The following is a 141,830-nucleotide window of genomic DNA, read 5'->3' as shown; positions in this document are numbered from 1 at the left end:
CTCCTCTATCAAACACCTGTGCCCTTTTGTCATCTCCCGTGAGAGTGAGATAAGCTTCTTGGGAAAAGGGACTGAACTTGCTCATCATCAGGAACCCCCAGAAACCAGCACTGTTTGTTGCCTGAAAAAAAAATGCTAAACATGCTCTTGTACGGATCCTACTTCTCCATGCCTATGGGCATCAAGAATTTGTAAAAGTGAAGCTTGGAAACCTGAGAGTGATCTTATCAGATCCTGAATCTAGACTCACTCATCTGCTTTCCTATCAGGGAGGGAAAAAACAACAACAACAACAACAACAAAGCCTCTTTTCCCTATTTTTTTATTGAGAGGAAATTTAAAGGAAAAGGTACTACCAATATAATTCCCTACCATCTGCTTATTCTCTACCTTGAAATCACAATCACAGTTGCTATGGGGCTCTGAGATTATCCTTCTGAAATGGCAAAGAAAGATAAAAGAGTATAAGAATTCTTCTACAGGGTAGTCTCTTAATGTCCTCCCACCCAGGAACACTGAGTAAAGTTGGAAACTGAAAACAATATGAGTCTGTGTTGTTCACTGAAAAAAATGCACAAGCTAAAAGCTGAGAATTATGTTTTATTCAGTGGACATCCTGAGGACTTAAGCCCCAGTGATAGCCTCTCAGCTAGTCCCTCTCTGAGGGACTGTTCTGCAGAGGTAAGGGAGAAATCAGGATACATAGAAGTTTTTGTAACAAAAACCAGGTAGTCAGAACATCAGAAGATCACTGTTAATTAAAGAAAAAGACAGCTCAAATTAATGAATTTAGTGCTTTCCTATGTATGGGAAGATGCCAGAATCTGGGCTTATTGAAATCACTCCTTTGATATGCATCTTAACTACCCAGGGCCAGTATCCTATTTTTCTCCATCCTGAAGCCCCTCAGGGTGAGCAGTTGGAGGTGGCTGCAGTGGCTGAGGGTTTAATGGCAACAAAATCCTTTGTTTACTGATATGGCAGTGACATTCTTTGTCCACCATGTCACCACAGGGCTTGAGATGAGAGAGGTATAAATGAGTCAGTACTACCCCCACACATGTCTTTTATTACATTGCTTTCTTATCTGAGTCTCACTCTAGCCAACTCAAGGTAATCAATTCTGAGTTGGAGTACTAGGTATTTTTATTAAGTATTGGGATCAAACAACTCAATGAATTGAGGGAGAAATTTTATCTGATGCCCTGGTATGTTTCCTGCTTGGTAATGAAGGCTGTGAAACTCCTCCGGTTTCTCCTCTTAGCAGAACTGCTGTGGCAGCTCAGGAAGGCCAACTTTTGTGCTGTGACAGCCCACATCCTTAGCCTGGTTTTCTGGCACAGATATCTCCCTTCTTTTGTTGCTTGACTTTTATTGTTTTCCCCAGGTTTCAACCTTTTTGCATATGTATCTTTTCTTACAAGCAATCTCAACCCTTCTTTTGCATATAGAAAGTTATACACAAGGAAGGAACAGTATCTAATAAAATACGTTGATAGCACATACTCCACGGTATCCTGAAACACCACTCAAATGGCATCAAAGGAATGGGAAAAAAAAGGTGTTAGTCCATAACAAAGAGAAGAGATGATTGCCAGTAAAAGATTTAGCACAACTTTGGAAAAATGAATGCAGATAAGCAAGTGGAAGTCGATTCAGGTTTCAGCTTTCTTTAGCTGTTAAATACCTTAAGGGACGGACGACACCAAGAACAAAACAGACTGTTGTACAGTATCCCCTAGGAAGGGTCAGAAATCAGAGGAGCCATAAACTTCTAAAGGTGAAGGTAGGAGGTAGAATGAAAAACCAGAAGGCTTTTTATAAGGAGAGCTTAGAGACTGGCAGCCAGGTAACTGTCTCTCCATTTTTCTTGGCAGAAAACTAAAAATACCTTTTCTGGAAAGGCTAAACTGAAGAAAGTCCGGCTGAGGAACCAGTCACAGCTAGGGCCTTGGAGTGAGGGGTCTTCCTAGAAAACGGGGATTAGAGAACGTTTGTGCAATGGATGATGAGACACCCTCCCCATCCTTTCCACTACTCAGCTCCCCAGGTGCTAATTACCTGATTTTTATACTCTCTCAGGCAGGACTGGAGAAGATGCCTTTCTGGAGAAACCAACCATCCCAAGAGAATACTGGCACTTAGGGGTTCCATAAAAAGTCAGGACTCTCACCTGATCATCCTAACATGAAACCCTCCCATCAGCAACCCCTCTCCACACAGTTTCCGATTAGCTTGTGGTGCCTCTCTCCTGAATTGAACGAATTGTCAGGGATCCTTTGGAGAAAACCCTTTAACATAAAAGATGGAGACCAAAATAAACTGGGAAAGAAATATTAAGAAAACAGACTCAATGCAGGAAGCAAAGGAAAAACCTTAAAAATAAAAACCAACAACACTAGAGTTATCATTTCCTGAGAAAATAAGAAAAATTCCACATGTATGAAATGCAAAGAGTTTGCTATTAAAATACCACATTTAGGGAATAAGAAGGAGATCTTGGAAATTAAAAAATAGGGGAGCAGAAATGAACAATTGGTGCAACGGTTAGAAGATAAAGTTGAGGAAACCTTTTATAAAGCAGAACACAAAAAATATACAGAGACAGAAAAAAGGAGCTAAAAGAAATGATAGTTAGAGTTTCTAAATCTTGGAAGTCTAAAACACAACTATAGGAATTCTAAAGAGAGAATGGAGGGAAGGATATTTTTAAAGGAAAATTCAAGAAAATTTCCGAAAATCTTAAGAAAGTGATCCTTCAGACTGAAACTGCTCGTAAGTGTGCAGGAATTTAAAAGGACCCACTTTGAGACCCAACAGTATGAAATGTCAGAACCACATAAAGACACAATCCTAAGTGCTTCCAGAGAGGGAAAAAAAATTATATACATAGATCAAATATCAGAATGGCATCAGATTTCTCAACAGCAACATTGAAAGCTAGAGGTTGAGAAAATAATACCTTCAAAGTTCTTTGAGGAAAATGATTTCCAATCTAAAATTCTATACCAACTCAAACTATCAAATCAAATGTGAGAAGAGAATAAAGATGTTTTCAAATATGCAAGGCCTCAAAGGTGTTATTCCCTACACACCATTTCTCATGAGGCTTCTGGAGAGTGTGCTCCAGGAAAAGGGGGAGAAAATGCAGAAAGGATGACATGACACAGGAGATACAGGAGGATGGGTAAGCAGCCAGTCCAGATGGGAGCAGGAGGTCAGAAGGCTCCACATGGAACAACTGCAAGAAAAAAAAACAATAGAACAAAGAGATCACCTTAGAGACTTGACCTTTATGAGAAAGGAGTTTCAAAAATCCTTTCAGAAAGTATGGTGATAAAGTGATAGCAAATACTTGGAAAAAGAAGCAAAATAGTTCCCTCTAAACACACTAGGTGTGGTGTGCACAGCAAACTGGCAAAGGCTAAAGTCAAATAACACTAAGTGTTGGCGAGAATGTGAAGCACTGGGAACTTGTATATAACGTTGGTAGAAGCACTTTGGAAGATGATTCATAATATAAAGATGAAGATTCATGCACTGTGACCCAGAATTTTCACTTCCTGTTGTGTACCTTGTGTACGTGTGTGCCAAGCAATATGGACTAGAATGACCAAAGCAGTAAAGACTCACTCCAAATGGGAAGCAACGTGAAAGCACATCCACAGAAACATGGACAAATAGTTTGGGGGCATACTCATCTAATCAAAATGGATGTGTGCAATGACATGATTGAATTTTACAGAGTTGACTGAAAGAAACCAAACACAAAAGAATATGCACTTTTAACTCCATTTATATAAAATTTCAAAACAGACCAAACTAAACTGTGTTGTTCCACAATAGAGATCTAGGTGGCAAAACCATAAAAAACAAAAAGAAGGAAGTAGTAATAATAAAAGGTAGAATCATGTTACCTCTGGGGAGAGGTAGCTAGTTGCTGTTGGCAAGGGAGATCTAGAGGGCGTTAAGGTTGCTGGCAAGGTTTTATTTCTTGATCTGAGTATTGGTTAATGATTGTTCACTTTATAATTATTCATTAAGCTCACGCACATTTTTATTTATTTATTTATTTATTTTATTTATTTATTTAATTTATTTATTTATTTATTTATTTATTTATTTATTTATTTATTTATTTTTTGGAAAAGGATATTCCATGCAAATGGAAAAGCCAAAAAAGCAGGTGTTGCAGTACTGATTTCAGACAAAATAGACTTTAAAACAAAGGCCATAAAGAAAGATAAAGAAGACCTAGAGGAGATGGGCAAGTTTCTGGAAACATACAGTCCACCAAGACTGAATCAAGAAGAAACTGACCACTTGAACAAACCAACCACTAGAAATGAAATCAAAATAGCAATAAAAAACCTCCCTACAAATTAAAGTCCAGGACTGGAAGGCTTCACTGGGGAATTCTACCAAACATACAAAGAAGAACTCATACCAGTCCTTCTCAAACTCTTCCAGACGATTGAAAAGGAGGGAATACTCCCAAACTCATTCTATGAAGCCACCATCACCCTGATACCAAAACCAGGCAAAGACACTACCAAAAAAGAGAATTATAGGCCAGTATCACTGATGAACATAGACGCCAAAATCCTCACCAAAATTTTAGCAAATAGAATCCAACAACACATAAAAAAGATTATACATCATGACCAAGTGGGGTTCATCCCAGGGACACAAGGCTGGTTCAACATACGCAAATCAATCAGTGTAATACATCACATCAACAAGAGAAAGGACAAAAACCACATGATCATCTCAATAGATACAGAAAAAGCATTTGATAAAATTCAACACCCATTTATGATAAAAACTCTCACCAAAGTGGGTATAGAGGGAACATATCTCAACATAATAAAAGCTATATATGACAAACCAACAGCCAGCATAGTACTCAACAGTGAAAAACTCAAAAGCTTCCCACTAAAATCTGGGACAAGACAAGGATGCCCACTATGCCCACTCCTATTCAACATAGCCTTGGAAGTCCTCGCCACAGCAATCAGGCAAGAGAGAGAAATAAAAGGGATCCAAATTGGAAAAGAACAGGTAAAAGTGTCACTATATGCCGACGACATGTTACTATATATAGAAAACCCTAAAAGGTCCACACAAAAACTACTAGAGCTGATCGAAGAATTCAGCAAGGTAGCAGGTTACAAGATTAACGTTCAAAAATCAGTTGCATTTATTTACACTAATGATGAATCAACAGAAAAAGAAAGTAAAGAAACAATCCCCTTTAAAATAGCACCCAAAGTAATAAAATAGCTAGGAATAAATCTAACCAAGGAGGTGAAACAATTATACACAGAAAACTATAAACCATTGATGAAGGAAATTAAAGAAGACTTTAAAAAATGGAAAGATATCCCATGCTCTTGGAATGGATGAATCAATACTGTTAAAATGGTCACACTGCCCAAGGCAATCTACAGATTTAATGCAATCCCTATCAAATTACCCAGGACATAGTTCACAGAACTAGAACAAATCATAATAAAATTTATATGGAACCATCAAAGACCTAGAATTGCCAAAGTATTACTGAAGAGAAAGAAAGAGGCTGGAGGAATAACTCTCCCAGACTTCAGACAATACTGTAGAGCTACAGTCATCAAGACAGCATGATATTGGTACAAAAACAGGCATATAGACCAATGGAACAGAATAGAGAGCCCAGAAATGAACCCACAAACTTTTGGTCAACTCATCTTCGACAAAGGAGGCAAGAATATACAATGGAATAAAGACAGTCTCTTTAGCAAATGGTGTTAGGAAAACTGGACAGCAGCATGTAAAACAATGAAGCTAGAACACTCTCTTACATTGTACACAAAAATCAACTCAAAATGGATCAAAGACTTAAACATAAGACAAGATACAATAAACCTCCTAGAAGAAAATATAGGCAAAACATTATCTGACATACGTCTCAGAAATGTTTTCCTAGAACAGTCTACTCAAGCAATAGAAATAAAAGCAAGAATAAACAAATGGGACCTAATGAAACTTACAAGCTTCTGCACAGCAAAGGAAACCATAAGTAAAACAAAAAGACAACCTACGGAATGGGAAAAACTTTTTGCAAATGAAACCAACAAAGGCTTGATCTCCAGAATATATAAGCAGCTTGTATGACTTAATAAGAAAAAAATAAACAACCCAATCCAAAAATGGGCAGAAGACCTAAACAAGCAATTCTCCAAGGAAGACATACAAATGATCAATAGGCACATGAAAAAATGCTCAATATCACTCATTATCAGAGAAATGCAAATCAAAACTACAATGAGGTATCACCTCACACAAGTCAGAATGGCCGTCATTCAAAAATCCACAAATGACAAATGCTGGAGATGCTGTGGAGAAAAGGGAACCCTCCTTCACTGCTGGTGGGAATGCAGTTTGGTGCAGCCACTGTGGAAAACAGTATGGAGATTCCTCAAAAGACTAGGAATAGACTTACCGTATAACCCAGGAATCCCGCTCCTGGGCATATATCCAGAAGGAACCCTACTTCAGGATGACACCTGCACCCCAATGTTCATAGCAGCACTATTTACAATAGCCAAGACATGGAGACAGCCTAAATGTCCATCAACAGATGACTGGATAAAGAAGAGGTGGTATATTTATACAATGGAATACTACTCAGCCATAAAAACTGACAACATAACGCTGTTTGCAGCAACATGGATGCTCCTGGAGAATGTCATTCTAAGTGAAGTAAGCCAGAAAGAGAAAGAAAAATACCACATGAGATCACTCATATGTGGAATCTAAAACAAACAAATAAACAAAGCATAAATACAAAACAGAAATAGACTCACAGACATAGAATACAAACTTGTGGTTGCCAAGAGGGCAGGGTGTGGGAAGAGATAGACTGGGATTTCAAAACTGTAGAATAGATAAACAAGGTTATACTGTATAGCACAGGGAAGTATATACAAGATCTTATGGTAGCTCACAGAGAAAAAAATGTGACAATGAATATATATATGTTCATGTATAACTGAAAAATTGTGCTCTACATTGGAATTTGACACAACACTGTAAAATGATTATAAATTAATAAAAAATGTTTAAAAAAAGAAATTTAAAGGACATTTTATAATGATTAAAGGAGTGATACAAGATGAGGATATTACACTTGTTAATATATATGCACCTAATATAGGAGCACCTAAGTACATAAAACAATTACTAACAGAGATAAAGGGGGATATTGATGGGAATACAATCATAGTTGGAGATTTTAACACCACATTAACAATCACTAGACAGATCTTCCAGACAGAAAATAAATAAGGCAACAGAGAAATTAAATAATACAATAGAAAAATTAGATTTGGTGGATATTTTCAGAGCATTACACCCCCCAAAAATAGGATATACATTCTTTTCAAGTGCATGTGGAACATTTTCCAGGATTGCTCATGTACTTGGGCACGTATTTTAGAATTTAAAAGAAAACTACTTTTTAAACAGCATGGCAGACTGAACACATATATTTATCTTTTGTTCCCTCCCAAACCTCACTAAAATTGACTGTAATGGAGTAAAAACAGCATAAAAGATAGAGTGAAAGACAAAAGAACTGGGATACAATTTTGGAAGCTGGAAAGCAGACGAATAAGTGGAAACCTACTTAGAAAACCAGAGGAAGCTGAAATTAAAGCCAACAGTATAGGAAGCCCAGAGGCAGACTTATCTGAGCCTCAGAAGCTTAAAAAGGATCAGGAATTGGACGGAGCAATAGTTTCTGAAGAGGAGGAAGCTGATGGAGAGGGGTCTGAAAACATTGGATGGAAAATGTGTACACAAGGAAATTTTCCCCAATTCCTCACCTACTCCATGTGGCTGGGCAACTGCCCCTCCCCAACTCCGAGCAGAAAACTGAAGAGGTTAAACCATAGAGAATATGGACAGAGGTCACTGGGGACAGTGTGACTGGGCATCTTTATTGAAGACTGGGAGACTGAGGGCCACCCCCTCAGCTTCCTTTCCCCAGTCATTTCTTTCCCAGACTCTTCCCCAAGAGCATAAATTTCCATCAGTGTGTCTCAGTACACCATGAAATCACTGGGGACTTAATACTCACTAGACCTGCTACACACCTGTTGCCCTGGTATCTCAGTTTATCTTACTCCAGGGACTTTCCCAGTCTTTATCTTATTGATCTCTTATTACCTGAATCTCATGTTTCTTTTTTGGTATACTCCCTTGGCTTGGCTGCACACACCACCCAAAGCTTTCTGAGGAAGAGTCCATATTACCCATAGGAGCTAATTCTTTAATTAATTAATTTTTTATTGGAGCATAGTTAGTTTACAATGTTATATCAATTTCTAGTGTACAGCATAATGTTTCAGTCATACATACACATACATATATTCCTTTTCATATTCTTTTTCATTTAGGTTACAAGATATTGAATATAGTTCCCTGTGCTATACAGAAGAAACTTGTTTATCTGTTTTATACTTAGTAGTTAATATTTGCAAATCTCGAACTCCCAATTTATCCCTTCCCACCCTCTTTCCTCCACTAACTATAAGCTTGTTTTCTATGTCTGTGAGTGTTTCTGTTCTGTAAATAGATTCATTAGAATCTTTTTTTTTTTTAGATTCCACATGAGTGATATCATATGGTATTTTTTTTCTTTCTGGCTTACTTCACTTAAAATGACAATCTCCAGGTCCATCCATGCTGCAAATGACATTATTTTATTCTTTTTTATGGCTGAGTAGTATTCCATTGTATAAATATACCACCTCTTCTTTATCCAGTCATCTGTCGATGGACATTTAGGTTGTTTCCATGTCTTGGCTATTGTAAATAGTGCTGCTGTGAACACTGGAGCGCATGCATCTTTTTGAATTAGAGTTCCATAGAAGTTAACTCTTTAGGGAGCCAGTTAGCATGCCTGAAAAAGCCTTTAATCTCCCCTCATACTTGATGAATTGTTGGTGCAGGATTGTCAACTATCCGGCCTTTCTGTGGCATGTTCCCATTAAGTTCATTAGGCATCCCCCGGATATCACTATCATTAATGGCTCTTCCTTCTTTTTCTTCCTCCTCCAGTTCCTCCTCACTCCTCTCCCCCTCCTCCTCCTTGCTTGATCACTTCTTAAGAGCAAAAACTCTGTGATTTGCTTGCCTCTGTATGTCTGGTGCCTAGCACCATGCCTGATATCCAACAGGCATTTAATTTGAATTCAAATTAACTTTATGCTGAAGTCAAATTAACTTTATTCCTCCACCTAGTCCCTTAGCCTTAAATTCCGTTTATATGCTGATCATTCCACAGAGCTCGCTCCAGCCCTGGCTTCTCCTCTGAACTTCAGATTCTTTACATCCAATGACCACACAACATCTCCGCAGATATTCTTGTCTCAGTTGATGGCAACACCACCTACCCAATTGCTCAAGTAAAATCTCCTCATCACAAGAGGTCTTGTGTGCAGTGGTTATGAATCTCAACTCTGCAGCCAGAATGCCTGGGGTCAAAGCTCAGCTCCACCATTTCCTATTGGGTTACCGTTACACAAACCACTGAACCCCTCTCTGCCTATTTCCTCAACTAAAAATGGAGATAATAATAATGTCTACACTAAAATATATATATTTATTCCCCTATTACTTATCACTACCTGCCATTATACTGGTTAGTCCCTGAAAAGAACTGGGTTGTAGGGGTAGGTATAAGATGTAGACGTAATCAGTTTGATTTAATCCATCCATTTCGGCTTATGAGTCATTCTTCACATTTAGGAGGATGGATGTGGATTTCTGGGTTTAGGAAGCCACTGAGCACACTCAGCATCAGCACCCATGTGTTATCCTTGCAGTCTTGAAAACGATGCAGGGTGCCCGAAGTTTCTCCTTTTGAAGTACTCATGGATGCATTCATCTTGTGGTTTGTTTCATCCATATTTTTAGTACTTATCACTCGTCTTTTCTTTTTTGCATTAAACATCTAATTACCGAAACTCTGGGTATCTTATGAATGCTTTGAGAACACAGACGTAAGTCCTATGGTAATTGTTTACTTATGAGATAACTGTATTTTAATGGATTTGGTATTGCTTTTAACATAAAGGGTGTTAATTTGGAGGCTCAAGAGAAAATGTTTCTTCCTGTTGAAATTAATGTTAGTTACATATTCAATCTATAAGAATTCACCCCCACAAGGGCCTTTATTCAGGAACAAGTTATCCTCATTGGTTGGGGAACATCACACATTACTTGTTTATGTATTCTGTGTCTTTCCCACTAGAATGTTAGTTCTGTGGGACGGGGACATTGTTTTATTTAGAACAGTGCCTGGTGCATGTAGACATTCAATAAATAAATATGAATTAACATAAAAAATTTAGTTGTAAGTGAAAAAAATTTTTTCTTCTGTTTTGAAAAAACAAAATCATGGACAGTTAATGATTATGGTAATGTTAAACATATGAAACAAAATATGTAGGAAGAAAATACACAAAAATGATAATGGTTATTGAAAAGTGATTATGAGTGATTTGGGTTTTTTTTTTTTTTTTTTTGGCTAAAATTTCCAAGTTTTCTGAAATTGCATTGTCTTATTTAAAAAAAAAAAAAAAAAAAGGATACCCCTGGTGAAAACACACTGAACCAGAAGTCCAGAGATCTGGATTCTAATAGTACTGACTTTGCTGTGTGATCTCAGGTCAGTCCCTGAGTCTCTGTGTGCCTCTGTTTCATCTTTGGGAAATGGAAGGTCTTAGGACTGCTTAGCTCCAAAATTCTGATTCTCCTTCCTGTCAACGTTAGTCACTCCAACTTTTTGCCTCTGCACTGTCTGTTCTGCATTCTGGGCCTAGGGGTAGAAATGTTCTAGAATGGCGATCTAAATAGGTGAAATTGTTTTCACTACTGACATTATCATCATTATTTGCTTTAAAGTGATAAATTCTGTTGTACTTGCAGTGACTGCTCCGGTTCCTGGCAGTGATGGTCTGACCTGTTCTCCCAATTCGATCCTCCTTGAGTTCCAGGAACACCTCAGGAAGCCCTGTGTCTAGCTGGTGGCTGGTGGGAGGGAGAAGAACAGCACATTCCATGGCATTAGGCTCCTGATTTTCTGGTTTGGGTGGGGTGATGGGTTGGCCCTGGGCTGGCACAGACTTCTCTCTGCTTTCATTACATGTGATTTTTCCTTCCCTGGAAATGCTAGAGAACTGTGGGTAGGGTAAATGAGCTTCCACTGCTCATCTTATGGAGGAATCCTCAGGGCTGGAAAGCCAACCTCAAAAACCCTGTATGCTACAGGCTGTATTTTACTTTAAGCAAAGTCGGTTTAAATGCATATGTGATCGCTCTGTGCTGCATACGATGAATTAGTCGGGGTGGTACTTGGAGAATCTTATCTAGTGGGCAAATTCTCTTTAGGCCAAGAGGCAGTGTGACATGAGACCCAGCAGACCCTCTGTTTCAAAATCCATCATCATAAGAAACAATTTCTTAGTTTGTGTGCACCTTTACTTATAACACATAATGTGCTGATGACTAGGATAGTACAGAAAGTATGTCACTCTGCTTGCCTAAAATCAGGAAATAACCTAGTTTTTGAGCACAGGGTGTTTCAGAAGATGATACTGAGATGGCTGTGATCAGAAGAATCATTTTTAGGATTAAGTACACTAACACATATAAAGAGCTTAAAGCAGTTCCTAACATATAGTAAGTACTCAATCATTAGCTTGATTATTTTAATTTATTTTTTATTATTACATTCAAATACATTTGTGGCCGCTCACTCCTCTAGAATATTGAGCACAGAAATTCTTCCCTTCCTGCAGTCATTGTAGAAAAATTAGAATATGCAGAAAAGAAAAAAAAAAAAGAAGACCTAATATACCCTAGATTTAACCCAGGTTTTTATGATGGCTATTCCTCAATATTTTGTAAAAACAGAAGAAAGTATTTGTAAATGTCATCATCAACACACAGCATATATTAAGTACCTACTATGTGTAAAATCTAGGCTGGGAACTGAGAAAAAAAGAAATGTCTACAAAATAAACAAGGACCTATTATATAGCACAGGGAACTATACTCAACATCTTGCAATAGCCTCTAATGGAAAAGAATCTGAAAAAGAATATGTAATATATATATATATATGTGTGTGTGTGTGTGTGTGTGTGTGTGTATATATCTATATATCTATATATCTATATCTATATCTATATATCTATATATATATGAGTCACTTTGCTGTACCCTTGAAATGTTGTAAATCAACTATACTTTGATTAAAAAATAGAAATTAAAAAAAGAAATGTGTTATAATCCTTGACTTCTGGATCTTTTATTCCAGTTGTGGAGATAGGATTTATGAGGAAAGTTAATGAAGTATTATTTCTATAACAGCAGAAAATCATCCCTAAGAATAGATGAGGGGTTATTTTTGGTTAGCATTTATACCCAGCCCTAGTGCTATGTGCTAGTGCTATGCAATTTGTGCTGTACAATACATGCCTGAAAAAGATGTATTTTAAGTGGAGTTTTAATCAGTCTAATAGTCTAAGAAGTCCCATGGTGGATGGAGGTTTTTATAAAGACATCTATCTCAAAGCAGATACTCATTCTCTAATTTACAGTGTCACTCAATGTCTGTACTTGAGGCTTAAGTTAAGGGGTGCCTCTACTGCTCCTGAGACCTAGAAATGCCTAAGGGAAATGTGCTATGAATGCAGCATAGAGCAGCCAAGTTGTCCTTGACTCTCAAGCTCTACGTGGCACAGGCTGCTGTTACTGGGGATTCTGGCAAGGGTCCAGTCCAGTCCTCTGTGCAGAACTAGCAGTGAACCATCTTTCTATTGCAGTAAATGGGCCCAGAACTTCTAAGATGAGGAGAAGGGCCTATAGCAGGGAACAAACACTCAGAATTTCCTTTCTTGGAAAGGTAGAAGGGAAGGAGTGTCTCCCTACTTATAAGAGCTCTGCTCATTGGCACTGTGAGTGTCCCTTCTGCCCCCTTCTTCTCCTGAGGGCAGCCACCCAGATAAGGTGGGATGCTGGAACTTTCTCTGACCAATGGGCATTTGATGCCAAAGGATGATTGGTTCCTGGGGGAAGCCTGGCCCAGCACAGATGTGAGAAATGCCCCCAATTCAGCCCTGGCTGCTTTTCAAAATCGAGCGATGGGAGGGATTCTGCTAGCCAAGTGGAAAACACCTGCAACCCATGTCAAAAACCTCATGGACTAAGAACTTTCTCTTTTCCCCAGAAATCTGAAGCCTGACTGAAGAATTCTGGAAACTGAAAAGTCCTATTAAGCTGAACCTACTGTCAGCTTAACTTATTTTCCATGGCACCCTGTGTGCTCAACCTGGTAAAGGCCCTCCTCCTTAGGTACCATCACAAGCGCCTTTAACTCCTTGAAAAGAGCAAAATGAGGAATGAGGTTTGAGTTTCCCAGCTCATTCTCAGATCCAAAAAGGGTCCATTTGACCTCAAAACCTTAGCTCCATGGCAAACTAAGTTTGATGGACCCAGAAACATTAGCTTTCTTAAGGCTGGTACTTCACAATCCTCCAAGAGGCAATGCTGTTCACTCCCAACATGAGATGGCAAGGAAGTGAACAAAGGGACAAGATGGGGGAAGCCAGGCTGTATCGAGTTTCTCCCAAGGTAGCTCTCACTCCATTATTGGGTTTGAAAGCAAGTCTTGTCCTTAGGAACAGGCAATGTTCCTAAAGTCTTACTTATTCATGAAACTTGTTTGAAATTAAGAATGTATTCTACACCCTGCAATCATCATTTTTGTTTTGTTATTATTTAAAAGTTTTGATATTAGTTTAGTCTTAGGAGAGGTCCCTGATTTCACTAACATTTTATTTTTGTTAAGCTAATACATTTATATGGGTTTTTTAAAAAAAAGTCAAATGGTACTATAAGGCTTACAACCAAACCAGCAATACTCCATCTTCACCCCCGAGTTCCACTCTTCAGAAAACCTGCTTTATGTTCTTTGAGCTGTTTCTTCTCGTATTGACCTCCAGATTTCTAGGTAGCTATGCAACTATAGCTATTTATTGATGTTTTAAAGTTTAGGTATTTTCTATGAACTTCCTGCTAGGGAAACTGAGGATTTATTGCCCTTATCAGACCCCCTCCTTTCCCCACCTTCACACACATATACACACACCTCCTGTTCCCAGTTTTCCTAATGAAGCTCTATCATAATTTTTTGTTAGGGAAAACTCAGCATATATTTTGTATAAATATTATTCACAGCCAAGTCACACAGTGTACTAAGAAGAAATTGACTTTTTAATGTAAACTTTTGCTTTTCCTAAAGTTAATCATTGTTTCTCTCTCTCTTCTTTTTCATTTGCTTGTTTTCTTTGAACTTCTTAGCAATTCTTTCATCTTTAACATCTCAATTACTCTCTATCCTTAGGCCAAGACTCAGATTTGCAAAAGCAGTAACAGTTCTCAACTTTCTTCCAACTTTTGGCATCTCACTTTGTACTCAGTAAGATACAATTGTTGAAAAACAATAATTGGTCAGTCAAAGAAAGTCTAAGTTTTTAAAAGACATTTCCTTCTGACAGAATGAGAAAAGACTCATCGACTTTTCCTGCTTTCTGGCCAAATTCTACTGATTTCCTTCTACAGAAAAGTAACTTTTTACTTTTAAAAGTAAAACTGTAAACTACTGAAAGCACAAAGCAAAGTGATTCAAAGCAAATGCATGCAAATTCATGCTGAGTATAGAAGGCATACTGTGACCAGAAATACTGATTATAGAATAATAAGCACCATTCAAATACTTGAAAGGATATGAAATAGCTGGCTCCATGCCTCATATATCACAGCCTCAGCCCTTTCATTTCTATAAGCCACACGTGTACTGGTGGTGTTTTACTGCCTGGCTTCTTAATGACAAGTTGTCATCACCAGACAATGGTTAAAAAAAAGCATGAGGTGCCAGTGTGCTCCCTGAGAAATTCTCATACCTCTCCACCACTAAAGTCAGAGGAAACAAATTTAAGACCAGGAACTGGTCACAGTGAAGGCCAGTCTTTAATGGGGAATTCCCCTTTTTGTCTATGGTCATGGTAGTACAACTTCTTTATTTGTTTTATTCATTGTTCCCTATATTTGAGTAAAACTAGTTGATCTGCCCAAACTCACCGAGTTCTGTACATTAAGTATGTACAGCTTTTTACATGTCAATCACACTTCAATAAAGTGGTTTTAAAAGAGCACTTGATCTGACTCATTAAATAAGCATAGGTTGATTTTAGAGAGGTTGCAAGGGACTGTTAACTAACTTAAGAAACTGGTCAAGGTGTAATAAACAACATATACTAACGAAATCCACATGCTTTTTTGTGGCTTGTTATCTCCTAATGTGTACTTCTTGGCTTTAATGTTATGAAGTCTGACAATAAGATAAGGTGAACCCTTAAAAACATCTCAGAATCTAGATGTATAAATGAGAATTATCGCCTTCGAAGTAGTGGCCTCGAGAGACTGTGTTCTAGACTTGTAATGCCACTGTTATTCATAGAGAAGGAGGTTCAGAAACTCCTTTTCTAGAATTATCTTCATCTCTTGGGTAGGGATGCCAACTAAAATATAGGTAACCAGTTAAATTTGAATTTAATATAAGCATGGTACATACTTATACTAAAAAATGTATTCATTATTTATCTGAAATTAAAATTTAATGGGCATCCTGTATTTTTATTTTCTAACTCTGACAGCCTGACACCTGGCATTTCTATGTAAACAATTTAACTGATGACAGTCTTCTGTGGAAGGTGGTTGTGATTTTAGACACAGTCTAAAGTTTTTCAAAGTGAAGCATGACGCCAAGAAGGGTAATGCTACTTTTGCTTAAAATAACATCAAAAGGTAAACAAGACAGGTTTTCTGATGGGCCTTGTGAACTGGCTTTCACAGAAGTGCTTACAGTTTTCCACAACGGTTTTAATCAGTGGCAGGCTATAAAAGAGTATTTAGCCTTCCAAAATAATCAATGAAGTATCTGAGCAGGAACTAACAAAACAGAGCCATAGATTTGTACATAGTATCAAATGTTAGTGTCAGATTAAAGATTTGCATTCAACTACTGAACATTTTATGTATTTGGCTTTGTAAGTCCTGTCTTGGTTTTATCGTTTGCATATAACTGTAAAGTCTTCAGCTGTCCTTTGGGAAGAACTGTACAAACAGTAACATTCTCCAGAGAAAATCAAATGAGTTTACTCTCTGGTGCTTTCTCCATTAAAAATTAACTTTTTCCATTAAAAATTTCAATCACTTGTGATACTTTTTTGTCACTCCTGGTAGACAGTAAACCTCAGATTCTGTGTCGTACTCACTGTTATTTTCTTAAGCTCTTGACAGTGTGTCTTCTAAGTATGGTAGCTGCTCCACAAAGTATTGGTGCATTATAGGTACCGTAACATCTTATTGTTATTTTTGTTGTTGTTGTTATTTTCATAACAGCACCATGATACTGACATGGCAGGAATTACTCCACAACTTTTGCAGAAGAGGTTACTGTGGTTCAGAGAGAGTAGATGATTTGCTGTTAAAAAGCATCAAACAAAAGGCTACTGTACTAAAGCGATGCTTTTTCTTTAGGTCTGAAAAAAAAAAGTTGAGTAAACAACCATTTTAATTTTCTTCCCAATTTGAGGTTTTTAAAAAAAGGCTCCAAAAAATAAGTATGGTGAAAACAATATTTTACTGAAATATAACAACCCAAGACACATTTGTTGGCTACTGCACTCTACCCAGAAACAAAAAAACTCAAGCATGTTTAAAAAGTTACTGAAATATCAACCCAAATTGATGCCTAATTATTGATGAGAAGTCACCTGAATTTGTGGTCCCTAAAATAGCACTGTAATATGATAAAACATCACTGAATTAAGTTTGCAAAGTTTTCTTAAGTAGGATATAAAAACCACTAAGCACAAACATTTTAAAAAATTGATAAATTAGGTTTTATTAAAATGGAGAACTTTGTTCACCAAGACATTAAGAGTGAAAAAGTAACCATAAAGTTGAAGAATATATTTGTAATAATTATATTGAACAAATGATTCATATCCAGAATACATAAAGAACTTCTACAAATCAATTAAAAAAGACACTCAATAGAATAGTGGTCAGAAGACTTAAAAAATATATCCAAATAGCTAAAAAGCATATTAAAAAGTATTCCTCTTCATAAGTCATCAGGGAATTACAAATTAAAGCCATAATGTAACATTTCAACTCACCCACCAGATGGGCTAAAATGAAAAAGATGGAACATACCAAGGCTTGGTAACGATGTGCAACAACCAGAATCCACATACAACACTGGTGGGAGTGTAAATTGGTACAACCTCTTGGAAAACTCTTGCACCAAATTAAAGTTGAATGTATGCAATCCCTAAGGCCCAGCAATTCTGTTCCTATGTATATCCCCAACAAAAATGCATCCACGTGTCCATCAAAAGACGTGCACTAGCCTGTTTGTAGCAGCACTCTAAATAGTAGCCCCTAAATGGAAATTTCCTAAATGTCCGACAACAGCAGAATGGATAAATACACCGCAGAATGGATAAATTCTACATAGAAATGTGAATGAATAATTGATGACTACAAAAACAACATGGATGAATCTTAGAAACATACTGTTGGGCAATGAACCAAACAGAAAAGACAGCATATAGTACTGCTCCCTTTGTATAAAATATTAAAATAGGCAAAACTAATCTGTGTTGTTAGAAGTCAGGCAGTGATGATCTTTGACAGGGTGAGGGGAGAATGGACAATGACTGAAAAGAAGCATGCAGCAGGGCTTCTGTGGTGGTGACAATGCTTCATGATCTGGGTGCTGATTATAAGGGTGCATTCAATTTATGAAAATTCATCATTCTGTACTCTTAAGATATGTGCATATTATGATATATATTATAGTTTAATAAAATTATTTTTAATTGCTAGAATTAAAAAGAGATCTGATATTCCATATTTATCAGAATTTATCTTGGAAAGAAGTTTGTATATGGTTGGAAGCAACATTTTCATGAGATACCGGTCAGAAGGTAGTATGGTAGACGGCTGTTGTTTGGCCAGCCCTGTCTTGTTCTTCTGGAAACAAAATTCCAATTTTCCTTTGGATAATGATATGTTACAAGATGAAGTTTTCAGATGCAATGTCCTGCCCTCCCCTACTCTCCCACTAGAAGGGTAGGCATGTAACTCAAGCCAACACTCAGAGAACTCTATCCATCTAGACATGGTGGTTGGTTCTAATATTGTTATATATCAGAAAAAAGGTCACTCTGAATCCTCTTAGTAGACCTGCGGTTGAGGATGCTTGGTATTCCCTTAGACTCTCAGGTACATCAGTCAATAAGTTCCATTTTTACAAAAGCTACTTAGAGTAGGTTTCTGTTTCTTGCAGCCCAAAGAGTTCTTGGAAATAGAAGAAATTAATTTTATATACATACATAACTTCTATATAATTATTATATATAATTTTTATATTTTATGTATAATGTATATAGTACATTATATAATATAGATAGATAGAAAACTTTATTTTCCCATTAGTTTATAAATTCTAATATATATCAACCCCACCTAATTTTATTTAGAAAGTTTCTCAGGCAAACCCACCCAAATTTGGAAATAGATGGTATCAAAAATTTAGTAAATAATTCAGTAAACATGCTCATCGAAAATGGTATGAAGTGCAACCAGGAGGAACGCAGAACAGGAAATGAGGGTGGTAGTATCCAATCTGATCCCAAGGCTGGAGAAGCCGTACAGTGCTCAACAGTATACAAACCTTATTAATAAGTAATTGTGCTTACTTAAGAATAAAATTTTTTTAATTTCAAAAAAAAATTCTATTTTTATCCCCAGTTCAAATTTCACCCTTTTGAGGTTATGGGAAGGGATGGAGGAAGAAGACTCCTGTAGCTACAGTTGAGTGGTTCAGGGCAAGGGAATTTGTGTCAAACACGGGGATGAGAAAATAAAACCATGTTGGCTCACATCCAGTATAGCATGTCTAGTCAGCTCAACACTGGCACACGTTCCCAAATTCACAGGCAATTTCCAACTTACAAATGTTCCAAACGCTCACAGGCAATGTTCCAAGAGCTCATTCATTTAATGGTACCCACAATTATGATCAGAGTTACACATGACCTCTGATAAACATGAAACAATTCTGGAGATATAATTAGTAGCACTTTTGTCTGTCACAGAGAAAGCACTTGTGTGTTCTGGAAGGTCTGAATCAACAGCGTGGAGACCTTGGCACTAGGTTCTACGTATTGGGACTCATCAATAGGATGGCTTATCTTAAGTCCCAATATCTCTGTGAAACCTGTACTTTGAGTCCTATCTCCATTCCCATCTATTGAAAACCTAATAGGACCAAAATCTAAAAAATAGTGGTAGTAAGGAGACAGGGGGAAGAACAAAGCACTGCAAAACTCCAGGGTCTCCATTCCCATCAAAGTCCAAGGGAATGTTACTCTTGGGGCAGAGCCTAAGTGCCATACCATTGGAAATACATGAAAAGTTACAGAACGAGGTCACTTTGAGGGGAGACCTGTAATGAGTACCTGCTGTTTCGCTTGCCCAGCATCACCTCCTCACTCCTAGTAATGACACTTCAGTGTTTCTTGGGTCTCTATTCTCCCACACACTCAGTCCTTGCAGTTCAGGTAAACTGATCACAACACACCAGGGGTGTACGGACAAGTGACTCAGACCTCACAAATTAGTCACAGTGATAGGTTCATGGGTGAGTATGTGGGCATACGACCCAATGTAGATCAGTGAGTCAGCCCTGGGACTTTTCCCAAAACAATTCCAAAAGAGGCCTTCACTTTGGAGCTTGTAAAACAGTAGGATGTAGAGCTAGTCTGAGAATTAAACTCTCCTGGGATAGGATTGAAGCCACATTTCACTAGCAAACCCCAGTGTTGTACCAAAACTACTGCCAGTAATGAATCAATGTCCCAGGTACTTCTAGCTTTTCTTCTCACTTAGGGTAGGTGCCTTTGGATTCCCCAAAAAGCTGAGGATGGCTGTCATCTCGCCTTTCTAAGGAGACAGACCTTACTGGCCCTGGATCTAAATTCTCCTTCCCAAAGTCTTTTTTAATATTTTTTTTCCAGATGGCCAGTTGTGTCTTTACACTCTAGAATTCCTGATAATCTGCCTTGAGATGCCAGTGTTCAGAGAAACAAACTTAGCATAGTGAAATACATTATTTAAGAAAGAATTTTGCAACAGAGCTCCCACAAATGAAATGGGATGTCTCATAAAGTTCCATGTCCTGTCACTGGAGATGTTCTGATGTTCTATATCACTAAGACTCACCAAGGCTAAGTAAATTGCACAAGATCCGCAGGTGGTAAGTGGCAAAACCAAGTAATAACCAATAACCTCTGGTTCTCTTGTTTTGGGTTTTTTTGGAGGGTGGGGGGTAATTTGGTTTGTTTGTTTGTTTATCTTAATGGAGGGACTGGGGATTGAACCCAGGGCCTCATGCATGCTAAGCATGCACTCTACCACTGAGCTATACCTGCCCTCCAATAACCTCTGGTTCTAAAGACCATGAACCTTCCACCATGCCAAGCTACATTGCTTTTCTATTCTCTTTAGCACAGACTCGCGATTGTGTTTGGGCTTTCCTCTGCCTCTCACTCCCCTTCGATGATCAGGGGTGCATATTTTTAAGAAGAGTACCTAGTATGTGACCGCCCTAATAGTGTGGACTAAGTCATACATGGATTGATCTAAAGTTATGCCTAATTCAAAGCATAATATCATAGATTCCCAATATCTCCATTAGTAAAGTGGGTATAGTAAAGACTCTGACTCCACTTGCTGATGTTTGACTACTGACAGTTTTAAGCCTCATCCCCTTCTCTTCCCCTTCTGCCATGTATCTGGGAAGGCTGATAAGAAAGCCCAGGTGCTCCCTCCTTGGTGCTGGTGGGAAGTTCAAACCATGTGTGGGAACCTTCACCCTGACTCTACCCCCTAACCACCAAAAAAAACCCCAAGCCAGTCTCACTTCCTTGCCCTCTCTCAAGCCATTTTTATGATCTGTTTGAGAGCCACCCTGCTCTCCCTAGAAAGCCTCATTATGTGAGTAATAAACCTTTTCACACCCTCTTGGTGTGTGTGCAGTATCATCAGTCTTGACATTCATACCAGATTTTGAGTAGTCACAACAAGGGGAACAACGCTAACTACCTTCAGGGATTATTGTGAGAGTTAGAGATGATGTAACAAAGTACAGTGCTTTACAATCACCTACTAGGTGCTCATAAGGTTGTGATCAAAGTTGAAATTAGTTCATATTATAAAGCAACTTAGGACATAGTAAGTGCTTTCTAAGCGATAAATAAAATAGAGAGCTCTTATTATTATTTCCACTTGTGTGTAATCAATGTTTTAATTTTCACACATGAAAGAAAATCCATAGTTGATATCTAAAATTGCATCTAGAAAGCATTAACTTAGAATATGATACACACCCAATCCATTTATAAACCCTCTTAAAAACAACATTTCTGATTTCTAGATGTCATATTTATGAGCTCAGGTGTAGATGTATGTTGAATGTGCATCTATGCTCCCTTATGGTAACAGACTGGAGAAGATGTGGGGTGGCGGGCATTATCATCACAGGGAGAAATCTAGTCTGCTCAGGAATGGAGGCCTCCCACCAGGATTCTGATGGCAGTAAAACAATGGTGTTAGAATAAGGTTCAACTCACCCACCTGGGGAAGAACTCAGTGACGGAGATTCTCTCTCTCTCTCTCTCTCTCTCTCTCTCACACACACACACACACACACACACACACACACACACACAAACACGCCCCTAACAAATTGTCCACCCAAGAAATTTGGAAGAAGGGATCTTGTATTTTTTTTTTAAGTAATTCCACAAGATTTTCAGGGGTAACAGAACTGAGCAGTTTCATAAGCAGCCTTGACGGAGACCAACCATGGCAGTTTGGGCATGTTTCTCATTTGTACTCTCTCTCACACAAAACATTTGTCTAATGCAACTCCATTGCAAGCATGTGGTGCAGCTAATCTGTAATCCTCTATCAAATGAATATATGTAGCCCTTGACTTGACGTGTCTATGAATTGCAGGGAAACATGAGCTGCATCAAGGAGAACTACCAGGACCCATTTGGAGAACACTGACAGCTACAGACAACAGCCTGCAAGACCCACAAGAAGCACCCTCAAGGGCAGAGACATCATCAGAAAGATGTCAATCTAACCATTCCCACCCTTTTCCCTCAAGAGGTGGTAGATGCCTCTTATGAAAGAAGACTTCTTCCAAAAACAGTAGTGACATTAGGATTACAATGGGCCATTGGTCCCTTATCCTCATGGACTAGTATTGCATCTCTTTCCTTTTAAGAGATAGCAACAGGGGAGGGTATAGCTCAAGTGGTAGGTAGAGTGTGTGCCTCACATGTATGAGGTCTTGGGCTCAATTCCCAGTACCTCCATTAAAATAAGTAAATAAAGAAGCTTAATTCCCTCCCCTTGAAAAAAAAAAACAACAAGATACAGCGAGGACAAGACATTGTGGTCAATGCACTATTAATTGGAACATTTCTCCCAGACACCTAAGATTGAAATGTCTTCATGGAAACTTCACAGAAGACTACTTCTTCCATTTTTTGTGATTGGTGTTTCTGACAAAAAAACTTGTGTATATGCAGCAAATGTCAAAGTCATGAGAAGTTTCTCCTCTGGTAAAACGTTTTGCAGTGTGTGGGATGAATACACTATGTGAGATAATTTTAGGAGGTGGTTCAGCTTGGCATTAAAAATTGAATTATATGGGGAAGAAGTTATTCCTTTTAAAATCCATCTCATTCCTTTCGATTACTTCCAGAGTAAACTCTCAGTTGGCTGCTAGCCTTTCAGTAGCTCTCTAAACAAGGAGCATGCCTTGGGCTTAGAGAACAGGGAAACAGGTTTAGTTAGGATTTTTTCCTAACGTTTTCTTAGCTTTCATTAGATTTAATTTCATAGTTACATTCAGTTTTTATCAAGTGATGCTTATCTCCAATTTTATGATAATAATATGCAGTCCTTTTTCAAAAAAAAACAATTTTAAGAAAGGGAGTTGACTTAAAAAGCAAATCGACACTAGTACAGGTGATACAAAATTATAGCAAACATTGTGGATTTAGTCACTCTGCACTGCACTTTGGGAATCACTGCCCTAACATATATTTAAAGTATCACAAGATATACACAATTCCCGGAATGATGTCTCCAATGAGTTCATCTCAATTCTAAGTCCTGACTGAAATATCTGTAAAGTGTAGGGCGGGGTGAAAGCTGATGCTCCCTCCTATGATGCCACTTTCCCCCTCCCTCCCCATTCAGATTTCCCATAGGCATGCTTCCTCTTCAACTGCTCTTAAAGCCAAAATTTCACCATAAGAAGACAGGGGAGTCCTGTTTTACAGGTAATGAAAATAAGGTCAATGTAACCATTTTAATTAAAAAGTAATGTTTTCATGAAACCCACAGATGTATTCAATTTATACTTCTGAAAACACCTTCAGGTTAAAAGACTAGAACAATAAATTAATTAGCTCTGCAGCTATCATGTGATATTAAGTATAAAATCAGTTCTTGAATATAGAAATTATGGGATGGTCTTCAACTCAGACCAAAGTGCAAACTAAAGAATGTGGCCCACTATCTGGTTTTAAAAGAATGAAGTCACTAGCCACTCTGGTCGCTGACCTTTAATATACCCTGAAAGGAGTTCTGGACAGAGATCAGGAATGAGGCTCTCTGTGCTCTGGGGAAAACTGGCAGAACAGTACTCCAGATAGTTATATGTTTTCAGGAGAAAATTTTATGAATCCAATTCCTTGCATTTTCTCATACCTAGGAATGCACTAAAATCATTAATGGAGACATGTGCTCCTTGTGACTAGCAGCAACCTTCTTGTGCCTAGCAGCAACTTTTTTGTGACTGGCAACCTTCTACCAAGATAGATGCTTGACTGCACATACCCCCTTCACCAAAACCATATATATACTGACCTCCCCTGCTTCCCACACCTTTTTGGGGCAGTTCTCAGAGCTATCTGAGAGGCTATCTCCTGGGCTATAGTCCTCTGAAAGCCCTAAATAAAACTGAACTCACTAGGGGCGGGGGAGGGTACAGCATGTGCTTAGCATGCACGAGGTCCAGGGTTCAATCCCTGGTAACTTCACTAAATAAATAGATAGATGATTGATAGATAGATAAGAATAAACAAATAAACCTAATCACCTTCTCCTTCTCTCCAAAAAACAAACGAAAAAAAAAAAAACAAAAATAAGAGAGAAAAAATTAATTTCAGCTGTTAAAAAAACTGAATTCACAGCTCTCACGAGTTTTGTTTCAGTTGACAAAGGTCACTGCAATTTTAAATGACATGTGCTTTAGCAAAGTTTAGATAGACAGATGTGTGCACATAACATATATATGTATATATATTCATTGCATTCAATAACTTGAGACACCTACTATAGATAAGATGTGGTGCTGGTTGCTGGGAGTATATACAGCTAAGTAAAGACATGGCCCCTGGCCTTGCAGACCTTAGTCAAGTCTAGATTCTCCAAAAGACAATATATATAAACTTCCTGGCACAGAGCAAGAGCTAAATAATTGTTAATTCTCTTACCCACTCTCCCCTTTCCACATTCTCCTCCTCAACGCAAAGTGAAAGAGCCCCATGAATTCCTCTTAAATAAAATGAAAAGGAATGCACTGCTAGAGTCCCATGGCCCTTCTAATAATGCAAGTTATTTAACATGTACAAAAGATTTAATATGTACAAAAGATTTAACTGGAATAGAGTCAGAATTTTCAGAGTAAATAATGTGTAGCCTCATTATCCCAGCTTTAGACTAGCTAGAGGAAAGTTTTTGGAAAGTAGCACAGAGGCCAACAGGGCAAATTCCAGAAACTGTGTGTCCCCACACCAAGCCCCAACCTGATGCTGCAGCTGGCAGCTCTGCCCACTGCAGGTCCGACACAGATGCAAATTTAGGAAGAGGTGGCACCAGGGAATCCCAACACACTCCCTGCTTTATTTAGTCTTGTGAAATGGCAGAGTTCTTTGCAGGTGAGGCGTGGAGCAAGGTCACACTCCCAGGATTCCTGCTCTATTTAAAGGGAACTTTTGAATCATGAAGGTTCTTTAGAAAATAGGACCAGTCAGCGGCATTCTCAGGATATCATGTGTTGTTTGAATAATGAATGAACTAAAATTGTCACTTGGGAAATTGCCAGTTCTGTTTGACCAGTTAGGACTCTAACACAGTGATAACAGCTAACGCTTATATGGTTTTTATTATATGTTAGACACTTTTAAGTGCCTGAAGTGCTTGAAGTTATTTTACATACATATATATTCATATATGTATATGTAAGATATATACATATTCACCCTCGCAACAACCCTATGAGGTAGATAGAATTATTAATAGGAATGACTATTATTATACCCACTTCAAAGTTGGGAAAATAGAGACTCATAACAATGAGCTAACTTGCCCAAGATTGCTCAGCTAATAAGTAGTGAAGTGGAATTCTAGTCCAGGCAGTCTAGCTCTAGAATCAGAATCAGAATCACTAAGCTATACTACTTCACAAGAATAGCAGAAGCAAAGTTTCCCCATATACTGGACCCTGCTTACAAAGACACACTTGATCATATGTATGGCCATGCATGTTTTAGTAAACATACTCCTACATCCAGTAAAGGTGGCACAGTCTGAAATCCTAAACTCTCTTCTATCTAGTGAGGGTCACAGAACTTACAAATATATAGGCTCTTCTAATTGGATTAGGAAGAAAAACCTGACAGCTCAAACTAAGCAATAGTTTGTAAAAACACATCTCTAAATACCAACTACACATAAAAATTCATAAACCAGACTTTGGTTTGAGATCCTCCTATAAAGAATAACCATGCATTTAACTAATGGAAGACCCCAGACAGCCTCAGACTGCCACTCTTGCCCCACAGTGCAATCATTAACTCCAAAAAGGTCGGGGCTGATACAGAGGCACAGAGAAAGAAATCCAAATTACTACTATATCTTGAAGCTCCCAACAGTATAAAAAAGTAAAGAAATGCCAACACGTGGTTACTTGATGTGTAGGTTTTCTTAAATATTTATAAGTTAATAATTTAAGCAGTTAATTTTTAAACAGAATATAATATGGAGTATAAATCGTACTATTTAAAAGGTAGTTTAAGAATTTATAAAAACATGAATTCAAACTATACTACAGAAGATGTGATTTGGTAATGAGACACAGGATTAAAGTTGCTGGTAAATGCAGTCTTTATGAATGTGCACAAAATCTCATTTGGAGGTAGAATTTTAAGATCCTTCTTGAGCGTCATGCCCTGAGCCAAATGGCCTTCCTAGTACCATGTGGTAGATCTTGCTGGAATCTACCCATGGCCCTCTTTTCTTTCCTTCCTTCCTTCCTTCCTTCCTTCCTTCCTTCCTTCCTTCCTTCCTTCCTTCCTCCCTTCCTTCTGTTTATTTAACATTTCAAAGAGATTATATACCATTACATGTTCACCTGATTAAAAAGTCTAAAAGTCTAAAAATAATTACAGTCAAAATTCTCTCTCCCAGAGTGGTTATAGCTCAGTGGCAGAGTGCATGCTTAGCATACTTGAGGTCCTGGGTTCAATCCCCAGTACCTCCATTAAAAATTAAATCTTCAAAAAAAATTCTCTCTCCCACCTCTGCCCCACTCACCCAGCCAGTTCTCACCCTCTCCAGATAAATGATCACTCTCACTAGTTCCTTCTATAGCATTCCAGAGATTGTGTTTCTTTATATACAAATGTATACCAATTTATACCTCCCCTCCTTTATACCTAAATTCACGACATACTAAAGACACCCCATGGGACCTTGCTTTCTTCATTTAACAATATGTCTTTGAGTTTCCTCCATATCAGAAGGTAAAAAGTTTCCTCATTCTTTGCACAGCTGGAAAGTATTCCATTGTATACTTGTTGCAAAATATATTTGGCCAGTGCCCTACTGATGAATATTTATATCTACCCCATTATTTGCTTATTTCATACAATTTTACAATGCACAAACATGCCATTCCTCATTTTACTTGTGCAAGGAAACCTTCCTGAACAATAGTAATAGCTAATAAACAAAGACTTCTATTCAAAAGAATTATCTTCAAAAATGCATAGGAAACACAACTCTAGCAAAAGAATTCTGTAATCAAGTACCTATCTAGAATGGCCTTATTTTCTCTACTCTCCTTTCTGTTGTTCAGCTCCTTCAAGGTTAAATGTCTACTGTCATCCATTCTTAAAACGTGCTTTGTGGCTTATATGTATCAGATCTGTGGCTTATACGTATCAGAATCACCTAGAGGTGAGTATGAGAAAATGTAAATTGCTGGAGCCCACCCCAGACCTGGTGCATCAGAATATCTAGGGGTGGGGCTTGGGAGCCTGCATTTTAGACCACTGCCTCCTCCCTCAGTTATAATTCATAATAATTTATGCTCACAGAGTATTCACTGTGACCAGTCCCACCGATAACCCTGTAGGTCTTTAAGGGCATGAACTCTCTCCTCTGATTTTCTGAGGTATTTATCTTCTATAAATTCACTTTGAGCACTGCCTTCCTTCTCACTGTTCTGTTGTGACTCAGAGAAAAGTGAAATATATATCTGAACTCTGAGCTATATTCCATAAATCTCAGGATATGATGTTTACTGAAGGTTTTAATTTCCCATTAATCTATTTACAATTCAACCAGTTTGCTAGTTCCAAGCTAATGTACAAGGAAGAGCTAACAAATGACCACTGGATAAATAAACAACCAGCTTGCCTTCGAAGTGTTACTGGTTTTGTTTTTCTCAATTTAGTACTGGCTTCAATTTCTGCTCTATATTTTTATCCAACTCTTGTGTCTGTGAGAGCAACATTTGTTGCTATGCCTTTGGCCAAATAAAGTTTAAAACAATTATCCCTGCTTCTTAAAAAAATCAACATCAATCAATGACAATCACCATTGATAGGGATGCATAATACTTTGCCATAGGCATTTGCTATTCTCTTAATAACGTTTTCTGAGGCTCTTCTTTGTGCTGACTTTCATGTTATGAAAAGAAGAGCCAAAAAAAAAAAAGAGAGCCAATTTTTGTTAAGTGCCTATTATTATGAGGTGGTGTAACATAACATTAGTAAAGGGTACAGACTTGAGAGAGACTACCTAGGTTCAAATCCCGAATCTGTCACTTTTGAGCCTGGTGAGCATAAGCAAGTTATTTAAATTCTCTGTGCTTCAGTTTTCCAGTCTATAAAATGGAGGTAATAAAACCATCTTGTAGATGGAAAGGGGGCCACAAATTCTCCTCCCCTATCTATGCCTTTGCAAGACAGTATGATACATGTGGAATCTGTTTGTCCACCCCTTCAGTCTGGGTTGGCCATGTGACTTGCTTTGGCCAACGCAACAATGGCAAATGTGACACAACATCAGATGTGACAGACACTTGTAAAGCACTTGCAGAAGCAGAGCACCTAATTGACCAGCTGCCGACCACTGATGCAATAAGGCCAGCAGAAGAACCACCCCCCTGAGCTCAGCCCAAATTGCTGACTCTGATTCATTTACTTCCTAACCATGTCTGCTTCCCTGCTGGATTTCTTCCACTGTTCACTTTAAATACATGTCTTCTACAGAGTTTTATTTTCTTCTGACACTATAGTTTCTCTTTAGGAAATCCCAACTGCTTTCCTATCTCCAATAAAACCCACATGCTTATGGCGCTAAATTTACATCTTCAGCTCCTACCTCATCCCTGAGCACCCCACAGCCAACTACCTAAAGGACATCCCAAATCCAGCATGGCCAAGTACAAAGACACCACTTTCCCCCACAACCCCCTGTCCTCCTATATTCCTATCTCAGTTACTGGTTTCATTTGATAGCCCAGGTGATGAAACTAGAATTATTCAAGCCAATATCAAATACTTTATTCTGCATCCAAATGGCTCTCAAATCCATCACTCTCCTTGTCACTTGTATATTTTTGCCTTAGTTCAGTCTCTGGTCATCTTTCACCTGACTTTCACATTCTGACTGGCCTCCAACTCCAGAAGAGGCTTGTGAACTGAAACACCTATAGGTGCCAAACATATAACTTAACCAAATAAAACTGGACAGGTGTAAATATTGTGGCATGGTGGCAAATTGAAGAAAACATGTTTATCTAAAGAACTTCCAGATCTTTGAAGCAGGTGCAGAACTTGGGTTGCTAGATTAAGCAAATAAGAATTCAAGATATCCTGCAATATTTGGGAAATATTTACACTATAAATTTATTCATTGTTGATCTGAAATTTAAATTTCACCACGTGTTCTGTACTTTATCTGACAACTCTATCCAGACACTTATTCCAAGATAAGAAGGAGGAAGGTACGGACAACTGATGGTATATAACAGACAATGGAGTCAAAAACTTAGGCTGTTGGCTCAGGAAGGTGTCTGGTGAATCTCAGGAGGTAGAAAAGTCAGAGCAGGCAGGAAACTAGTAAAAGGGTTAGAAGTTTGCATAATGGATACTGATTGGTTATGGGTTGAATGGCGTCCCCCTGCAAAAAGATATGCTAAAGTCCTAAGCCTTAGCACCTGTGAACACGACCTTATTTGAAAATAGGGTTTTTGCAGATGTAACCAAGTTAAAATGAAGTCATACTGGATTAGAGTGAGCCCTAATCCAATGACTGGTATCCTTACAAGAAGACGGAAATCTGAATGCAGAGACACAGAGAGGAGAATGCCATGCAAAGATGTAGGCAGAGATCAGAGTGCTGTAGCTACAGGCCAAAGAACACTAAGGATTGCTGGCCACCACTGAAAGCTAGGAAGAGATAAGGGAGGTATCTTCTCCAGAGCTTTCAGAGGGAGCACAGCCCGCTGACACCTTGATCCTGGGTTTCAAGCCTCCAGAACTGTGAGAGAATAAATTTCTATTTGTGGTCATTTGTTACAGCAGCTGTAGGAAACTAACTGGCCTAACTCTTTCCCTCCACAATCTCCATGGTTACAGAGGATTCTTTCAGCAGAGGTGTTGGTATATGACTGGTCTGAGGCAGGGACACCAGGAGTAAAACCAGTGATGGCAGCTGAGCTAATGTCCCTTCTCCGACTTTGTTTAGGTGGTTCGCAGGTAACTGGACCTCAACTGGAGAACCTATCTGCCCTGCTACAAGGTCTGGAGACTCAAAGCCAGTCCATCTGCAGAGATATGATCAGCCCTGAACAAATGAGTCCCTGGTTCCCATTTGTCCCTGGTTGAGGCCCAACCCATACCTTTGCCCTTGGGTTTCTAAGGGACCATCTGTCATAACAATAAACTCCCACTTTTCACTTAAGTTCTCTCTATTAAGGTAATATCAGAAGACCATCCCATATAGTTTATAACTGCCTCTGTGTGGAATGGGAAAGAGTCTATCGAGGTAGGTATACTAGTTTGTTAGGGCTGCTGTTACAAAGTACCACAAACTGGATAAGGCTAGAAGTCCAAAAGCAAAGTGTTGGCAGGGGTGGTCCTTCTGAGGGCTTGAGGGAAAGATCTGTGCCAGGCCTCTCTCCTTGGTCTGAAGATGGCCATTTTCATGCGCATTTGGCATTCTCTCTGTATACTTGTCTGTCTCCAAATTTCCAAACGTTTTATAAGGACATCAGTTATACTGGATTAGGGTCCACCCTAATGACCTCACTTTGACTTGATCCTCCTCTGTAAAGACTAAGTCCAAATAAGGTCACATTCTGAGGTACTGAGGGTTAGGACTTCAACATATTCAACATATATATTTTTAGAAAGACACAATTCAAACCATAACAGTAGGAGGCCCACTTGAGACTAGAAGTCCTGTGACATTTGCAAAAACGTATTAAATTACTTTATATGCAATGGTCAAACAAAGGGCAGGTTATTTTTGGCAGTGGTCCCCACCTTGTTTCCAGAATATGGCTGGGATTCAGGGCCAAAGAAAACTGTGCCAACTCTAATTTCACTAAAGACTTAAGCACAGAATCTTGGTTTAATCCTTTTTGCTTCTCTCACCACCCACTGAAACATCAGTGCTCTTCAAATACCCTCTGAGGACCTCAGAGGTTGCATTTCTAAATTCACAAAGTTTCACTTGGTTTAGGTCTCCATCTTGGATTTTACAATTATTTTAGTTATCAATGATTTTAAAACTACTGAAGATATCAATGAAGGAGAGGCTGCTTGTTGTTCAGGAAGTTACTTTCAGGGTCGGGGTAGAAGGTGGTCTTCTAGTCTAGGATCTACTTTGCAGAGGTTGAAATAACAAAACTTGCAATCTCAGTTTTTTTCACTTTAAATTTTCTCTGCAGATAACTACATTTCTAAGAAATTTCTACTGTTCAGGAAATGCCATACTTATAGAGAGATAGCTGAATGGAGAGTTTATAAATGCCTTCCAAGGGCTTCTAAATATCTTGGCAGGCTCCCTAAGATTCCAATCTGGTCCTCAAATTTTAGGTTCAGAAGCCCACCTAGAAAGAACTCATGCTCACCAAGCTGATAAAAGACTGATGTATAAACCAGAATGTCACGTTTGGTTTGCACATGTTGGGGTATAGACCTTTTAAAGGAGAGTGTACCCATGTGTACTACTCAAGAGAGCCCCTTTATATGAAGCAGGTGAATCCAAACAGCACCAGGTGTGGACTATGCTGGACACTGGCGAGCCCCATCCAGTCTCCTCTGCAGGACTGAAGCACACATTCCCTCAGCTGTGGAGGCCAAGATAGCTAATAGCTCTCACTGTCCTCTGCTGAAGAGAGCCTCTTCATCAAAGATCATATCCCCTTCTCGGGGGCAGCCTGTAGTGTTTTGACTGGTTGATGCTATAGTGAAAAGACTTGGTCCTTTGCTCCAATTCAAGACAGCTCAGAACATCTCTGCAGAGCCATCCTTGCTCCAATGGGATCAGCTTAGGCCTCCATTGTGGCAGCCTGTAGCCCAACTTCTTCCTCTGCCACATCTTGCTTCATTCATTACTGTAGAGGTATTGATCTCGATAGCACCCCCCTCCAATACATTTCCTGCTCATAAAACCCCATCTCAGTGTCTGCTGCCCAGGGAACTCGATCTGCAAATATGCACAAGTGGAGGTACTTGTGCAACCATTTTTGACCCAAGGTACAGCTACTATTTATTAGGTAGGGCTTAGACTAGATCCTGGGAATAAAAAGATGAATAAGACCATTCCTCACCTTCAAGGAACCTACCAGAAGATATTCTAACATACTCACCTAGCCATTGGGCAGAGAGGTCCTACGGAAGCTCAAGGTAGGGTCAAGGAAAGTTTCCTGGAGATGATACCCGTCTACCTTTAGAGGGATTAGTAAGAGCTCACCAAGAGAGGGATAAGAAAACATTCCAGGTAGAGGAATGCATGAACAGCATGTTCAGGGCAGTGCTAATTATTGCTGAATTTACCAGAACGTGGAGTTGGCCAGAAAAAGTTTCGCACCACCAAAGTCAGTTCATTCAGTAAAGCAGTCACAGTTACAAACAGAGATGGCTGGTGGGTGAACAGAGGGGCACCACAATATTCTCAGTGCTTAAGTCTTAAACCTTTAGAGTTAAGAAGGGAGATGAGAATGGAGACAGAGTGGGTAGTATTACCACCCAGTATGTGACCTCTTCACATCGCTCTTTATTTGGACACTGTGGGGAGGAACGTCTCTCCATCACGTATGCATAGAGCTTTTCCCTTGAACCATCTTTCATTCCATTCCATATCCTCTCAACTGTGACCAGGGAATCCCTTCCCTCTGGACGCCTCCCTCTTCCTTCTCCCAAAGTCTCATCAGTCTTTCTGTCCCTCTGTTCTACTTCTATGTTATGACTCAGGTGAATTAGTAAATTGGAGCCATCCAGTTTCCCTTTGTTGGAGCCAGGGGCAGTCTTTGGGTAGGGAAAAAGAGGGGCTTGAAGTCCTCTGCTTAAGTGACAGGGATGAAGGAAACAGCCCTTTCATTCCCCAGTTCAGAGAAACATTCACAAGACAAACCAATTGTCTGTTCCTATTGGCCTGCCTACTCAGATACTCTGGTGTGCAAACAGACTGAAGTTTTTCTTCTTTTCTTAACAAAGATTTGCTCACTCTCTCTCCTCTCTCTTCTAAATCCTAGAGGTATGGGCTAGACCCCTAAAAGAAGAGTGGGCAGGCACCCTACCCTAGGAAGGGACATCCTCATACATAAAATGAGGCTTGGAGATGCTCCAACAAATAGGTGGTAAGCCAGTATCCAAACCCTGGTCTGTATGACTCCAAAGCCCACAGACAGTTCATACCATCGTCATGAAGACTGAGGGCAGGACAGGAATCTAACACGCATGGAGCATTTTCTAAGTGACAGTCCAGTGTTAGGCACCTTACACAGGTCACCTCATCTAATTCTCTCAGCAAGTCTATGAAGGAGATATAAATTGAAGAGCAATTCTTAAGCAATTCCACCAAAATGCCCTTAACATGCAGAGGAGAGTCAGCTCTCACTCCTGTGTGATTGAGGGCACAGCTGTGAGCAGATGCTGCAAACAAGAAATACTCCATCATGGCCTCATGTTGTTTCTATGATGTCATTAAAAATTTAGGCTTCAACTTCATAAAACATTTCAAGTTTGTTTTAATTTTAAAAGGTGATGTTCTTTTTCCTTTGAATTCTCCGATGAAATTGACATTCCATAAAGATCTTCCCTGCTTATGGTAAGGCTCCCTTCACCCTGATTCTGCATCACTAAGTGGGAGTCTTACAGTCACCAGCAGTAAGTTTATAAGTGTATTTTATGGTGGTTTAGGTCAGCCAATAGCAGGGTATAAGTTGCATGGGAAGAGAAACCCTGCCTGTCTTGTTTACCATGGTATCCCTTGCACATAAAACAGTGCCTGCAACGTAGTAGGAGCTCAAACAATACTTGTTGGATGACATTAAGAGGCAATAGCTGGAGTGTAGGCTTTTTAGAAACAGTCGGATCTCTCTTAGTCCCCATCTCCACCTGAGAAATTGAGGAACAATGTGTACAAGAGCATAATATGCAAACAATTGTATCTATTGTTACGGAAAGATGGTCAGGATCAGTCTAAAGCTTGCCCAAATTAGGGATATAGCCCCTGTCTTGGCAGGAGTTTATTTTGATTCTTGTTTTCTTTCGATGAGAAGGATATTAAGGACACAAAGAGAGCAAGTGGACCAACAGGGACCACTCTGCCTTGGTTTTTTATGAAATGCTTCACATTTTTTATTATGGTTTTTTGAATGTTTCTACCCTCTCCCCAACCATTCATCTGTTGAAGCCCTAACTCCCAATGTGATGGTATTAGGAGGCGGGCCTTTGGAGGTAATTAGGTTTAAATGAGGTCACGAGGTGAAGCCCCATGATGAGATGAATGTCCTTCTAAGTAGGAGAAGAGACCAGAGCTCACTCTTTCCACCATGTAGGGACACAGCTGGAAGGTAGCCATCCACCAGCCAGGAATGGAGTTCTCACCAGGAACCAAATCTGCTGGTACCCTGATCTCAGACCTCCAGCCTCCAGAACTGTGAGAAAAGAGCAGCTCAAACTAAAACAATATCCAATCACTAATTTTTTTGCCTTGATTTGAACACAAAGGGATAAGTTTCTTTCTAGTTTTTATAAAACTGTTAAAAGAAAATGAATATGATTTCTAAACAAAGGGGCTTCAACAATGGGATCTGTAAATGTTACTTGTTTTCTTTCATTATAGCATCTATATGACCTTTCTCCAGGAAAAGGGCACTGAATTTGGCTATAACTCACTTAATAACAATAGACAATTGTAGTAGTGTATTAATTCCAGCTGCTTTCCATGAGAAGGAAAACGTGTTACCTGGTTCATCAGGAAAGAGATTTTCCCCAAGGGTTCCCATAAATAACATCTATTGTGTTTTTAAAAAGCAGGTTATAAAATAATATGTATTGTATAAGTATATTTTCAACAATATAAGTATTTATAGGCATAAAAAATGTTCTGGAAGAATATCCCTAAAGGTTTTCACAGAAGCTACAACTACATATTGGAATTTTGTGTAATCTTTCAGTTTTTTTTTCTTTTTGCTTATCTAAATATTCTAATTATTGTGCCACAGAAATACATTGCTTCTGGAACAAGACAAAATGTTTCAACTACTAAAATAATACAAGACTCAGAAAAACTACATGAACAGTTTCTGAGAGTACCAAAATTACACTGGGATTCTATGCTTTCATAAGGGGGTAAGAAAGCGAACACTTCTTTCATATTTGCTATGTTTCAGAAATCCTGCAAGATGAGTGGTATTATTTCCATTTTACAGATAAGGAAACTTGGGATCTAGGAGGTTTCATAAACAGTCTAAATCATATACCAGTACAAAGCAGAGCCAGGATTAAATCAGATTCATCTGATCCCAATAGCCACACTCTCCCACCTGAGTGGACAGCTTCCAGCACATATGTAACAGAAAGCACCAGAGAAATGGTTTTACTCATCACCACTCAGGGCACCTTGTATACATAGTCATGGCCACACCTAAGAGTTAGCATCTGAGTCAAGGTCCTTTCTTACAGAGCAGGAAAGGAGTGCACATTAGGCCCACAGGCACCCCGCTCACTCCCTGGCTTGGAAATTCTTGCTACAACTGCCATGCCAAGTGCTCCAGCTTTTAAGACTAAATGTGGCTTACATTCCTTCTGCTTGTGTTAAAAACCCATCATTAAGGTGACTTAGAGCCCTTTGATAATTCTGAGATACACATGCTCTTAAGGGAAGCGTCTCTTGAGATTGACAATTGGCCTTGTTTCAACAACTGGCAAAACATCATAGTGTTGCCCAATTGCCCTTTGTTCTCCTGTCCTGTTGATGTTTTGTTAAGTATTAACATGATTTTGATTCCCTGTCACGCCAAAGAGCTTGGGGCAATTTATTTATTTATGATCTCTCCTTGCTGTCTCATCACTTCTATTAAGGACATAATGGCTAAACATTGTTTTCCTATCATTAAAATCGATGCAGTGAGGCACGGCATGCAGCACATTGTGGAGTAAGTTTGGCCAAGTGGCAAGTCACTGGCAAGAATTGTATGCAATAGATGGAGGAGAAGCAAACTATGAGCAGGACGTGGGTGAGCACTGACATTTGGGGGAATGGAAGAAAATTATGTGGGATGTGTGGTGATGGAGGGGAAAGTATCTGCATTACAACCAGGACAACTTACGAAGCTCATACAATGGGCCAGACCCTGAGCTAAGTGCTTTACACGTGTTACATGATTCATTCCCACAAGCAGGAGCTAATTCAAGTTGTGAGTGTCTCTGAAGATTATACACTTTGGGGTGGGGGTGGCGGGTCTTTTAGATTATGAGATTATACATACAGCATGCCTAAGGCCCCCTATGAGGGGTCTGTACAACTGAAGTGCCTTAACACTTAAACTTAGCTTCTGGTAAACCCATAAACCCTCTCAAGGAGGTATCCATCCTGCCTATAAGGAAGTTCAATGAGTTTTTGAAAGAAGTGTTTTTTTCTCAGTCTTCTAAAATTTAAATTCAATATACCCCTCTCCTTCATTCCTTCATCACTTGTGAGGGTGAGAGGCTAGTAGTAATAATAATAGTAGTTAAAATTTGTTGAGTTCTGCTGCCCCATCCCCAGGTAACTGATCTGCTTTCTATCATGTTAGAGAGGTCTGCATTTTCTATAAATGGATTATACACTATGTACTTTACTTGCTTGGTTTCATTCACTTAACAATCATTTTGAGAATCATCAATAATTCAATAATCAGTCATTCCTTTTTATTGTATGGTTATTCTTCTAATTTCTATCCATTCGGTAATCAATGGAAGTTTTGACTGTTTTCAGTTTTTAGCTATCACAAATAGAGCCACTATGAAAATTCGTGTTCAGGCCTTTTCGTGGACATGTACGTCTACATTCCAGAGTATTCTTGAATAAATTCCTAGGAGTAGAATGGTGGAATCCTATGGTGGATGTATATACACCTTTCCAAGAAAATCCAAACTTTTTCCCAAAGTGATTTTCTCATTTTACATTCCCATCAAGAATGTATGAAAGGTCCTATCTTTCCCAGCATTTTATCTTTTTCAGTGTCAGTTATTTTATCTTATTTCAGTGTCAGATCATCCTTTTTCAGTGTCAGTTATTCAGATGGGTAAGTAGTGGTATCACTGTGGTTTAATTTACTTTTCCACAGTGACTAATGATCTTAAGAATCTTTTTATGTGTTTGTTTACCATCTGTATAACATCTCTGAAAAAACATCTGTTCAAATATCTTGCCCATTTTCCACCAGACTGTTTTCTATTTTAGTTGTAAGACATTTTTATGTTCTAAAACAGGTCCTTTATCAGATACATGTTTTGTATCAACTTGTTACAAGCTGTTAAGGAACTTGCTCATTCAAAGAGCTATCTAGTGGCACAGCAAGGATTCTAACCAGGCTTCCCAAACCCTTCAAGAATTGCCCAAAGCCCTCAACTAGGCAATTCATGAGGACAAAATCCCTTGAAACAGCAGCATGACACCTTGATGTGGTTCTGAGAGTTTCCTGGCAGGGCAAAGCCCCTGTCAGAACCTGTAGGGCTTAGGGGTATGGACTCCTGCCAAAGGCCTCTGTAAGAATTTGCATCTTTCAGATTCATAGAATCTGTAAGGAAAGCCACTGCTGAGGGAGAAAGACATGTTTTAATGACTCTGCTCATTGTGTCCACAAGCCAAAAAGCAGAGGAAGAAAAAAAAATGTTTTTAAAGACACACACACTTAATTTTGCCACAGTCCCGGATAAGAAACTACGGGTGATCAAACCTAGAGGCAGTGACAAACTGATAAACCAGCTCAGGGGGCAGACAGAGCCCCAACAGTAGCACTTGTCAATTTCTATGGTCCCAGGACTCCTCCCAGGACTGGTTTCAAGCTACCAATGGGTGTTTGACTCGCAAAATTCCTGAATGCTTAGCAACTGGCTCTTACAAGCAGGTCCAAGGCACTCCAGCACACCACTGGCTAGATCTTCGGTCTGGCTGTCATGGCTAGGGCCTCAAGTCCTTCAGTTACTATGATGATCTTTCTTCAAAGTTGGAGGTAAATATTCCTGGCCCTGAAATCTTGTCTAGTTGGAACTGTGGAAAGAGGACTTGAGACTCATTGTTAAACCCCAAGCACACTAGGGACATGAGTTAGGGGTTCTTCATGGTCCACTGTGACCCACTTATAAAATCTTTCTGCAACACGTACTTACCTCCTGATGCAGGTAGGCGCCCTCAGCCCCTGTCCCCCAGCTATTCTCCTGACCTACTGACCCCTCTTGAGCTCCGCTCACCCCACACCACCCTGTGAATAGCTGCAACAGCTGGGAATAGGACAACTGGTAAAAGCGAAAAGGGGCAAGTCCAGCCTCCTCATTTTACAGATGGGGAACTGAGGCCCAAGGAGAAGAAAAGTGGTGAAGATCATGCAGGATTTTAAATACTCTAAGTGGGACTAAAAGCTAAGTCTCCTGACTGTGGATCTGCAATCCTAATACCTTGCTGCTTGAGCAATTAAACCTTAAAATAAACATTTAATGATAATATCTTTGAATGGCACCATATCTTCCGGATTAATTTTGTAGCAACATCAGGAAAGTGATAATTTGGCTGTTTGGGGCCCTGACTCATTTCCTCTGCCTCTAGCCTTTTCTAGTTTTCCAGAGCTTGAAACACTCATTACTGCACAGGGAAGCTCAGGGCAGTCCAATTCAAAGACCAACAGGAAGCAGAGCCTGAGACAGGGGCTCGCACAGAGGTATGTGGGGAGAGGCGCTCTAGCTGTGTTATTAAGCTCTGGGCAACTGAGACGTAATCCCCACTGGGACTCCATGAGGAGTCTTATAGAATGCCTTTCAGAATTAGGGGGCTCCTGCAATGTGGGATTCTCACTGTGAAAACCAGGAAAGTCCTGGGAAAACCAGGGACAAGATGGTCACCCTCTCAGAAGCTTGAGAGCTAGAAGAAAGGAACACTAATCCACTAGCTCCCATCCTTCTGTGGTTAAGTTGCCCCTTGAGGTGCCATCTCCCTTGGACTCGCATGTTTGCATATGAGAAAGTCAAAACACATTTCTGCAGGTGTCCAAAGAAGCAGAGTGAGAACAGCCCCAGGGCAGAACGAGATGCAGTGCACCAGAGGTGAGGGACTGACAGCTCACACCTCTGGCAGCCGACGCCACAGCAAAGGCTGCAGTAAAGCTCGGCCCAGAGGATGTAGGCTGGTGCACAGAGGGCAGCCCACGCAGGGCATGAAGGGTATGCAGACAGCCTTGGTTCTTGAGCTGGGAGGAGTTCAGACACTCTGGCACCTGGGGTATGGTGACTACAAAAAGGCTACCCTTTCAAGACTCTACCCATGACAAGATGGTGACCCTTACATGGTTTCCCTCCCTCCCTCACTCTCTCCCTTCTTTCCTCCAACACTTCTTTCTTTCTTTCTTCAGTAAGTATTTACTGAGTACCTATCATATCCCAGGAACTATGCTAGATACTTGAGAGATAAGAATAACTAAACACACCTCTTGTCCTCAAGAAGCATGTTGAGGAGGAACCAATTATAAAAGACAGTTATAATACAATGTAACTCTGGGAGAGAAATGGGTAGGAGGGGAGAGGGAGAACCACTGCTACACATAGGAAGTAACATTTAAGCTGAGTCTCTAGGATAACAATAATAATAATAACAACAATAATAAAGTTTTCTAAGGTTTAAGGCACAATGGTACAGACTGATAGCTATTCACCAAAACTCATTATCTCTTCCTCTTGGGCACATAGCTAGGCTATATTTCCCAGCCTCCTCTGCAGTTAGGTGCAGGCATGTGACTGAATTCTAGCTAATGCAATATTGGCAGAAAGGACATGCACTAAAGTCCTGACCCATAAAAACTCCCTGTGTATATCCCCCTTATGCTTTTCCCCTCCTGGATGTCTGGAAAGGGTGACCCTGGAAAGCATATGTTGAAAATGGTTGTGACTCCATTGATTTGAGTCCCTAAATAGAAGAGGGCTTGCTCCATTGGTTATTCACCCATCTAGCACTGTTACTTGAGCAACAAATAAACTTTAGTTGTGTTTGAGCCACTATAGTTCTTTGGGTCTTTTTGTTCCAGCAACAATTCCACCTTTTAAATTTATTAATACAGTTAGCCTACTATAATTAATATAGGCACATATGAGGAAGTGGCAGAAAATTAGGTTGAAAGGTAAATGAAGAGTGTCATGTACTATGTCAAAAAGTCTTATCTTCTTTTCCCCAGAAGTACTTAAAAATTCTTCTTTTAAGAAGGAGCGAAAGGAAACATAAAGGAGCATAGTTAAAGCTCCAGCTGGGTAGAGAAAGTAGTTGAGGAAGGTCATACCTAATACATTCTTTTTTCTGAGCAATAAGAAGCAGAGCTGTCTTCCTAAGGGCATGCTGGCCGTGGGGTGTGTGGGGGGCTTGTGAGGGAGCAGGCTGGAAGCATGAGAAAAGTGGTGAAGGTTAATCACATGACAGGCAGCAGTTAAGAGAGCAAATGCTGGAGTTTCTATCAGTCAGGTTCCTTTAAGGAAAACAAGCACCACTCTAGATATTTCAAGTAGAAGGGTGTTTAATACAGGAAATTAGATGCTCACAGAACTGGCAGAAAGACATGAGAAGCAAAATTCAGGGAGATCCTCATTAACTTTCAGCTTTATTGCCTCACAGCCAGACCTCTCCTGCCATCTAATTCAGAAGCCTGCAGGAAACCACTGACAACTTCTGAGACCTCCACCATCCAAGGCAGGTGAATTGGCATGGAAATGTAGTTGTGACCAAAAAAACTTCATCTTTGGGAAGTTCATTTGGGTGTTTTACACATGTAACTGCAAATTCTTTCCATCAAGACATGTGATCCCAATCATAATAAAATTTATATGGAACCACAAAAGACCTAGAATTGCCAAAGTATTACTGAAGAGAAAGAAAGAGGCTGGAGGAATAACTCTCCCAGACTTCAGACAATACTATAGAGCTACAGTCATCAAGACAGCATGATATTGGTACAAAAACAGGCATATAGACCAATGGAACAGAATAGAGAGCCCAGAAATGAACCCATAAACTTTTGGTCAACTCATCTTCGACAAAGGAGGCAAGAATATACAATGGAATAAAGACAGTCTCTTCAGCAAATGGTGTTAGGAAAACTGGACAGCAGCATGTAAAGCAATGAAGCTAGAGCACTCCCTTACACCATACACAAAAATCAACTCAAAATGGATCAAAGACTTAAACATAAGACAAGATACAATAAACCTCCTAGAAGAAAATATAGGCAAAACATTATCTGACATACGTCTCAAAAATGTTCTCCTAGAACAGTCTACCCAAGCAATAGAAATAAAAGCAAGAATAAACAAACGGGACCTAGTGAAACTTACAAGCTTCTGCACAGCAAAGGAAACCATAAGTAAAACAAAAAGACAACCTACGGAATGGGAGAAAATTTTTGCAAATGAAACCAACAAAGGCTTGATCTCCAGAATATATAAGCAGCTCATATGACTCAATAAGAAAAAAATAAACAACCCAATCCAAAAATGGGCAAAAGACCTAAACAAGCAATTCTCCAAGGAAGACATACAAGTGATCTATAGGCACATGAAAAAATGCTCAATATCACTCATTATCAGAGAAATGCAAATCAAAACTACAATGAGGTATCACCTCACACCAGTCAGAATGGCCGTCATTCAAAAATCCACAAATGACAAATGCTGGAGATGCTGTGGAGAAAAGGGAACCCTCCTTCACTGCTGGTGGGAATGCAGTTTGGTGCAGCCACTGTGGAAAACAGTATGGCGATTCCTCAAAAGACTAGGAATAGACTTACCGTATAACCCAGGAATCCCGCTCCTGGGCATATATCCAGGAGGAACCCTACTTCAGGATGACACCTGCACCCCAATGTTCATAGCAGCACTATTTACAATAGCCAAGACATGGAGACAGCCTAAATGTCCATCAACAGATGACTGGATAAAGAAGAGGTGGTATATTTATACAATGGAATACTACTCAGCCATAAAAACTGACAACATAATGCCATTTGCAGCAACATGGATGTTCCTGGAGAATGTCATTCTAAGTAAAGTAAGCCAGAAAGAGAAAGAAAAATACCATGTGAGATTGCTCATATGTGGAATCTAGAAAAAAAAACACAAACAAAGTATAAATACAAAACAGAAATAGACTCATAGACATAGAATACAAACTTGTGGTTGCCAAGGGGGCGTAGGGTGGGAAGGGATAGACTGGGATTTCAAAACTGTAGAATAGATAAACAAGATTATACTGTATAGCACAGGGAAATATATACAAGATCTTGTGGTAGCTCATGGAGAAAAAAAGGTGACAATGAATATCTATATGTTCATGTATAACTGAAAAATTGTTCTCTACACTGGAATTAGATACAACATTGTAAAATGATTACAAGTCAATAAAAAATGTTAAAAAAAAAAAACCAAAACAGAAATAGACTCATAGACATAGAATACAAACTTGTGGTTGCCAAGGGGGCAGAGGGTGGGAAGGGATAGACTGGGATTTCAAAATTGTAGAATAGATAAACAAGATCATACTGTATAGCCCAGGAAAATATATATAAGATCTTATGGTAGCTCACGGAGAAAAAACGTGACAATGAATATATATATATGTTCATGTATAACTGAAAAATTGTGCTCTACACTGGAATTTGATACAACATTGTAAAATGATTATAAATCAATAAAAAATGTTTAAAAAATAAAATAAAATAAAAACTTCATCATTATACAAAAAAACAAAAAAGACATGTGATACCTTCCCTTGAATCTGATTAAGCTTCTTACTGCTTCAATCAATGCAGTATGGTGGAAACGAAGCTATGGGACTTCTAAGGTTAGCTCACAAATGGCCCTGAAGATTCTATTTTGCTTGCTGAGAATGCCAGGAGCCACCATACAAGAAGTCTGACTACTCCAGGCTCCCATGCTGTGTGGAAGCACAAGCTACATGGAGAGGTTTGAAGCTGGAGGCAGGAGGTTCAGAGAATGCTATGAGACAACAGAAGCAGAAAGGCAGAAGGAGATGAGATGACAGAAGCAGAGGGTAGAGTGAAGCAGACCACGAGCCAAGGAACCCTGGAAGCCTCATGAAATTGGAAAAGGCAGGGACAGAGATTGTCCCTAGAGCCTCCAGAGAGAATGCAGTCTGGCTGCCCCATTTCAGACTTCTGACCTCCAGGATGGAACTGCTCTCCCACACTGCTTTAGGGTACTGAGTCTGTGGTAACGTGTTGTAGCAACAGCAAACAAATACAGTGCCTGACTCTGAGGACACCCTCAACAAATGGTTGTTAGTAAATAAACAGATGAACCAGGCTACAAGCATCTCTTCTTATAGGAAAACATGGAATTATAAATCCAGCATAATTTAAAAAGATTAGTTTACCCTCTGACATCTAAATATCACAAGTTAACGATAAATTCACTTCCTCTAAACTCCTAAACCCAGACTAAATGCAGGCAGGAATAAGCCAAATAGAAAAATGCTGTGTTTTAAGAAATAATGATAGCCAAAATTTATTGAACACTTACTATGTGCTTTATTTACCTTCTCTTATTTAATCCTCATGACAACCCTATTAGGTAAGCACTACTACCATTATCCAGAGAGGGGTTAAATAATTGGTCCAAAGTCTCATAGCTCATGAGTGACAAGGCCAGGATTAGAATCCAGGCTGGCTGACTCCAAAGTTCAAGCATGTAGCCACTGCTGTGCACTGCCTTGGCGTGGGAAGGGAACAGCACAAGATGATGGAAAGCCTGCTGTACTAGGTGTGACCAGGTAAGGGTTCAGATCTGTCTCTGCATGGCCCTAGAAAGTTCCCTAACTTTGGGGTCTGGTTTCTTCTAAAAAACATGGAGGCTGAGTCAGATGACCCTTAAAGTCTCTTTCAGAACAGGGTTCTCTACCTATTTCCAGGTTAAAGGAAAAATCACATACGCTAAATGAGTGAAATAAGGACAGGGGAGCATCATCTCCTGCACTGAAAGAATTTGCTACCTTGGATGAGCAACTGGCTAAGTTCCAGGGTCCATTTGTTTATCTTATCTCTTTACCACCATTGTTTTATAAATGTAACAAGGATGAGTGCTGTGGACTGATTGCAAAAATGGTTCTAATGCTCCACTCCTCCCTGCAGCTATGCCCTTTGCAATGGGAATCTGCAGCTTTTCCCATCAAGAGATGCAGACTTTCTCCCCACCCACTGAATATGAGCTGTTCCTGTGACTTGCTTTCCCCAACAGAGTAAGATCAAAGTGGTGGTATGACCGTTCTGAACCTAGGTCTTGCATCCTTCCAGGCCAGGCCCCTACCTGGCCGTGAGAAAAGCCCAAGCTAGCCGGCTGGATGATGAGAGATCACATGAAGCCATGTTGCCGAGTCATCCAAGTCAAAGCCCTGCTAGATTAGCCAGCCCCCAACCAGCTGGTCAGCAGACCACAAATGCTAATGAGCCCAGCCAAGATCAGCCAAGACCAACCCAGAACATCAGAAACACCGAGCCAACCATAAACTTGTTGCATGCCACTACAGTTTTGTTTTTTTTTTTTAATGCAGCTTTACTGTGGCAATAAGATAACTGATACAGTTCACTTTCTGGCAAAGGAGAAAGTCTGGTTAATTATGCATTAATTATGGTTAATTATGTATTAATCAGAACAATTAATCAGGAAAATTAATCTAGGTTGCAAGTGACAGAAATCTGACTCAGATTTGCTTAAACACACAAGGGAATTTATTGGTTTACGTTATCAAAAAATCCAAGGGTAGACACAGCTGGGTCTAGATGCCCCAAATTTGTCATTAGGGATTTGATTTTCTTCTTCTTTGTTTCTACTTTTGTCTGTCTTAGCTTCATTTTCATGCAAATATTCCCTCAGAGGTTGGGCTGGCCACCAGCAGCCTCCAGCTTATCCTCTATTAAATTAGTTGTTAAGTAGAAAGAGGGTTCCTATTTTCTATTAGCTCAGGTAAAAGTCCTAGGAACAACTTTCACTGGACTCACCAGGATCACACACCTATCCCTGAACCAACCACTTAGTTTTTTCAGGGAGATACACTGGGCCTGGGTCTGGATCATGCATCCAGCTCTGGAGATAGGAGATGGGTTGGCATTAAAACCACACGGACTAAGAATAAGAGGGGATTTCCTAAAGGAAAATTAAAGTAGTACTGTCAAAGAATAGATGAATACTATGTGTGTCCTCTATACTCCTCCACATTACTGGTGAATTGAAGAAAGAGTGATGCGATGACTTCTCAGCACCGATTTTTCTGCAGAAGAGGAGGCAGTTCACTCCTACCTGTAAAAACTTTTCAACATTGATACCAAAGTAGCTCTTGTTATGCACAATGCTTTTTCCACCTCACCCAGATGAATGGTCTAAAAATCAAATTTTGATCACATCTGTCTGTTATACAGGTAGATAATGAAACCAAGGGGCCATACACATCAAAGGAAGGGCTTATTACAGTCACTGGAACTATGAGGTATCTGAACTTGATCTCAAAGACTCCTGAAGCGTGCCCATGGGCCATCTCAGTCATGAAACTGCTCCCAAGCCCTAACTGGAGAGGTAGCTTAGTGCAGTGGCCAAAAGCATAGATTTGGTCTACGTATGTTTGGGTTCCAATTCTGACTGCTTTATGAAACTATTTGACTCCAGGCAAATTACTCAGTCTCCTGGAACTCAGTTTTCCCATCAGTAAATGGTGATAATAGAATTTACCTTGGAGGAAGAGTAAACGAGTCATTATACGCCAAGCACCTGGAACAGTATCTGGTATGTAGTAAGAGCTATAAAGTGTCAGTTATTAATCATTTGCGAGGATGCATGTGGCAAGTCCTTCGAACCTGGAGTAAGAAAGTCTGGCACCATCAATCAAAGATGCGTAATCTCAGCGGAGTCACTTATTGTCTCTGGGATTATTTTACGTCGTCCATAATGTGACAGAAATTATCTCTATCCTGTTCACCTCACAGGGCTGCCAAAAGGATCAGAGGAGATGATGGATGCTAAATTCTTTAAAAACCTCCTTTAAAAATCAAAAGCCTTTATAAATCAAAGGCCTTCTTAATACTAATTATCTCCATCTAGAACCAGATTGTGTGCATTCAAAGCAGTTTTTCACCCCACACTATTTTGCACAAAGAATCATTAGGAAAAAAAAATCTGCTGACAAAATAATAGATACTCCAACCAAACCCAGTTCAAATGTCATTAGGATTGTTCTGTGATTTGAAATATCCTCCACTACCTTCTGTACCTAGCACAAAGCAAGGTTAAGATAATGGAAAGGGTATTAGATGGGGGATCAGGATACCTGGATTCTAGTTTCCAATTCTGCCGTTAATTTCCTGTGTCTCCGCAAGGGAGTCATTTCATTTCTCTGGGTTTCCCTAGTCTGTAAAATGAGGAATGCTTATAATGCTGTGACTGCACAGCTCTTGTGACAGAGGTGTTCCTAGGCATTGTGTTGTGGTCATTCTTGGAGGAGTATTACTCATCACTTAGGTTAAATTCCCACTGAATCTTTGGAAAATACATCTGCCCAGACAGCATCTGATTATAAGTACAGTATTTACTTAAGAGAATATATCCAAAAGTATATGTTGAAACCACCGTCTTTGTCTATAAAATTCCCCATGAACATAAGCACAGATGAGCTCCAGAAGGGGATAGTAATCGTCCTTTCTCTGGTCTTAAAGGCATCTGATGATGTTTTCTGCCATGGCTTCTCCTCCACTGTCCTTGCCTTGGGACCCTGGCAGCTGTTTACAACAGGTTGTTTCAGCAACTTCCTAGCATGGTCTATAAGGCCCTAGGTGATTTTGCTCCCCAGGCCTCTGACCTCCTCTCCTACTCACTGTGTTCCAGACATGCTGGACTCCTGACTATTCCTAGACCAGACCTGAGCCTCAGGGCTCAGAACAGCACTTGCACTTGTCATGGCTCCCTCTGTCCCTTCCTGCCTCCCTCCCCTTCCTTCAGGTTTCTTCTTCCCTGATTACCTTATATAACATAGCAAACCTTCCCCACTTTGCTCTGGTGATCCCTGAAATAGGTATCAGCTAAGCTGCAATAACAAAGAGATCTAATATCGAAGTGGCTTATGTGAGGTAGAAGTTTATTTCCCTCTCATGTAACAGTCAAGAATTGAGTAGTTTCAAGTTGGGGGCTCTGCCATGTTCCATGCTTGGCCTCGAAGGATGCTATAGTCAATACCACCTCCCAGCTAGTTGGAAGGAGAAAGAAAGGGTCCCAGACAAGTCGCTTTATCCTTCCGCAAATTATTTGAAAGTTAAACAAAACACTTCCCTCATATCCCACTGGCCTAAACTTGGTCACACAACACTCTACCCCCAATGCAACATGGAGGGGGTGAGGGGATAATGTAGTCTCTAATGCATGGCCATGTTTCCAGCTAAAAGCTGAGATACGGTTTTTTTTTTTTTCCTAAAAGATGAAAGGGAGAATGAATTCTGTGGAATAATTAAAAGTTTCTGCTGTATTATCTATCCATTGGCTATAGTTACTTCATAGCACTTACTGCCATCTGATAGTCTACTATAGATTTACATATTTATTTTTTGTTTCCCCACACTAGAATATGAGCCCCACGAAGGCAGAGAATTCATTTGGTTACTGCTGTATGTTAAGCCCCTAGATCAGTGCCTGACACATAGTAGGCACTCAATAAAAATTCACTGAGTATGTAAATAACTTTTTTTTTTTCCTAGCTGGTGTACGGAGTCACTCACTTCTCTTTCTGATTCACTTTGAATCCCCCAGAGCCAAATTTTCTTGGTGTCTAGTTTTAATGAGATTTGAGTCCTACTTCCTCTTGGAAGGATTCCCAGGATTCCAGAGCAGGGTGTTGTCTTTCTAGATCTCATTTCTGGCAGCCATGATGTTCTCCAAAGAACTTTGGGTTTACATGGAGAAGGAGTTAGGAGGAGACACAATGTTCAAAAATTAATAGGCTTTCTTTTTGGAGCAGTTTTAAGTTTATAGGAAAATTGAACAGAAAGTATAGAGAATCCCTGTATACCCACTTTCCCTTCTCATACAATTTCCCCATTATTAACATCTTCCATTACTGTAGCATATTTGTTACAATGGATGGACCAATATTGATACAATATTATTAACTATAAGTTAAAGTAGGGTTTACTCCTTGTATTGTATTGTTCTATAAGTATTGAGAAATGCATAAAGTCACATGTCTACTATTAGAGTATCCTACAGAATAGTTTCACTGCTCTAAAAGTCCCCTGAGCATCAGCCATTTGTCCCCTCCTCCCAGCCCTTGGCAACCACTGATGTTTTTATCATCTCTATAGTTTTGCCTTTTCCAGAATATTATAGACTTGGAGTCATACAGCATGTAGGTTTTTCAGATGAACTTCTTTCACCTAGCAATATGCATTTAAGCTTCTTTCATGTTTTTTTTAAGCCTGATAGCTCATTTCATTTTATCAATGAACAACATACTATTGCATGAATATACCATATCTATTTATCCATTCACCTATTGAAGGACATCTTGATTGCTTCCAAGTTTTGGCAATTATGAATAAAGCTCTTGTAAACATCCATGTGCAGGTTTTCGTGTGGATGTAAGTCTTCCATTCATTTAGATAAATACCTACGAGAGTGACTGCTGGATCATATGATAAACCTATGTTTAGCTTTAGAAGAAATAGGTAACTGTCTTCCAAAGCAGCTGTCCTATTTTGAATTCTCACCAGCAGGGAATGAGAGTTCCTGTTGCTCCATATCCTCTCCGGCATTTGGTGCTGTCAGTATTTTAGAAGCTAGTCATTCTAACAGGTATGTAGTGGTATCTTAATGTTATTTTAATTTGTAATTCTCTAATGACATATGATGTTGTGCATCTTTCATATGCTTATTTGCCATCTACATATCTTCTTGGTGAGGTGTCTGTTGAGATCTTTTGCCCATTTTTAACTGAGTTGTTTTTTTTTTTATTGTTCAATTTTAAGAGTTCTTTGCAGATTTTGGATACATGTCTTTTCTCAGATATGTGTTCTGCAAATATTTTTCCCAGTCTGTGGCTTGTCTTTCCATTCTCTTAAGATGCATTTTTAAGTGTATCTTTAAAGGTATTCTATCACCCAGATCAAAGAGTGGTATATAAGAAACTGAGAAGCATCCCCTTCTATGCCTCCCCTACTAATGTTGAAAACATACAACTGTATATATGCAAGAAGTTTGGGGAACAACTCTAATAATTACTTGACTTCACATAATGCAACATTCGAAACATGTATGTGTACATTACTTCTTTCAGTGCAGGGTTAATTTTACAAAGTCACACAGCTGAGTGAACCTCCCAGAATTAGAACCCTGGTTTTATGACTCCTGGTCTGATATTCTTTCCAATCCATCACACTGACTCCTATTATCAAGATTTTGCCTATGATTTTTTTTTTTTGACTCCTACTCACCATATAAATATTTGTGTTCTGAGGAAGGCTTAAGTTTCCAGTCTTGTTTATCAGCAATACAAAAATTTTAAATTTGCTGTGTAAGAATTGTTTAGGTTGCAAGTGACAGAACCCAAATGAAGCTGGCTTAAGTGTATAAAAGGGGAATTAATGAACTAAGGAAACGAAAAAGTCCAAGGACTGGGTGGATCCCGTGGCTCAATAAGCTCATCTTAATCTCAGTCTCTCTCCCTCTCTCCCCACCGCCCCCCTCCCTCAGATCTATTTTCCTTTGCATAGAGCTTATTCAAAGGCAGACCTCTCCATGAAGTGATGCAATGGCCACCAACAGCTTCAGGCCCCTATCATCTTACAAAGTCCAAGAAAAAGAAGTACCTCTTTCCCTACAGCCCTAACACAACCGTCACATAGGGCTTTTGCCCCATCTTGGAACACACGCCCACCTCAGAACCAGTTAGTTGACTAAAGAAATACAGCCTAAGACACAAGCCCTCCTAGGTGTCTAACTTGAACCTCAGATACTGAGAATGAGGGAAGACTAATTCGTCAAAGAAAAATTAGGATGCTGTTTCCAGGGGAAGAGAGAACACACACTGTTAAGAAATCCACAAATGTCTACCGCAGCATCCAAGTATTCATTTCTCTAAATCTGTTCCTCCTAACTCATACTCTTAAGACGTAAGACAGTTAAAAAAAACACTGTACTCGAAACTAGAAAACCCAAATTCAAATTTGTCCACCACTTAGCAATTCTCTGAGCTTCAGATCACGCATCTTTAAAGTGAGGATAATACAGCCTCCCTTGCAGATGTGGATAGGTGAATAAAATAATGATATAGCAAATACTTATATAAAGACTTAACAGTAATAATAGTGAGCACTTTCTAGAGCATGTGGGATGTGCCACGCAATGTTCTAAGTGCATTAACCCACATTAAGTTAGTGATTCCCAAACTTGAACCTGCAGCAGAATCACCTGGAAGGCTTGTGAAAGCACAGGTTACTGTGCCCCATACCCAGAGTTTCTGATTTGACAGGTTTGGGGTGAAGCCTGGGAATCCATCAGTTCCCACAGGGTGCTGATGCTGCTGACTGGGGACCACATGTCAAGAACCAAAGTATTAGGTCACTGACTTCTCAGAAGAACCCATGAGGGGCACTAGGATTACCTCAATTTGGGGGTGAGTAAAATGGTTCATCCAGCAGTGGCAAAGCAAGGGGGTGAGCCTGGGAGGCCTGGCAGCAGAGCCCAAGCTCTCCTTTCCCTCAAAGAAGCAACTCAGATGTGACAAGACAAAAACCAACTAGGATGCAAAGACATAGCCACGGGGAGGGTGGGAAAATGAAAAAGGGGAGATAAATCCAAACTGGGAGGCCCCTCATCCTTCCTAAAGAAGATGTCAACAGTCTAGTTAAGGACAGAGATTAAGAGTAGAAATCATGAAAATGGGTATGTAAAAATGCATAAGGGTTTAAATTGTCCCCAAAAAGCAAGTGAATTTGGGTTATCCTCCGACATCTCTTAAAAGAAAGTAAGACATTTAAAGTTCATGACAGAAATGCCAATGGTGAGTGAAAGGGGGGACGGAAAACAAGCTGAACACTGAAGGCAATGGTGTGTGTACATGTGTGTGTACACATGTGTGTTTCAAGGGGTGGGGAAGGGTGTTCCAAATACTTCACATTTCTTTTTTGGGGGGGAGGGTTAGGTTGGTTGGTTTGTTCATTTCAACAGAGGCACTGGGCCAAATATTTTAACATGGACTGAAAAACTGCACCGACTGCTCTGTAAAAAGTTGAGTCACTCACTGTATTAAATAATTTTAAAAAGGCAGCAGCAACAATGATCTTCTGTCTGCAAGAGGCATGTTTAAAACCAGAGACAACAGCAGCCTTTCACTTGAGCAGATGCTGCAAACCGAAATGCCTATGGGGGCCAGATGGGTACCTCATGCCTGGACCAGTGTGTGGGTCAGGGGTAGGACTACAGGGAGTGATCGCTGCTTTTCCCAGTGTGGGCCCAGTGTTGCAGTTTTTTTAAAATTTTCCCAGAGAAGCTGGAAATCTGGATTTTCATCTGAAATCTCCAGATTTTTACATATTAAAATATTTCAGGAATATTGTTTGGTAAACAAAGTGCATTTGTGTGCTATACTGGGCTTGTGAGGCCCACTGATTTGCAATTTCTGGTCTAATGTCTTTGAGGCCTGAGGTTTAAATAGGGAAAGGGGAATAGAAGCCCAGTGGTCCCAGTTCTGAAAATTCATCACATGGTGAAAAAGGAACAATCGTAATAGTAATTACTGTTTATATAGGCATGGATAGGCTACAAGAGACTTTGATCTACTTTATGTCAAGGGATCTCCGTACCCAACAGTAAGTGAAAAGGCAGGCTTGGTTATTTAAACCTATTTAAAGGTGAGGAAACTGAGGCTCAGAGATTAAATCACTAGTCCCATTATCAGCTAGGGCACGGAAAATCCTGGAATTGGGATCCCAGTGTTCTGAATCCAAACACCATGCTCTTGCTGCCTCCCGATGTACACACAACAGTGAACAGTACATGGTTCTCACAAGAAGGGAATGATCTTTGGATCAGCTTCCCTTACTATCATAATTAAGAGCTACTGAAATAGCCTCCTTGGCCACTCCCTCTTCTTTTCCCAACTATCGGTTTGAGATCTCACTTCCTTGGTCCCTTGTTCCATGTCAGGATCATTTTTGGTTTGATATATTGTATCCTTCGAGCCCCACCAGGCAGATTCATCCCCTTCCTGACCATTAAGTACAATAACTTGTTAATCTTTCAACATCCTTGGATTACTGTTGTCTTCACGTTATAGTGGGGACTAGCCTCTGAGTTTCACCCTGTCTCTTATGTTTCCCTTTTCATCCGCCTAAGGATACTAAGGATGATACCAATGCCCAGTGGTAACTTGACAGAGTATGGCTTAGTTAATAACTAGAAATAACGAAATTTGTACTCAATCATTTTGAGCTTTTAAATGTACTGCTCCCTTCCTTTTATGTTGTTCCCTCTACCTAGATAACATCATTCGTGTCTGTGCTCCTCCCTTGCCTGGTTTTCGTCTATCCATCTTTCAGATCTCAGCTTCAGTGTCACCTCTACCCAGAATCCTTCTTGGATTCCACTTCTGTGTCTAGGCTAGGTAAACTCCTCATGTGCTCTAATAGTTCCCTGGGCTTGAAATCACAGTGTTCTAGGCATTAAGAAGACAAAGATTAGAAAGCCAAACTTCCAGGAGTTCCCAATCAAGCTTAAGAAGGAAGACATGAAAGAAGTATGTGTCTAAGTGAACTGGCTGGAATGGATGGGGCAGGCAGATCACTGTGGTAAAAGGCAACAGAGGAGAGCATGGGGTATTTAAGGTCTCAGCACAGAGGGCAAAAGCTGGGGGCAAGGAGATTCATAAATAAACAGTGGTGCTTCTCATGGCTGCTTTGGTGGTATTCCACAGAAGCTCAGACACAGTTTTGTGAGAGACTTTCAAAATCAGGTGGCATATCCCCCACCATGACAGGAGTTGTGTTACTCTTGAGCTTGTCAGGGTTAAACAAAGTACTGTGCTTTGTTAATTCAACAAACACTGATAAACAACTCAAGTTAAGGCATGCACTGATGATACAAAGCTGAGAAAGTACATGGTTTCTGCCCTTAAGGAAACTGTCACGTAGCCAGACAGCAGAGGATAAATGGTACAGTAAACATTTATCCCATGCTTTGTGGGCCAATACAATTCCTTGAAACATTGGTATTATTAACACTGCCTTTTAATAGAGCAGGAAGTTGGGACTCAGAAAGGTTAGGTAACTTGTCAAAGGTTGTGCAGTTATGGTACCTGGCACCATTTGAAGCACCTTTCATCCATTAGCTTCTTTACTCTGCACAGCAATCCCCTATGAGGTAAGGACTTTCGTTAACTCTATTTTACATATAAGGAAATAATACTCAGAGATGATAAGTAACTTCCCCAAGGTCACACCAGTAATAAATGGTAGAGCTAGGATTTAAACCAAGGCAATTTGGTTCCAGCATCCATGCTTTTAACCATCATGTTGTAATGATAAATTGTTCGACCACAGTTGTCAATATATAAGGATCATACAATGAGTAACAGTGTAATACATAACACGTCAGTCCTTTGATTTTCATTCTTCTCTCTGCTCCTATTGTCCCACTAACTCCCTTAACGAAAATGCATAACAGAAGGAACAGGACACAATCATCTGGAGGTCATTTTAGCAATAGGCTAGGAGCACTGTTTAGTGTAGGGGCTCTTACCCTCAGGTAACTGCAGACTTCTAACTCTTTGAAATCATATACATATTTTAGTGAGCTTATTTGCATTTTTCTGAAGAGAAGGTCTACAGCTTTCTTAGACTTCCTTAAAGGCTCTGTGACCCAACAAGGAGAAGCACCACCTAAAGAAATAAAACAAACAAACAAAAAACCAATTAGCCTACTGGAAGCCAGCCAAGCATGAGGCAGTTCTGTATTTTATTTTTAAAATATAAAATCCATAAATGCCATGGAGCCATTAAAAATATTTACAACTACCCCGTGATGACCTAGAAAATGTTGATGCTGTAAGACGAATAACAGGAAAGCGTTATAGCTACTTTTCTTCTTCACCGATCCTCTCCTCAATCCACACATATTTCGCTTCCTTTCCTCCACACTATACCTGTGAAGGTCACCAGTGACCATCACCTCGTCAGATTCAGCAGTTAACCTCTCTCTCCTCAGTTTTCAGTATATACACAGATATAACTGTTTGTGCAATTATGTTTAACAACAACACAAAAGAATGGTAGGAAAACACCAAAATGTTAACTGGTTGTGCATGAAATCATAGTTTTCTTCAAAACTCCTTTCCAATTTTAAACGGAAAAACTGGTTAAGATTATCAGACTCTGGAGCTGAGTGACTTCTGCCAGACTGCCACTTACCAGCTGCACATCCTTGCTTTCCTCCTATGCCCAAGGGACTTAAAAATACGTACCTCATTTATATTCATGCAACGTTCACAACGCGCTTTACTGTGAAATTATGAATCTAAAGAGCTTTGAGTGGTGCACGGTACAAAATGAGGGGTAGTGACTGTTAGCTGTTAATGATGACAGACATGTTTTCTTTTATGATAAAAATACACATTTTTCTTATAAACCTTTACTTAAGAGAGTTAAAAAAATCTCCACACCCACATACCCAGTCAGACGCTCCGCAACTCCCGCCGGCGCCTAGGGGCGGGCACGCCTGCTCTGTCGCTTCTTCCGCCCACGTGACGCGCGCAGGCTCCTCCCTGTCTCCAACATGGCGGCGCCCAGGGGGCTCTAGCCGCACGTGAGGAAAGGTCTGAGTACGTGGGAATCGGACAGTGCTGGTGTGTGAGCCATTTTCCTTTCCCTACGGTCGGTTGCATCTCCTTCGACCCTTCCCGAGGTCCTCGCGGGCCGCTGTCCCTCTGCAGCCATGAAGACAAAGCCCGTTTCCCACAAGACCGAGAACACGTACCGGGTGAGCAAGGGAACTTGGCCCTGGAACCGTGGGTCCCTGCTGCCTCAGCCGTGAAATAGACTCTGAGCGGGACTTCTGGGGCTACAGTGCTTGGGCCGAGCGTGAGTTACTTGCCTGGAGGCTCTGACAAAAGAGCCTCTCTCTCTCCAGGTGTAGTAAAGTTGGCATGAGGAAAGAAGCCTGAACTGCCGACTTTGCCCATGGTTTGTGGGGTCTGGCCTGCCTGAGACTTCCTTCCAGTCCAGAGTTAAATTCATTATAACAGACTAATCGCTTAGGAATTCTTTCCTGGTCTTATATCCTTGAAAACCGAATTGGGAGGCTGGTTAGTGGGAGGAAATGAGTGATTTCCTGGTTACTGGCTACGACACTACATTCTCTCTTTGCCCCTTGAGGAGTTGTTACTGTACAACCATAGGTTTCTATATGTTTAAAAACGCTGTTGTTGCGACTACTTAGCCCTATCCCTGTGCTTGTAGCAGGATATGAAACCTAGCAGTAGACCTAGCGAGCTTTCACCTAGGTCCATCCGCCACAGTCTAGCATGCAAATTTTATTTGAAATGATACAACTGGAAGAACTTTTGCAGATAGATCCGTAGAAATATTTCATTATCTTCGTATAGTAGTACTGTTGAAGACTGTCTTTCAGTCTGTTTTTAAAGTTATCTTTTGTAATTTGTCAGTGACATCTACTTCTAGTTTCAAAACTCAGTTATACATTTTATGACTGATTGAAAATACAAGTTTGAAATTGCAAGCGAAGCATACCATTATTTCTACTGATAGAACATGCGGAGGCGTAATGAAGCTTTAAACTGCTTTCACAAGGAGATTGTCCACATGGGATTATTATACAGCTCTCAAACAGATATTCAAGATCTGATAAGTGTTAAATGATGATGTATTTTAAATATATTCCTCTCCTGCAGTTTCTTACATTTGCTGAACGGCTGGGAAATGTGAATATCGATATTATTCACCGGATTGATAGAACTGCAAGCTATGACGAGGTAAGAGAATGTTAAATTAGCCGATCTTCAAGTATTCATAGTTGGTTCTTTAGTCTTAGAAGTGAATTGTTAAAAAAAAAAAAATTGAATTGTTTTTCAAACCATTCTTATATGAACATGAAATGCATTAGACCTGTGCTGTCTAATGTAGTAGCCACACAGGACAAACTAGATTTAAATTAAAGTAAATTAATAATTCTGATGCTCAGTAGCCGTACGTGGCTAGTTGCTACCACATTGGCCAAATGTAGATACGGACCATGTCCATCACTGCAGAAAGTTCTGTTGGGTGATGTGGTGTTAGAAAATTGAGCTGATTCTCAGGTGGCCTCTGATTCCAGCCCCTCCCTTTCCCATGTGCATTCCAAGCACAGGTGCAGATCCATATTCCTGAAACTACAGTTTTAAAGAGATTTTGAGCAAGTCACTTTCCTGTGGCTTAGTTTCCTCCTTTAAAAAAGAAAAGGGCTAGACCACATAATTTTTTCCAGTTCTAACCACGCTGTAACTCAGTCACACCTCTGCTCAGAAATCTTGCTTTTTGCTACATCAAGTCATATTTTTCTGTCAGCTTTTAAAGGTCCTGTGTAACATCCCTTTAACTTAGGGGTTCAACTTGTTTTTACTGTTTTTCACTTGACTCTAGTCAGACTCTGCTCACTGTCTCTTTGAATGTCTGTCTCCTATGTGTGACTTCAGTGCATTAAATGATATTATCTAGGTAAGCTTTGGGAACTCACAGTGAAGGGAGCCTAATTCTTTGGGGGTATAAGGTGGGATGTCAGAAAAGGTATAGACAAGGTGATACCTGAACTGAGTCTTATCTGTATTGGTTTTAGCATGAGAAAGGACAGGAAAGGCTGTTTCATGCTGAGGGAGAAGCCGGTATAAAGGAATGGAGACTAAAGAGTGCCTGTCACATTCAAGAAACTGCAGAGCATTTCACTGTGCTTATAACTGCATGTAGGATGTTCGTTATTGATGGTGACTGGGGATAGGGGAAGCAGGTAGCTGGTGAGAGAGAAAGCTGAATAGATAATCAAGGATCATAAAGGGCTTCATAAGTCAAGCTAAGAATGGACTGTATCCTGAAACTAGGGGAAGTCATTCTAGGATTGCAAGGTAGAGGAGTGAGTGACATGATCAGGCGTAAGTTTTAGATCTCTCTGGCTTTAGTGTGGAGGAAAGAGCAGAATTAGGGTCAGGGCATCCAGTTTTGAGGATTCGGTAGTCATCCAAGTAAGAAGTGATTATGGTAGTGGCAGTTAAGATGGAGAGAAGGAAAGGATTCCAGAGATATTGAGGCAGAATGGAGAGGACTTACGACCTATTGGATATGCAGGGAGAAAGGAATGGGATTAAGGTTTTTGGTTCCAGCAACTGGGTAGTTGAGGATGTCATTCATCAAGATAGATTTATAGAAAGAGGAGTACAGGTTAGTTTTGTTTGGGGCTTGTTGAGTTTGATATACCTGTGGCCGTCCAAGTGATGGTGCCCAAAAGATCTTTGGATTTATGGATCTGGAGAAATACAGGTGATACGGAGGTAGAATTAGAGATTTAGCATTCAGCGTATGGTTTATAGTTTAAACCACAGGAGAGATTGAAAGTACTAAGGGTTGGAGTGTTGTTAGCAGAGAAGGGATCCTAGGATAGGGTCAGAATGGCCTCAGTCCCATGTCTGTCTGTTGACTGGGGTTGTTGGTCTTGGTTTTCCTTGTGGCCTCCAATTCCCTAATAAGCTAGACAAGGCTTCTTTTCGTGATGGCAGAATCTTTGTAAGACAGTGAAAGCAGATGCTACAGATGCTTCAAGCCTAGCTTTGGACATTTCAGGATTGCTTACATTGCATGTTATTGGTCAGAGCATGTTACTAGGCCAGGCCAGATTCAAGAAGTGAGGACAGCTCTTTGTGGTAGGGGCTGCAAGTCACGTTGCAAAGGGACAGGGACAAAGTCTGTCACAAATGGCTGACATGTGCCAGTCACTATGCTAGGCTAGGAATGCTCTCTACATTAGGTTTTAAACTGTCAGGTATACTTCCCTACTGCCTTAGGAGTCACTGATCAAAATTTAATGGGATTCACTCTCTCCATTCTATCTAACTATTGATTTCATTTCATTTTTATTTTTTTAAAGACTTCCAAAGCACAGTTTTAGGGGTTTATCTTTTTTGAGACTCTAAAAGATTTGGCATGCTGTTTGTATGTTTACATACCTACACATGTATATATATACACGCATGGTAATAACTTACTAGGGTTATCTTTCAAAGTACAGAATAATATATACTGTGTTAAGAAGCTAAACAACGTAGTAAACTTAGAAAAATCTATTATCTTACCCCGTATTGCCAAGGAAACGAATATTGACAATTTGGTGTACATGAGGTCTTCTATACTTTTCTCTCATATAAATATGTGCAAACATTTATAAAGGTCTTTTTTTTTATTTAAAGAAAAACTAGTTCCTACCATACTCTTCACTCTATAACTTGCCTTTCTCTCTTTGAAGGTATATTATCAGCATCCTTCTGATTCAATATAGATATTTCTTTTTAATAGTCACATAATACACCTTATTATGTATAGACCATGAGATATATACCAACCATTTTCTATTTTTGGATATTTAGGCTGTTTTATGTTTTCCTCCCACTACAGTAAAGCTGAATAAACATCTTTATACTTGTGTGTTTGCAAACTTTATTAGAAATAATCTCCAAAAAGGGAATTGCTGGGCTGAAGGACATAACCTGTTTTTAATTTTAATAGAAATGCCAGGTTACTTCTCTACAAGGTTGTAGCAATTCGTATTTCCAAAAGCAGAATGAAAGAACTATAGTAGTCAGCACATTTTTCTTGGCCTAAAATTGTGAAAAAGAGAAAAAAAATTGTTTTGGTGTGACTGTTACATAGGTTTTAGAGAGTAATTTGCTGTAACCAAGTCAACAAAATTTTGTTTTTATAAATCTGCCCGTGTTGTACAGCTGATTGCTTTTTGAAGGGTGTTAATGCCCTTTAAAAAAAAAAAAGCTAAGTTTTTTTTAAACTCTTGGCTATCAGTTTTATCTAATGATATTAGTATATCATTCTTATTTACTTTCATTATAGTTTTTCTTTGAGTTGTTTGATTAATGGATTGCTTTAATCTTGACAGGAAGTTGAAACCTACTTTTTTGAGGGTCTGCTAAAGTGGAGAGAATTGAACCTTACAGAACATTTCGGTATTTTCTATTTTTTTCTGTTTCATTCATTCATCATTTGCACTATACGTGATCAAAACAGCTAAGTAGTGGTGTGATGGGAAAGCAGAACATACTCTCTTTTTCCCACCCAGGGAAATTTTATAAAGAAGTTATTGACAAATGCCAATCATTCAATCAGCTGGTCTATCATCAAAATGAGATCGTTCAGAGTTTGAAGATTCACCTGCAAATCAAGAACAGTTACGCCTATCAACCCCTTTTGGAGTAAGTAGTCTGTTGAGAGAAAGTAGACAACATGTATCTGAATTTTAAGAAAGATTGTGTTTTATAGCTACATATGCTTTAGATCTGATGTTTGTAATTTAGAAACAAGAATTTACCTGTTTTTGTTAGATCAAAATATTAGTACATTAGCATAAAGCAGAATCTTAAGGGTATACTTTTTTGCTTTTTGTTTTATACTTTTCTTTGACACTATGGGAATATTGACCATACTTGTGATGGAATGTACCTTCTTACTTTAGCCGGATTTCTTTGCTGAACTCTTTTTTGTTTGTTGTTTTGTTTTGTTTTTTTGTGGGTTCTTTTAACCTTTTTAAAAAAGAAGTGCAATTAATTTACAATGTTGTATGAGTTTCAGGTGTACAGCAAAGTGATTCAGTTATATATATATGTATACATATTCATTCTTTTTCTTATCTATAGGTTATTATAAGATATTGAATATAGTTCCCTGTGCTATACAGTAGGTCCTTGTTGTTGCTGAACTCTTAAAATGTGAAAAAATTTTATACATCTCCTGAGACTTAGTTTAGGTTTAATTAATCCTGTCATCGTAGGTGGTCTATTATCATTTGGGAAATGGATTTGCAGTATTTGGTTTTTGATCCATGTGTCTCATAATTAGTTACCTCTACTTATTTTTTCATCCAGTTTGGTTGTACAGTTGGCACGAGATCTGCAGATGGACTTCTATCCCCATTTTCAGGATTTTTTTCTGACTATCACCTCAATCCTGGAGACTCAGGACACAGAGTTATTAGAATGGGCTTTTACCTCGCTGTCATATCTTTACAAGTACCTGTGGAGACTGATGGTGAAGGACATGTCCAGTATATACAGGTGACCCCTTTCTCTCTTTCGTATGGGTTTTTCTTTTTCTTTTCTTTTCTTTCTTTTTTTTTGTTTGCTTTTTTGCTTTAAAATTTTATTTTGTATATGATTCAGTGCTGTTTAGTTAATTTATGCAGTTATGCAACCATCACCACAATTCGGTTTAAGAACATTTCCATCATCTCCAAAAGATTTCTCATGCTTGTTTACAGTTGCTCCCCATCTGTATCAGTTTTGAAAGCGAAAGCAGTAGACACATGTGGAATATTCAATATCGCCTCTTTGAAAACAACTGTTTGCTTGAGGCCCTGTGACCCTCTTCTACAGTGACTTTTTTATTAGCATTTAAGTTTTGTAAGTTTTTATTTTTTGGTTAAAGGCAGTTTTTATTAATACAGCCAGGAGAGAATTTTGGACTCCCACCTGTATTTAGTTAAACCATGTATAACACCTGTCATGTGTGCCTGCTGACGTGGCCATCCAACTTTAATATGTTCTCTAATTGCCTTTTCCCTGGCTTCTGTCTGACACCAAACTACCTTTCCAGCTTTCTCTAATTATTTCCTTATATAAAGTTGGTTCTCCAGCTAAAGTGGTCTATAGTCTGTTCCATCAGTCTTCACTATCCTGACCTTCTCTTACCTCCAGCCATTGAAATCATACCCCCCATCTTCAGAGCCTGACTTGTATTCCGTAACCTCCACAGATATGCCCAGTTACCGTGGCCAGAAGTGAGAGCTTTGTCCTCTGAACACCTCTAGCATTCTGTACCACTTATGTTACACAAATTCTATTTTAATCGTTTGTTCTTAATGAAATGGTGTCCTCTATAAACGTATAAATTCGTCAAGGGCGCAATCTTAATTATGTGCATTTTTCCAGCCCCTAAAATCCTTACTAAGCCAAAAGAGCTACTCAGTGTTTGTGAGTAAATGTGAACAGGGAAAGAGAATGAATTCAAGCTTTTCATTTGAAGTAAGGCAAAAATTGTTTATAATCTGTTTCAATCTGGGACTTGGTGGACTTTTCCACTTGGAAAGTACTGCTACATACTTCAGTTGCCACAGGAATACATAAGACTCAACTTTTACCCTGTCCCGGTATAGGTATGAATATGGGATAGGACTGTGGATTTTGTTTTGTACCACTTCCCTTCACCCTACCCTCTTTTGAACAAGGAATGAGAGAAAGGTATTTTTCCACCCTTTACCAGTTCTCTGTGAAGATTTTGGTAACATATATTTGAAACCAAGATTACTTCATTAAAAAGCAGCAAGATCTTGGGGGGATATACAGCTTATTTGGTTTCATGATTTCTGCTGTTAATTTTATGTCTCCTGAGACAGGCTCTCCGGTTCTCAATTTATTTGCTTTCAGTATGACATCTTCAGCAGCCTGGGTATTTTCACTTGCCTGATATTGAGATCAAAGTCAACATATTCCCATTTAGGCCAACTCTTCTCATCCATTTGTGTGTTCAGTAAATATGTACTCAATGCCAGGCCTTGTTTGGTTGCCCAGTTTCTAACAGTGATACCATCATTCTCCCCATCACTGAGACTTGCCCCTCAGAGGCATGTTTGACCCAGTTGTCTTCAAGGACTCCAAATCCTCTTGATTCTGTAATCCACATATTCAATTCCGTGACTGTTTATTGAACACTGTATGTCAGGCACTTGAGAGGCAATTGCAGGTTAAACAGATAAAAATCCGTCTCTTGTGACATTTACGTTTTAGCAGGAGGAGCACATTCTGGACACGTGGTTGACATGAGTGGGGAACGATGAGGAGGCCTGGTGGTGGAGCAGCGTGTGTAAAGGGAGATAATTAGGTGACGTCAGAGATGTAGTAGGGGGCCTGATCATAAAGGGCTTGTGGACACTGTAAGGTCTTTGGTCCCATTGCAAAGATGCTTGAAATGTCTCTTGGGTCCGTCCTTTGCCATTTCCCTCTACCACAGGCCTCTTTCAAGCCCTTGTTTGCCCAAGCTTGTATGACTTGAGCAGCTTCTTAATAGGACTGCCAGCCTCTTCTTCCTTTATTTCACCCCATATACTGCTGCCCAGTTTCTCTGTCTGAAAATATTCATTTCTTATTCAGCCATGATTTATTAGTACCTGCTATGAATAAGGAACGATTAGGTGCTGGGGATACAGCACAAATAGGAGAGACCTGTTCCCTGCTCTTCTGTCATTTGGGAGACCAATTTAAACAGTATGATTATATGAGTAATTATTTAGTTATAGCCACATGGCTGTATGACCCTGGGCAGGTTGCTTAGCCTTTCTGTCCCAATTTCATTATCTACAGAATAGGGATAATAATGGTACCTACCCCCACAGAGTGGCGGTGCTGATCAGATGAGGTAACATAGTAAGTCCTTACTTAAATGTAAGCTAGAATCCAAACTCCTTTGCTTTGTGTTCAGAGTCACTTATTTACTTTGGTAGCTTTATCAGGAGCTGCCCTCCCCACCCACATCATCCTTCTTCCTTTAGACAGACCAGCCTCTCTGTTATTTCTTGACTGTGATCACTTCTGCTCACCCCATCTTTGCTCTCCTTTTGATCTCTGGTAACTGCACTCCAGTCCCCACCTGGATTCTTCCTGTCATTCAGGGATCACTTTAAGTTTCAACTTTTCATGGAGTCTTTCCTATAGGACCAGCACCACCAATCCTAGGATTCTTAATGTCTGTGCCCTTCAGTCATCTGTTTGACATGTGGATGTCCTGGTAATCGAATACTTATTTCATACCTGCTACATCTTCCTTGCACACTGTTGGGGATATAGTTGGCATGTAGTACATCTTTATTAAAATGACAATTAGTTAAACATGTCTTATGTTCTCTTTTATAGCATGTATAGTACACTCCTGGCTCATAAAAAACTACATATAAGAAATTTTGCTGCCGAAAGCTTTACTTTTTTGATGAGAAAGGTTAGTTTGATAATTTCTGTGTTTATTGCTCATTAATCCTCAAGAATCCAATGAACAGAAGCAGATATCTTTTATAATATGGTTTTTATGGGCTAATTTTTTTATATAACAGAAACTTTTACTGTTTTGAGTATATCTCACCGTATGGTTTTTGCTCACTAATGTGAAATAATTTGGGTCACTTTTTTATTGTTATTTAGTGCACATATGTATATCTTCTAATTCAAGTCAGTAAATATATGAACAGTGAGATTAACAGGAGTTTTTATGGTAATTTCCTGGGAGGAACTGATTGCATAGTGTCATTTGTGTTTGTTTTCAGAGGGATTTTGTAATGAAACAAAAACATTGCTATTGGATTTCTTTTATACTCATAAAATATAAGTATACGATTTACTTTAAAAGATTGACTGTTGCCTTATATAGTTTTTCTTAGTACATACCTTCATATTATACCAGTGAATTAATCACTCTATTGTGTGGCATTACAAGTGATAATACACTTATTAGTTTAAAATCATTGCAAATGCCTATTCCTTTTAGAATTTTGTCCTGATTACATTTAAATATGAATCTTTAGAACAGCAAATAATAATAATTCATTTGGGTAATTTTTACATTGTAAATACAATTTTTGATTTGCATTTTGTATTTTAGGTTTCTGATAAAAATGCACTATTCAATTTAATGTTTCTTGATCTTGATGAACATCCAGAAAAAGTAGAAGGAGTTGGACAGTTGCTCTTTGAAATGTGCAAAGGAGTCAGAAATATGTTTCACTCCTGTACAGAGAAGGTAAATAACTGGGAGAAGTACTTTGAGTCGATGTGAAAGGGATTAAAAAGAAAGTAGATAAGATTTACACAAATAATGTGGAGAGAGAATTACTTGGAATAAATAGAAAACACTAAAATGGAGAGCATTAGGGCTTTAAAAACAATGCTTACCTAATGTAGGCCATGGGTCCTTAGGTATTTTTCACTTAGAAAAATCACTGCTCACTTCTTCATCTTGGATGCTTGAAGGTAATATAAATTGATGAATGAGAGAGGGTGGTGGGGTTTGGGCAGCTTTGTGATAAAATTCCCTATTCTAGTGTGGAAATTCTTTTGGGACACATAGTTAACCATCAGAGCTGCCATATCATTGATTATCCCAGGTCAGATTTTAAGGTAGCTTAATCAGAGTGGGGAATAATCAAGTGGAAAATAACAATATAATACTTAAAAATGAGAGTGTACATGTTCATTTTCATGAATCTTGGATTCCCACAGGCAGTGAAGCTAATTTTGCAAAAGTTAGGACCAGTTACTGAAACAGAAGCTCAACTTCCATGGATTTTAGTTGGAGGAACACTTAAAAATATGGTCAAATCCACTGCAATCTACATCTGCAAGGAACATTTTGGTATATTTTTTGAATGTTTGCAAGTAAGTTCTAATTTTTAAGAATTTGTAATAAGGAGTCCATGAGTTGATTGTTGTTGCTCTTAGTTTAGCAGATCACTCCTGGGGATTGTGTTTTATAGTTGTTGTCATTATACTTTGACACACTTACTAGGATTTTCCTTCCCCTTACCCACTGTACTATTTTTATTTCATTTGCTATCTTGAGATGCAGTAGAACATAGTGGTTAAAAGCACAGGCTTTGGAGCCAGACGGCCTCTGTTTGAATCTTGGCTTTGTTTCTTACCACTAGTGTGACTTGGGAAAGTTAAGTCTAGTCCTCAGTCTTTTCATCTGGCAAATGGGAGCAATAGCATCCCCTACCTGTGAGGAAATACTTGTAAAGAACTTAGAACAGTGCAATCAGAAATGTTAGCTGTTAACACTAGTGACTCCTGGTAAATGTGTCTTTTTCTTTCAGAACAAAAGAATGTGAAAATCTGAACTGCTTCACAATATTTTCGTGATTGGATTAACAGATGAGTTTGATATTTGGTAGTTATTCTCTGTGTTAAATTCTTCGTTTGCAGGACTCGATTCTGGATCTACATAAAAAAGTAACCAAAACTAACTGTGGTGAAAGTTCTGAACAGATTAAAAGGTTGTTAGAAACATATCTGATACTTGTAAAACATGGAAATGGATCAAAGATAACCAAACCTATTGATGTTTGTAAGGTGAGGTCCCAATTTAATTTGCTTAGAGCCTGTGCATTAGAAGCTGATTACTAAGTGTGCATTGTTTTTTCTTTTATTTTACAGGTATTGTCTCAAACATTACAAATAGCGCATCTCTCCACATCTTGCCGGGAGACCCTCTTGGATGTAATTTCTGCTTTGATCCTAGGTGAAAACGTTTCCTTACCAGAGACCCTCATCAAAGAAACCATAGAAAAAGTAATTTACTTCAACAGATATTAATAGAGTAATTAACATGCTTAGCATTGAATAAGCCTTCTGGGGAATACAAATGAAGCGTGGCAAAGGCTCTGCCTTCCAGGAATTTATAATCTTGTTAAGGAGATGTGAGTTGCATTCTGTAATGGAATTAAAACAAAACATGATAAAAGCAAAATCTGTTCACCAAATATTCACCCAACATGTATAACTTACCAGGTGCTGGGCATGGACTAGATATGGCAGGGTGGACGCTGTGGTGCCTGTGATTTTTTTTATTGTTATGGAAGTGGGGCCCTGGCAGTGTGTAGTTAAAATCTGTTGAACTAATCTCTCGATGTCACGTTGAAACATACAATTAATTCTGTCTGGAGCTGAGGAACAGAGAATGCTTTCTAAAGGACTTACATTTGGGATAGTCCTTGAAGGTTCAGTAGCAGTCTGCCTGTCAGAGAAGGGGTTAAAAACTCTAGGAGAAGGAACAGAAAAGTTGTGTTCAAAGATCTGTGCCACTTCTGACACATGAAGTGTGAGGTCTGTCAGCAAGGCTCTGCCTGGCTTTGAAAGATTAGGTTGGATTTTGTCCGGCAAGTAGTGGAGGACCCTGGAAAAATGTTAAGCAGAGAAATGACTTAATGAGATTTGCATTTTAGTGAATTTAGAAGATGAATGGGAAGGAAGTGGGATTGAAAATAGGTCGGTTCGGTTCTTCTAGCTTCGTGTAGTGCAGCCTCAGTATAGAAAAAGGTATAACATCGAGCTGCTTGGCCTTTCGTGATTCTCTGTAGCTGGGAAAAAATTGAGCAGTGCTTAGGCAGAGCCCCACATAATCACAAGAAACACAGTGCCCTTCGATTCTGTAAGTCCCTTTGGCAAAGGCCGAGCACTTGGACAGCATCCTGCTTGAAGCATGCCCACCGTTCCTTTATTCGAGCTTCTTTCCAGAGGAGCTGGGCCCGGTTCCTGCGTCTCACCTGGGTGTGTCCCTCTGCACAGTGGCAAATTCAGCAACCCAGCTGTTTCTGCCTCCCATGACTGTATTAACTTGTACCAGGCATCACACTGCTTCTGGCTTGCAAGTTGGAGGACCTCAAAGGTTTTGGATGTTTTTATTTTCAAGAATGGGAAAGTATCTTCTTTGTATTTAGACTAATATTCTTTACCTCTGGTCCACAGATTTTTGAGAGCAGATTTGAAAGACATTTAATTTTGGATTTTTCGGAAGTCATGTTTGCTATGAAGCAGTTTGAGCAGGTGAGTGAGGTATTAAGTCTTGGACATGTTTTGTTTTATTTTGAATCTGTCACGATAAAATAATTAAAAATCCTGTCATTTGTGTTTGTTTTTTGAGAGGAGGAGAATAAGTATTTGATGTCTTAGTCCATATTTTTGTTTTAAGCAGTTAAATTCCAGTTTTTGGTCACAAGTGAAACTTTATTCCATAGCTAAAGCATTTTAAATCATATTAGGTAATCAATTTGTTTATTTTAATAATCTTCTAGGAAGTTATAGAACCATGTGATTAATTTGAAAAAAACAGTTTAAGGAACTTCTGTGTGAATTCGAAGCTTAGAAAATAGTTTCTGAAACACTTTGCATTGGAGGAAGGCTATGAATTCATTTCCTTGCTGCAAAAGAGATACCCAGTAGAGTGAAATAGAAATCTTTCTCATCAAATCCTGAGTTTATTTTCCCCTCACTGCCATCATACATTTGCCACTCTTTATAACCGGGATCCTGTAATATACTTCATGGAAATCTATCTCTTCTCTCATTTTTCCCTTCAGTGTTTAATAATACATGTTTTCATTCATCTCAATAAAACTTCTTTGTATGTGCCCTAGCCTTGTTCCTTCCTGCCCAGCGAGGACCTTTTATCTCTCCCCGGTTTTCTTAGGAACTGCATCCTTTCCTTCTCCTCTGTTCCTTTTGTCCTTTTTCTAAAAAACTTATTTTTATCAAAGTACTCTACATATGTAGTTTAAAAAAGTCAAACAGGGCTAAAAGGCAGTCACTTGAGCCTCACTCCCATCTTCCTCAACAGAAACAAGCATGTCTAAGGATTTTTAGCTAATTTTTTCTGGTATTTATATTTTTAAATCATCTGAATGTACTGCTTTCCCTTGGCACATTAGTTTGGTCCTCATGCGTAAACTTCCTCGTACAGCAGATGGAGTCTCATCTCATCTTCTCAATCAAATCACATCACAAATTTGAGTGTTTTATAATTACACTTCCTTTTTTGTATACCCTTTAATTTTTCCTGAAGTTACTAATTTTTTCATTCTTTAAAAAGTGAAAGTTGTTTTCTTTGAAGAGTTGGGCAGTGAATCTGTCTTCCAATAGCATCGCAGAAAGCATTTCACGCATTTTCAGATTATTCAGCAGCTGGTTTTTTTTCTTCTTTTTTTTCCTTTTTTTCTTTTCTTTTTTTTCTTTTTTTTTTCCTTTTTCTTTTTTGGAGGCATTGCTTCTGGAGCAGTTCAAGTCTGAACAGGTTGCTTTCTGAGCCCCCTGCATGGATGTCATACTAAGACTTGCCTTTCTCCTGTTATCTTGGGTCCTGTCTGTTTCTCTTATTGTAGTTTACTTTCTTGTTTTGATGGAACACATTCTTTAGGGGTTCCTGAGAAAGGATGAATGGAAGTAGAATTTTGAGATTCAGTACATCTGTAAGTGTCTTTATTCTCTCCTCACAGTCTCACTAGTACGCTGGGAATAGCATTCTATATATGTATAGATTGGTGGGGAGGGTGTTAATTAGGTTTATTTATTTAGAGGAGGTGCTGGGGATTGAACCCAGGACCTGGTGCCTGCTCAGCATATTCTCTAGTGCTTGAGCTATACCCTGTTCCCCCAGCAGTCTAGATTCTGTCGTTTCGCTCAGTGTTTCAGGCATTGCTCCCTTGTCTCCTGGCTTCCATTGTTCTGTGAGGAGGGCTGATGCTGTTACTGTTCCTGATCCTTTGTGATCTCTTCTTCTCTCTGTGGAAGAGTTAGAATCTTCTCTTTATTAGGTGTTCTGAAAGTTGTATCTGTTACAAAAGTGGTTTTCTTTCTTATTTTTAGCTTTTTCTACCCAGCTTTCTCCTGTATGTTGAGGATTGCTTCCTGATAGATGACGCTGCGGTCGAAGATGGAGCTCTGGCCATTTTGGCCAAGCTCATTCTGAACAAAGCAGCACCTCCCACTGCTGGCTGCATGGCGATTGAGAAGTATCCTCTGCTTTTCTCACGACACACGGTGGGGTACGTTCTCAGTCTGTGTGCCCTGTGTTCTCGGTAGGATTTCCCATTTAGAAATAATGTATTCAGAATACTGTAAAAACTGAAGATCTAGAAATATTAACTGGAAAGATGTCCATGATACATTGTTATGTGAAAAAAGCAAATCTGAAGAAGAGTACGTGTAATGTGATCCCATTTTGCAAAGTTAAAACCAAAAGTATATACAAAAACACAGGAACACGTAGGGAAGGACATAAAAACAAGTTAACGTGGTTAACATCAGGAGGGTGGGAAGTGAAAGAAAGAGGTCACTATTAATTTTTTTAACTTTTTATTTTAAAACAATTGTACATTCACCAAGAAATAGTCCAGAGAGTTTCCATACACCCCTCTTAGTTTCCCTTAGTGGCAACATCTTATGTTAAGTTTACTGCAATATCCCAGCTGGAAAAGTGACATTGGTACAATCCACCAGCCTTGTTCAGATTTGCATGTTTTATATCACTCGTCTCTGTGTGTGTATGTATATGGATATGTAGTTCTGTGCAGTTTTACCTCATGTCTATTCATAATCACCACCCGAGTCAGGATACAGTGGTTCCATCACTGTAAGGATCTCTCATGCTACCTTTTAATAGCCACATTCCCCAAGCCCATCCCACTCCATCCCTTACTCTTGGCAACCACTAATCTTATTCTCTATTTTTATTATTTTATCATTTCAAAAATAGTATCTAAATGAAATTATATGGTATACCTTTTGAAATTGGCTTTTTCACTCAACGTAATTCCCATGAGACCCATCTAAGTTGTTGTGGGTATCAGTAATCCATTCCTTTTTATTTTGAATGCCTTTCTGTGTGCTGTTACTGAGTAGTATTCCATGGTAAGGGATGTAGCTGTTTGTTTAATCATTCACTTGTTGAAAGACATTTGGGTCATTCCTAGTTTTGGGCTATTACGAATAAAGCTGCTACAGACATTCATGTACATAGCTTTCCATTTCTCTGAGATAAATGCCCAAAAGGGAACTTGTTGGGTTATATGGTAAGTGCATGTTCAGTTTTATAAGAAACCACCAAATGGTTTTCCAGAGAGGTTGTGCCATTTTACGGTCCCACCAGCAGTATGAGTGATCCAGTTTCTCTGCATCCTCACCAGCATTTGATATTATCATTGTTTTTTGTTTTTGCCAGTGTGATAAGATGCAGTGATATCTCATTGTGGTTTTAATTTGCATTTCCCTAATGGCTAATGATGCTGAACATCTTTTCATGTCCTTATTTGCCATCTGCATATCTTCTTTAGTGAAATATCTGTTCATTTCCTTGACCCATTTTCTAACTTGATTGTTTATTTCTTTACTGTTGAGTTTCAAATCTGCTTTATATATTCTAATACAAGTCCTTTTGTCTGATATATGGTTTACAGATGTTTTCCTCCCTATCTATAGCTTGTCTTTCTTCACTTAAGATTTGTCACAGATCAAAGTTTTAAATCTTGTTGAGGTCCAGTTTATCACCTTTTCCTTTTATGGATAATACTTTTGATGTCAATTCTAAGAACTTTTTGCCTAGCTATAGGTTTCAAATATTTTCTCCAAATTTAAGGTTCGTAATTTTATGTTTTACATTTATGTGATCCATTTTGAGTTAATTTTTATGTAAAGTGTGAAGTGTAAGCCTGCCTATGAATGTCCACTGCTCTGGCAACATTTTTTAAAAAGGCTGTTCTTCCTCACTGGACTGCTTTTGCAGCTTTGTCAGAAATCAGTTGGGCATAGCTGTGTGGGTCTACTTCTAGACTCTTCTGTTCCATTGATCGTGTGTCCACCCTTCTATAACACTACACTGTCTTATTACTAGAGCATAAAATAAGTCTTGAAATCTTGAAAAAAAAATCCTTCCACTGTATTCTTTTTCCAAATTGTTTTATCTATTCCTGGCTCTTTGACTTTCTCCGTAAGTTTTAGAAGAAACTTGTCTATGTCTACCAAAAACACCTTGCTGGGATTTTGTTTGGAATTGCATTAAATCAGGGTCGATTTGGGGGGAATTGACATCTGCCTAAGGATACACAAAACTACCAACTTTGTTTATGTCAGGAGGAAGGTGAGGGGAAGGAAGAAGTGACTATTAGCTTTTAAAGTATATACCTTTGCATTGTTTGAGTTGTTAGAAGGGCCATGGATTACTTTCTTAATCTCATTAAAAACCATACGTACTTTTTAAAAGTTGAAAACACAGTTTATATAAATATTTGAGAGGATTTTGCTTACCATTTTTCAAATAGTTGAATGAGCATGCTTCTAGAAATAATAAATCAGGAGACTAGTTTCCTTATCATTCATACATGTTTACAGATAGGAATACGTACATAGGAATAAATCGTTTTCTGATTTCCATCGGATGAGTCAGACCTGCTGCTGCATGCCTTGAGTTTGTGCTGAGTACTCAGCTTGAGGCATCACAGCATCCCCCGGGTGGGTGTCCTTGTCTCCATAGTCACATAGCAGAGTCGGTTTTTGAGTGCGATCACCATGAGGTCCTGGAGGAACTCATCTTCACAGGCCACCCTTCTGCCGACCTCGAAAGTATCTTCTCTGTCAGGACATACTAAAAGAGTCTTGTTGGTTTTTCACTCTGCTAAGCTCTGATTCCTGAGGCGTGGGTAATGAGTAACACCTGTAGAATTATTCCCGTGGAACTTCTCTTTTGACTTTGTAACGCCAAGCCGATCTCCAACGGGCAGATTCCTTGCAAGTGGCCAGAACTCTGGGTTCTGGGCAATGGGAGTGAGGTAAAGCCCAGGACCTGCCTGAGGCTGCTGGTCACTCCTCACACAGCCATCTCAGCCACCTCAAATCCTCCTCGGAATGTGACGTGATAAGAATAAATAAGTAAATATAGATGTATTAACTTAAGGCAAGTGCCACAGGTTCTGTGTTTCTTTCTCTGAGAAAAGACATCTTTCTGTCACCCCCACAGAGATAGGGTAGTACATGGTCAGCTTTGTCTGAATATTCTTGGTCACACTCCATCCACTCATCTCACAGATTTGTTGTGAGAATATAAAGGGATAATAGATGTGAAGAGACTCTTCAGAAGATAAATTTATTCTGTCATTTAACAGATACTTGTTTAGTCAGGCCTGTTCTAGGCGCTGGGATATAACAATGGAAAAGAAAAAAGTTCCTTCTTTTGGGGCGATGACATGGGAAGGCATGTGAGGCAGATGAATAAATAAACAAGATAATTTTAGGTAGTGATAAAAAGAGAAACAAAACAGGGTGTTGAGGGAATGGACGGAGAGGCAGCACTACTCCCCTCCAGACGGGGAACCTTTGTTCAGTTATTATGATCGAAGGATCCAACCTTGCAAGGAAAGGCTGGGGGAAGGCTTTGCAGGCAGAGGGGAGCGTTATTGCAAAGGCTCGAGGATAGTTTGCAGAATAGAAGGAAAGCCTGTGCGGGCAAAGAGCACTGAGCAGGGAGGAGAGTGGAGTGAGAGGAAGTGGGAGAAGCAGGTGAGGGTCACCATCCAGGGTGAGGCCGTCTAGAATGTGAATTTTATTGGAGGAGCTCATTGGCGGGTGTGATGAAGCAGGGAAATGACATGGCAACTAATGACTCTATACCTTTTTAAAGCATCTCAATACTTTAGTTGTAAGATTTTTGCAGATTACTGAGTCATGGTTACTCCTAGGAAGACTGTATATCAAGGCATGGTGACTTTTAGAAATCGTCAGTGAAATTAACTTAGTTACTGATTGGAATTTCTGAACATTTATTATCCTGATAAGTTAAAAACAAAAGAGAATTCAACTTTCTGATTAATTTTAATGATAAAAAGGATACAGGAATATCCTGTAGTATTCTACTTTTATTCCATGATGAGTTTAACCAAACCTAATATGGAGGATAAATTATAAAAACAAATCATTTTACTTATTGTTTCTATGACTTTTCTTTCAGTTAGATTTCTGTCTTTTAAATAGATGAGGCATAGTTGACATTGGCAGAAATAAAAAGAGGCAAATGAGTGTGCTAAAGTAACAGACACCTAAAACTGAATGTCGTGTCAGAAAATACCGTTGAGTAACCACTTATCAGATTAAAGCAGCAGAGAAAGTTACTTATAAATCATAATCATGTTAGTGGCATTTGTCAAATTCCCCATGATTTCTTTGCAACATCATTCTACATTTGTGAAGCAGTAAAATTCATGTCAAAAAAGAGAGGTGGGGGTGGAGGAAGTCAGTTCATTCCAATAAATTACCTCTCCAGTTCTTAAAAACGTGTCCATCAGCCCAAAATTCAGAAGTACCTAAAACCAGAAGAAACTTGCTTGATCTTATGAAGTAAATTGAAATAGAAAATAGAAGAAAGTAGAACTAATGGGGTTGAAAAAGCCTGTTGCTGAAAATCAGTAAATTACTCGAGTTTAGTTATTTTCCACCATCACCACCGGTTCCCTCTTCCCTGCTAATACTCCATGCATGGAAAGGAACCAATTTTATTTCAAATTTCAGAGGGCAAGAGCAATTACATTCTCTCTTATTTTAAACATTTGTCTATCTTTTCTTCCTTTAGATCCTGTGTAAGGCAGAAGACCAGATCCAAGGGAGGCAAGGAACAGATCTCAGTATTGGATCATCTTTTATCTATAATTCAGTTACTTCCAGATAAAGATACTACTTATCTTTCACGTTCTTGGGCAGCCCTTGTTGTGTTACCTCATATTAGGTGAGAAAATCAACTGTGTTTAATTTTGAAAGGTGTTTTAGCATGCTGATGAAAACATTTATTAGCCATTTTTTTTGCTGTTTTATGAAAAGGCCATTGAATGCTAGTCTGAGCATTTCTCTTTTTCTCCCCACTTCTTGGCCAGACCCCTGGAGAAAGAGAAGGTGATACCACTAGTCACGTGCTTCATCGAGTCACTCTTCAGGACTGTTGACAGAGGGAGCTTTGGAAAAGGTCAGTTACAATCACCATTTGTTCTCTTGTCTTTCTTTTCTGGCACACCCAGAGTATCTGTAAACATGTGGGTAGCAGAGAATAGTACTAACATTGTGTTCTGGCAGAACCCCCTCGTATGGTAAATAGGGAAAAAAAGAGGCTGAGGTGGAGGCGTTACACTTGTACCTTGTAATATGGTGACCGGGTCAGGGCGGCTTGAACATTAGCTGAGACCGAAGGTGAAGTTGCAGAAGGTTGCCGTGGTCCAAGAAGTCAGACCTTCAGCTTTGAGCCCCAGCTTGTGTCTTGTTCCCCATCTTCCACACTGTCTGTCCTGTATACACCTCGTGCTCCAGGCAGTCGCTTACTCTGAGCAAGACACTTTCTTTTACAGACCTCTGTCTGCCCTTGCATGTGTGCTCCTTCTGCCTAGAGTTCTTTCTAGGTCTTTCATTGTTTAGTGAACTTTTACTTAACTTTCAAAACTCAGCTCAAGTGCAGTACCTCTAGGGAGGTCTTTGCGACTCAGCCAAATTAGGCTGCCCTGCCCCAAACGCTATTTCCTGTTGTGTTCTTGTACATCTCCCCCCCACTAGCTGAGAACAGCAGTTTACAAGTAAATATTGTGTTTTATTCTAGCTCAGTACTTTTTTCCTAACACGTGTATAGTAGTCATTCCTTCCTTTGAATATTAGTGTGCTAGGTTCTGTGTTAGATACTAAGCAGACCTGTTAGAGAATAAAGTAGACTCACCTCATGTCATGTGCTCAGTAGCCACACATGGCTAGTGGCTACCATTTTGGATTGTATCTACATATTGGCCCGAGTATAGAACGTTTCTACCATTGCAGAATGTTCTATTGGACAGCCCTGTTCTAAAGTCTAGAGCAGGGGTTGGCAAAATTTTTATGTAAAAGACCAGAGAGTAAATATTTTAGGTTTTATGAGCTGCATTCAGTCTTTGTGGCATCTTCTTTTTGTTTGTTGGTTATTTTAAACAACCTTTTAAAATTGTGAAAAGCATTCTTAGCTTGCCAGCCATATAAAAATAATCTACCTGCAAGATCTGACTCGTTGGGCCATAGTTTGCCAACCTCTGGTCTAAGATTAAATGATTGATTAATTAATATAAATTGAGTGGATTACTGGTAGTATCATTGGATATGTAACTTCTTAAAAGTTGGAGTCATAAAGTGAACAAGAGTTTTATACAAAGATGATAAGCTTTTGGAAAGTCTAGGTCTCCTTTCTTCAAAAGTTCTAATTGTGTGTGATAAGGCTAGTCGGAACCATTGAACTTACTCCTTATCTCAGTTATGGGAACATACATTTTTGTTCTTTGATTCTGAATGTATTCTTTTCTTAAGAGAGTTAAAATATAAGGTTCAGAACCTCTTTTCAGTTCCTTTCTGTTATATTCTGACACTTGATGGATAATCCTTTAGAAGGCACATATTCACTCTAATTTAAGAACTCTTGTATAAATAGCAAGTGGTAGATTAATGAGCTGTCTGATAGTTATTTTGTCAAAGAAATAATGTGGATTCTCCTGTTTTTCTGCCTTTAGGAAGCTTATTTGTTCTTTGTCAAGCTATAAATACTCTGCTAAGTTTGGAAGAATCTTCTGAACTTCTTCATTTGGTTCCTGTGGAACGTGTGAAGAATTTAGTATCGTGAGTAATCATATCTTTCATTCAGCATATTAGGGAGTAAAATATAAAGGCTTCTTTCTGTGTGCAATCTTAGATCTATTTCTTACCTTAGCTGTATTCACATAGGAAATTTATTAGTGATTTAAATCCTGCAATTAAAAATAAGCGTTTTTGGATACAGTCTTTAAATACAGATTCATCTTTGTAAAGGAGTATTTTACTGGTTGTGTAAATTAGGGCTGCAGAATAAACGGGGTATATGATGCTGGTCACCCCCAACCAAGACACCACATGGTGGTTCCAACATATCCATTTCTACTACTTTCATAATCTTTCTCAGCTTAACACAGCACTTCAGAACACTTTCCTGTAGTCCTTTTACTGCATACCAAAACAGTCCAGTTTTTGGTTTTTCAAGTTTATTTTAGCCAGCTCCTGATTTGGGTTGCAGGACAGCGCTCTTACCGGGAGCCATTCATTCACTGCTTGGCTACGCACCTTTTCTAAAGATCCGGCCTTTTGAAAACCAGAGTCTGCTTCTGTTTCTGTAGTCCATTTTATTTCCATGCTTTTAAAAGCAGATTTATTCATTGGCTTCATTCAATAAATATTCATTTGTTTTTCTCATGTACCAGGCCCTCTTCTAGGCACGGGGAAGGATAGTGAATGAAACAGACAAAAATCCCTGCCTTCATGGAGCTAACACACTAGAAAGAAGAGACACTAAGCCAAATAAATAAGAAAATAAATAGCATGTTAGATGGTAGGAAAACTTATTAAAGCAGAGTCAGGGGATCGGGAGAGTCCAGAGGTTGGGGACAAGAGCAGTTGTAACTAGGGAAGGCCTCACCAAGAAGGAGACATTTGAGCAGAAACCCAGGAGCAGTGAAGGAGTAAGCCACAGGAATATCTGTGATCCAGGGCACTGCTTTTTCCAGGATCTAGAAAAGTCACTGGCATGTGATAGACACTCAGTAAATATCTGTTGAAGGAGGAAGGCACACAAAGGTTAAGTGGCTTGCACGGGGTTACACTGATGCTGCTGCTGCGGGGCTGGCTTCAAACCTGGACTGCCCTACCCAGGGCCTCCGTGCCGGACCCCTGCTCCCTACTGCTTCCCTCCTAGCACAGTGCCAGGCACGGGCGAAACCCACATTCCCCCACATGTCATTTGTCATTTACAAGTAGGTGGATTGAGAAGATAGCGTTGGATATTAGTCAGGATACCATATTATAATCCTGCCTCTGCCTCCAGAGGACTGTGTCTGTCCTTGATTGGGTCACTCACTGTTGCCGGGCCTCAGATTCTTCATCTAAAGTGATGCTAGATGTCCATGTCAAACTTTTACCTGTTCCCTTTTACATTTCCTTCATCAGTGATCATTTTCTGTGGTTTCTGTTATCTCCTGAATTCTCTGGGGTGCTGGGTGCAGTTTGGATCTAGTAAATCTCTCGTTGCAGAATGTTTCCTTTGGAGCCCTCTGTGTTGCTGTTGGCTGATCTCTATTATCAGAGATTGTCCTTATGTGGCTGCAAAGGGCCACTTTTGGAGGAAGCTTTAATGGAATTGTTTCCCAAGTTACAAGCAAACATTTCAACTGGCATATCCAAGGTACTCCGGTTTTGTGACATGTCCTCTGTCTCTCACCTTTTGTTTCCATATGTATTGCCAGTGGTTGTCAGAGCTCCTTAATCAGAAAATGCAGTGTGGGGTGATTTCTGTTTAAAGCAGTGATTCCTAAACACTGACCTACGGACTGATTGCAGCAGAATTAATTGGGGAGCTTACTAAAGGGATAAATTCTGGATCCCCACACCCCAAAATTCTGATTCAGGAGGCCTAGGGTGGAGGTGAAAAGTCTGCATGATTTTTCAAAGCCCTCTAGGTGATTCTGCTGCTCATCCAGGTGTATAAAAATGCCTGACTATGTTATTTAGAAATAAAAATGACCAATTTCAGTGGAATTTGTAAGCTTAATAAGAATCTTTGCACTTTATTTATAGTGTCACAGTTCAAAGAAGCAGCATAGTTTTATGAGCAACCTTATCTTCTCAGTCTAGTCTGGTCATTAATTATTCCAGGTACCATTTCAATCAGGTGTTGGTTGGTGTTGAATATGAAATAAAGGATAGAAAAAGAATGTGTTATTCATTTTCATAGTTCTATGACAAGTGGTATATTTTTCATAATTCTGTGAAACTTAGATCTTGCTGACTGTTACTCATTTTTTTCTTATGTTTAAACTTTGGGGTTTGAAACATGCCTTTTAATTTCTTTAGATTCGCCTTTTGACAATAAGGATCCTAAACCACTTTGAAGTTCGACTTCCAGAATTAATGGAGGTATTTTAACTGTTCGACTTGAATAACTTTTTAAAAATGTAATTTGATACATTTATTCCAAAATGATAATTTTGCAGGAAATTCAAATACTATTTAAATATCTATTATAAAAATTGAAGAATTTTTCTTATAATTTTTCTTCCCACCCCCCCACCCCCCAACAAGGCCACCACTGAAAACCCAGTTGGTGACGACCCTCTCAGACTTTTTGTACACAGACACATAATTTAAACAAGTGGTATCCTGCACGTTTTCCATATCAGTACCTACAGTCCTGCCTCATTCTTCGGAAGTCTGAGTAGTGTGCCACAGTTTAAAATAGCGTGTTTTAACAACTCCCTCTTGATAGGTGTTTAGGTGGGTTGTTTGAAGTTTTTCAGCGTTTCCAATAATACTGCCATGAACATCCTTACACAGATATCTTTGTGCAGATAAACATTTTGGTAATGCAAATTACTGCTTCCAGAAATAGAAATTACATCTACTAGAAGTAGAATCGTATGGTGAAAATACATATACATTTTCTTTATTTCAACAAATGTTGCCAACCAGTTTGAGTTGTTTTGAGAATTATTGTCCTGCTTTTTGCTTGTCATTTCTATGCGAGAAGCACAAAACCTAAATTATTTACCCGGAAAGTAAATGGTGTAAGAAAAACTGAATCATTTAATCAAAAAAGGTGTTGTTTATTTAATTTAAAACATTAACATATGTCAGTTTTTCATATTTAGACTTTTGTCCACATTTAATGTTCTTTTTGGAAAATCAAAATACTGACCTGCCTCCTGGTTTCCCCTGGTTGTTCAGGATGACGAGCTCTCAGAGCGTCAGTCTGTCTTTGCTATATTACGCCAGGCAGAACTTGTCCCAGCAACTGTGAACGATTACAGAGAGAAGCTTCTTTATCTGAGAAAACTCAGACATGATGTGGTGCAGACTGCAGTGCCCGATGGGCCATTACAGGAGGTATAAAACAATGTCCTTTTTTTTTTTTAACTTAATTTATACTTTAAGGTCTATTTACCTTGCAATTTAAAACTAGATAAATCTCCAGTTCTGTTCAGTGCTTGCCAGCCTTTTCAACAGCCAAAGTGACTTGCTCTCCTCCCTTCTCCTGAGTGTGTATGTGTGGTACGTGAGGGCAGGTAGGAAGTGGCAACACGAGGAGCCACATCAGGTTGCCAGCCTGACACTCTTCTCCAGATCTGTTCACTGCCGTGGGACGTCAGCCCTCTACCTTTCGTGACCGAGATTTTCTGTCCATGACCCTTGAAGATACGTCATGATCCCTTTGGGAAGAAGGCCGAGTGGAGACATTCCCCTTTAATCAGAGCAGTTCTATTCTTAACCTATTTTATATGTTAATGTCCTGTGTTATGTTTCATTTGGGAAAAGGGGTCTGCTGCTAACGTAGATACAACACCCCACCCCCAAACACTAACAGAACTGCCACTTTACATGATGCTTCCCTGGCACACGTTGGTGCAGTAACAATGGCTGTCATTCCAAAGGCGACTGAGAAAACTTCAGACCCCCTGAACTGGTTTGTTTTTTGTTTTTTAATTTATTTTTATGAAGGTACTGGGGATAGAACCCAGGACCTTGTGCATGCTAAGCATGTGCTCTACCACTGAACTGTTTCCCTCCCCGCTGAATGAACTCTTTTAGCACGTAGGTTTGAGAACTCAGTCATCTGCTGGTAAAGGCTGGCTGCCATTCACAGAGTCCTTTGATGGGCTCTTTGGCACCTGCGCTTCACTGATTACTGTTCACGCTTTGTCTTGTCAGTGATGGCGGTGTTTGTTAGGAGGGAATTTAGTCATGGGTCACATCTGTTTATTTGAATATATCCTTTGAGTGAATTTGAATACTGTGTTTGCTCTAGTAGTTCACCTCTGTTAAATAGCAGGTGACATTTGGGGGAGAGGAGGAGAATTACTGTAACTGAATTTTGGTTTGGTACCTATAGCTTTTTTCTTACAGCGCTAGCTTTTTTCTTACAGCGCAAGCTTTTTCCCGACCTCAGGTTGTCCCAGCCAGGATATCTGCGTTTCAGTGCTGATCCATCGTTCATTGCCCATTTACTAATCTAGTCTTCTGTGATTGCAGGTGCCACTTCGTTATTTGTTAGGCATGCTGTATGTTAACTTCAGTGCTCTCTGGGATCCTGTTATTGAGCTCATAAGGTGAGCGTGGGTGAGACGGATAAAGCTGTTAATGCTCTCACCACTACAGAATGATGGGCCAGTGTTGTATGCATGGGGAGATTTAAATGAGTGGATGGGTGTAGTATTTATAGTTGCCTTAAAGCCTTTGTGGGAGAAGGTGACAAAAAAATAAATACTAATTATTGTATCTGATGCCAGGTTTCAACAATTTAATTGTTTTGTGTATGTTTCTTTGTACATTGAAATAACTTCGGAGGACTTTCTCTTTTTCTTACTTTAAATTATATGTCTGTATTATTGAAACTTCTTTTGCAGTAACAGGTATTGTATAATTGCATAACCTTATTTATATATATTGAGTAATTGAGCCAAACTTTAATTTATAAATAAGGACTTTTTAAAACTCTTGCTGTCTGCTATCCAAAATCCTTTAGCTGTAACAATCACCTTTATAGTCACATAAAAGATACATATGTTGTGCCTCGTTTGTAGAAATCTGTCCTTTTGCAGATACTTGTCTTCAGATGGTCTACTCTGGCCTTTTGTCAGATTGGAAGCATTAAGTGTAGCCTTTCAAAACCCTAACTGTTAGTTGTATGGGCATTTTGAAAAATCAAGAAAAGTACAAAGGTTGTTTACAACCTCACATTCAGGGGTAACTTAATTAATATTTTAGTTCATCCTTTCACTTTTTTTTTTCCTATGAGATATCTCAAAATAAGGACCATACCACGTATTTTGTTTTCTGATCTTTACTCTTAGTTCTTATGCACATGAAATGGAAAATAAGCAATTTTGGAAAGTCTACTATGAACATCTAGAAAAAGCAGCTACACATGCTGGTATGTAAGGGGATATGGGTTGGACGGGTGGGCTGGGGGGAAAAGTGGTTGTTTATTTAATTTTTATTGCTTAATTACACATGAAGTGGGGGAACAGAAGTGAGATAATCTTTGGATACGGTTTATTGTTTCCTTGTATTACTGGGGAAAGGAATGCCCGTACTTGAAGAAACACTTAGGACAGACGTTCGCGTTTCTCTAGTGGTTATAATAACCTTTTCTTGCTCAGAGAAAGAGCTGCAGAATGACACAAGAGATGAGGAGACGTCCATTGGAGATGGAAACTGGGAGCAGACTCAGGAAGGAGACATTGGAGCCCTTTATCATGAGCAGTTCTCGTTGAAAACCGACCTTCAGGAAAGACTGGACCATACCAATTTTCGATTTTTGCTCTGGCGAGCTCTGGCAAAATTCCCAGAAAGGGTAGAGCCTCGGTCCAGGGAACTTTCCCCGCTTTTTTTGAGATTTATCAAGTAAGTGTTCTCTCCTCGGAATATGTCCCTGGTAGGGTGTCAGGGCAAGAAGGTGCAAGGTATTAAATTCCCAAATTGTCTGAATTCTTCCTTCCCATGTGTCATCTTTTCACACCACTGGCACATCTCTAAAGTGCTGGCTCTATCAGATCACAACTAAACTTGCTTTGTTCACCACTTAATCTTTCATGAATCAAAATTTAACCAGCCCACGCTGATGTTAATAAAAAATTCCAGGCTACAAAGTAAGAAAGACCATATTGAGTTAGATCAGTCTACAAAGGGGGGTTATTTCTTGCCCTATTGTTTGTTTTCTTGCCTGCCTGGGGCTTAAGAGTGTTTTCCAGTAACTCAACCCCAGCCGTTCTTGAATGTTTCCCATGATGCTGAGGAAAGTGCTCTCAAAGAATAACAAGAACTTTCTGGAGCACTGTTTTATTTTGACTAGATATGCTGAGTGAGTCAGATTGCTTTAAAGCCCTAAAAATAAGGAATGTGGTGTATAGAACAGCACTAGTCAATCAGTAAAAAGTATGTTTTCCAATACGGTTTCATACTGTAGGGTTGGGTTAGGCAGGCTGCAAACCACAGCATGCCAGGTTGTTCATGGAGTAGCAGGGACATCTCTGTGGCTACAGCAGAGTGATCCGGGAAGAAAGGAGTTGGAGGTGAGGGCAAGAAGTTAACAGGAGACCAGATTTATGTAGGGCCTTTAAGTGTGATACTAAAGAACTTTGGTTTTTACTGTCTGTGAGATAGAAAACCATCGGAAGGTTTAAATTGAAGGGTGACATGACTTAACTTTTCTTCAGGATTTTTCTGGCTGCTGTGTTGAAAATGGACTGTAGGATGGCAGTGGTGAGAGCAGAGGGACTAGGGAGTTGAAAGGTAGGAGGAGACTGTGAAAACCTGGGCAAGAAATGATGCGACTTGACCAAGATTAGAGTAGTGCTGTAAACTTGCTGAAATTGTTTATTAGTTTTAACATGCCTTTGTGGTGGACTATTTAGTGTTTTCTGCATTTAAGAACATGTTATCTGCAAACAGATTATTTTAATTCTACCTTTGTAATTTGAATGCCTTTATGCCTTTTTATGCTTAATTATTTTGACCAGAATTTTCAATACTATATTGAATAGGAGTGGTGAAAGTGATTATCCTTGTCTGATTCTTTATGTTGGGGGAAAATTTTTAGTGTTTCACCATTGAGTATAATGTTAGCTGTGGACTTTTCATATATGAGCTTTACCATGATGAGAACATCTCCTTTTACTACTAGTTTATTCCTGGTATTTAACAGAAAGCAGTTTTGACTTGGCAAATGATTTCTCTGCATTAGTTGAGATAATCGTACAATTTTATTCCTCGTGTTTTTTCATTCTGTTAACATGGTGTATTACACTGATCATTTTTCATATGTTGAGTGATCTTTGCATTTCAGAAATAAATCTCATTACATTACATGGAAAAAAAAAAAGATTAGAGTAGTGCTGCTGGTGAGAGGTAGTTGAATCCTGGACATTTTTTGAAGAATTTCAATTCAGTAAGATCTATTTTTGAAGAATTGCAACTAGATTATCCTGTGCCGACAGATCGGATGTGGGGTGGGGCAGGGGGTGTGCAGGAAGGATGAAGGGGCAGAATCAAGGATGCCTGTAAGGTTTTGACCTGGGCAACTGGAAGAAGAGAGTTTCCATTTACTGAGATTGGGAGAAATGCAGAAGTTTGCAGGTTTGTGGGGAAGATCAAGAGTTCATTTTTGCAGACATGTTAAGTTTGTGATCCGGAGTAGACATCTAAGTAGAGAGTTCATGTAGACAGTTGAATGTAGAGTTTAAAGTTCAAGGGAAAGTTTTGGTTTAAATATAATAAATTTGAGATTTATCACTATATGAATTTTTTAAAATAGGGAATGAAATTACACCTGGCGGAGTAAATGGAGAGAGAGAAGATTTTCAAGGACTGACAGCAGTCTTTAGAGGTTGGGAGATAAGGTACCAGCAAAGGAGGCCAGGGAAGAGTGATAGAAGAACCAAGACCACTTAGTATCCCTTGAAGAAAGTGATTCAGGGAGGGAGTAATCTGGAATCAAATGTGTGTGAGACGTCAGATGAAGAATAAAAACTGACCGTTGGCTTTGGAAGCGACCTTAACAAGAGTTGTTTTGGTTAACCTGGTAGGGATGAAAGTCTGATTAAAATGGGCTTAAAAGAAAATGGAAGAGAAAAATGGAAACAGCAAGTATGGTTAGTTCTTGTGAAAAAAGAAGTAGACGTAGGTGGAAGGAAGTCTGGAAGCAGAAAGGGAGCTGTTGTTGGGGTTGCTATTTAATTTACACGGCCTGTGTGTATGTAGTGCTGGTGTGAGTGACCCAGATGGGAGGGGAATATTTGTAATGCAAGAGAGGGGGTAACATTGCTAGAGCCTTGTCTTTGAGTAGATAAGAGGCGATAGGATCCCGAGCATACGGAAAAAGGTTTGCATGAATAATTCATTCTGGGAAAGGTTACAACGAAAAGATGCACACAGGTCAATAGATACGGTGGTGGAAGAGTAATGATTTTCTCTTTTCCACGTAACTCTTTGGGCTTTAATTTATTTATAGAACAAGAACAGTAATATTTAGCTTCCTTGCCTTGTTTTGAAGATCATGTAAAATAACGTTTACCAGTTATTTCGTGAATTGCAACAGGCTGTACGTGTGCAAGCTAGTATTGAAAGTGTTAGTAGGATATGACTCTACTATTGTGTTAATTTGCCAAGTTTTTCCCTAAAGGAAGAAAGAAATTACTCATTAGCCCCAGGTAAAGACCCTTCTCTAATAGTACAGGGTGCTGTGGGGGTGGGGATGGAGTGAGGAGCCTATAACAGGAAGTGAGGGTCTGAGTTTAAGACTTAAAGACTGAAAATACACAATTTTTAAAAAAAGTTTAAGATAATTGGCATTGATTACCTGTAACTAATACTTTTATAGATGATTCAAACTAATGGAAAACCTAAATGTCACCTCTAATTCTGGCTTTGAAATAGATTTTGGGCTTTTTTTTTTTTTTGCTATAAATTTGTACTTCTAAATATGTTTCAAGTAATTTGATGTGAGAACTAATTGCGAATTCCTTGTAAACTTCCTCTGAGAAGAACCAAGCCAGAAGTAAGAATGAATAACAATAGCAACAATATCCCAATGATAGGTGACATTTAATGAGTATTTGCTGTATGCTAGACACTCATGTGCTCTGTATGAATTATCTCATCTAATAAATGAATGAGTGAACATGTTGTGCATGGAGGTAAAGGTTTAAAATATGTCTTGTGGTTAATCGAGGGTTGAGATATTTTTAAGTAGGTGGTGGTACAGTTTGTAAAGGACAGAGCAACTTTGCTCATGTCATTCATTCATCCATTTTTTTTTCATTCATCCATTTTTATTTATAGATCCTACTAGGTGAGATTGTAGCACTGAACAGTACAGTAGTGTTTCAGCCCTCTAGTTGCAGTGTAGTGTATTAACCTGGAGTTTCTTCCAGATGTGTTGATAGGATGCTATCCTCAAACATGTTCTTGTATCAGTATATTTTTGAGTGAGGACTTTAAAGTCTATTTGATCAGTTTCCTTACATCTATAGCCCAGTGCCATGCACAAAACAGGCAACGAAATAGTGAATGAATGAACCAAAGTGACACAAAACTAATGCATTGAATGATAGCCTTCAAGATAATGTTAGTTACCTACAACAAATTAGAAGGATGGAAATTCAGTAATAACAAATGTGAATATGAACTGTATGTACAAGCTGTTTAGAGGAGTCAAAACATAAAGCTTTACTGATTGTCATTGCCTAGACCTTCAGTTTGAGTTGTCATGTTGTGACTTCCCCCAAGAAAGCAATAGAATTGATAGTTCCGTGTGTCTGACCAAGCCATACATGGAGGACTGAATTTCATTGTGGCACTGTAGTTTTGAAGGGACTTCAGCAAAGTGGAGTGCATCTGGTGGCAAGTCACATGCTGTACACATCAAGCATGGTCTTAATGCTGTACTTTATGTAATCCACCCCCATGCCCTCCTCCCCAAATTGTGGATCCAGAGACAGGGAGGCTGATTTCAGCCTGGTCCAAAGTAGACATTTCAGCTATTTTCAACTGTGTAACAATAGAATGGGCTGTCTTCTGTAGTTAGGGATTGACTTCTCAAGCAAGGTACTTAGGAGGGGCTGAACGTAAATGTCGGACAAGGTGCTTGACTAAGGAGCCTCTGGTGTCTCTTCAGTGTGTGATTCCGTGAACAGCGGACATACACCTGTCATAAACAGTTAGTTCAGTTAGCCTTTTCTGTCCCATATCACTCTCTTTCCACCATAGCAATGAGTATTACCCAGCAGATCTGCAAGTTGCACCAACCCAGGATCTGCGAAGAAAGAGCAAAGGGCTGGCGGCGGAGGAGATGGAAGAGGAACCTGCTGCCAGAGACGATGTAGAGCTGGAGGAAGAGCTGGTGCCCCAAGATGAACCGTCCCAGAAGAAAAAGACAAGAAGAGCTGCGGCAAAGTAAGTTCAGGGTCACAGAGCCAGGGATCTAGGAGGAGTGGGGAGAGATCTCTTGTGGCCTCCTATGAAATAGCTTTGGACGAGATGCGTTACTCAGGTAATTATTTCCCAAAGTGCTGCATCTTCCTGGGATTGTCTTTTACAGCCCAAAGAAAGCTATCAGTGCTGTGAGTTTTTTGTTTGCTTGCTTACTATTTATTTTTTCTTGTTTAGTCACAGAATGTTAGAGTTGGGGGACTTTGGAGCCATCTAATCGTAGCTCCTTTTTATAGAAAAGAGCACCGGGGCCTGGAGCAGTTAAACGCCTTCGACCTTTATCATTGACTTGTAGAGCACCGGGGCATTGTGTTTGTGCGCCAGGGGAACACATAATGGAACATCTTTTCTCTTACAAATAAGCATTTCAGCACTTTTAACTTTGCCTTTTGACTTGTCTCCTTCTGATTACTTTTATTTAGTTGCTTACTTTTTCATGCTGTGACATTCTCTGATTCTCTGAATTATTCTTTTACTGAAATTGTTAGAAACCTTAGAAAAAGAAGTCCCTATGCTTTCAGAAGTTACTCCAGCTTACTGGAAGATTGTCTGAATTGGGATTTCAGAGATCCACTGGATTGGTGCTGCTGTGTTATTTTAACACTTTTCCATCTCAATCTGATATGCCAGTTTATTGAGTCTTTCCCAGGAGCTGTTTATTAGTTCATCTCTTCAGCACCCTTGTTGAGTGCCTTTTGCTAAGTGCTACAAAGATGAACGGTATGTAGCCTGTGCAATGCAGGAAGCACAGCCTAATGCCTGGTGAAATATTTTTGCAGGAGAAATATTTCTAAAGGAGTTACAGGAGCACAGTAAAAAAAAAAAAAAAAAAAAAAAAAAAAAACTTAATTCCAGCACAAAGGGAAGACCTTTACAAAGGGGAGGGCACCTCTGAAGCTGAAAGATGGAAGTGTTCCAGGTAGGTAGGGCATGGAAGGGCTCACCAGTGAATGGAAATAATCACGAAACTAGTTCCTTCTCTGCCCCCACCTGCTCCCAGCTCTGAGCCTTCTGTCCCCTCCTACTTCCTCTAAGACAAAGATGGCTGTTTTCATCTTCATATCCTTCCATGTAACGGCTGGCCAAAGGTTCGTCCTCATGTTTGTCAAATGAATGACTAAGCTGTTCATGCATTCATACCTCTTCACTCTCAGCCCTGGACCTCTGCTGAGTCCTTCCCCTTTTCTGCAGTGCTTGTGCCTCATTGCCGCCAAATGAAATTCTAGTCACACTTGAAGGCCCAGTTCCCGTGCTGCTGCTTCGCTGAAGCTCTTCCTGTCTTTTCACTGAGTCACCTTACCCAGCTTCACACCTTCGTAACAGCTGCTCATCTAATCAGGTGCTGCTCCGTGCCTTGGCTATTAGTTAATTTTTTTATAGGTCTTGTAAATCAGAAACTCTTTAAGGCTAAATTACATGCCTTAATTCATTTTTCTGCCCCCAGTAGCGAAACCTAGGATATTGCTAGCAAACATCCTCATTGAAGATGTACGTAAATGGATAATCACATTCTCGGGGCCATCTCAGTATATCCACAGTCCAGTCTTATAATCCGTGGAACACACTCCTGGCAAGTATTTAATGAGAACGTGTAAATTAGCTCCTGTTCTCTTTGTCTCCTGGAGGCTACATGGCATGAAAAATACATAATAAATTTTGAGAGATGGAGTGTATGTTTCAATAGAATATTTTACAAATATGTTTGTAAAACTGCAAGGGCTGAGTGATAAGTAATTACAGGGGCATTTTATCAGTCAGGGCTTTCCAGAGAAACAGAACCAACAGAATGGAGATATAGATAGTGTGTATATATGCATATATGTGTGTTTGTATGCACAAAGAGATTTATTTTAAGGAATTGGCTTATGTAATTATAGGAGCCAGCAAGTCCAGAATTTGTAGAACAAGCTGGGAACTCAGGCAGGATTTGATGGTGTCGTCTTGAATGAAATTTGTAGAGGATGATCTCAGTGTGACAGTCCTGGGGCAGAATTCCTTCTTTGGGAAACATCAGGTTTTCTCTTACAGCTTTCAGTTGACTGGGTGAGGCCCATCCACTTTATCGAGGGTAATCCACTTTATTTAAAGTCCGCTGATTGTCGTTGTTAACAACATGTATGAAGTCTTTTCATCACAGCACCTAGATTTGTGTTTTATTACATGACGGGGTAGTATAACGTAAGTTGAAGGACTGATCATCACAGGCATTTAAGCTAAATATAAACAGTAGAGTTTCCCTTACCCGTTTCCGTGCAGTATCTAAAGAGGCCATAATTTCCAGCTGTTTTCCTCTGTATTAACTGGTAAGACTTTCACAGTTTTGCTTTCTTTTGCCTAAGAACAGAGAAACGTGTTGTTTGCTAAACTCCTAGGAGCTGAAGCACCACAACATGTGTTCTTCTACTTAATCCTTGCAGAAAGTCTGGGAGGTCTTGTCTTTGTCGAGATGAAGAACCCGAGCCTCTGAGACATTCAGTGACTTTCCCCACAGTCACACAGCTCAGAGTGGCAGAACCACACGTGCACCTCAGTTTCCACCTCTCTTCACTTCTCCCTGCTTCTGTTCTTGAAATAGACAAATGAAACCTCTCCAAATCTTAACAATTTATTCATTCAGGTTCTTTCTTTAAAGTCCTAGTACATATTTTAAATTATAATGATAAAACAGTTTTTTCTCAAGTATTTTTGAAGCCTTACAGAATCTATGGAGTAGGAGGTCGCACATGTAAATGCAGTGGAAGCTCTTGTCTCACCCTGTTTTAGTAGATGATATTATTTACTTGGAGGCAGCCCCACCTTCCCATTGAACTTTTGACCACTTAATTCACATTGCCTTTTTTCCCTCCTGCCTGGTAGGCAAGAGCCATGGTTACCCAAACTCGGACCTCTGTTGCCTAACATTGGTTTTTATGTAACATGGAAGTGAGGAGGCACCTGTTTTCCCACCTTCCTGTCTACTGCAGGGAAACTAGATAAATCATTCATGTTCACCTTTGAAATGCAATACTGTTTGGATTACTTTCTTTTTACATTGGGTTTAATTTAAACCATGCTAAACACATGCTGAATGACTTTCTTTGGTGGGGAGCCTGAATTTCAGGGGAAGGCCTGCCTGAAATTTAGAATTTCTGAAGAATAATTTCCCAAATGCAAATAATTAAAACTTTTCTGTATAATTAACAGTGAAACTATAGTCAACGTGTTCGGACTGCTTGTCAGAGAGACTAACATGGGTGGGTGCTAACTATCCTCTTAAGAAAATAATGACTATTTAATTCTGTTTTTTTTCCTCTGTTTCCTCTCCTTTTTTTTTTAATTTTTGTTTTTTAGGCAATTAATTGCTCATCTGCAAGTTTTCTCTAAGTTTTCGAATCCTCGAGCCTTATACCTGGAATCCAAACTATATGAGTTATATCTTCAGGTAAGTAAAAAATATTCTTGTCACTACAGTTATTTGTGAACTTTTCTCTACCATTTTCTTTGCCCAAATAACTTATAGGTTTTCAAGTAATTGTTGAATAGGGCTCATGTCTACATTTTCTTTATTTTTTTTTTAATGGCGGTACCGGGAATTGTACCCAGGACCTCGTGCATGCCAAACACACAGTCTACCATTGAGCTACACTGTCCCCCTACATATTAAGTATAATTTTTTTAAATTAATAGATATTTTCTGTATCTTGAGAAACAGTTTTAGACAGTATTAATGTAGTTGATGTTTAAGAAATTTTGGCTGACTGAAGTTGTTGGCTGTATTAACAGTGAGTATAGCAAAGCATTTGTTGTCTCATGAGAATTAGCTGTGAGAAGGGAGTAGGGGGTTGTGACAAGAGAAGCCAGCCACGTTTCACTGCTAGGCAGGTTAGCCTTATGGAGCACTAGGATTTCAGGATCTGCAGGATTGAATGAAAACAAATGGAATGATAGTTTGTTGCAGTCACAGTATATGACCTTGAATTCCAGAAGAGGCTGCAGAAAAGAATTAATGTCAGAAGCAGAGGAAGCACTGGATGTCGTTCTAAGTCTTCTGGGAAAATGAAATTTTCTTTGTTCATTTGGATGTTTGGATGAAACGTGCTATTTCAGCAGAATTTATCCTTGTTTTACCCATAATTCGGATATAAGTTGTTTATAAAGCCAGAGTAATAAACTCTCAGTTGTTGGTTGACAGGAAGCAAAATTTTGAATTGACTGATCAGAGAGACCTCAGAGGCGAATCTTCTCTCCTGGCATCTTACTGACTGCTGTTACCTTCGCAGGACTAACTCAGTTAGTGTAACCTCAATTCATGTAGGAAATTGGCCTCAGCCAAAAGACTGATAGACCCGAGAGTCTGGCATGTGGGAGATAGCTGTCAGAGTTTTGTTTCCCTTTTTCCTTCTTTGCAATATATTCTATTCCTCTTCTACCTCCAGGAAAATGTAAAGCTGTTGTCAGGAATCATCTTTAACCCATGTCTAAAAATGTAGATTCTCAGAATTTTAATTTAGCAAATTAATACAAGTAAATTACAATCCCGTAATGTGTATATATATGACTTCATTAATTTATTCTGTAATATATAATTCCTAGTTATTGCTCCACCAAGATCAAATGGTGCAAAAAATAACCCTGGATTGCATAATGACATATAAACATCCACATATCCTCCCTTACAGGTAAGTGATTTGAAGCTAAAGAAATGCTCTTTAGGGGGCTGATTTTTATCTTTCTACCAGACGCCTCTTCTAAAGTAATTTTGTAAAGGCCCAGGAAATTTCCCTCTTTTTTAAGGTAATCATAATTCTATATTAAGATAAGAAATGGAAACTGGAAGTGTATTTGTTAAGAGTGCTTCTCCATAGATAATAAGGTAGGCAAGAGAATATTAATTGAAAAGTATGTGTTGAGATTACATTGTTTCATCTTGCTCATATAATGTCATAAAATCTTGGTAATGACTTATACAATCATAATCACGCATCAAGAACTGAAGAAAGCTTTTGTATTATGCTTTTTTAAACAGCTGAGTTATTGACTAATTCCTTATAATCTCTTCTACCTTTTAAAATTTGAAAACCTGTCATTTTGGAAGGTATTTGTGTGAAGACTTTACTTTGTGGCTGTCAGCCACAATATAAACTATTCCTAATACTTATTTCACTTATATGTATTACTCTACTTATTACATTTTAAAAACAGTATTATTGATTATTAAGCGATGATTTGTGCTGTATTCTTTTTTTAAAGGGAAAACTTACAAAGATTGCTTGAAGACAGAAGCTTTAAGGAAGAGATAGTGCATTTTAGCATTTCTGAAGATAATACAGTAGTGAAAACAGCCCACCGAGTGGATCTGTTTCCTATTCTGATGAGGTAATTATACTCTTTCAAAATTGATTTTTTAAAAGTTGATCACAAAAACAGTTGTTGGTATAGTATCATGATTCTTTCAGCAATTGTAATGGAATATTTCTTTTTGAATTTTGTTTGTTTCTTTATTTTTAATCGGACCTTTCAAGGAAGCCAAATTGTTAACAGAGACTTATTTGAGAATATTTTGTCCCTAACATGAGGGACCATCTTGCTATGCTGTTACTTTAATAATACTGTTAAAATTAAATTTAGTGTTTCTCTAAAGCTTACACTGTGGAGAGATAATAAGTAACGATCATCAGACAGGTTGTTTGTTCTCTGTTTAAAGCCCCTTGAGATCCCGTTTTACTGAGGGGAGCATAGGGCCTGGTATGACCTAGCCCAGACCTACCTCTCTAACCACATCTCTTCCATCCACCCACTCAGAGCCCACACCAGTCTTTGGACTTGGTCTTCCCTTGCTGGGAGCACATGACAGCTAACTCTTCTCTTCACTCAGTCTCGTCTCAAATGTTATATTATCAGAGATGCCTTCCTTGTCTTCTTTCTGTAAGAATCTCGCCTACTCCCTAATCACCCTCTGGTCCCTGACCTCGCTTTATCTTTCTTCACAGTACTTCATCATCCATCATACCCTCTTTTCTTACTGTTTCTCTCCCCTGTTAAAAGGCAGACTCCATGGCTCTTAGTAAATAGTGGTCAAATGAATTTTGTTCTCTTTTATATTAAACCCCCTTTTTTCTTTTTTTAATCTGTGTATTCCCTATATAACCTAGAAGAATTAACTGTGGTGATAGTGATTGTGGTTATCCTTATCTTGCTACTGGATTTAACAGGAATGTTTCTAGAACAATCGTTCTTAAAGTGTAGATTGCTCCTTCTTGGCGGGGACTGTCCTGGAGATGGTTAAAACTTTTTTCATAATGCTAGGACGTTACCTTTTTTTTACTTTGCTAACATTTTTACTGACCAAGCAAAGGCAATGGTGGGTAGAACTCCAGGTGCCTTAGCATGAATCAGGACAGCGGCTCCAAATTGTACTACTCATTCCTCATTGCCACACACCTGGAGTTTAAAAAAAAGAAAGTAAAAAGCTAGTTTCACTCAATGTCCTTGAAGAATCTTGTGCCTTGAGTACTTGTCTTTTTATTATTCTGTATGCCAGGAAAGTAATTCGGTTATATGTATTTTTTCAGATTATTTTCCATTATAGATCATTACAAGGTAGTGAATATAGTTCCCCTGTGCTGTACAGTAAATCCTCGTTGAGTATCTATTTTACATAGAGTAATTTGTTAATCCCATCCTCCTAATTTGCCCCTCTGCACCCTCCGTCCCTTTTGGTAACCATAAGTTTGTTTTCTATCTCTGTGAATTTGTTTCTGTTTTGTATATAGATTCATTTGTATTACTTTTTAGAGTCCACATGTAAGTGATATCATGTAATATTTGTCTTTGTCTGACTTACATCACTTAGTATAATAATCTATAGGTCTATCTATGTTGCTGCCAATGGCATTATTTCATTCTTATGACTGAGTAATATTCTATTTCATTTTATATATATATATATATCATGTCTTCTTAAACTAGTTGTCTGTTGATGGACATTTAGGTTGTTTTCATGTCTCGGCTATTATAAATAGTGCTGCTATAAACATTGGGGTGCATGTATCTTTTTGAGTTACAGTTTACTCCAGATACATGCTCAGGAGTAGGATTGCTGGGATCATATGATAGCTCTGTTTTTAGTTTTTTAACACATTAATTGTCCACTGTGGATTGGTTGCATTTCCTCCAGGGCCCAAATTCACAATTCGCACTGTGACACACTAACAATATATGTGCTTGTAATTAATCTGTTTGTTTTTCCGGTATAAATGGAATTGTTTTTAAAAGTAATTCCTTATTTTCAATTTTCAACCTCTTTACAGTTTTATTTCTTCTTAGAATGCCATTTTTCTGCATGAAATAAATTCAGAATAAATTCTGCGTAATTGGATGAAGGAAAGTGTCACCCATATCTCGGTGATGGAGCCCCTAAGGAAACACAACTGTCACCCAGATTTGGGTGATGTGATTAAAATATTAAGGAATCTCCATACTGTCCTCCACAATGGCTGCACCAAACTACATTCCCACGAGCAGTGTAGGAGGGTTCCCTTTTCTCCACACCCTCTTGAGCATTTATCGTTCGTGGACTTTTGAATGAGTGCCATCCTGACTGGTGTGAGGTGATACCTCATTGTGGTTTTGATTTGCAAGAAATGTGTTTTACATTTTCAGGCAAGATTGATATATAGTTTATTTTTTGTTCCTTAATTGATCTCAATACACAATTATACCACCTTCATAAATGAAAAGAAACTGTTTCCTTCTTCTCTGCTGTGCAACTTTATATATGGGAACTGTTTTTCCTTGAATGCTTTAAAAATTCATCTGTAAAACCATGTGAGCTCCAAGTTTACTCATGGTTACTGGTCTATTCAGATTTTCTTCTTAAGTTCCTTTTGTTTATTTATATGTGTGCTTTCTCCAGAAAATTACCCATTTAACTGAAGTCCTTCCAGTTTCCTTATCTTACTTATAGTTATACTCTCTTATTTCTTTTTAATCTGTATATTCTTGTTTTCGTTTTTGCTTGATTAGACTCATCTTTGGCTTGCCCATTTTACTGCTTTTTTCCTTCTCCAAAGAACCACCTTCTGGCTGTTGTCTTTATTATTTCCTTCTTCCTGCTTCCCTTAGCCTTGTTTTTGTTATTTTTTCATTTCTATATTAAATATCTAATTTCTGTTTTTATTCTTCCCTGTTGTAGAATGCGTCCATTTAAATCTGTTGTGTTGCTATTCTAGCCATTTAGGAAAATGAAAAAACTAATATTTTAGGATTAACATGCAAACAAAAAATGTTCTTTGGCCTTTTTAGAATTTTGTATGGCCGAATGAAGAATAAGACTGGCAGTAAAACTCAGGGGAAATCTGCTTCCGGCACCCGCATGGCCATTGTTCTGAGGTTTCTCGCTGGGACCCAACCCGAGGAGATCCAGATATTCTTAGACCTGCTGTTTGAACCCGTGAAGCACTTCAAGAATGGTAGCTATCAACGACCTGCCAGTCTGGATGCGTGTTGTCTGCTTCGACTTCTGATGTCTTGTGCTGTTTCCCACGCTCTTGGGCATCTTTCTAATGAGATTGCTCCTCCCAGTCTCAATGGTGGTTTTTTTGGCTGACATGTAATTCATTTTAAACTTTGATTGAATTAGGTGGCACTCCCAGATGATCCTGGGGATTATCATCCATGTGTTTCTAAGCCCCTGATTAGAAGAGGTGTATTTGTTGTTGTTACACATTTAGGTCATTTGAAAAATGATACTTATCTATACACAATGAATGGGTTTCTCCTTAGAAACTTCAAGCATGCTACAAAATTAATCTTAATTTTTTGGCATGTATTCATTCACTGAGTCATTCATCTATTGAGTAATGGTTTGTTGAATACCTCCTATGCCACACTCTGTTGAAAATAGAAAAGTGAGTATTTATAATTTCTGCTCTCCACCTCATGGTCTAAACAGAGTAGCTTAGTAAGTATATACAATGAGCTGTAATGCTCTGTGTTATGTTCTCCAGTATGCGATGTTGCTGATTAATAATAATAATAATGGCTAACATTTATGGAATGCTTACTTCATGCCAGACATTATGACAAGCACTTTTACACACAGCTCAGCTGATTCTTCACCACATTAGATTTCATTACTTGATTGTCCCCATTTTACATGTAAGGAAACTGAGGCTTAGAGAGAGAGGTATTTTGCCTATGGTAAAGCTGGGATTTGAACCCATGTCTTCCTGACTATGGTACCTCTGCTTTAATCTTCAGGCAAACATAGATATTTATCTGTAGGGTAATGTGTTACTTTTTTTTTTTTTTTCCTGATAATAGGGACAGCTGTTAAAAAGATTTTCATTCAGTGTAATAGTGCCCTTTGAAGGAAGTTGGCAGTAATAAATAAAAAAGTTTTTGTTCAGTGTCCTAGGCACTATTGTAAGAAGGTAGCTATAAATGATACTCTCATGGATGGAACATTTAGGTGTATGAATCACTAAGCTCATGTCTCATAGCAGTTGGTTTGAAGCAAATAAAGCTCAAGCAATAACAATTCAAATCTTTTAAGTAAATTATGACATCAGTATGGTACCTTATTTATAAAGGACTATTGTTTTGTTTATTTACCAGGGGCTGCAAGAGAAATAAAACATTTAATTCTCCACCTTAAAGGAGCTTATAATGCAGCAAGACATTTTTTTTGGAAACTGCCGAAGTTAGCATAGTCCGTGAAAGCAGAGAGGGAGAAAATGTATGGAAAATTGATAGAGTAAAATGGAGGAGCAGTATAAATAGGATGAGAATTGGGCTTAGAGTCTTAGTTCTGTCATAAGTGTCTTACTCTCCTTTATTCCTCAGTTTCTTCTTCTGTAAAGTGATAATAGTAAAACCTGCCATATCTAGCTCTTGAATATTTGGTAAGAATCAAAATGAAAAAAAATAAGTAAAGTACATTATCATCTATAAATTATTATAGCAATAGAAAATACTGATTTATTGAGGGAGACTGAAAGTAAGCTATAATTATAAATATTAACAAACTAATATTTCCCTTCACATGATTCCTCTGTTCCTCTGTTTCACTAGGCGAATGCCATTCTGCAGTCATCCAAGCAGTAGAAGATTTGGATTTGTCTAAAGTTCTTCCTTTAGGTCGTCAGCATGGTATCTTAAATAGCCTTGAGATAGTACTGAAGAACATTAGTCATCTGATCAGTGCTTACTTACCAAAGATTTTGCAGATATTGCTCTGCATGACCGCAACTGTATCACACATCCTTGATCAACGAGAAAAGGTGAGTGAGGTTCACTTGAGATGCTTTCTTCTTGGGCTAATACAAGTCTGTACTTTACTTGGAAAGTTGGTTGGGGCCTGAATATCTAACATCCTTTTAGGTTAAATCTTTCTTGGGGGAGGGTATAGCTCAGTGGTAGATGCACGAGGTCATGGGTTCGATCCCCAGCACCTCCAGTCAAATAAAAAAAAAGGAAATAAACCTAATTACCCCCCCAAAAAAATAAACAAAAAGAAAAAAATCTTTCTTATGTGAAGCATCTTTAAAATGGTCTTTCCTATACTGAGAATCTTCACTGCTATAAATATCCAGAAAATGCAGATTATGTCAAGTGTATATTTAAAAAGGAGGTGAACTATTAAGGAAGCAGTTAGTTCTGTATACGTCTCAGAAACCAAAGTCAGGGAGAGCTGACCTGATGTTTCTTAGATTTTAATTTCAAGAGCCTAAAAAAGTGTAGGACACCTTCTAACTCTCATTTATTCAGAATGGTTGGAGAATGAATAGATCATTGTTAGCATCATCCTTGTTTTCTTGAGACAGAATTGCCCAGAACTCTTTTAAAGGTAAATCTTGCCTAGTGTAAGTGCAGTGTTTTAAATAAAGATAAGGAGCGAGATCGGGCAAGACAAGCCAGCTAGCTAACTGCCAAGCGGCTTCATAAGGAGATCTTTTCTGAATTATAAACAAGACAGTATATTCATGTTCTGTTGAAACATGGATATGGACATAAGTGTACTTCTTTGGAGTCTGGAGAAATTTAAAGTTTTTACGGATGGAGGCTTCTTGGAGGAAATGGGGCTTAAAGATCTATACTCAGATTTCTGCTGTTGATTCTCAGTGAATGACAAATAGTTTTAATTAGCCTCAAATTCCTTGCATTTGATTTATGAATATGCCTGGTAAACTGCCCCTCAAATATAGTCAAGACTAAAAATTGACAGCCAAAGTTTCATGCTGCTTCTTCAGGCTACACATGGGTGTAAACCTACTTTTGTAATGAAATCATATTCTCTGATTACCAAGATCCAGAGAGTTAGAATACAGCTGCCATTTCTGTAGGCACCATTTTGTCTTCCTCATCCTTTCATTCATTCCTTCAGCAAATAATTGAGCCCTTATTGAGCCCTTACTGTGTGTCAGGCACTGTACTAAGCACTAGGGTGAAACAGCCAACAAAGCAAACAAAAGTTCCTGCCCCTTTAATTATTCAGTAAAACTTATTTCACACCCACTATCTGTCAGACATTGTTGTAGGAGAACGAGACAGTAAGGACTCAGTATCTTGGGGAGAAAATTATAAGTAAGTGCATAAATAATTAGAAAAATGTCAGGTGGTAAGTTCTAAGAGGAAAATAAATTCAGGAGTCCCTCTGCAGTTCTCTGAAATTCATTCTCTGTGGTGCTCTCTCCTCTCCAGTGCTCTGCCCTGTGAATTCTAGCCACCTTGACCTCCCCAAGTCGCACAACTCTGTCTCCTCCTTTTAGGAAGATTGTTGGACTCTGCCTGGGCTCTTCCTTCCCACAACAGGGCTTGAAACTCCAGGCAAGAAGCTGGGGAATGTGTAGGCTCCCCTCATGTGTTTCTCTCTCTCTGGGGTTGCTTTCCTCTGCTGCCTGCTGTCCAGTGTCTAGAAATCATTGTTCCATTTATTCTGTTTGATTTTTAGTGTCTTGAGAGGGAAAGCTAAGTCTGGTCCCTGTTACTGCACCTTGACTAGAAGTGGCAAAGCCACCAAAAAGGAGCAGGCAGAACAGTCCTCTGACTAACACAGGGCTGGGAGCAACTCATGCTGCCAACAGCCAGAGCAGAAACCTCGTAAGACCTGGGGCATCAGGAAGAGTCCTTGGGAGGGGGTTGTCTCAATATTGGAGCCAGATTTGCCCAGGAATAAAGGCTGCCGTGACACCACCTAACAGAGCTTAAAAAGGTCAAACTTTTTCTAAGGAAATTAACTGCATCCCAGAACAAAGCTCAAAACTTTTAGATGATTTAAATGAAACTGGAATTCACAGTGTTTGACAGCCAGTGAGGTAATGCCTGGCTTGCAAAGAAACAGGAAGATTGTGCCCAGAATAAGGAGAAAAACCAGTGGTTAGAAGCAGACCCAGAAACGATACAGAAGGAGACAAGGATATTAAAACAGCCATCAGAAATATGCTCCATATAGACACAGAAATAGAGGAAAGCATGAGCGTGTTAAAGAGAGACATGACATTGTAAAGAATTGAAACAGAATGAAGGGACGTGGTGGGAAGCGACCAAACTGGAGGTAGACGGCTGCTGCTTTTACTAGGGTGTTCAGAGTCCTCTCTAAAGAGGTAATATTTGGACATACACCTGTCCCGCCATTGGAAGAACATTCCAGACAGAGAAAATGACTAGCAGCATAAAGTCCCTCAGGCAGAACAACCTTGACACATCCTAAGAAGAGACAGAAGGCCAAGGTGGCTTGAGCACAAGGAGCAGGAAGAATCATGTAAGGTGGGGGTCAAAAAATATCACTTTGCTTTGTGGAAAAGAGGCTATGGGGGGACCAGGAGTGGAAGCTGACAAGGGGGGGGGGGTCTTAGAAAATTTTTTCTCTGTTATGTGAGAACATAACATTTCAGGACCATAGAAAGAATTATGTGAGAATTTTAGTTTTTGCCTTATAGTTAGTGATTGTGACTACCTATATGTGGGTGTGTTAAATCATGAAAGGTTAGAGGTTTTATAAACCCTCTGTTAAGTCCTCTGACTTCCCACCTTTCCAGTTAACTTAGAAGTTACTCAGTAATGCAGCCTTATTCCTGGGTCAACAGTCGGTAACCCAAGGGATCATTTATGCAATTTCACGCTTCATTAGTTAGTGAGGTGCTAGCCTTCTTCACAGATAGGAGCTTTCTTTTCTTTTCTCTCCTTTTTTTTTTTCTTTTTTAAACTCCTTAGACAAGTCCATGGAATTCCTTGAGGTGCTGTAATGAATTATTGCACAGTAGTATTACTCAAGTGAGTTAAAGTTCTACATTTGTGTGGTTGAGCTAAGTTACACATTTACTTTTTTGTGTCTTTCAGCTCCTCCGGGGCATTGGCTGACATTGAAATATATGTATTGTGAGTTCTTGAGGATTGTTTGGGCTTGGGTTTGGGGGTTTTTGTTTTTGTTTTTTGGTACATTTAGCAATGAAGTAACTTGTAAATGTCCATAAACTCAATCGTATTGACTGTTCCTCTGGGAAGTAAAGTCTGCAGTTGCTCATTTTCAGGCTTTTTCTCCAGTTTATTCAACAATTACTGAGTGGACCAGGCACTGCAGTTACCAAAGAGACTAGAACATGCAGGTCGTCCTTGATGGGAGGGGGCTGATGGGAATAGGGGAAGGGAGATGGGGTCTGATTCGATGTCATGTTTGCCAAGGTTAGTTTCTTATTGCTCCAGGGGCTCATGGTACCATGCTTTTTCAAATTACCAGTAATAGTTTTATTTCATCTTTCCCCAAACGTGATACAGTTGACAGCGAAACTATTGCCAGTAGAATTGAAGTGGGACAGAGTTGCTTGTAGCTGTACCACCTTCTTGTGCTTGCCTGTCATTTCCTCTGTCTTTGTGGCTTGAATAGTGAGATAACTAGCCAGAAGTAAATGGTAGAAACATGATTCCTCAGACTTGCACAGCTAGTTAATGGTGTCCTTGTTCATGTTCTCTTGAATTTAAAACATACAGTTTCAGATTCAAATACTTCTGTTGATCAGATTATCAGGTTCTTAGGACAAGTCACTTCCGTATTGGTTTTCTTCATGATAGCTTGGCCATAAGACTTGATATTCATTATGTTAGAGCATTTGTGTGGTCTTCATATATTTTAGGGTGGTTTATAGATGTTAATGTCAATAATTAAGGTCATATGTAAAAAATAAGTTGTCACTTACATATCCAGACCTCACAGTATGTTAATCAAGTGGAAAAACAAGTAGGGAATGAATCTTTCCCCGTCTGTTTTATTTTTACAGCATTCTGTGCTTGGGACAAATCTCTGTGAGGCCTTTCTCTCTCTTTTGCCTGGCCTTAACCTCTTCATCCTTTAAGATCCAGGGGAAATTCTGCATCTTCCATATCAGATTTAGAGTAATTCTTCTGCTGTCAAATATCATTGGCATTTTATTTCTCTCATATATTGTAATAAATTTTCCTTCAGGAAGATTTTCAGCTGAGTCAGGACTATGGCTACCATGCCATTGGATCCATTGGTAGAGGCTCCATGTATTTTTTCACTCTGAATCTAAACAAATTTATTGCACAATCTATAATTTTATAACTCACAGGGAAGGAGATACCAGTGGAAATAGCAGTATCTGTTAATAAGAGAAATTTGCTGGTAATTCAGATATCCACCCACTCCAGCCTTAATGCTTCTAAAAAGACAAATCATTTTTATCCAAATTGTATTTTTCTTTGAGCTGTATACTCCCCTCCCCGCCAGGCCAGGGAAGGTATTTAGGCTTATTTATTTTTTGGAAGAGGTACTGGGGATTGAACCCAGGACCTCATGCATGCTAAGCATGTGCTTTATCATTTGAGCTATCCCCTCTCCTCTGAGCTGTATATTTTGAGATCTTCCCATGCCTTAATTCAGTCACTTCATTCTCTTTTACTGCACAGAGTATTCCACTATATAGAGAGACCATAAATTCTTTAGTCCCCTAGACTAATTTTAACAAGAATAATTGAAAACTCCTAATCTTAAAAAAGGTAAAAGTAATAATAACATAAACATGAAAACTAAAAGTGGCTTTCATTTGAAATAAAGATATAATTTTTTTTTCCTAATCCAAGGCATTGTGATAGCAAAAAAAAAAGGGTCTTTTAGAGTGTTCTGTTCATGGGAAGAAATCAGAATTTTATAATTGAGACAATTGCTTGAAGGAAAAAGTAAAACAATGTAGAATACCAAACAGCTGCTCCCAAACTAAGGACACTCAGGTGTGATTTTACTGGGCAATGGTCATAGAATGCATCTCACCATTTGATATTTTTAAGAATCTGCTCTCCCTTTTTGTGCAGTGAGAAAAGCAGTATGTCTTACTTGCTCAGCGGACGTTTCCATGTGAATCACTGCCAGAGTCAGTAGGCTTAATAGCAGGATTTCCGATTTGATTCTTAGCCATCTGAGCAAGAGTGCTTCCCCAAGGAGTCAGGGATTAAAATGATACTTTTTTTAATAGAAGATCTTTATTTTACAGATACAGCTAAGGTTTATTAACCCACTGAAAAATTTAAGACGTCTTGGAATCAAAATGGTAACTGACATCTTTTTGGATTGGGAGTCCTATCAGTTCAGAACAGAAGAAATTGATGCTGTGTTTCATGGTGCAGTTTGGCCCCAGGTAAACCTTGATTTCTCCATTCTGCCCGGACTCCTCCTGATTCTTCCTTTACTACTGCTCTGCTGGCACAGGCTCCACTCAGACACGAACACCTATGCTGGTCTTTTCTTTCACAGCAAGCCCTTCTTTGTTTCTAGAACTTTCAGAACACTTTTCTTTGCCTCCACTACCACCTAAAATTCAAGAGCTAGTTTCTGCAATACCATGACATTTATTCTCAAGGCAAATTTGAATGTGATTGTGTCTCTTAAGCAAATGTGACATAACTTCTGTAGCACCTCACATAATGTTCTTCTGGGCTTTGACAAGCATGAGGGAAAATACACGGGGCTTTTTTGTCACTTATTTCCTTGTTTGATTTCTCTGGTTGTCACCCACTTGGTGATGATAACTCGTGTAGTTATAGCTAAGACTATAAAAGAGACTTGATTTTAGGAAAGATTTTTTTTTACTGCTCAGTTTGTGCTTTAAATGTTCATCTCTGTCCCTCGGCTCTTTTGTCTTCTGGTGTGATTTCTCTTCTTACTCTGCTTTTTGGTGGTGGTGGTGGTTGTTTCTTACCCCCTGCAATTCTGTATTTGTTTTTATTCTGTGTTGCATTTTTGTTTTGTGTCCTAGATCAGCAGACTTGGATCTGAGAGTCAGTATTCTCCTACTCCTCTGCTGAAACTAATTAGTATCTGGAGCAGAAATGCAAGGTATAATGTTTTTCTTTTTTTCTCCAGACCAATTTAGAGAAAACTAGTCAAGGGAACTGATAATGTAATTTAGGCTCTTTCCATACAGTGAACTACTTTTAGTGTACTTAAAGAGATCAAGGTAGTTGTATCTCAAAATACATAGTTTAAAAAAAATACAAGTTGCTGAACCGTAGGAAGAGAGTGATCCAGGAAAAATGCTTTTATATGTGCATATACATGTGTGTAAATGTAAAATAAACTAGAAAATATATTGAAGGGTACATGAGAAACTGTCAGTGTCACCATAGCATGTGGAGGTTCAGTGGGCCAGAGTCGGGAAGAGAGACTCTTCATGATACATGTTTGGAGTGTCTGAATTATTTATAACAATAAAAAAGGGAAAAAAAAAATGGGTAAAATAACATTTTGCAATTTAGTATAAATTAAAGTTGTAGAGTATGTATTATATCAAAACGTATACATTTTTTGCTATTTTTACAGTTTTATTAAAACTTGAAAATTAGTTGTATTGGAATTGATATGTCCATTTTTCCAATGTGCAGTAATTGTGTTAGCAGTTTGATTTGACCTGGAAAAGGGAAAAGATGTGAAACACGCTAGTAGTTATGTCATCACCTAAATATTACCATTTTCTGCATGCTTGTTTAAAAATAAAAGCTGATTTGTAATTAGCATCTATGTCTTTTTCCTAATTCCCACTTAAAATAAAAAATTTCACAAGCTTTCTGGATTTTTCTAGATCATTGTTTCCTTTGTAAAACTCCACTTAAATATGCATACAGTACTCATGGTCACAAATTAGCATCCTTTTGAGGACAGTATGAGCCTTATCTACTGCTGGTTCAGAGATGCTGTGTTACAGACCAAATGCATATTCGCTAAAGAGTGTGGAAACTTTACCTATGTTGTTTATCTCAGTGATGGAAATAGATGTAAAATTTACCCTGATCTAATTTGAAGAATGAAAGATAGAATAAAAGAAAATGTCTTATTACTGATTGAATGATGTTAAAATCTTGGCATCAGTTTTTACAAAATTGGGATCATAGTGTAACTAGCCTTTGATTTTGTGTGTGTGTGTGTATATTATGTCATGAATTTCCCTGTGTCATTAAATAGTCTTCAAAAACAAACCGAGTATCTTAATGTTATCTTCCTCAGGAAAGCTTGTTTTATTTTTACTAATCAGAAGTATTCTTTTCATTTATTTCTCAATTTGAGAAAGCAATTTCGTATCTTGTTTTCTCACTGAACATTTATAAACAGCACTTCATAGGCATACTTGAGAAATGTTTTACAGTAGTGCCATTGTTATCCAAATAAGCCATGAAGAACTCTCATCCAAAGTCCTTCATCCTTTGTAACAGTGGCTCAGTTTTATATTAGTCGGGTCCTTACTCAAGTACAGATCCATGTCATTGGATGCCACTGCATTCTCTTCTGCAGTTTCTCCCTCATTGACAATGGAGATGATAATATGTAAAGTACCTTGCTTGGTGCCTGCCCATTACTATCCCCAGTATCTGTTGAACAAAGATGCGTGAATATAACCTCTTAGAACTTTTCTTTCGGTTTGTCAGGACAAGGTATGTTAAAGTGCTTGAGCTCTTTTTCCAGCAATGATGAATTGGCAAAGCCAAGCTATTGAGTTTGGCCTTTCTACGAATTACTTGGATTGCCTCTCTGGCTGTAAAACAATTGCCAGCTTGCCCATTGCTGGAAAGCCTTTGTGTTCTCTGCCCTTTTAGGATATCTGTTGTGTGAGTCTTTCACTACTGGTGATGAATTCATCCCCCTCCCTTGACAGATGATCCCAGTCTCTGAGTGTTGCGTATTCTAACACAGCAAATGTTTGTTTGGTCTGTACTCCTGATTCCCATATTGTAGTACTTTTTTTTTTTCACATTCCAGAAGTCTTGTAATTGAAAAATAGCATGTTTTCAATACATTTCTTTCAGAAGGGCTTAGACTGCGGTTCAGATATACCGTCCTACCACTTACTAGCTCAGTGGCTTTGGACAGTTCTGTTTCTTCATCTGTAAATTAGGGGATAATGATACTACCTCATAGAGGTGTTATGAGGATTAAGTAAGAAATATACATACACCTTACAATGTAAGGTGCCTAGAATTATTATATATCAAATTTTAGATTTTAAAGTAATTTCCCTTTTGAGTAATCTCATTAACATTCATATGCACACATAAGCACATTTATGTGTTCATTAAGCTCAGTGTGAACATTCACATGGAACGTGTATTTAGAAACATATTGAGAAAGAAGATGACTATTTCAGTGTTTTTTCTTGCAGATATTTCCCTTTCCTGGCTAAACAGAAACCTGGGCACCCGGAATGTGATATCCTGACCAATGTTTTTGCAATTCTCTCAGCAAAGAATCTCTCTGAGGCCACAGCTAATATTGTGATGGAGATAGCTGATGACCTTCTTAGCCTTCCAGATTTTGAACCCACAGACACAGTTTTGAGCTTGCCAGTAACTGGATGCGTATACACAGAGAGCACAGATGGTACGTAAGCCACCCAAAGCAAATGATTCTTACACTTCTGAGGTATGGCTTTTTCTCTCGGAATGGAAGAATCGATAGAATCTGACTCTTTTTAATAACCTAGGCCATTAAAAGAGTTTCTTTTCTCTAGGAATTAATACCAATTTGTATATATAAACTGAATTCTTTGGAGTGAGTAGAAATTCAGATCATTTACACTCCAGAGCTCAACTGTCTTCCAGGACATTATTAAATGATTTCTCATTGTCATGTCTCTGAATTCTTCCTAACGTATTATCCTAACAATTCTTTTAGTACTACCAAAAATGGTTTAAATAAAACGTTAAGGGGGTCTCATAAAATTTTAATTTAGCTAATAATATAGCTATTTTAACTAAGAAGAAAGTTACTTCATTTTTAGAGTTGAAATTTATTAAATTTTCATGGTCATTGGGTGCCTTCCTTTTATGTCATTAGGAAGATACTGTATAATTATCCTTTAAGAGTCCAGTTAATTAAAATCAGTACACTTATCACTATTTATTTCAGAGTCTATCACAATAGGAGGACGATTAATTCTACCTCATGTACCTGCAATTCTCCAGTATCTCAGCAAGACCACAATAAGTGCAGAAAAGGTGAAAAAGAAGAAGAACAGAGCACAAGTCAGTAAAGAACTCGGCATTCTTTCAAAGTAAGTGATATCTTTGTCCTTGAAAGATAACATTACCACCTGTGGTTTTAATTTTTTTTAAATCATATTTGATTTTTCATTTGTTTTAACAAGGTAAAAAGGTTTTCAGTATTTTAAATGCCCTCTGTTTTTAAGTTGATGTAGAATTCTCTTTCTCTGCTGGAATAAACCTTTTATGACATCTGCCTTCATTTAATTATGAAACAGACTTCAAAACTCTAAGATATCTCTAATAAGGCTAAATTAATGCTTGTTTAGCCTTTGCATATTTTGTTAAAATTAAATTAAATTAAAATTTTGAGTTAGGTGAGATCATGGTTTTGATTTTTTTAGTATAATTGATAAAAATAATTAATTTAAAAGAGCATTTTGTTTTGTTTGTTTTTTAAGAGTTAAGAAGATCTTGGGTCAGGAGGGTATAGCTCAGTGGTAGTATGAGCTTAGCACTTACAAGGTCCTGGTTTCAATCCCCAGTACCTCTGTATGTCTGTATGAATATATGTATAAATCAGCCAACCAATCAAGCAATAAATATAGTTACCAAAAAAAGTTAAAATCTAATTACCCAAAAAGAAAATATTTTTTAAAAAAAGATCTTGCAAGGGTTTTTAAAGATTGTCTTTGGCAGTAGACCTGGTAGTATATAATTGTGATTTCTATAAAGTATGAGGTTGGTAAACATGAATGCAAAAAAATGATTCTATCTTAAACTCTAAATTGTTGCAGGACTTAGTTGTTGAAAGTTTATTTTTTTATGTTATTTTCAACAACCACAAAATATGCTATATTAGAATCTTCCAGGAACTTAAAAAAATGTTTTATTTATACTAGTGGTTTTCTAAGTTACACAGAATGGGCAAGCACACTAAATGCACTCGTTAAGTTTTATCATAGGCTGTGTGGTAGTGAGAAGATGATAAGTGATTAGGCACCAGAAGGACGGCTTTGAAAGACTGCTCTACCACTTCCTAGCTGTGTGACATCAACTTCTCTGAGCCTCAGTTTTCTCTGGGCAAAATGGGGGTAATAATCCCTACGTTGTAGGGCTGTTGTGGGAGTTAAATTGCAATACTGTGGATAAAGCCTTAGCTAAGTCTTGGCACATAAAAACATTATTTCCTTGCAAAATAAGCAATTATAGCATTGTAGTTTACTATAACTCACCTACACAATCAGATGTTACAGAAATAATAGACTAGTAACCAAGAACCTGAAGTTGGAGAGAATAAGAGTGGGCGCTGCTGAATAAGTGAGTTAGACTTTTTACACACGCACACGTACGTAAATGCCACCTGGGTCTTTCAGCACTGATGTTTTTCTACAGGAAGTGGAACTTAGAGAAATGCTCTTAACTTGTGTATCTTCCATTCGTATCTCCTTTTTTTCCTTCTCTAGGATCAGCAAGTTTATGAAAGACAAAGAACAAAGTTCTCTGCTCATCACGCTCCTCCTTCCTTTCCTCCATCGTGGTAATATTGCTCAGGTATGAATTCGCAGGACATTTATTTGCTTTAAAGTGGCACTTTATTTTTAGGTTTATTTGTGAACAATAATTTTATTGGTTAGATTCTGTGATATATTTGTCCCAGAGTATTTGTGAAATGACTTTAGACAGAAATATAAAATTGAAAACAGAGAGGGGAGGTAATAGCTCAAGTGGTGGAGGGCATGCTTAGCATATCCAAGGTCCTGGGTTCAATCCCCAGTACCTACTCCAAAAATAAATAAATAAGTAAACCTAATTACCTACCTCCCAAAAAATAAAATGAAAGAAAGGAAGGAAGGGAGGGAGGGAGGAAGGAAGGAAGGAAGGAAGGAAGGAAGGAAGGAAGGAAGGAAGGAAGGAAGGAAGGAAGGGTGGGTGGGTGGGTGGGTGGAAGAAACCAGCGGGGGAAAATTGGGACAGAATTAGGAGTGGGGGCAGAGAAGAAGGTGGAGTCATCATCTACCATTATATTAATAGTGTTACCCTTCATTTTCCTTTCTAATCCATTTCAGGATTTTTTTTTTCTCTCTGACTTTGATGGGTAACAAATCTGGAACTCAGGATATTCATTGATCTTAAATACGGATCACAGTGGCAAAACTGAATGAAAAGTCAGACTATTTTAATATTCAGACATAGCTAAGAGTTCCTGATAAGATTTTTAAACCCTAGTTCAGTTTTAATTAAAAGAGTCTTCCTGAGGCTCAAACTTGTTTATAAGTCCTTAGTAGTTATACTGAATAACTCTTACCACCTAGTAATTCAGTTTAGAAGACCACAGATTTGTGAACAACCAGAAGTGTATATTTTTCCTCAGCAAGTTCATTTTTCTTGGCTCTTTTTTGACTAGAAAATAGAAGAAATTATGTTTCAAAACCATGCATGTTTTCTATTAGAATTAAAGGAAGAAACTAATGGACACTGTTGTGGGCTTTTTGTTAAGTTAAAATGCTAAGAACTTTTAAAGGACTATGAAATAATTTTTCTAATTATTACTACTTTTATCTCTTACTCATATTTATTTGTTTTCTGTAATATATTAAAGCCAAGTTGACCAGCTTTATAAATTACTGAAATGTGATTTCTTTCAATATTTCTTCCTAAGGACACAGAGGTTGATATCCTGGTGACAGTACAAAACCTGTTAAAACACTGTCTGGAGCCCACAAGCTTCCTCAAGCCTCTAGCAAAACTCTTCTCAGTTATTAAGAACAAGTTGTCAAGACAATTGCTTTGTACAGTTTTCCAGGTCTGTAATAATTCATTTTTATCCTAAATCACCCCTTTTTAAAAAGATCACTATGACATGGAACATATATTAGCAGCTTTCTTGGTCCTGATACGATGTTTCCATATAAACTTGAGTGGGGACAGGGAGTCAAAGGGAGAAGGACAGAAAAGTTAAGGTTTTATTCACTAATATATTGTTTTCATTACCTTTAGACTCTTTCTGATTTTGAGAGTGGATTAAAATATATTACTGATGTTGTCAAGGTAAGAAAAAAAAATCTTAGTTCTCTTTTGCTTCAAAGGTATTATTACTCTTTAAAATTTATGTACCTTTATTTACGTGGTTTCAATGGCATTTCTCATAGCTTAACGCCTTTGATCAGAGACATCTTGATGATATCAACTTTGACGTTCGCTTCTCAGCGTTCCAGGTCATCACCTCTTATATTAAAGAGATGCAAACCATGGATGTTAACTACCTAATTCCAGTCATGCATAACTGTTTCTATAACATGGAGGTAGGTTTTTACAGGAAAAATTTATGAATTCTTTTTTATTTTGATAATACAATAGCACAACCTAATTTCTTAATCTGTTTTTTGAGGATGATGGGATTTTTTAGTCTAAAATTTCTTTCAGTTTTAGAATATTTTGTTTGGCAAATACCATATTGTTATTCTCATGTTTTGAAAGGCAAATATTTTGAGTAAAATAAGACATATGGAAGCACTTTGCAAAGTCAAAAAGCTATGTATTAGAATAGGGAAATCCATAAAGACAGAAAGTAAATTAGTGGTGACCAGAGGCTGCAGGGGCGGGAGGAAAAGGGAGTGACTTCCAATGGGTACGAGGTTTCATTGGGGGGGGGGCTGATGGAAATGTTCTGAAATTAAATAGTGGCTTTGGTTTTAAAACCTTCTGAATATACTGAAAACCATTGAATTGTACACTTTAGAAGAGTGAATTTTATAATGTGTCAGCTAAATATCAAGTATTTAAAGTTATGCAGCTATATTTGACAGTTTGCCCTCTTTTATTGATATAGTAGAAATAAGTGGGATTTGGAACTACATATGTTAAGTACCATGTTGCTAAAATGAATTAAAACTAAAAAATGTGGAAAATGAAACCCTTGATTAGTAGTTAACCATGTAGTGGCATCAGTAATCTCTTTGTGGCATTTTATAGTTACTCATCTGATATTAAGGATTAAGTAAAATAAGGGAAAGTATTCTCCCTATTTGGGGCTCCTTCTTCATATATCTTAACAGATTTCAACATGAGGAATTCTACAGCACTGCCTGGTTGGCTGAGTTGAGAATACTTTCTCTCTACCCATAACCTACATTCTTCAAACCAGGAACTCTGAAGCAGCTAACCAGTATTACACCAGCCAACTCTGTCATTCTAAGTGACCACCTGATTTTGAATTTTGAAAACTAGCTTTAGTGAACCTTTTATTCTGTTTGCTTTGAGAAATAAAGCTAATCAAAGAGTACATTTTGTAGTATTTTCTGGAATAATGACATTTCTCAGCATGATTTTTCAAAATCATTTACTATATTCCTCACAACCCTATGCTTAGTTCTTCCTTAGATATGAAGTACTCTTGGGACATTTCTTAGTAGAGAATTTTACACAGAACAGGGACTAAATATTATAAACTCTTTCATTAGGAAATAACATTCCATATTATAGTTATTGCACAGAATAATTTGGGTTTTTCCCTGTGTCCAGTTAGGAGACATGTCTTTAAGTGATAATGCAAGCATGTGCTTGATGACTGTCATCAAAAAGCTTGCTGCCTTGGATGTCACAGAGAAAGAATATAGAGAAGTCATTCATCGTTCACTCCTGGAGAAACTGAGGAAGGGGTTGAAGAGCCAGACAGAGGTATTGGGGTTTGCAGTTATAATCTTATCTTTTAAGTACTGCTGTCTGTGGGTTTGGGTTTGGGTTTTATTTTTCCCTACTTCTGCTGTTGTTTTGTAGAAAAGCAGTCAGGCTTAGTACACTTAATTAAAATACTAGATTGTATAAATATTCACCAAACTTTTAATGGAGAAGTGGGACTGGAAAGGAGAGCGATCACTTCTGACTTTATATAGTTTTTTGCATTGGGAATGCTTTGCTTTTTTAAAAAATTCTAATGACTTTTTTGGTGTTTCTTTGTATTATCTAAGAAGCAAATTCTTTTTAAAATAAAAAAGTTTTTTTTCTCAACTTGGTATTTGCAGAGTGTTCAACAGGATTATACCACACTGCTTTCCTGTTTAATTCAAACCTTTCCAAATCAACCAGAATTTAAAGACTTGGTGCAGCTTACCGATCGCCATGATCCAGAAACAGACTTCTTTGAGAATATGAAGCACATTCAGGTAGAAGGCAGTTCTGCTTTTTCCCCCCGTCTATAAAACAAGTGTTTCAAATAGTTCTGTCTCATTTTAAAAGATCTATTTTCATTTTCCAAAAAGTTTTGAGCTTCTCATTCCTTGGACTTCCTGATCATCAAATTTGCATAGAAGGTTGCATAGAAGGAGATTGTTCCCTGGGGTCTGATTTCCTTGGTACTATTGCAAACCACAGTAATAGTGTCACCTTTCCCTGACATTTCCTCAGAAGTTTAAATACTCTCCATTGGCAAAGAAATGTCATGAATTATGTCTCTGGAACAAATTAAGGCACAGGTGTTTGCTTATGTAACACATGGACTATATTTCACTCCTTTAATCTTTTCATGGAAAAGGAACATGAGACTGAAATGGAGCTGGTTGTAGGTGAGATTATTCATTAACTAATTTATATTTTATCAAACACAGATCCACAGAAGAGCAAGAGCCTTGAAGAAACTGGCAAAACAACTAACGGAAGGCAAAATTGTGCTGTCTTCTAAATCTCTTCAGAATTACATCATGCCTTATGCCATGACTCCAGTTTTTGATGAGAAAATGCTCAAGGTAGGGCATTAGATCTAGAAACCAGTAAACCTCTCCCCAAACCATGACACACTTTTCCCAAATGTATATGGCATTGGTGGCATCCATACTGATGTTGTCACCATCATTACAGGCTTAAGAATAGTTCTAAAGCCCTTAATTGTGCCTGGCACATAGTAAATGCTCTAAAAATGGTGGCTATTATTTTTATTTTCACTATTATTAGCTCACAAAGGCCAACCACAAAATATTTCCCCTCTTAGGAATGATCACATTACTAAGCATACGTTTATTTTTGTATCGTAGGACTTAATTCTGATTAACTCCACTAATCAGCAGACTCATTGTTTTCCCAAATGGCTCATAAGAAATGAAATGAAATGAAAACAGCTGCCTTTTCCTTTAGCACTATGCCAGATAGAGATACTGTTCTAAGTAGTTTAATGTGTAATCTGACTTCCTCACCACAACTCAACCCTGTGGGGTAGGGACTGTTACCACTATTTTATAGGAGTATAAACTGAGAATGAGTGAGATTATGTAACTTTCTCAAAGACACAGAGTCAGAACCAGAATTTGAATTTAGGACTGTCTTCAACTTTTTTGTCCTAAGTTTTACCTATACGTTAGTTTTAAACCACATAAGATACTGTTGTTTTTGCTTCATTCAATTACCTGTTAAAGAGATCTTTTAAAATAAGGAAAAGATCTTTTCTATTTGCTTACATATTTGTAATTTCCAGTGCTCTTCATTCCTTATATATATCCAGATACTCATCCTGTATCATTTTATTGCTAGAGGGAAAACTTCCTTTAAATTTTTTGTAGTACAGGTCTACCAGTAATGAATTCTCTCAGGTTTTATTTGTCTTTTCTTATCTTTGTTTTTGAAAGATAGTGTTTCTAGATTTGGAATTCTGGTTTGACAGCTTTTGTTTTTTCCCCCCTAGTACTTTAAAGATACTGCTCTACTGACTTCTGAGGTGGGGGGGGTTGGTTCCAAAAGAAGCCATTCTTTGTTCCTCTGAGTAGAATGTATTTTTTCCCCCTAGCTTGCTTTAAAATTTTCTCTTTATCACTAGTTTTAAGCCATTTGTATGTGATTAGTGTAGTTTCCTTCATGTGCTTAAGGGGTTTGTTGAGCTTCCTGAATCTGTAGCTTTGTATTGTTCATCAAACTTGGAAGTTTTTGGCCATGACTTCTTCAAAGATATTTTGGTTCCCCTTCTAGCCTTTGGAGATTCCATTATATGTTAGGCCACTCCAAATTGTGCCATAACTCATGAATTCTTCTTTTTTCTTAATAATTTTTCCCCCCTTTTCTGGGTTCCATTTTGTTTCATTTTTCTATCCCTGTGTCTTCAAGTTCACTAATGTTTTCTTCTGTAGTGTCTAATCTGGTGTTAAACCCATCCAGTGTGTCTTTCGTCTCAGAATTGTCTTTCCCACCTCTAAAAGTTCAATTTGGGCCTTTTTTTAAATCTCACATGTCTCTCCTTAACATGCTCATGCTTTCCTCTGGCTTCTTGACCATATGGAATCAAATTATATTGATTGTTTTAATGTCTGTGTCTACTAAGTCTATATCATCTGTGTCATTTCTGTGTCTGTTTCTATTGGTTAATTTTTATTCTCATTAGTGTTATTTTTCTGCTTCTTTGTATGCCCGGTCATTATTTTTCAGATGCCAGGTACTGTGAATTTGACTTTGCTGGGGCTAGGTCTTTTTGTATTTCCCTAAGTATTCCTGAGAATACTTTTCAGATGCAGTTAGGCTATTTCTGAGTAGTCTGGTCCCTTTGAGGCTCACTTCTAAGCTTTGTTAGGCAGGAGCAGCCTTTGGTCTAGAGCTAATTTGACCCTGCTGATGAGGCTCTATGTTTCTGAGTACCTGAATACCTAATGCTCCATGTGTCATGGGGTTTTTCATTCTGGCTGATAGGAACATGAACTATTCTCATCCCTATGAGCTCTTTGATGATTGCTTCATCTTTCCATTTTTGGTGATTCTCTCCCTGTCACTTTCTTACTCACTCACTTACTCTTACTCTCTGCTGAAGACTTACAGGCTCTTTCTCTGGGCAGCTTTTCTTTCTGTGTAGCTCTCTACTGTCTGATACTCTGTCCTGTGGACTCTGGCTACCACAGCCTCACCTCTGCCTGCTTAACTCAGGGAGACACAGGGCCCTTTTTTGGGTTTCTTCTCCTGTGCTATGACCTGACAGTTAACCTCACACAGTGAATTGGGGTAATTATAAGGCTCATTTCATTTGTTTCCTTTATCTCAGGAATCACTGTCCTATACTGTTTGATGTCCAAAGTCTGAAAACTATTTCATATTTTTTTGTCTCCTTTTCTAGTTTAAGATTATAAAGGTAAATCCAGTTCCTGTTCTTCATCATGGTCTGAAAGAGGTATCTCCAAGGCAGTGTACTTTTGAATGCTGAGCAGTGCAATCTAACTTGGCACATTTATCAACTTTTACACATTGAATTTACATCATTCACAGTCTGTAGCTTGAGCACATCAGGGAGGTCTGAGTAGAACAGAATCAAAACTGTGGTAATATCTTTTAATAAAAGGAAGATGTTATTTCTATGATTGACAGCATCTTTTTTTCAAGCCGGGGGTAAAAAAATGGGATATAGTTTGGGTATTCTTGCCTTTCTGTAATTGCTCATCACCTAGTGTCTGTTTTTTAATGTACCAAGTTAGGTATGTATCTTATTGCAAGTATTTATTCTGTATTGATGCTCTTGATTTGTTTTACAGCATGAAAATATAACCATTGCTGCCACAGAGGTTATTGGAGCTATTTGCAAGCATCTCTCTTGGTCAGCGTATATATATTACTTGAAGCATTTCATTCACGTCTTACAGACAGGACAGATTAATCAAAAGTTAGGTGTCAGGTATGGTCAAGCTTCTTATTTCTGTTTGGCTTTTAAAATGTAAATTTTTTATTATTTTCTGAAATAGACTTTCCATAATCTCAATTTCTTTTTATGTTGTGTTAATGACATGATACTAAGACTTGTTAAAGTCAACAATACCTAAAACTAGTAAAAAATAATTTTAATGTTTATAAGTCTTTACATTTTCCCTTCTTTTAATAGTCAAATGATATTATTCATCAAATGAACGTTTCTGTGAAATTTTTTTTAACAGTTTGCTAGTGATAGTGTTAGAAGCATTCCACTTTGACCACAAAACTCTTGAAGAACAAATGAGAAAAATTCAGAATGAAGAAAGTAAGTGTTTAATACTTTGTTAAACCAGATTTCCTTCCTATTCCCAGATAATTTATGATCATGAATTAAAGATGGTGAAATTCAGCTTACTCCTTTTTCCTACTCTTGTCGCAGTAACCAGTGAATGAGTCAGGAGGAAGTTAAAATGAATGATTGGAGTATTTTTGTAAAAACTTATTTAGCAATAGAGAAGGCCAGTCTAAATTGTATGAGTGAAAAAAATCTAAGCTGTAGATTATTTACATAGAAATCCAATTATATCACCTTAATGAATGGAAAAAACATTAGGTAATGAATGCAAAGAAAGTATAAGAATTTAAAATTAGAGCAACAATTAATGAAATATAAAGTAGATACAATAGAAAAGATTATCAAAGCTAAAAATTGATCTTTGAAAATATTATAAGTTGGCAAACCTCTGACAAGACTGACCAATGACAATGGAAGGCATAAGTAATATTAAGAATTTTAAAAGATCACAGTTAAATGAAAAAGGTTAAGTAGTATTATGATCTTTGCATTTGTAAATTTGAAATGTATAAATTTGGGTGAAATGTACAAATTCTAAGAAAAATAAAATACAAAAGCTGACTTCAGAAGAATGAAAGATCTGAATAGATCTCTAAAATTAAAGTAATTGAATCTGTAATTAAAAATCCTCTGTTGAAAACGTCAGGTCTAGACTGTTTTATAGACAAATACAAACACTCAAGAAACAGATAATTTCAACCAATTGAAAAATAAGAAGCCCCCACTAACTCATGAAATTGGTATGATTGGTTAATGGAACTTTAACACATTATCATAAAAAAAATGTGGTCATCTATATAGACACAGGGGAAACATTTGAATAAATTCAATATCTGTTTATGATGAAAGCAGTTATTAAACAAGGAATAAATAGAAGTTTCCTTAACCCATTAAAAGATGCCTTTTAAAATCTAAGGAAACACCATATTCAATGGTAAAAGATTAAAAGCTTTTGCTTTAAAACCAGAATGAGGTGAGGGTACCTATTACTACTGCTTATATTTGAACATCAGAGTAAAGGTTCCAGCCAGCACAGAAACATAACAAAAAGAATGAACACTTAAATAGGCCAAGGTATTTATCCCAATTGTTTTGGTTAAAGACATTGAAATATCCTGGCCCTCAGTTTGCACCACTCCACCATTCCTTCCTACTCAGAATTTTCTAATTCTTTGATTCACTGTAAAGTCACACTAGAACCACAAAAACGAATAGCAAAGACTGGTTTGAATTTGTAGGAACTGTTTGTGTTTTAAATAATTAATGTACTAATGCCCCTTAGTTTATCTTCAGTCAGTTGAATCTGCATTTTGAAACTTCACATAAACAGAAACTTTAAAAAATTAAAATACTTAATTTGCTTAACTGTCTTTTTCTTCTTAGATATGAATGAAGTTTAAAAGAGTTACTGAGCACCTACTGTGAACTGGGCTTTTATAGACATTATCTCATTTGTCTTCAAAAGAACCTTATAAGAACCTTAGGTGTTAGTTAGCCCATATTTTTGATATGAGAAATGGAGGTTCAGATGTAAAGTAACTTTCCCAAAGTTACACAGCCAGTAAAGAAAGAAAGGCTAGTAGCTACCATTTTTTTTGAAAGTGAGTGAAGTGGCTGATTTAGGCACATTATATAGTTCATCACATTTAATTCTCACAGTAGCCTTGTAGGGTTAAGTGCCAACTCTAGTTTACTGGTGAAGACTCAAACTCCCACAGAGGTTAAGTTAATTGGCTAGAGTCACATGGCTTGTTAGCAGAGTCAAATCTGAATTTGCCCCCACAATACTGTACTGCCTAATTTTTAATGAGCTGAATCCTATAATCAGGGACATTTCTGCATGAGAACTGTTGGCTGCCATTATGCTCTTCATGCTCATGAATGTGGGTTTCTGCTTTTGGAAACCTCCAACCACAGTATTTTGGAAGGTTTCTTTTGGTTAAGGGCCCTCCTTCTCCCCAGCCTCCCAATGTGTGCCCTGTACTTGCTGTTCTACACCCTTTTATAATTGTCACTTCACTTGTCTCTGTTCCTCATTAGATGCTAAGCTGCAAGAAAGTAAAGAACTGTAACACTTTAAAAAAAAAAATTTCACATTTTTATTTATTTGGTGGGGGATGGTAATTAGGTTTTTATTTATTTTTAATGGACTTACTGGGCATTGAACCCAGGACCCTGTGCGTGCTAGGCGCACACTCTATATATACCCTCTCCCTCATAACACTCTCTTCTATTGATGTTTCTTCAGCCCTTATCTGATCTGCCTATAGTTGGTGATTAGATATTTTTATTGGATGTTGGTAGAAAAGACTACTTAACACAACCTTGTGGTTTCCTTATTTGATTTAAAGTGACTTTTGTCCTTTACTAAATATAGACACGGTAGAAGTGACTGAGTTGCCCGAGCACGATGCCATGGAATTAGAGCATACAGATGAGGACGAGAAGGAAGATGAAGGTGGATGTGAGACTTTGTCGTACAACAAGGAAGAACTGGAAAACCCTGACCCGGCTGAAGGGACTTCAGCCAAGGAATCCGAGTGTATCACGAAGTCCGTCTCTTTCCTTCCTCGGAATAAGGAAGAATTGGAGAGAACAATTAAAAATATTCAAGGAACCATAACTGGGGACATCCTACCCAGGCTCCATAAATGCCTGGCCTCTACGGTAATCATTCTGTTTGGGGCGTAACAGGTCTGTGTGAACTCAGGTGTCTGTGGGGTCCAGTCAGACTGAGGCTCCTAACTATATGGGTTGGCATCAGCTTTTGGATTTTCTTTTATGTCTACATCTCAGAGTTTAGCTCCCTTCTCTTAACCTCATTATCTTTGGGTTCATCTCCTGCAGCTAAGGTAGTCATGTTCCTCCTTCATTATTAGGATTTTGATATGGTAGATTTATACTTTTTCTATCTCCAAAGTAGATATTAAAAATCACTCCCATTTCCAAAAAAGGTTATTAAAAATTAGAGTATGTTTCCCTTTAGGCTTCTTGGCCACTTCTCTACTGTTCATAAATCCATCTTTCCCTTAGTTAGTAGGGGTAACATTTAGGAATGTGTTCTCATGAAGCCAGAGCCTTTCTTTCTCAGTATAAAACATGGGCTGGCAAACTGTGGCCCCTGGGCTGAATCTAGCTTGCAGCTTATTTTTGTAAATCAAGTTTTGTTGGAACACAGTTACTCCCATTCATTTATCTATTATCTAATTCTCCTTTTGCATTACAACAGCAAATTGCGCAGCTTCAACAGAGGCCATGAAGCCAGAAATTCTTACTATCTTGCCCTTTACGGAAAAAGTTTGCCAATCCCTGGTGTAAAATACTGACTTCCTCATTTTATATATTTGTAAATAACCTTTATTTGAGGCACTGTATTTTTCCTGTACCAACAATGTCACTTAAACACTTCAAAGTCCCAATTAACACAAATTTTATGTGAGTTTAAATATTTCACAGCAATCTTAACCCCCCATCAGTGAATACTTGGCTTTATTAATTGATTGATTGGTTGCTCCTTTGAAAAGAATATTCTGTTTCCTATTATTTTTTATAATTTTCAGAGGGTTATCAAATTGCATAATTGAGTTTGTTTTTTAAGACACTAAACTTAGGAATGAATATAAGATACATCAAAAGAACTTATCTTTCAACTACAAGATTGTAGTGTTGGTAGGTCCCTAATCTGTTTATCTTTGTTTTAGTTTAACCTGAATTTTTCTTACAGACTAAAAGGGAAGAAGAGCACAAGCTCATAAAATCAAAGGTTGTGAATGATGAGGAAGTGGTTCGAGTTCCTTTAGCTTTTGCCATGGTTAAACTAATGCAGTCCCTTCCACAAGAAGTCATGGAAACCAATCTGCCAAGGTAGGTTGTGTGACAAATTAGAAAAGTTCAGAAATTCAAAAATCGGTTCTTTCTTCCTGACTTTCGAATCTTTTTTGTCAGGAAGAGAGGTACTGTCCCAGTTTGCTGTGATTTAGAATCCTAATTTGGATAATTTGGATTATAAGTAATTAAGAGACAAAAAGATATTTTTGTTTTTATTTGGTTCTGTTGATTTGGTTAGTCATTTTTCAATTTCTCATGTTCTAGTATTTTGCTGAAAGTGTGTGCCCTCCTCAAGAACAGAGCACAGGAAATCAGAGACATTGCACGCAGCACTCTCGCAAAAATAATAGAGGATCTGGGTGTGCATTACCTACAGTATATTTTAAAAGAATTACGGAGTACCCTTGTCCGTGGGTATCAGGTAAATTGCACTACATACTTTACATTCAAGTTGGGTTGGAGTTCAAATATTTGCAATTTGAACACTAAGTCATGGTAATTTGAGTCTGTCTTTAGTAAAGTGCATCCACTGAGATAGGAAGTATATTCAAAAGTTTCTAATCAGTATTTTAAAAATCTGCTTTTAAGAAAGCCTCTATAGTTGATTTTCTTTTTTTTTTTTTTTAAGATCCTTATGGAGATAAAAACAGGTTATGTAACATATGTAACATAACCTGTTTTTATCTCCCAAATCACATGATACCAAGTTTTATATTCTCTGAGTTCTTAATAAAGTTCTTTATGAGTATATATCAGATGTATTGCCAAAAATGTGAACAATAAAGAACATACACACACTTGTTTAATAAGAGTGGGAACGTATTACATAAGTCATAAAAATTAAAAGAGTGCCAGGTGGAATAAAAAGCTCTTCGAGTAGTCACATGGCTGTCCAGCTCCAGGTCCTTCTGCTCCAAGAGTGGACCCTGGACGAGTGGTGTCAGCAGCACCTCGGAGCTTGTTAGACGTGCGATTAGGACCTATACCTCCTAAATGCAGAATCTGCGTTTTAATAAGATCCCTGCATGATCTGAAGTTTGAGAAACACTGCAACTTGTTTTTTCAAGTACCCAGCCAGACTCCTGGTAGTTAGCTTGACTTTCCATGTCCTAATTTGTTCTGAGGTAAAGTTCCTATTCTATGGGTTATAAGTCTAACATACTAAGAATAGCAGTATTCATTGTGACTGACTGTCTTTGTATAGTTTTTAGTGATTGCTCTAGGGGTTACAATTTCCATACTTAATTTTTAATAATCTACTTAGAATCAGTATTTTGGCACTTCAAGTGGAATGCAAAAAAAACTTATCATCACATAGATCCGTTCACCCTTTCTTTGTTTAATAATTTATGTATTATATTGTCATATATTAAAAACTTATCAAGCAGTGTGAGAGTTTTTGCTTTTAATCCTCAGCTATGCCCAGATATTTATCATTTCTACTGCTCTTCCTGCTTTTCTGAATTTCCAGATTTCTTTCTGGTATCATTTGCCTTCAGTCTAAGGAACTTCCTTTAGCAATCTCATAGAGCAGGTGTGGTGACAACAAATTGTCTTCATTTTCCTTCCCCTGTGAATGTCTTCATTTCACCTTCTTTCCTGAAGGATATTGCCGTTGTCTACATTGACAGTTATTTCTCTTCTTTCACTTTAAAAATGTCTTATCACTTCCTTCTGGCCTTTCTGATGAATGATTAAGCCATTCATTCATCTCCTCTAAGTAATGCGTCATGTTTCTCTGGCAGCTGTGAAGACTTTGTCTTTATTTTTCAGCAATTTGATTATGAGTGCGGATTTCTTGGGTTTACCCTGTTTGAGGTTTGTTGAGCTTCTCAACCACATTGGGGAGTTTTCAACCATTATTTTGACACTGCTCTCTTTCTCTGTTCCTGGGACTCCAGTGAAATGTATATATATATATATATATATATATATATATATATTTTTTTTTTTTTTTTGTCTCATCCATCCCTAAGGCTCTGTTCTTTTTTTTTTTAATCTTCTTCATCTCTGTTTAGATTGAATAATTTCTCTTGATTCATCTTCAAGTTCACTGACTCCTTTAATCTCCATCCTGCTATTGAGCCCATCTAGTGAGTTCTCTTATTTCAGTTATTGTTTTTTTTTTTTTTCAGTTCTGCAGTTTCCACTTATCCTTATATCATCTGATTCTTTGTTAACGCTCAATTTTTCCGTTCATGTCAGACCTCCAACTAGAAAGCTGGAGCTCTATTTCTTCCACTTTGCCGTGCACTACCCACAGCTGTGCCCTCGCATAGGCCAGGCCATGGTGGGACGGAGAGAAGCAGCTGGTTTTCCACCCCCTCAGGACTGCAGCCCCCCTGAGGGAGAGGAAGGTTTCCCTCCCACAGAGTTGTGGCTGCTGCAGTCCGCATTTCTAGGCCCATGCCACCACCATTACCACTGGGTGGTTGGGAGGCTGGGATGTAGGAAAATGGAGAAAAGAAAGAAAAAGCGAGAGGAGGGGGAGGGAGGGAGACGGGGAGAGAGAGAGAGAGAGAGAGAGGGAGAGAGATTTCCTTACTCTCTTGGAGCATCCTGATTTCCTTCTCCTACTGTTAAAGCCACGGGACTTCTCGTAGAGTTCTCTGCGTCCTGGCACCCATTTCCATGGTGGCTGGGGATAGCTGGACAGGAAACAGTGGTAAACTCACTGGAAATTTGGCGGTACTCACATTCTGGTGTTCTTCCCCAGTAGTAGTTCCATGCTTCCAGTCCAGGGTTTACAGCTGCACTCGGTGTGGGAGACAGGATAGAGTGTGGTTTCTCCATCTTACCTGGAACTGGAGCCCCTGTCAGTATCCATTTTTATTCTGTTCTTTCAACCAGCGTATATTCCATGGCTATTTTGTGTGAGGTGCTGTTGGGCACTGAGCACACAAGGATGAATACAGTACAGCTCTGCCTTTGAGGATTCATTCTCATGTTTTCATTGAACACCTAGGGTGTTTAACCTAGTAGCCCTTTTTTTCTCTAACCACCTGTTCTTCCAGTCCATCTCATTATTTATTAAAATAAGTAGAACAGGGATACAAGAACAGCAGTTTGGCTATTAGTATTAGTGGACACAACCAAAATTGTACTCTTCAAGTTTCATTCTTTATCCCCCAAAAGGATTTTTTTTTAATTATATAATGCTCTCAGCAAACATTTTAAATATATGAATACTTAAAGATCATAAACAGATATATATGAAATTATGCCTTTAAAATCCAATCTGTTTATTGACAGCCAAGTGTATTTTCTTAGCCTTGATCATTATCTGATGTTTACCTTGATAATTTACAGCACTGGAAGCAGGATACAGGACATACTCTGTTGTATACTGTGTATACTCTCGCACCAGCCTGTCTGGTTTCAGATCCTGACCCCACCACTCCCTACTCATGTAATCTTGGGCAAGTTGCTCTATCTCTTTGTGCCTCATCTTCCTCATCTGAAAATGCTGAGAATATAGCCCCTACACCATAGATAGAATGGGCAAGGATTAAAAATGAAACATGTGATGTATTAATCCAGTGCCCAGCCCATAGAAAGCTCTTAAGAATGTCAGCTATGGTTACTGTTGAGGGGGAAAACTTATTTGTTTCCTTCATAACACTTTTTGTGCCAGGTTTCACTGCATTCAGCATTGACAGGCTCCTTAATTCACAGGTTGGTTTTTAAGGTTTAAGACTTGTGCTGTTCTTTATAAATCACTGACCTGATTTAGTCACAATCATAGATTCTAAGCATGGTGATGTGTTTCCAAGCATCTTTTGTGCAACGTGACCACTTGGTTGAAGGATTTCAGACAGTGATAGAAGTATGTCCTTTGTCAAAGCTTCTCATTGCAGTAATGACAGGTATATAGTCTGAGTGTGCCCTTTGCAGGACTTTTAGATCTTATTTTTTTGTAGTGTGGTGTTCTTAACCATTTGTATTCTTATTACACATTTCATTTTAGGTCCACGTCCTAACTTTCACTGTTCACATGTTGCTGCAAGGCCTCACCAACAAGCTGCAAGTTGGGAATTTAGACTCTTGTTTGGATATAATGATTGAGGTAAGATTTAGAGAAAAGCTATTCTAGGTTTTTTTGTTGTTGTTGCTTTTTAATTTATTTATTTTGTAGGGGGAGGTTTATTTATCTATGTGGTTTTTTTAATGGAAGTACTGGGGATTAAACCCAGGACCTCATGCATGCTAAGCGTTCACTCTACCACTGAGCCATTACCCTCCCCTATTCTAGTTTTTTTTTTTTTTTTTTTAAGAGATCATTGGTGTCAAAGGACACCAATCAGTTCACAAAATAAGAAATAATAATAGCCTATAAAAATGAAAATAATATACTATCTCTTAGGCTAGCAGAGGTTTAGAAAGCTAAGACTCAAATGAAATAAGACAAGCACTTTGCTGTTGGCTGGTAGGTCATGAGTTATAATTAAAGGTGTGGTCTGGTGTTTTTAAAAAAGTATGTTCAACAGCGGTTTATTAATAATCATGAAAAATTAGTAACAATCTCTTTAAATTGGGTAATATAATTTGTGGGGTAGAATTAGAAAGCCTAAATATGGCATATAATCTTTTGTTTGTTCATTTAAAAATATAGACTGATAATTTTAATTAAATGCATTAATTTTGATAATTAAGCCACAAATATGAGAATTTCTTAAAGAAAAATTAGGCTACTCTTTGGTAATATCAAACAAGGTACCTGTTTGTATATTATATAATCATATATGTAAATCTATGAAGTATTCTTCTTTTGTTTTCCATTGTTATAAAGCTTGAAGTGTTTCTGTATTTGTTTTTTAGTAGTTGGTCCCTAAACTACATTGAAGAAAGTGAAATCTAATAGAATTTCCTACTGTCTGATTTTAATCCAGTTCAGCATGCTTCCCTTGACTTGGACATACCAAGTCCTTTCAGAGACTGCTTACGTTGGCATAGCTTGCTGAGTGCACATGATTGCCATTTGGCCTTTTTTCTTTTAAAGATCTTTAACCATGAGTTGTTTGGTGCCATTGCTGAAGAGAAGGAAGTAAAGCAGATCCTCTCCAAAGTCATGGAGGCACGAAGAAGCAAGAGTTATGACTCTTATGAAATCTTGGGCAAGTTTGTAGGAAAAGATCAGGTTACAAAACTTATCCTTCCACTAAAAGAGGTAAGGACTTGAATGTGATACAGGAGATCCCCGCATTACAGTATCAAGAGTTCTCGGGGGGGTGGGGGGGAGCCTTGCAGGACATACTTTCACATTGCACTTGACGACCGTGATTTCCTTTGGTGCAAAGGACACCAGTACCGTGTAGCCACTAGCTGGCAGCCCTGAGTCGGGCATTCTGACCCAGGAATCCAAGTGCCTGATGTAAGCCATGAGATGGAGACGGAAAGGTAACAAGAATTGAGCTACAGGTGAATTGTGCAGCTGGGTCCAGTCAGCAGCTCAGAACATAGCCTTTGGAGTTGGACTGCTGCTCCCAGGTTGCCAGGAGGAAGAGAACTGGCCTTTACTGAACGTATAATATGTTCTTAGCACTCTGCTTCACCACCTCTTCTAATCTGCACAACCACCCTGTGAGAGCCATAGTACCTCCATCTTGCAGATGAGAACATTCAGGCTCAGAAAGGTAGAAAGGAACATGGTTAAGGAGTAAAGTCTGAGCTTAATTTCAGATCTTTCTGATCCAGAGCTTACATTATTTCCATATTTTCATTCTGCCTCCTGTTGGGTGGGGATTGTAATTTATGTGCTTTTGTATGGTGTTCTCTGTGCCTATTGCAGGGGTGGGCATTTAATAAACATTGTTAATTCATCTTATTACAGTTATATGTACTAACACTGTAGAGCAAAAAGCCCCATCTAATGATGTGAGTTTACTATATTTCCAAATGTTTTGGTGCTAGATTAACACCATAATTGTACTAGGACACATTTAGCTTATCTGAACCTGATTTAAGAATATTAGATATGTTTTGAGGATAAAAAAGAGTTGACAAAGCACATGCATTTTCCATGTCTCTCCAAGGTAATGAAAATTATTAGTGCCACGTACTGTGCAGGGGAATAGCTTTGATATACTGAGGGTTTTACGGGTTGATGGTCCTGAGCTCCCACGAAGTTCCTCTGATTTGGCCCAATAATTAATATCAAACCCTGAGGCTTGGCCATCACACCACTTTGTTAGCATGGTTTCCTGTGAGTAGTGACGCATTTTGTTGGTGCTGTATATGTATATGTGCTTGCTTCAAGCCACCCCCTTTAATGCCCTTGGAGGGCTGATTATCTTCCAAGTGTCACATCATCTCTCCAGTCCTGGGCCCCGAGATCTCACCAGCAAAAAGGGCAGTGTGGGCACAAGAAATCCAGAGATACACACTGCTGGCAGTGATTATCTGAGGTCATGGGTAAACTTGACTTTATATGTTGTATCTATGTTTGAGATTTTATTAAGAATGCATCTCTTTTTTAATTAGAAAAAACCATACTTTTAAAAGTAAACATATGCAAGATAACAACTGTTATAACAAATAAAAATGCAGTTCTGTGTGACCACAGCATGCATTTATGTTTGCCTTTAGATCTTGCAAAACACCACAAGTTTAAAACTGGCCCGGAAAGTTCATGAAACCTTACGCCGAATCATAGCAGGATTACTTGTAAACCAGGAAATGACAGCAGAATCCATTCTGTTGCTTAGTTACGGTCTGGTCAGCGAAAATCTCCCTCTGTTAACAGAGAAAGAAAAGTAAGTTTGGAAAAAAACAGCTATCCTTTGGGTGCGTGCTTCTAATAAGCCATTCTCAATTACTCTTAAGTGAGTTCATTTAATAGTTTGCTTTAGTAAAAAAAAAAAAATTAATCTGAGTTGTGAGATGATAATACTTTTGTGGTGTTAGGGCCGAAGTCCTTCCAAGTGATTCAACACAAGATTATTTTTCTGCTGAATGAAGTGGCTGTGTAGGCAGCCAGTTATTTTGACTGATTTCGATCAGTTTCTCTGATACTACTTCTGTTTTAGGCAGTTACTGATTGATTGATTGATTGGTTGGTTGTCCTTTCTGAGGTAATTAGGTTTATTTATTTACTTTAATGGAGGTACTGAGGATTGAACCCAGGATCTTGCGTATGCTGAGCATGCACTCCACCACTGAGCTATGCTCTCTGCCTTGGACATTTATTGAATCAAAGTTAGGATAGATTTAAAATACATACTTCTTGTTCTGATCAGAGATTTAGGCCTCCAAAGATTTTGCAATACCTTCTTTGTAATCCTCCTTTGGATTTTGCTTCTGTGTTCTAAAAGAGACTCCTTGGCATTTGCTTTCAGAAATCAAAGAAAGGGAGTATCTGCTGGCTGTTCATCTTAATTTAAATGTGCATTCATCTGTCTGACCTCTGTTTCTGGGTTGTTCTGGAAGCTTTGATCAACACTCTAATAATGTCTTCTGTGTCTCGTTGTTGAGGGAAAGAAGACCCCACAGCGAGCAGCACGTTATTTGGTGCTGGACTCTTTCACCAAAACAGGCCGCAGCCACTGCTGGGGCTGCAGCACACCAGGTTCTTTCCATTAGTTTCCATTCCGTCTCATTGACAGAAATCCAGCCACCGCTGCACCGGATCCACGTCTGCCACCCCAGAGCTGTCTTCTGCTCCCCCCAACTCCAGTTCGAGGTGGACCAAAAGCTGCCGTGAGCAAGAAAACCAACATGCACATATTTATTGAGTCTGGGCTTCGGGTAAGAATTAGCCTTCAAGTGAGACTTGCTGCCCACCGCGAGTCTGTGCCTTTTAATCATCTGCTGAATTTCCAGTACTGCTCATTTCCACTAGAAATACTTTACCATAAATAAATTATGGATTTTTTAAGGTACATTGACCCATTTACTATTTATCTCTTCTAGTACTTATTTTGGTGATGTAATTGTCTCAGAATTAATGATTCTGACCTAATATTTACTCTGGTTTCACTTTTGCTTTGCTTATGAGTGCACCTCTAAACTACTCTAATTGTTTCTAAAAGATGGTGAGCTTTTAAAAGCACAGATCTGATTGTTTTGTTATGTATTTTTAAAATCCTTCATTGTCTCCCATTTTTCCCAGGAGAAAGAGAGAGCCAGGCTTCATGTGGGCACCAGGGCGTAGCCTCATGTTGTATCACTCCTGCACATTTTCCAGCCACATGTGGCTTCCCTTCAGTTCTGTAAAGTCCCCACACTTTTCCCATCCCAGGACCTCACCATCTACTCCTCTCTCTGCCAGCTTCCCACCAAACTCTCAAAGCACCCTGCATTCTTAGCTAATTATTTCCTGACGTCTGTCATCCTGGCTGGGACCCATCTGGGCAGGGACCCTGTCCACCTTGGTTACTGCCGTGTCCTACATGGCGAGCCAGTGCCTGGAATCAGAGTAGATGCTGAGTAATGACCTTTTGGTAAATGAACTTAGAATCACAGCTGCATGGGGAGCGTCAGCCTTCTTCACCTGCGGAGACTCTCCTAGGCTGTTCCCCGTCTCCAGACTTTTTCTCATTTCGGATAGAAGCATCTTAACATTTCACAACTGTCTCTTAAAGTAATTTCACCTTTATCTCACTCGTTTGGTCTTGTGGACAACTGATGTGAAGTATCTTTTTAAATCTTTAGCTGTTGCATCTTAGTCTGAAGACTTCCAAGATCAAGTCTTCAAGTGAACATGTGCTAGAAATGCTGGATCCTTTTGTGTCTCTGCTCATAGACTGCCTGGGCTCCATGGACGTGAAGGTGAGCATCTGTCCCTTCACGGGACCTGTGTTGTACAAAATACCTGGCACTTATTTCTGGGCTCATGCTTCACAAGATGGTTGAGTTTTTAAAGGCTTTTATAGTATCATGAGCCACCTCCATTCCCTGCACTAAATTGCTCCCCAGTTTAACAGTCCCATATCCCAAGAAAGCCCTTAACAGTTTCAAAAGCCTTTCTAGATATATTAATTTTTTAAGTTGAAGTATGGTCGATTTACAGTGTTGTGTTAGTTCATTAATTATTTCATTCGATCTTCACAACAGCTTCATGAGGGTGAGTGAGTGGTGCTGTCCCCATGTCAGTAGTCATCATCTCATCACCATCCTTATCACTACTACTGCTCGCTACTGTGGATCCTCATAACAACCCATGAAGCATGTATTATTGATGTTTCTATTTCATAGATGAGAAAACCAGGCCTTAGGCTTAGTGACTTGCCCCATATAACAGACGTAGGGCATGAGCCTCAGTCTGTCAGACTCCAAAGCCCACACCTCTCCCACTTCCTCAGGTTGCCTACTGGACTGCAAAAGTGCGAGAGGTTAAGTAACATCCCTGTGGTCAAACAGGTAATAAGCTGCAGAGCTGGGGTTTAAGCTGGTCTTCCTAGCTTCTGAGCTCCTTCTTCAGTGTCTTCATCTAATCCTGCCCAATAAGGCCATCCCAGCAACCAGAGGATAGGGCTCCATTAGTTACAGCTGAACCAGATTGAACTGGTTCAATCAGGATTCTTTTGTAATCACTTGATCCCAACACATTTTTTTTCACACCTTTGGCACAGCTTTTAACTATCCTAAACTATAGGTCATGGTTCCCATGCTTAATTTCTAAGTCAGCTCTCTGCTCCTTAAATGCAGAATTGCATCCATTTTATCTTTGTATCTCTAACACTGAAGTGCCTTGTGTACCTATAAGCTTAGTAAGAATGGACTAAATTGAAGTACCCTCCTAGAATGTTGAAGTTATTTATCATGTATTTTTAAAAAAAAAAAAAAAAGCTAAAATCAGCCAACTTATCCAGTTATTTACCCATAAAAAGTTAAGAATATGGTAAGTGGGCACCTTTCTCATTTGCTTGTGCTATAGCTTCACCTGCTATGAGAAGCAGTAAGTTGCTCTACAGCAGGGAATAGGACACTTCCCTCTCCTTACCCTCTTAGCCCAGGGCTTCCTGAGTGGGCTGGGCAGAGCATGCCATCCCTTCAACTCAATTGCTCATAGACTGCACAGCCTCAGGTGCGGATCGTTGGGTTTGGTCGCTTCATAAGTTGATTGGTTTTGTGTGTTTTTGCTTTTCAGGTGATCACAGGTGCCTTACAGTGCCTGATCTGGATCTTGAGGTTCCCCCTGCCTTCCATAGAAACAAAAGCAGAACAGCTAACGAAACACCTTTTCCTTCTGCTGAAGGATTATGCAAAACTTGGGGCTGCCAGAGGCCCGAACTTCCACCTGGTGGTCAATTGTTTCAAGGTGAGTTGTTTGCACTTAGAAAAAGCCAGGACCAGGATTAACATCAGTTAATTTTCCTCATCATCTTTCATGGTCTTAGTCAAAATTTCTTCCAGTTTAATTTGCTAAGGCCAGAGGGTTGATATCCTGTGTGAAAAAGCATAAATGTTGTATTAAGTCTGTATCATTTCACTGGATGCTGATTGGTGGGATGTCCTGGCTATTGACCTCACTGTTGTAACTTGCAGTGTGTGACCATACTTGTGAAGAAAGTGAAGTCATATCACATAACTGAAAAGCAGCTACAGGTTCTGCTAGCATACGCTGAAGAGGACATTTATGATACTTCAAGACAAGCCACTGCATTTGGTCTTCTGAAGGTATGGTGTCACCAGAACGCTGGACCGTTCAGTTTAGGAGCCCCACATCAGATATTTAGAATAACGTGGAACATGGTGTTTTGACTAGCTGTAGACTTCTGAAATTAAGTAATTTATCAATATTACGATTTTGGTAGATAGATTATACCTAACATATCTACGTATTAAAATGTTTGAACATGAGCTCTATTTTAAACTTCCAGGGAATTCTATACAGATGCAGGTACTCTACTTGTATGTATCACAAATTTAAAATTGACCATTTTGATCATTTTTAAGTTTATGTTCTTTCAGAGATACTTTCTCATTATGTTTGAAAACTGCCTGTGACTGCTTTAGCATCAAGTTGGCTTAGTATAAACGTCAGGCTGTTTGCACTAAAATATGAAATGAGTGTGTCTTTTCCTTTTGTATTTTAGGCCATTTTATCAAGAAAGTTGTTGGTCCCAGAAATCGATGATGTCATGCGGAAAGTATCCAAGTTGGCAATTTCTGCACAAAGCGAACCTGTCAGAGTCCAGTGCAGACAGGTTTGTAGACAGCTTATTCCCACAGCAAGCGCTTTGCCCTGCCTTCTCTGTTTGGTCTTTAGGTAGACTGTCAACACTGACTGAATTCTGAAGATGACTTTGCATCATATTGTTGCTTTATTCTGAGACTGGGAAGCCCGTTCACACATCAAGTGTAAGGGCATTTTGAGTAGAGACCACCATACATGGCATGCTTCAGATGGATGAAGAAAGACACCGTCCTTCTGCAGCATGAGACCCTGCAGCAAAGATTTCCATCCAGTGGTGCAGCCACTGACCCCTTAGTGCATATCACTTTGTACCTGGTGCTGCCAGAAGTGTGGTTAACAAGATGTTTAGAGTTCCTGTCTATCCTGTAGCAGACAGGCACAAAGCAAAAATTCCACAGTTATTTAATTACAGACATCCAAGTGCCAGAAGGGAAAAAGTAGTGTCATATTTCATCACTTACAAGACACTCCATTACTTATATTCCTCAAAGAAAGAAAAAAACTATGACACGGTGGTCAGGCGGCATCAATTGTAAGACACATCCCAATTTCAGAAGTGTTAGAATGTGGAAAACTCTGCTGCTTAGAATTGACAGGTATGGTAAGCGCACGTGACCTAGTGTGAGAGTCAGGGGGAGCTTTCCTGAGGAGTGGCGTATAAACAGAATTCGAAGGAAGAATAAGGCTTAGCCTTCCAGGCTGAGGAAGATGAGCCTTGAGGTGGGTAAGAGCTTAGCTTGCTGGAGAAATTAAATGAAGGTGAATGAGGAAGGGGGCCAGATCAGGCCAGATCTTGTGATGTTGTTAAAGATTTAGGGCTTTGTTCTAAGAATAAGAAAAGCTATTGAAGTCCATAGGTGGTGGAGTGACATTAGCAGATTTGTGTTCAGAAGTTTGTCCATATCTGATCTTACAAGCACATATCAGCCCAGGTGGAAGACTCTGAATTAGAAAAATAAACTCAGAGTGAAAGGAAGCCTTGGGTTGCTGAGGTCATCTTTGGAAAAAATTAACTTATTTAGGAAGAAGGAGGGCCAGCTGCTGTCTGTTAAGCATTAGCTGCATGCCCAGCACTTTACATACGTGGCAGCTATTTGTAAATATCCTTCAAGGCAAACAGTGCCACCATTTTGCGGTTGAGCACAAACAGGCCTTGGAAAGTTTAATGGTGTGCTTAGTTCTCAGTTTATTAATAAAGGAAGCTGAGTAATACAGTGGTTTGAAAGCAGAGCCTTTGGATGCAGGCAGGCAGTCGAAATTCTGGCACTGTCACCTGAGCAAGTGACTTACCTCTGTGTGCCAGCTTCATTCTCTTCATCTGTAAAATGAGGCGTGCTTCCTGAGGAAGTAATAAAAAACCAACCAAAAAACACTTAACCCAGTGCTTGACACAAAGAAGGTATTTAGTAAATGCAATAGTTATTATCAGTGTTATTGTCACTATTATTGTTATTCTTATTTCGGGGGAATATAGGGTTGAACACAGTCCATACTCAGTCCGCCACAACCTCCTATCAGGGACATGAGCTTCCAGTGTGTGAGCTCGGATTTGGAGCCCTAAACAGCCATGCTGGTGGTGGGCCAGGACTTGACTGGTAATCAGGCAGGAGCTGAGGACGTGAGGTGGGAGGAGAGGGGAGGGGCAGAGTTACTGACTCAGGAGGTGGACTTTACCTAACTGATTGCCCTTCTGAAAGGTCTTTGTAACCTACAATTTGTAGCCTACCAGTGCGTCCCAGAGAGCAGCTCAGGAAAGAGGAATCCTGGAGAGATAGGGTCCAAATAATCTGTGTGACTTCTGTTCCTAGGTTTTTCTGAAATATATTCTCGATTATCCTCTGGGTGACAAATTGAGACCAAACTTGGAATTCATGCTTGCTCAACTGAAGTAAGTCGAAGCCATAAACTACACAGGGCAGTGGGGTAGGTTCTTCTCTCCTTTTAACGTGTCAGCCGTCTTGGACAGAACAAAGCCGACACGCGATGGCACACACTCCTAGGATGCTCTCGCATGAATCATTGACTTGACTGCCAGGCACTGTGCATGGCTCCTAGAGCAGTTCTGCAGGTCACTTTTCAGTTCAGTGTGACCACTGATTGTCATTAAAGTAGAACGCTAACAGAATTACATTTAAAACTGCACAGTAGCATGATAAATAAATACACGTATTAAAACTGGGGAAATGGAACTTCCTTTCCACTTTTTAAGAAATAGATGGCACCCTGAGACAGTATTTAAAATTCCTCAAAATAATTGTTGGTAAATTTTAAAGTTACTAACAAATCCTTCTAATGTTCTTGCCCTAGTTATGAACTCGAGACCGGGAGAGAGTCCGCCTTGGAAATGATCGCTTACCTCTTTGACACATTCCCTCAGGTACCGTGAACCAGGGACAAGCTCCGTGCTTGTGTTTGTTTGCTGTGGCTCCCGTGAGCCTTGGTAGGACACCTGTGAGAACTTCCGTCTGCGTGTCTGTTTTCTCTTCAGGGGCTGCTCCACGAGAACTGCGGAATGTTCTTTATTCCTCTTTGTCTGATGATGGTGAACGATGACTCTGCCATGTGTAAAAAGATGGCATCCATGGCAATCAAATCCTTACTCAGCAAAATCAGCCTTGAGAAAAAAGATTGGCTCTTCAGTATGGTTACCACCTGGTTTGGGGCAAAGAAGGTTAGGGTTGCTTTTAGTAATATTTTAAAGAAAAGTCTGAGCTTTTGGTGTTCATACTTTAAATACATATTATATATTGTTGAATTAATTTTTCCCAAGTAGCTTTATTGTTCTTATTTGATTGTGGTAATAATATATTCTTACAGTAAAATTTCAGAAAATATAAGAAGTTATAGAGAGTAACATAAAAATCACCTGTATTCCCAATACATGGTTAATGTCAACTGATTACTCCACTGCATGAATGTATTATAATTTACTTAACCAGTCCCCACTGATAATATCTTTGTTTCCAGTTTTGCTCATTCAATATACAGAGTGTAATTTTTGCCAGTGATGTATCCACTTGCTGACTCTACCACCACCATCACTGGCCCATCTTTGTGAAGTATAAACAACACATGTCATATCTTAATACTGGCTTTAAGTGTAAAAGTCAGAAAGGGGGCAGTGGGGCATGAAACAAACAAAAAAACTTCCTTTTTTTAAAAAAAATTTAAAATTAGAGGGTATTATTCTGTGGATAATGATGAATACCACTTTTTTCTTAATGTTGTCCTGTGGTATGAAGATTTCTCTGCATTTTTCATGTTAGCCACCAAAAATCCACATCCTATTGATTCCTGGTATTATAAAGAAGTATTGAGGACAGAGTCATGCCCACCTTCATTTCAAAGTTTTGGAAACAGCCTCCCAGGTTGTGCTGATATTGTCTTGTGGTGGTTTATTTCCGGTAGAGCTTAAATAGACAATTAGCTGCCCTCGTCTGTGGCTTGTTTGTGGAAAGTGAAGGAGTCACTTTTGACAGAAGACTTGGAACTGTTCTCCCTGTGATTGAAAAGGAAATTGATCCTGAAAAATTTATAGATGTAAGTTATTTACAACTCTTGCTTATTTTTATAATTTTACTTGAAGTGGTATAGCTAATAGGTTAAATATTATTTATGATCAAAATGGTTTTTTATTAATAAAAGCAAAAACTCAGTGCAGTTGTATCTTTTTAAAATGAAGATTAATGTAAGTTATCTTTCATAGTGTGTGACGATCAAAGTTTCTTAAGCAGAGTGATGTTGCCCCCAAGGGGACATTTAGCAATGTCACAACTGGAGGGTAGAGGGGTGCTACTGTTATCTGGTGGGTAGAGGCCAGGAATGTTGCTCAACATTCTCTAATGCACAGGGCAGCCCCCCAAAGCAAAGAATTATCTGACCCAAAAGTCAGCAGTGTTGAGGTTGAGAAACCCTGGTATAGTTTTACATGCTGGAGTAAAAATGGCCATCAGATACTTTGAAATTTTGTCTTAATTGATTTACCATCCCTCCTGTTTTTAGATCATGGAAGAAACTGAAGAGAAAGCTGCAGATCGCCTTCTGTTTAGTTTTCTTACACTGATAAGTAAACTCATCAAGGAATGTAATATTATTCAGTTTACCAAGCCCTCTGAGACTTTGAGTAAAATCTGGAGTAAGTATTTCCTTTTAATTTAAATCTAAAGATAAACACGTTAGAAGTATATAATGTCAAGGGAAAAGTCCATGAGAAAAAAATTTAAAAGGCCCTTTCAGACTGGTTATAGTGAAAATATTTGTGGCCGGAGGGGTGGAAATATATGTGTGTATGTGTGTATATATTTATGAGGTGTTATATATAACCTTGTAAATAATATATTTCATTTATAAATAAGAAAGAATATTAATTATGGGGGAGTAAAAGAAAGGAAAAAATTTCCCAAAGTCCTCCTTACTACCTGATGACAATTTGCTATATATTTCCATCCAGTCTTCTTTTTGCCAAATAGCCCTAGGTGTTTTTTTCTTTTTTGGGGTTGCATAATTCCATATAAATTTTTATATCCTGTCTGTACCTAAGTAAGCATATCACAGTCCTATAACATACTTAGTAGATATCCTTCTAAATGGCTATAAATAATCCATTGTGTAAATGTGCCATAATTTACTAAACCATTTCACTTCTATAGGGTATTTAAGTTACATAACACTCTTTAAATGAAAAATAAGATCCTCGAATTTTTAATTTAACATTTCAACTTTGATTGGTCACTAGAAAATAGACACTGCAATGAATGCTTTAAATACCTACTTTTATTTTATGAGAAATAAGCCAGTTACTAAATTACTATATGGCCTTCTCTGGTATGGCTCCACTGAGATAATTACAAAGATTCATATGGAACAAAAATAAAACTGTCTTCATGAAATATAGCAGCATAGACTAAAACTCAGATATGTCATGGCTCATCCAGAATTTTAATCCTGTTCCCTGACATCACAAGGCTTTTCTACTGTACTTTCCAAGCGTGGTATGTGGTGAGTGGCCCTGTAGCATAAGAGCATGAGCTTATCTTAAGGGATCATCCTTAAGATACTGTAAGAGGTCACATTTAAGAATACGAGCTTTGGAGCCAGGCCAAGCTGGGGCCCAGGCTTAGTTCTGCCTGTTCACAGTTTGGCAGGTCATTTAGCCCCTCTGGAACTGTAGGTTGGAAATGACGGTTCCAACCTCACAGAACTGTTGTAAGGTCTGAGTGAGATAAGTGTGACACTTCGCCCGTGCCTGGCACGTAGAACGCCTCAATAAATGATACCTTTCCAGTCAGCCACTTGGAGCCACCGATTTCAATAGCTAGAGAAACAACTGTGTACCCATATATGCATTTACATTAATTTTGATTTAGAGATTGTTAACGCTACCTTATCTCCACTGAACCTGAGCTAGTTCTTTTCCTCCTCCTCCTCTGGTACACGTTTTCTATCTGACTTACCTTTTTTTCCCAATTAAAGTATAGTTTGCAGTGTTTTACAATGTCGTATTAGTTTCAGGTGTACAGCAAAGTGATTCTGTTCTTTTCAGATTCTTTTCCATTATAGGTTATTATAAGATACTGACTATAGTTCCCTGTGCCATACAGTAGGTCCTTGTTATTTATCTATTTTATGTGTAGTAGTGTGTATCTGTTAATCCCAAACAGAACTAGTTCTTACGGAGCTTACTCATACTTACCACGTTAATTGTTGGTCCTCTAGTTTTTTCCAGTCTCTCTACCTCACTTTTCCCTAGCTCCTTGAGAGTTTTTGGGAAGCAGGGACTATTTTGTTCGTCTTTTGTTCCCAAATCCAAGCACATTAGAGACATTCAGGAAATGCCTAACTTAGTCATGCTTCCCACCAGAGTCAGGAAAGCTTTGAGATGTCTGAGAATGTGTTTCGGTCCCTTAGGTCACGTGCACTCTCACCTGAGACACCCGCACAACTGGGTGTGGCTCACCGCAGCCCAGATTTTTGGACTGCTCTTCGCCTCTTGCCAACCGGAGGCACTTATCAGTAAATGGAATGTCAAAAAAACTAAGAAGAAACTCTCAGAACCTGTAGCAATCAGGTTCCTAACAAGTGACCTTGACCAAAAGGTAAGTTTTCTCTAAGATCTTTTCTTTCCCTCATGATCTGTGTGAGATGCTCGTTCTGGTTCATGTGACTTTCTTGGACTTGGCCCTTGGGAGAAACTCTTCCATCCACAACTTGATGTACATGTGGGTCTGAAGGAGTGTTAGTAACTAGAGGGGGGTCACCCTCGAGGCCAAGTTTTTTCAAAGCTGATTTTTAGACTGTCAGTCTAGTCAGACTTTTGCTTATTTAGCATGTTTATCTTCCATTATATATTTACGTTCTTTATCAGTACTAGAGACTAAGATTAATGCTGTCTGTCCTGCCTCCTTCATAACCTTGTTGATGACTAAATGAGATCATGTTCACAAAAGTGTTAGGTAGGGACCATGTTGTTATCTGTCTGTGATTTCATAGGGTCCAGCACAGAGCCTATCTCATAGTGGGAACTCCATAAACATTGAATGAGTGGATGGAAGGGAAGAAAAGAGTGGGGGAAAGTATTTGAATGTTGCAAAGTTGTCTACCAATAATCTAATAGGTTATGATCTGTATCTCCCCAGAGCTTGAAAGTACCCCATGTCCTTAAGTTGAAATGCTCATGGCAGATAGAAGGGAACAGTTAGATAATTTCTGTTCATGAACCTCCCCTTTCCAGATCTACACAGGTGGTCACTCAAAGCAAAATCTCCTACCTTAGTTGTATTATTATGGTTTAAAAACAGTCAGAAATAGCCTTCATTGTGTCTGCCAATGTCCATTTCCTTTTCACAGATGAAAAGTATCTCCCTAGCCTCTTGCCATCAGTTGCATTCCAAATTCTTGGATCAATCTCTAGGAGAGCAGGTAAGTATTATAATCCTCCCAGTTAAATAGGAGAGGTCTGTTCTACCAGTAGTCTAAGAATAGGCTGTCATTTGTTTTTCGTTTTGTTTTTCCCAGTTAAAGCTTGGGGAATTAATGAAATATTAACAAACACTCAAATACATGTTCAATTATGCACATATATCTAATCGACTCTGGGGTCCATATTGGGATTACTCCTGGCTCCGTTTAAAATTCCCAGTAAAGATAATAAATGCACTGGGAGGCTAGCTGTTCATCTTTTTCATCTTCCCTTTTAACATATCTACTCCACATTGCAACTGAAGCTTTGAAGGACATTGATTGTTTTTATACTGAACTGTGGTACTAAATTTCCTTCCCTGTCTCTAGAAGCTGAAGAGAAAGCAATAATGTTCATTATTCTGGGGGTAAGCAAGGTGACATTACTGCAGTGTGGTCTGAGAACCGTCTATCTTTAACAGGAGGCTGATAAATTGTTCCAACAGTAAAAACCTTTATGTATTTTCGTATTATAAAATTTAACCATAAGTAAAATACAGAGAACAAAGCATCTTGTAAATATGCAGTAAATATAAATTGCCCTTGAATAGTTGGTCTTCTGCTCCATTGTATTTTTAATTCTTGATAGAGCAGCTGGGCTGGTAGATGATGTGACACAGATGTGGTGTCTGGATGTGATCAAGGCACTTGACCACATCTCCTGTGAGCCATCATGGACAAGATGAAGTGATGGAGATTAAGGGACAGGGGCACTAAAAACTAGGTGAATGCTGTCTCTAAGAGTGATCTCAGGTGGCATGCCATAAACACTGGTCCTTTTGTCACTTTTTTAAATGAGCATATAACATGCTTCATTATATGGCAGGGTTGAGGAGGGAATGGATGGCTATTTGGTGGATAGCAAAGTGAGGCCAAAGAAAGCATGCCAGGGTGGACAGTGGGTGGGGTCTTACACCTGATCAGTTTTAATAGAGGCTGACAGACCATACAAACTCGGGATAGTGGGGGAAGAGATTTACTAGTACTAACCTACAATGAAAGAAATTATGGATTTTAGTTCACCTTAATCTTAGAGTTAACAGTGTGAAGTGGCTACCACAGAGGTAAAGGCCTCCAAATGTAGGACTGTCTTCGTGGAGGCCTAACTTCCAGAAGAAGGAAATAATAATCTTGGCATTAACTCCTGATGGCCAGGCTAGCCTTGGACAGTGTGTGGTATTCTGAGTACCACATTTGGGGGAACTTTGGGCACACAGCTCCTGTAGCAGAGTAGCCAGGATGGTGAAGGAACTCAAAACCGACTTGGTTTCCTCTTTTACGTATCAGGTGTGAAATACTCAGAGATTTCATTGATGTCACAGTTAGGACTCGATAAATGGGTCCATTATTTTAAGACGAAAATCACCCCCTGTGCTGTTTAACAGAATCAGATGGGATATGAGGGAAAGAGGAGCTTAGTGTATAAGAACTTGGGCTCGAATCCTAAAGACCTTTGAATCCTGGCTAACCACTCACTTTGTCTTTGGGTGAGATTTAGTAACTCTGAGCCTTGGTTTTCTCTCCTAATAATAGGACCTAATAGGGATATTTTAAAGTTGAATTTGAATACTACATACAAAGCAACTAAACCAGACAGTGCTCAGTAAGTGGAAACTGTTCTGTGAAGAACAGATGAAGGAATTTAATGAAATGAGGATGACAGCTCTCTTTAAAAATGTAAATGGATGGCTTAGAATTAGCTTATTTACTCAGTGGGACTTTAAAGAACAGAAGTAAGCCAAATGGATGATAGTTACATGGAAATGGGTTTCAACCCACTCTAAGGAAAACTGAAGAATTATCTCCCCAAAACGGACCAATCATCAGTTTAACAGTGCAATATCCAATTGTTTTTTATTTTCTAATTGTAGAATACCTATTTTAGCTGCTGCTTTACTAAGCCATGTTTATTTCAAAATCAAAGTACAATTCTTACCCCTCCTCTCCCTTTTTTTAAGGTTGTTAAGAATTTGTTGTTCGTAGCCAAAGTCTTGTATTTACTGGAACCTGATTCTGGGGATAAGCAAGGTGACATGAAAGAAGACATGGACGAACAGGAAGTTTCAGGTGATGGCATGGTCAGAGAGGATATAGAAGAACTCAGGGCGTGTGCAGATGAGAAGGAAGAGCACAGCAAGCCAGCCACACTGCTGTGGCTGATCCAGAAGTTGTCCCGGATCGCAAAGCTAGATGCTGCTTATTCACCTAGAAACCCCTTAAAGGTGCGATGCGTGTGCAGAATGACTGAAAGTAGTCTTCATTTTTTTTCAGTATTTTAATGGTATTAGTTATCCTCCCAAGTCCCTAGGAACTTTCAAACCCAAAACTACAGCAATAATCTGCCCTAAAATAGACCTTGTTTTCTAAATTAATTCTCTGGCTACAAGTATGAGAAAAACTTCAAATGAAAAAATGATCTGTACTTTCAGAGAACATGCATCTTGAAGTTTCTCGGAGCTATAGCAATGGATCTTGGAACAGACAAGGTGAAGCCCTATCTCCCAGTGATCATAGCTCCTCTGTTCCGAGAACTGAACAGCACCTATTCGGACCAGGGTAATTCTGTGGTCGCTCTTCTGAATACTTGCACACTAGGATTCCTCACTTCTGAATGCTTCCTTCTTCCTTTCTGTCCTCCCTCTCTGCCAAAGTTTAAGAAAGAAAACTTTCTAGGTATCAAGACAATAGCAAACAAATAAGGCATATTTGTGTTATTTCTGTCTCCTATATGCTGTCTTATGTCTAAGAGTGAATGCTTCTCTCCTAAAAAATGTTTTACTCCTAAACATAGATTAAATATTCACAGAAAACTAATTTGGGTTCTAAACCTTATAGTGCTATGAATATGTACAATTAAATGTCATTATGTTCTCAAAATTTAAAGGCAAAAATATGAAATAGTTTTAAGTATTTTAATTTTTCCTCTTTTTCTTCTTGCCTGGTACTCACTGATCGTTAAGTTTTCTCTTTTGATAATAAGAGGGAATTAGGGGTTGGAAAGAGGAGGTAGAGTGGATGTTAAGAGTTTTAAAATAAAACAAATGAAGTGAATATTTCAGTCCAACTTGAGGGAAAGTTTCCTTCCTCTTAGAGAAGGTCAGGTCGGCTCTAGTTCTCATCAGCCAACACTTACTGAGCACCTAGTATTTGCCTGGCACTGGGAGTTCAACAGTATAAATGGCCCAGTCCCTATCTTCAAGAAACTTGCAATTTAGAACAGGTATCGTGAGCCCTCCTGAAATTGAATGTAGAAGTATGTGGATTATTTACATTTGGGAGCGAGGAGGTAAGGGTGGGAGAACATAGCTTTTCATCAGCTTCTCAAAGGATACTCTGATCCAAAAAAACAGAGGTTACAGCCAGAGCTAAGCCTCTGTGACCCGTGAATTAGAGAGGGCCTAGAGAAATACACTTACCTTTCTTTTTCCCTCACCTGCCCAGAGCCGAGCAAGTTAACGAAGGAAACCAAAAATGTTTCTGTCAAGTTGTCAAATTACTTTAATGTCTTCTGAGTCAGGATTCCACTGGGAAGTTGCTTCATGGTCCATTATCTCTTTTTGCATCCTGGATGAGGTAGTGTCTAGGAGTGCTGTGTCCAGCACTTCTGCTTGTTTTCCAATCTCAGAAACGAAGAGGCTAGTTTTAAATCAGTGTTTAACATTGAAGTGATAAAAGTAATGCCTTGAGAGTTAAAATTTGCGTGTTGTTGATTTGTACATACTCAAATGTGTACTTACCTATGTGTCTGTCTCTTACGATCACCCTGTGTGTGGTTAGATCCTTTGCTGAAGAATCTATCCCAGGAAATCATAGAATTACTGAAAAAGCTGGTTGGGCTCGAGAGCTTTTCATTAGCCTTTGCCTCTGTACAGAAACAAGCTAATGAGAAAAGGGCACTCCGAAAAAAGAGGAAGGCTTTGGAGGTAGGTCTAATGTTTGAAAATATGGCATGTTCACAAGACTTAACCATTTTTAACCAGGGATGTGCACATGCATGTGTGGAACTTACCCAGGGAGGAAAGAGGAATTGGCTGTGTCTGAGAAGTGGGACTTTACAGCTTGAGCTCTAGATTTTCTTTAATGGGCATGTATTGCCATTTGTGATGTTTAAAGGTGAACAAAATGGTCCATTTCTGCATTTGATTTTTATTGGTTTAACATTTACTTTCAAAGTAACATGCCTATTCTTTTTTCAAGTTTGTAACCAATCCTGATATCGCTGCCAAGAAAAAGCTGAAGAAACACAAAAATAAAAGTGAGGCAAAGAAGAGAAAGATAGAGTTCCTGCGTCCAGGATATAAGGCCAAGAGACAAAAGAGCCACAGCCTGAAAGACCTGGCAATGGTGGAGTAAAGTGCTCCTTGTGCTGACGGTGTCTCAGCTTACCCCAGAGCATGAACTTTGCGGTATACCTGCTGATCTGAAATCATAGCAGGTTTTGTTATTTAATTTAAACTCTGGCGTAGGTTGTATATTATACAGTTTAATATAATTGTGCTCATTTTTTAATTAAAATATTTCATACTACTACCGTATCTTCACTGTCTAAAAAGCATGTGACACTAGTGATAAAAAGTTTAAAACATTTTTCTTTTTAAAATTTTAAAATGGCAAGACAACATGTAGAAGAAGTTAGGAATAAAGCAGACAGATGATTTGCAGTACCTTTATGGAGGAGATTATAAAACTTTGTCAAAAAGGCAGTAAGAAAGATCTACAGAAATGGAGAAGTAAAACTGTGTTCATGGGTAGGAAGGGTTCAGTATCATAAGTTGCTAATTCTTCCCAAGTTGGATCTCACTGGTTAGATGCATATCTGAGCAAAATCCCAAAGGAGTTCTCCACATTATCCTAACAAGCTAATTCTAAAATTTATATGGAAGATAGTAAGTTGAGAATAGCCAAGATACTCTTCTTTAAAAAGGAGAACAAGGTGAGGGGCTTGCCCTGTCAGATATGAAAGAAATAAGACAAAAAGTGCAATCTATAGAGGGAACATATGATAAGTTCTACTTCAGTAAAATGAAGAACTTCTACTTACAGAACACACCTGGGGCATGGTATGTACCATATACTGATAAAGGATTAGTAGCTCCAAGCTATGTAATGAATCCCTATGAATCAACAAATAACAGAGTGGAAAAAGTGGCAAAAGAGAGAAATACGCATTGCACAGAGGAAATATAAATGGCCCTTAAACAGTGGCATTTAGCTGATAAGCGATACCAGTTCTTAAAGTTCTAT

The 141,830-nt window shown here is 38.7% G+C and overlaps 1 protein-coding gene and 2 long non-coding RNA genes across 4 annotated transcripts; 1 reads left to right on the top strand and 2 right to left on the bottom strand.

Moving 5' to 3' along the window:
• Positions 1-53,610: 53,610 nt before the first annotated feature.
• Positions 53,611-55,074, bottom strand: LOC116667707. Its single transcript, XR_004324701.1, has 3 exons — positions 55,026-55,074; positions 54,099-54,238; positions 53,611-53,713 (listed from the first exon to the last, which is right to left on the bottom strand). It is a non-coding gene; the product is annotated as an uncharacterized LOC116667707 (long non-coding RNA).
• Positions 55,075-55,144: 70 nt separating this feature from the next.
• Positions 55,145-141,113, top strand: UTP20 (UTP20 small subunit processome component). Of its 2 annotated transcripts, XM_014560384.2 has the most exons (62): positions 55,145-55,334; positions 56,266-56,346; positions 59,505-59,571; positions 59,685-59,817; positions 60,487-60,675; positions 63,526-63,607; positions 64,265-64,402; positions 64,882-65,037; positions 65,584-65,730; positions 65,815-65,949; positions 67,126-67,203; positions 69,019-69,197; positions 73,769-73,921; positions 74,067-74,155; positions 75,705-75,810; positions 77,251-77,401; positions 78,070-78,132; positions 78,940-79,098; positions 80,242-80,318; positions 81,063-81,142; positions 81,372-81,615; positions 85,978-86,163; positions 89,530-89,620; positions 90,772-90,857; positions 91,429-91,554; positions 94,483-94,649; positions 96,253-96,461; positions 101,685-101,828; positions 102,447-102,526; positions 104,841-105,058; positions 105,587-105,731; positions 107,127-107,214; positions 108,323-108,466; positions 108,661-108,711; positions 108,813-108,965; positions 110,185-110,340; positions 110,685-110,825; positions 111,267-111,404; positions 114,156-114,295; positions 114,552-114,634; positions 117,042-117,331; positions 118,389-118,528; positions 118,757-118,913; positions 122,460-122,558; positions 123,492-123,659; positions 125,078-125,244; positions 126,094-126,235; positions 127,142-127,258; positions 128,580-128,750; positions 128,978-129,109; positions 129,529-129,639; positions 131,438-131,517; positions 131,937-132,006; positions 132,118-132,300; positions 133,038-133,169; positions 133,632-133,764; positions 135,537-135,724; positions 136,476-136,547; positions 138,545-138,808; positions 139,016-139,142; positions 140,364-140,509; positions 140,784-141,113. In XM_014560384.2, the coding sequence occupies exons 1-62, from the start codon at positions 55,290-55,292 to the stop codon at positions 140,937-140,939; spliced, it is 8,343 nt and encodes a 2,780-aa protein (XP_014415870.2). In that variant the 5' UTR covers positions 55,145-55,289; the 3' UTR covers positions 140,940-141,113. The 2 variants fall into 2 exon arrangements, with proteins under 2 accessions (XP_014415870.2, XP_032349423.1); XM_032493532.1 differs by lacking the exon at positions 78,940-79,098.
• Positions 130,809-133,097, bottom strand: LOC116667706. The gene is made up of 3 exons (XR_004324700.1): positions 132,965-133,097; positions 131,986-132,281; positions 130,809-130,968 (listed from the first exon to the last, which is right to left on the bottom strand). It is a non-coding gene; the product is annotated as an uncharacterized LOC116667706 (long non-coding RNA).
• Positions 141,114-141,830: the final 717 nt, after the last annotated feature.

This window comes from Camelus ferus, chromosome 12 (assembly GCF_009834535.1).
Source record: "Camelus ferus isolate YT-003-E chromosome 12, BCGSAC_Cfer_1.0, whole genome shotgun sequence".
In the NCBI taxonomy this organism is placed as follows: domain Eukaryota; kingdom Metazoa; phylum Chordata; class Mammalia; order Artiodactyla; family Camelidae; genus Camelus; species Camelus ferus.
Note: the sequence above shows the minus strand (reverse complement) of the source record. Positions and strands in the feature narration are given on the sequence as shown.

Coding starts and splice junctions, on each gene's coding strand:
- UTP20 (XM_014560384.2), top strand. CDS start 55,290: ATGAAGACAAAGCCCGTTTCCCACAAGACCGAGAACACGTACCGG. Junction 110,826..111,266: donor AGAATATGAAGCACATTCAG/GTAGAAGGCAGT, acceptor TATCAAACACAG/ATCCACAGAAGAGCAAGAGC. Junction 138,809..139,015: donor CACCTAGAAACCCCTTAAAG/GTGCGATGCGTG, acceptor CTGTACTTTCAG/AGAACATGCATCTTGAAGTT.